The sequence below is a fragment of the Chenopodium album genome, chromosome 19, assembly GCF_948465745.1.
Source record: "Chenopodium album chromosome 19, dcCheAlbu1.1, whole genome shotgun sequence".
Classification (NCBI taxonomy): Eukaryota; Viridiplantae; Streptophyta; class Magnoliopsida; order Caryophyllales; family Amaranthaceae; genus Chenopodium; species Chenopodium album.
Window position 1 is genome coordinate 1,210,185 of NC_137852.1, and position 131,731 is coordinate 1,341,915.

Sequence of the window (131,731 nt, forward strand, 5' to 3'; positions counted from 1 at the left end):
AACAAGTAAAGGCTATAGTTGGAGGCATTCCAATTACCATTGATGCTTCATCTATGAGGATTAAAACAATAGAAAATCCACTAATTAATGTGGAACACGATGAAAATGATGAAGATTTGTGGGGCTTTAGCGAAGAGGTCTCCTTAATAGAGGAAGATGAAAGGACCCCTCTTCATTATGACCTCCACTCAAACATGATAACAAATGCTATCCTAAGAAAACAAGGACACTTTCCTGGAATGACTCTAGGAAAGAAGAAAGGAGTAGCTAAACACATGGGCTTACCTGACCTCCCTAAATTGGATACTTTCGGACTTGGATTTGAACCAACCCGCGAAGACCTTAAACGAGCCCAGGAAAAATCCAAAGCACGGAGAAATGCCCGCATACAAAAAAAGGAAATACCCATGGATCAATATCCTCTCACTTTAAACGGGCAATTTATAAGAGAAGGAGAAGATTACCCTTGTCATGAATTTCCTGAACCTTTTGTTGTGAATGGTATAAGGCGGCCTGGGTTCGAAATCTTTTTGGATTGTTGTTTCCTAGACGAGATCCCAGCCCCAACATATAAGGAAAAGGCACCCCCTTGTTTCGACTTTAATGTCATGGGACTCCTCTTTGGAAGGGAAAAGAACGAATCAAGATATGCGGAAGATGATTCTTCACTTATCCAAGCAGTTCTCCAAAGTGAAAATTTCGATCCCTCCGAACTTATCACTCCAATAAAAGATCAAGAGCGTGGATGGCGCAAGACGGTGAAGATAACCACTGCAAATGGAAAAATATTTCAATAACTACAGGGCAAGGACCAATATTCGAAGAGTCGTCTGAGTCAGAGTCTGAGTTAGAGTCTTCCCCTATCGAGTCTTCTAAGTCTTTAGTTGTAGCACCCTCACCTTCTTTTTCTATTCCTAGGATATTTAGCAATCAAGTCCCGACGGACATCTCTCTATTTGATGTAATGACTTCTGAGTTTAATAATATGTCTTCTTCCCCTTATTCCTCTTGTTTTTCTTTATCTAAAGATGACGAGCATTGCTTAACTAATGATGAAAATGACAAAGAAATAATTAAAGCAATGGAAACACTTGAAAATAAGACACCAATAATTGAGGATACAGAAACGGTTGATATCTCAAAAGATTCAACCATTAAAAGAGAAGTTAAAATCGGACTAACGTTAAACAAAGAAGAAAGAACCGAATTAATTAATCTACTTAAAGAATTTATCGATGTATTTGCTTGGTCATACGAAGATATGCCATGCATTAATAGAGAAATAGCTCAACACACTATACCATTAATTCCAGGAATGAAACCTGTAAAACAAAAGTTACGTCGAATGAAACCCGACGTGGCCCTTAAAATAAAAGAAGAAGTACAAAAACAAATAACTGCAGGTTTTATCCGGGTATCCAAATACCCCGAATGGGTCGCCAACGTTGTCCCGGTTCCGAAAAAAGATGGTAGAGTTCGAATGTGTGTCGACTATTGAGATTTAAATAAGGCAAGTCCAAAGGACGACTTCCCTTTGCCGCACATCGATATTTTGGTAGATAACACAGCAAACCATGCACTTCTCTCATTTATGGATGGATACGCAGGATACAATCAAATCCTCATGGCCGAAGAAGATATGGAGAAAACAACATTCATAACACCTTGGGGTACTTATTGCTATACGGTAATGCCATTCGGGTTAAAAAACGCGGGTGCTACTTACCAACGAGCAGCAACTGCCCTACTCCATGATATGATGCATAAAGAAGTGGAGGTCTATGTGGATGACATGATTGTAAAATCAAAAGACCGCCAAGGACACCCAATAGCCTTAAAGAAATTCTTTGAAAGATTAAGAAAATACAACATGAGGTTAAACCCCTCTAAATGTGCTTTTGGAGTTACCTCAGGGAAACTCTTGGGTTATGTCATAAGCTCTAGAGGAATAGAGATAGATCCCACCAAAATTAAAGCAATCATGTCCATGCCACCGCCCAAAACCGAAAAGCAAATTCGAGGATTTATTGGCCGGTTGCAATACATAAGTAGGTTCATATCCAAGTTAACCACGATATGCGAACCAATATTCAAAAAGCTTAAGAAAAATGTACCAATCATATGGGACGATGAGTGTCAAAAAGCCTTTGAGAAGATCAAAGTCTATCTTGCGAATCCTCCCGTATTAGCCCCAGCACTCCCCGGAATACCCTTAAGACTATACTTAACCGTCACAAAGGAAACAATGGGAGCTATGCTCGCACAAGAGGTAGAAAGCAAAGAAAAATGCTATTTACTACTTAAGTAAGAAAATGCTCGAGTATGAAACACGCTACACACCATTGGAAAAGTTGTGCCTCGCGTTGGTGTGGGCCACAACTAAATTGAGACATTACATGCTCGTGCATACCGTTTACATAGTCTCACGAATGGATCCCCTAAAATATCTATTCGAAAGATCTACACTTAATGGACGAATCTCAAGATGGATAGTAAATTTGGCCCAATTCGACATAAGGTTTATGCCTCAAAAAGCAATTAAAGGATCAGTGGTCTCGGATTTTCTAGCAGATTTCCCAATAGAAGATTCAACACCCTTAGAAGAGAATGAATTCCCGGACGAAAATTTAATGATGACAGAGGATGATACATGGACTCTATATTTTGATGGAGCCTCAAACCAAAAGGGGTGCGGCGTAGGAGTCTTATTAGTATCACCTAAGGAAGAACATGTCCCTATATCCATCAAATTAGATTTCGACGTCACCAACAACGCAGCTGAATATGAAGCATGCGTGGTAGGCCTCGAAACCGCTTTAGCCCTAGGTGTAAAGAAACTCCGGATATTTGGAGATTCATCCCTAATTATTAACCAAATCTCCAAAAGGTGGAAGGTTAGGAGTGAAAGTTTAGCTCCTTACCAAACATATTTGGAAACTCTCACCGATCAATTGGAAAAAGTGGAATACACTTACCTACCTAGAGAGGAAAACCAATTCGCCGACGCCTTGGCAAGGCTAGCCTCAATGGTTAGAATACCTAAGGAAATTGAGCAAATGCCTTTAACCATAGAAAAAAGGCATAAACCAGCATACATTCAGGCCATAGAAGACGACGAAGTAATTCAAGAAGAAAAACCAGAGGAGGAACCATGGTTCGTAGATATATTGAATTATGTCACCAAAGGAGAATATCCTCCTCATGCTGACAAAAGAGCGAAAAGAGCATTAAGGCTCTTAGCTTCCCAGTTTGTACTCATAGGAAATGAACTACACAAAAGGGTACCTAAGGGACGAGCTCTATTATGTGTAGGCAAAAAAGATGCTCAAAGGGCCATGACAGTAATCCATGAGGGTATATGCGGAACACATGTTAACGGCAAAATGCTAGTCCAAAAGATAATGCGAGAAGGATATTACTGGACTACCATGAATAAAGACTGTCATCAATATGTAAAAAGATGCCCAAAATGTCAAATTTACGCAAATTTGCAACATATCCCACCATCTCTTCTCTACACCTACACTTCACCGTGGCCTTTCTCTACATGGGGAATAGACATAATTGGAAAGATTACACCTCCCGGAACAGGAGGCCATGAATACATCTTGGTTGCAATAGATTACTTCACAAAGTGGGTGGAAGCACAATCATATGCTAAACTCACCGCCAAGCATGTAGCACTCTTTATCGAAAGAAACATAATTTGTCGATACGGAGTCCCACATGAAATGATAAGTGACAATGGAACTCACTTTCAAGCAGAATGTGAAGAATTGCTACAAAAGTATGGTATTCAACATCACCATTCTTCCCCGTATAGACCTCAAGCAAATGGAGCAGTTGAGGCCGCTAATAAGAATTTGAAAACGATCATTGAGAAAATGACTGAAAATTATAAAGATTGGCCTGACAAACTTCACTTCGCACTGTGGGGTTATCGCACGTCAATCCGAATATCAACAGGAAATACGCCATTCAACTTAGTATATGGAATGGATGCCGTACAACCTGTAGAGTTAGAAATACCTTCTTTACGCATTGCGTTAGAAAGTAAACTCGATGAAGTTGAGTGGACTAGAGCACGATATGAAGAGCTAATCCTACTCGATGAAAAACGACTAGAAGCCCTACATCATACCCAATGTTATCAAACCCGCATGGCTAGACATTTCAACAAAAAGGTCAAGACTAGAAATATCAAGGTTGGGGACTTGGTATTAAAAGCATTAAGGAAAAATGTCTTAGATCCAAGAGGCAAATTCCGGCCTAATTGGTCTGGACCATATATTGTCAAAACAATCCTGTCAGGAGGCGCGGCTAAATTAACTGATATGGATGGCAATGAATTTTCAAACATGACAAACCTTGACCAACTTAAGAAATACTACCCATAAGTACTTGAGTAAAATACTCAAGAGAGCTACGTTTGGCCTGATTCCTTAAGCAAAGGATACGTAGGCAACCCAGACAGGGTGCGGCCGCTTTAATCTTTTCAGATTCTGTATCTCCGAAGTAAAAAACGCATGTCTGCAAAATTTCAAAACTGGCGCTAGACGATAGTCTTTGTCGCCAGACGACAATTTTGTCGCCAGGCGACAGAGCTAAATCGTCAGCGACAGTGCATCAGATAGCAGCGCCAGTCTTCTGCAAGTGTCTAGACAAGTTTCGCATATTCTGGAAATTTATTCGACTTTCGTACTCGAATTAATTCTCCGAAAAATAAATGTTGTAATTGTTTTCATTGCTCTAATTGAAAGTTAATTAAAATAAAAGCTGAAATTTTATTGATTAATAAAGAAAGTACATTATTGATAAAATAAAAGCTGAAAAATTAACTAAAACAAATTAACTTTGTCTAATAAATCAAAAGAAAAGCAATGTTCTAATCTTTTTTCTCCTTCTTCATTCTTTTCCAATTTGTGTCTTCATCCTCTTCCTCTTGATCCATAACCTTCGCTAGGAGACAACCGTTAGAAGATCTACACTCTATTTTAGTATAGATAGTTTCTCCTTCCGCTAGGACTCCATGTTTCTTCTCTACCCAAGCCTCCTTCTTAGTAGAGTCGACTTTTCTTTTTCCTTGATTCCTCTTGGCACTCTTCTTTCTAAGCATAATAGGAGTCTTGAATTCAATTCTTTCCCCTAGGCGTTCTTTAGCAGGGACCTTCTTGTCACCTAGACGATCCTTCACATTGGTCTTTTCAATTGTAACTTGAGATTTTTGGAATCTTCCATCAAGCCATTGCTTCACTTTATTTGATAAGCAAGGTGGTTCCTTATGAGTAATCACCTCCCATAAGGGCCTACCACTCCAGTATCCATCAAAGCGCTCAATCTCTTGTGACACAGGAAATTCATAAGGACGGCGAAGATCTCCTGTAGGGATGGTTTGTGCAAGACCATATTGTCTCATGACTCTACAAGGAAAGTAAAAGGTTAGTCTCGACAAGCTCGGGAGACGACAATATGCTTGGTTACTACAACCAATCATCGCCTCAATCCTCCACCAAGGAACAATCCAGTTTATGGTAAAGTCACCGGCAGCGAACACCTTGCTCCACTCACGGCGCCCGATTTTCAAAAATCGTTTCTTTCGGCGGACTATGCAATTTGGAACATATGTGTGAATATCATCGGGAGGATTAATAAGCTTCAGCCTCTCCCTGAACCATATCTGCAAATATGTATTTAAATTAACATTACAGTGTAAAAATAATATTCTTTAGTTCTTGATAAATTAATAATAACATTATTTTATACCTGTAATAAGATTGGAGAACCTCTTAAAGGTGCCCTTGAATCCTTTCTTAGTGCATCTAACCACAGCATAGTCTCTCCAACAATTAATGGCATTGGATTTCTCCCAGATTCAACTTGTTCTATAACAGATATAATTATCGATTGCCCTTCATTATCTTTACCACTCACTAAGAGCAATCGGTTAAATAAACAATAAAGGAAAGCCCTTCTTTTATAGACACGGAAATCGGGATTGGGATTATCATAAAAATAATGTGCAAATTCTGTCAAATTAACTATGTTACCATGCACTATGTGTTTCAAAGCCGTCCCCCTCAAATCAAAAAAGTGTTCGAAATCTTTATAGTAATATTCATTGATTCTAGGCATTACCGCAAGGTCTGTGGAATAATAACCTATGATGGCCCCAAATTCTTCCGGTAAAGGACATATTTCATCATGAAGAAATCTAAAACAATGAGTATCAATATTCCAATAGTCTATGGCAGAATAAATAAAGTCAATATCAAGACTCATCCCCTTGACTCCAAACATACCCCCCATATGAGAAAGATCTAATGCTTTTTTATCTTTAGTAGTTAAGTGACGACACCATTCATCCATGTACCCACAAAAGGTTCTTTTAGCTAAAGGCATGAATACTAGTTAATTAACTATTTAATAAGCTGGTTATATAATGCAGTAAACGGATGATTCGGGGGCTATTTATAACTCTTTTTGCACGACAGACTTCAATTCCTGAAGGAAACAGGAAAGCGCGTCTGTCGCGTGGCGACAGGATGGTTTACGCGGCGCTAGTTTTTTCCATAGCAGCGTCACCTATTGCGCGTAGGAAACCGTGTTTTTACGTATTTGATTTCGACTTTGACTTGACTTACTGTTCTATTCCTCTTCTCATACCCTCAATATTATGATTTTTATTATTTTTATTTTTATTATTATTACTCCTATTATTATTATTATTATTATTATTATTATTATTATTATTATTATATTAAAGCTTAATTAATTTTAAGCTTGCCTTCATTTTTCTTTTTTCTTTTTTTGGGGGAGAGAGTCGGTACCCTCCATTAATATTAAAAATGACGGAAAAATTTTTGCACAAAAATTACACTTTCTCACACACTTACATGCACAACACATTTGTTATACAATAATAAATCAGGCAAATAAAATGTTGATAAATAATAAAATGCATATATATATACAAGTGTCTGGTACATGAGTCATATGAATAAAATAGACAAAGTCCTACAAAGGTCAACAATAAATAAACACAGGTACAACTATGGCGCCGGAGGTCGCAAGTCGCGAGGGATGCCGAATGTATCGAAAAATGTCCTACTCCGTGGAGTATGTCCATCATCGCCCCCTGAACCACTAGGCGGCGCGAACTGCAGCTCAGGACCAGGCCATCTAACCTCACCCTGAAACCCGACGGAAAGAGGCTGGGGCTGCAAAGGCTGCTGCGACGATGAGCCAAACTCGTATGTCCCACCACCCATCCCACCTCGAACGGTCGGCCCGGTCGGAACCTCCTCAGGTGATGACGCCGAGTCCTCTACAGCGGCGGCCTCAGAACGACCACCTCGACCACCAGAAGTAGTCCGGCGACGCCTCGAGTCGGACCTAGTAGTCTCCCTCCTAGGCTCGGGCCTCGATCGAGTGCGTGGGGAAGGAATAGGCTGCCCCTGCAAAAGTAAATCAAAGTTAGCAAATGCAACGAAAATAAAGTCAAAAGCAGTAAAAGTAAAAGTAATACCTCCTCAGCGTCGTTGCTACGACAGGTAGCACGGTTCCGCAACCTCACAAGCTGGCTGCGAAAGGCGTCAATGCACCTGGCCATAGCCGTCACCACCTCACGAGAGAACTGCCAAAATAGCCAAAGTCAATAACAATTATAAAGCCCAACATAAGGATGGTATACAAAAAAAAGCTACTTACTCGAGTCTGGTGACGAGGAATAGACCGCTCCACAAACTGCTCTCCCTCTGGAGCCGGCGGAATAAGCTCCTCGATCGGTCCGTACGTACCCTGGTAGCGTATAGACATCCTCGGAGGGATGAACTCCCTAGGACCCGCCTGCTAAAAGTAAAAGTTAGAAAGATACTTGGGGGCTACCTAAGAAAGATAAACTAAACGAATAAAAGCATACCGCTGCCTCCTCTGAAGGGACAGGAGCCGGCGCTAGCAACGGTAGCAGGTCCTCCTCATAGCTCTGCTCGAGGAGAATGTGTGACCTCCAGGGAGTACCTCGCGAAGGCCCACCAGCACGATCCCGTTGCAAGGCATCGTGGAACATATGCCGAGGTGGAGGAGCAGGAACAACGAAAGTATCCGAGGAGTGCTGGATGGCCACCCTCTCCCCTAGGTAGACCACCGCGCCATATGTCCCCAGAAAGTAACGACGCTCAGCTGTATACTGCGCCGCCAGCGCAGGGATAGGAAAAGCAGCCCAAGGTCGATATACCGGGCTAGGCTCCTGAAACATCACTAAGTAAGATACTAACGCTAAAAGGTGATAAAAGAGAAAGTAAGAATTAAAGAAAAACCCACCGTGAGGATCATCTCTCGAAGGCGTAGCACCTCCGGCGGACCTCTGCGGCCTCCCCAGCTAGTAGCAATAGGGAGCACGCGAGGAGAAGGCCTTGCAGGCGCAAGAGAAGGAAAGTACTCGTAGAACCAGATCTATACGAAACAAATGAAAATTAGTAAAGATTGTGCTTCTAAATTTAGAGTTAAAACCTCAAAAGGAAAGGAGATGTACCTCTACGACCCTCCAGAAACTGGAAAGGGCTATCTCTCCAGACAAGGCCTTGTGACGACAGGAACGCCGCAAGCCCAGTAAAAAATCAGCGTAGGCCATGCTGGCCCAGTCATATGTCCCGACCAACTGGAGGTCGCGAACGGCAGATAGGTAGTATAGAAGTACTCTACTACCTCGATCAGGGGAAAATGTCCCTGATAGCAAAATCAACACAAAGATGCGCACCCGCTGCTCTCGGGTAGTCGCATCATCCTCGAAAGCTGCAGCCAGCGTGCCGCGATGGATACATCGGGAACTCAGCTGTCCCGACTGAGCCTCAGCCTGGGCCCGAATAACGATCGGCCCCAATAACTCCAAAACCTCCGGCGAGTAAACAGTAACGCCAGCGTCGAAAGGTAGAGGAGTAGACTGGAACTCTAGCCCCGTAATGAGACTAAAGTCAGCTGGAGTGACTGTCATCTCACCCCAGGGAAAGTGAAAAGTGTTAGTGGTGTCCCAAAAGAACTCCACCAAAGCTCGGACGACGAGGTTACCCCCATCGTATGAAAACATGGCCCGAGTGGCCTGCAGCAGAGGAGTCAACCCACATGACTCCCAAAGACGACGAAGCCCCTCATCGCGGCAGATGAAGTCGTCGTACAGGGAGATGATGGTGGAATTACCCGAACCATGGCTACGGGTCCTCCCACTCGCTAGACCTCGTCGGATTCTCTTCGACAGATGATGAACCGGCGCGTGAAATAGAGTGCGCTCGTCCCAATCAGGCATGACACCCAGCCCGGAAGTAGAAGGCACGTCCTCGCCCTCACTGGTGGGCTCGTCCTCTCGATGTGTGTCCTTCGACCGAGAATCGGAACCACGTCGTCTAGCCATGCTAAAGTATGTAAAAGTAATTAAACTTAAATTTCTACAGTATCTAAAGTTCGCCTAAGCCGCATGATACTATGTTAAAAAAAAACAGAGTATGTAGTACTAAAACAGAGCAAAATCTCAAACAAGCATGGAAGTGTTCTTTGAGTAAATAAATAATTTCTTGCAAACATATGATGAATGTTGTGACAAATTGTACAAGTAAAAGCAGTCAAAATGCAAAGAACGACCCACATTGTTCTTCACGACCTTAAGAGGTCCTACAATGGTGAATTGTTTATTTCTTCACCAAATTGAGTCAAACAAGTCTTAAAATACTCCCAAAGTAATATACAAGCATAATTAAACAAATTCAAGGCATAAAATTCAACGAGCAAAGCAAATTAAGCAAAATGAGTTTCGAATCTTTCGAAAATTCGCGGACAAGAACGAGTAATTCGTCAAAAACCGAGTAGAGTTTGAGCAAAACTTACATAGATCGGAAAAATAGATAAGAAAAGCTTCGATTTGCAACAGGTTTGAGCGAATTTGGTTGAGAAATGAGCAAGAACGAGTAATTTGAAGTTTTCGCGAAGTTTGTGAAGCAGAGCAGCGAAATGAGAAAGAAGAAGAAGACGGGTTTAAAACCCCGATTCTGTCGCCAAACGACAGAATTGTCGCGAGGCGACAGACTCTGTCGCGTGGCGACAGATGCAAAAGCTCGCGACAGGCACTTCTGGTCAGCGCAGGAGCGGCGACAGAGTGCTGGGCTCTTCCTTATGGTTTTGGGTCCATTTTAGTAGTTCGGGTTCCTTGGTACGCCAGTTAGCCCCTTTGAGCAATTGACATGATTTAGTCAGCTTGATCAAAATGCACTGAGTGATCGACCTGATGAAAGATCGTCTCACTTTAGTTTAAAGCGCCTATGTATTGGCTCGTAATAAGGCACCGAGATAATGGTTCAAGGCACCGAAATAATGGTTCAAGGCACCGAAATATTGGTTCAACAAATAAGGCACCGAAATATTGGTTCAATAAAGGCACCGAAATATTGGTTCAGTAAACGCGCCAAAGTAATGGTTTACAAAGGCGAAAACACCAAAGTACTGGCACAAATATAGAAAACAATAATAAATAATGATATTAAGGGTCAATAGGTAAAGTGATTCTTTGGTAATGTCTTAACATAAAGGGAAATTGTTTAGCGGCGAAGTACGGTCGTGACGAGGTAGTGTCACAAATGGTGGAGATGGCGAAGCAAGGCCACCTTCGGCGGTCCCTCAAGGTAAAGAAGAGATTGTCTATAGCGGCGACATACTGCTGTGGCGACATATGGCCACACCCAGGAAATGACGACATACAGTTATTTTCGATGATGTTCCCGAAATACTGTGGAGGATTGTCACCAAGGATATTGAAGGCAACGACATATGGTTATCTTCAACGATGGCGTTCACGAGGCACTGTGGAGGTTGAGACAAACAACATACGATGCAACAAAATGGTTACTTTCAGAGACGTGTGCTCGACGGTGCAAGATACGCGTTTCTTAACTCTTTTATCTGTTTAACTAATGATTGGTTTGCAGGTATCGGCGTTATAAGAATGATTTGGAATCGCAGAACATTTTGAATCATTCTCCGTCCCTATGATACTTTGACTTTCGTTTTCGAAACACAAGTTTCTTCAAACTCAGTCAAAGTGGGGGCTTCTGTAGACACCCATTTGTGTCTCCCCAAAACCAAACCCAGTGATGAATGCCTTGCACGTTGTGTTATTATCGAATAAGGTGAAAGTGATTCGAAAGTCAAGTGTTGCGGTTAGTTTTAATTAAATTCTTCTCTCTCTGTTTTTGAAAACCCACTTTATTTTTATGAAAACGTCCATTTCAGTTTATTTTGGTCCATGATAAGGGTCCAATAATGGTGTAGATGGATGGGGCTCGAAGAGACCTTTCCGACGATATATTATAAGCCCGATTCCGATGAATATTGAGGAAGTTATGGCCAAAATACTAAACTGGGCCCAGTTATTTATTTTAATACGGCCCAATGATCTAGAGGAGGGCCCAATATTAATTGTTATTCCTAAAATTACTAGGATTAATTATAGTTTTCTAGAAGTTTCTAGAAAGTTCCTTTTAATTCTAATATTGTTAGATTTAATAATTAATTATCTTTAAAAAGATTTTTATTTGGAATAAAATATTGTTTTGTTATCTTAAAAATACGTATTTTATCTTCTGTACGGATTCCGTAGATCAAGTTGATTAAAGATCGGATTCCGCGTGAAGAAAAAACGCGCTAATACAGGCTGTCGCCAAACGACAAGTCTGTCGCCGCGCGACAGACCCTGTCGCCGCGCGACAGACATTGTCGCGTCGGGACAGAGTTAATTCCTGGCGACAGCGTGGAGTTTTATTCCTTATCAAATTCTATGTTTTTCCGGATTATTTTCATTATAAATAGCGTCCGAATCTCTGTTTTCAAAATCATCTATCATCAACTTTTATCAACATCTATCATCAACTTTTATCAACATCTCTCATCAACTCTCATCATCAATTCTCATCATCTTTCATCAACTCTCTTTCTCAATTCTCTCTATTCCCTCTCAAGAATTACTTAATTCTTTTCTTTCTCCCTATTTCTAAACCAACCTTTTTACATACAATATTCTGCATTCACAAGACTTAGAATCTCTTAGCCAAGTTCGAAGTTGCCTTCGCCCTAGACGTGCAAGGTTTGATATTTTCTGAGGGTTTGGTCCAAAACTAGTCTAAACTTTATTTAACTTGATTTAATTCTTTAGTTCTTTAATTATTGTTTATTATTTTCATTGAAGTTTACTAACTTGTGTATTTTGTTATTAGAAAGAGGTACGAGGCTTCAAAGTATGTAATCTTATTACTCTCTTTCAATGTAGAAAGCATGCTTATTATTGTTTTATGATTCCTAGTATCGTGTTAGGATGTTTTTAATGCTTCCTAGTATCATGTTAGGATGTTATTATTGCTTTCTAGTATCATGTTTAGGGTGCCTTTATTCTTTCTAATATCATGTTAGTACCATGTTAGGTTTAAAGCTTTGATCTTTATTGTTTAGTGACATGCTAAGGTTTGTTATTAATCTTGTTAGTATCAAGCCTAGGATCTTGCTATTATATTTAAGCTTTATTATGCCTTATCATGCTATTATTATATATTGTTTATTATTTATGTTGCTTGATATATTTTATTGTTATTGCTTGATCACGCCTTTTATGCAGGTTTAAAGGGAATTTGTACTTGAAATCACGCTTAATAAGATAATTAATAATTTGGTTTAGGCTAATGTGATTTTAATTCAAGTGATCGCCAATAATAGTATTATTTGTGCATTAATATTCAACCAACATAGATTAAACAGGGTAGGTTTAATATAATGTTTGTATGTTATTCGAAAAGCGCACATGAATACGAGCAGAACAAAGTAGAGGCCTATTTTATAGGGCGGGTCCTTTCTTTTGTAGATTGGATTCGTACCTTCATCCCCGGACCCTATTTGGTTCAAGACCTTATGGAGTAGTTGATGGTCCTTTTGGATTGTCTTTTGGGTTTACAAGTTCCTAAAACTTGTTGGCGACTCTTTTTGCTCTTTGTCTTTCCCTTTGGAACGCCACCGTACTTTAGTGTATGATCACAGTGGGGTTCAAGTTTGGGGTTATCGTAATGCTTGAAATATTCCCTACAGGTATACTTATGAGGTTGAGTGTATAACGACCACCACCCATCTGACTGACCATCCCTCTTCAAGGTAATTAACCGTCTAAACACGTTAAGGGTTAGAGGGAAGTTCCGATACAACATGACCCAAACCGTAGCAATAACGGCACGGATTGTTTGAGGAGTTAACTGAACCAAGCAAACATTCCAAGCCTTCAAAATTTTAGCAACGAAAGGATGTAGAGGAAAACGGAGGCCAAAATCAAAATGCTTCAAGTAAACGGCCACAGAGCCAACCGGGCAATCCAACACTGAAGCTCCAGACGGAGGGAGAGATAACTCATACCCATCAGGTAGATTAAAGAACCTTTTTGCACGACGGCAATAGTCTTTTTCAATTGCCGTTTTCCTAAAGGCCTCACTTATTTTTGCCTTCGCGACTTTTCCCTCATTAGCAAGAACCATGGGTTGTCGGAACTCAGCTCTATCGGTCTCAGAGTTATATCACTCATCCAGATTTTCTTCCTTGATAACCTCAGCCGTCATATCGACAATATCCTCCCTACTCTCATTGTTTATACTATCTTCTTGAGCCTCGTCATCTCCTAAAACCGAGTTGACGGCTGAATCATGAACTGGAGATGACGGGCCTTCCAAAGGGTTTGCAGGGATGTCGTCCACTGGTTCTTCTTCAGAAGAACTTACAACCTGACCTTGTCCAGGTCTTTTGCTGGATTCTGCTGCCTTAGCGGCCTCAGCTGCCTTAGCTGCTTTGGCGGCCTCAGCGGCTTCACGGGCAGCAGCTCGAGGCTGATAACTGGTACTCTTTACCCTTGGCATAGTGTTTATACCTATATTGCCAACGTTAGTGCCGTATTGATTAAAATACCGTCTCCCAGTAAAGCTGCGTAAGTGATAACGGACACTAACAGGCTCAACGTCAAGAATTTCAGTGTCAGCAGGGATATCAGGGTTAAAAGGGTGATAGGCACTTTCACGATGAGCAATGGTCCTATGTATCATAAAAGCGCGTTTTTCTTCTTCAGAAGATAACGTCTCAAATGGGTAGTCTATATTATCAGAAAGAGAAGATGAATTACCCTGGTTACTACCGGTTTCTTTGCCTAAAGACTGCCTAATTAAACGACGCCTAGCAGTACTAAGGTTAGGAAAATTCTCTTCAACACTATCTTCAGACATTTAATTAAAAATAAGAAAATAAAAATAGCATGCAAAATCAGGGGTTAGGGTGCGACAATACCTTCAATGAAAATCGAAGAAACGACGAAGAAGGAGAGCACGCTTGAAGTACCGAAGTGCACAAACCGAAAACAAAGAAGAGAAGAAAGGTAGGAACTTTGGTCGACAAACTTTAACTTTTTGAGAGAAAACTTAGAAGAAATGCAAAGTAATAAGAAAATGGCGTAATTTTGATCTAAAAAGGGGAAACTGAATGGCCAGTTGAAGTGAAAGGCGGTTCAGAGATCCGACGGTTGTCGATTGGTAAGTATTTTCAAAAAGCAGCGGCAGGATTTGTGACACGTGTAAAATTTTCCCGCTCAAAAAAAAAAAAAAAAAAAAAACGGTTACACTACCATAACGTGCACATTGAAATAAATTGACCTTGTAAGCTATCGGCATACAAGGTCACTTAGGGAGGAAAACGGAGTTTTTCGCTCCCAGGTATTTTATAACTAGTTGACCTTGTAAGCTATCGGCATACAAGGTCACTTGGGGAGGAAAACGGAGTTTTTCGCTCCCAGGTATTTTATAACTAGTTGACCTTGTAAGCTATCGGCATACAAGGTCACTTGGGGAGGAAAACGGAGTTTTTCGCTCCCAGGTATTTTATAGCAAGTTGACCTTGTAGGCTATCGGCATACAAGGTCACTTGGGGAGGAAAACGGAGTTTTTCGCTCCCAGGTATTTTATAGCAAGTTGACCTTGTAGCCTATCGGCATACAAGGTCACTTGGGGAGGAGAGTTAATAAAAGTAATACAGTACGGGGTTACGGTACAAAAATTGTCCTCTTACATAAATAATAATAATAAAAAGTAATAAAAGTAGTAAATAAATATAAAACTTCTCAGCAAAAGAATATAGAGCTTAAAAATATATAGATGTATAGAAGCAAATCTGTCTGGATACAAGCCAAGCAAGTAAAACGAATTGTGACAACGGCAAGATCAGTAATAAAGTTTTGTTAATAAACAATGCTTGACAGAGTACAAGAAACGTTGTCACAATAAAATTTCCAACATAAGGGAAAATCTGAAGAATGAGATGTGGAACCCAAAGTTTGTTTAGTTAGGTTCAGCTTGTTGCCCATGTTAACTGAGCACGATGATGAATGATCATGCGTCCTCACTTGGGGGGCTAATTGTATGGGATGATATTTGAGCATGACCGATATCTTGTGAAAGCACGTGACCAGGTTCCAATAATTATAAGGGGATGCTGATATGTTCCAGAAAGAAGACATGTCGGCTCGCCGGAATTCAACACGTGGCAACAGAAGCTCGACACTTGGCACAAAAGGCTCTGCATGGATGAGAGCCACCTGTCAAGGTAAACTATTATAAATAGTAGGTAAGACCTCATTAATGAGGGCATTAATTACACTCTCTTACTCTCTCTTTACTTTCTCTCTCTTACTTATCTTCTTCTCTTAAACACTTTCTGACTTTATCATCGGAGTGGTTATCCCCGGATCACCCCGGGGTTAGCTAACTTCTTCTCATTGTGTAGGTTCTCAGCTTACCGATAGGAGTATCAGGATCTCAGGTCCGAATTCTTGGGGAAGTCAGGATCAGACTGAAACATATACTTTCATTATACAAGTACATCTATACTCTAACATACACTAATGTGACTTTTTTTTATAGAAATGGTAGTTAATCGAACAACTTAGACAAAATTACACAGATTAGGCAACAAAGTTTAAAAGAAATTGAATTCAATGATAAGAAATGATTGCGCTACTACAAAAGAATCTCTGATTTTTTTACATTTGAATCAAGAAACTAATAATTGTGAATTCAGAAAAACCAACTAAATCAGTCTTAATACTTTTCTAAAAAAAAAAAAAAAAAAATTCAGTCTTAATACTGAAACAACCTTTTTTTTATTCATAAATCTAATAAAAGAAGGTATTAAAGTAACACTCCTAAACTAGTACTGTAACAAAGATGAAATGATCAAATTCTACCTTCAATCGTCATACTAAATTAACACGTCACACTAACTAACTCAACAACAATACTAACTGACTCAACTGCCTAACTAACTAACTGAACTAGTCAACAGCAATACTTAACTGTAGATGTTTGTACCCAAAAAAAAACAGAATTTGTCAAGAAAAAAGATCTCGTTCATGCTCCTCCAAATCTAACTTTTATCTAGCTTTGTTTCGAAAATGTAGTGACTTCTTATTACTTGTTTGAGTCTTTATTCCGTCTTAATATATATGATACTTGTTGCCGAAACATAAAACAGGGTATTCAAATGATCAAATGACCAAACCCAGATTTTCCAATTGATGAATTACCCAAATTACTCAATAATTTTTGGGCAAAATCATCAAGATTATTCATACATAAATTATAATTCAACACTAACACTATTTCGTACAATAATATGCTTAATGAATCGATTTAGAAAATTACACAGACTACGCAAGAAAATTGGAAGAAATTGTTTGATGCAGTACTGCAGTAACAATAAAGCCATAATTGAAACATAACAAAATCTAAAATCTATATTATTTTATTAATTGTGAGTCCAACATTTAACTACTACATCAGTCTTAATATATACTGAAATTAGCACTCCTAAACTTGTAACAAGGATGATCAAATATACTAATTGGACTGTAACTGTCACACTAATCAACTAACTCAATTGTAAAAATCAAATGTCATACTAGCTGTAAAATTCAACTGTCATACTAACTAACTACCTTAACAAAGGACAGAGCTAGTTCAAGCTTGTCGTCTTCTTGACCATCATTTTCTTGGCCTTCTTTATCATCGAATGTTCAGAACCTCCATCAAGTTGTATCTCCTTCCTCTTGTCCTTCGCTCCCGAGTCCACGACTTTCTTAGCCTTTGATTCTCCATCATTCTTCTTGGCCTTGTTCATCACTGACTGATCAGAACTGAGCTCTATCTCCTTCCTCTTGTTCTTTGCCCTCGAGTCCACGACTTTCTTGCTCTTCTCCTCCCCCTCCTCTGCTGCCATATTCTTGGCCTTCAATTCTCCAGCATTCTTCTTGGCCTTGTTCATCACCGATTGACTAGAAACTCCACCGATTTGTATCTCCTTCCTCTTGTTCACTGCTCCCGAGTGCACGGCTTTCTTGCCCTTCGATTCTTCAGCAATCTTCTTGGCCTTGTTCATCACCGATTGACTAGAAACTCCACCGAGTTGTATCTCCTTCCTCTTGTTCATCGCCCCCAAGTCCACGACTTTCTTGCTTTTCGATTCTCCAACAATCTTCTTGGCCTTGTTCATCACTGATTGACTAGAACCTCCACCGAATTGTATCTCCTTCCTCTTGATAATCGCCCCCGAGTCCATGGCTTTCTTGCTTTTCGATTCTCCAACAATCTTCTTGGCCTTGTTCACAACTGATTGACCAGAACCTCCACCGAGTTTTATTTCCTTCCTCTTGATCATCGCCCCCGAGTCCACGGCTTTCTTGCCCTTCGATTCTACAACAATCTTCTTGGCCTTGTTCATCACTGATTGACCAAAGCCTCCACCGAGTTGTAACGCCTTCTTCTTCATCGCCCCCGAGTCCACGACTATCTTGGCCTTCGATACTCCAACATTCTTCTTGGCCTTTTCCATCACTGATAGTCCAGAACTTTCACCGAGCTCTATCTCCTTCCTCTTGTTTTTCGCCTCCAGTCCACGACTTCCCTTCTTCATACATTCCAGTTTGCAAGACATTGAACAGTACAATACATTCTTTTCGATGTGAATCTTACAGTTCACACACTTATCATACAATATTGACGTTTTACCTTGTTTTCGATGGATGTAACACACGTCATATTTGTTACTATAGTGATGAATCTGGATTCCGGAGTCGTCAAAAACCAGTAACTTCTTCATCTCTGCGGTTTTGTAGCTAAAACCACTCCACTTTCTAATTTCATGTACTTGAATTACTTTATGTCCCTCTTCAATATGTTCATTAGCCAAGTTTTCGGTCAACCCATTTCCTCCACAATTAAAGCAGAAATGCCTTTTTTTATCGCTGGACTTTCCCTCAAAAGTGAATTTTGCTTTTGTGAAGGCAACCACATTATTCATTTTTTGGTTTTCTTGGAAATTGTTGTATGAACTTGAAGAAGAAAAGAAGGTTCGAAAGAAAACAGAGGAAATGATTGTATGTGTAAAATGTTACAAGTGATAGGAACTGTAGAAAGAGTATATATATAGGTGTATAATAAGAAGTAAGAAATAATAATGTAATAATATCTCATAGATTGAACTTTCAATTTATGGTTAGTTATAGAAATGAAGCGGGAAATTGTTTATTTGGAAATAACATGTAATCGCTTATACAGTGTAACATAAATTCCCCTGATAAAATATGTTTACAGATGCTGGAAAATTGTTTTCTTCTTTTTGCCACTTTGTTTAGACATTGATAGTAATTTTTTTACAATCCAAGTGTGATAAAAAGTTACTATTTTGCTACTTTTACAATCTAATTAGTGTGATATTTTGCCACTTTTACACTTCAATTAGTGTTTTTTTTTATTTTTTTTTTATTACTTAAGATGAATTATATATAGATGAGAAAATTTTACATGAGACCATTTTACGTGAGTCCGGTTTATAGTGCACACACCCATCCCCCACCCACTGCCACTACCTAGCCACTTGTTGGCGGCCGGTGACAATGGCCTTTCCCTCCAATTTCACCACCTTCGCCCCCCGTCGTTACATTCCCTTTTCCGTCATCGACAAAACCCACAACAACCCAATTCAAATTAAACCTGAACAACCCATCCCAATAATTTTTTAATTTTTTATTTTTTCATTACTAAACTATTAAAAATGATTATTATTCTTGATTGTCTATGATATTTAATTAGTCACAATTATGCACACTATTAATTATGCTCCTAGTTAAATTTGTACATTTCATTGTGAAAATAATTATAATCCATAAAAGCTTCTCATTTTCCTTGATTAGTTTGTGCATAGTAAGCTATGTAACATTATTCTTGTATAATAATTTTTATTTATTTTGAAGTATTGATAGGAATAATCTCACATAGTAAGCTATGTTACCTCTTTTCTCATTTTGCTCCATCTTTCCATTAATTCAATACAGTCCGACCTTTAACACTTACTTATCTTGACATCATTTTGATCCATGACCTATTAGATCTAATGGTAACCCGTAGACCCGTAGTCTATATAGAACAAGTTAATTAGACACATGTCTCCACTAGACCATTACTACTCTTGACCACCACTATCACTAACCACCAGTCCACCACCATTACCCCTGACCACCAAACCTCAAGATTCAAGAACAGAGAAGGACAATTGATCGATAGCTTTGGTTCACTTTATATAATGATATGCAATTAATTAATAATCACAAGATTATTTGATAAACATATGGAGATTTTAATAATTACTTGAACAATGAAGATTTTAAAAAGTATGTTTCGTACTTCTAGTAATGTCCATAATTTTAGTAAATTTTTTTTCATTTGCGTATAACTTCAAAATCCGAGCATCTGTTGGGTATTATTTTGTTTTACTCTCACATCCCTTGTTTTTCAATAAAAATATAACTAAACTATTTTGTTGAAGAAATGAGAAAGTTGTGTCCACTTTATAAGGCTAAAGGACTATTCCCCTCATAGTCATCACTCATATCATTTTGAGGTGGAACCTCTTTGGTCGTGTAAAGTGGACGGTTGTGACGGGTGTGGCCCAGGCCCGTTTATTACTTTTTGTATAAAGTTAATAAATCTAAAATATATGTGTCGGTTAAAGTGTAACACTTAAAATATGAAGGATTGGAGGGAATTTTATTTTGTCTTTTTTTTTTTGTGTCTTTTTTTTTTTTTTTTTTTAATTATTTGGACTAATTTCCCATACTCATTTAAAAAAACTTATCAAACGATATTGCAATTGATGATCGAGCACGGAACATCCATACTTTGTTTATGTAATATCTAAATTTCTCTCCAAAATGTAGTAACTTGTTCGAGTCTCTCATAGTTTTAATCGAAAAGGTACATTTTGACAATTAAGTACTAACAATACTGATAGAGTATAAAACATATTCCTGGACCTTAACCATCAGCTTAAGCTTTTAGTTGAGTTGGTCCTCTAACATATACTACTACCTTCTCCATTCCATATTAGTAGACTAGTAGAAGTTACTTGAACATTATATTATGTTATTTTAATAGTGTCTTGAACATAAATTCCTTAGCTCGCTTGTAAACTAAAAATTAACGGGATATTGTTATCAAATAATCAAACCATTTAATTTTCTCCAATTTTAATCCCACCAAAATTAGTCAAGAAATTCAAATAATCTTTTGGGCAAAATTAGCAAGATCGCTCAAGAAACTTAAAAACTCTAATCAAGCAATATGATTTAATAATATAGAGGAAAGAAAGAACAAAATAGAAAGGCTAAGAGATAGAGAATATCACGCATAATACGTTGAAAAAATCGAGCTTCATGAAATCACTAAAAGATGATGAAATCTATTAATCTACGAATGAAATATCTTATTAGTTGTTTTTATCACTAATGAGAGGATAATATGCAGAACAGATGATTAGTAAGTTAGTCCTCTACCGTAACACAATTTCGTACTGGGAGCTACACTTTAACTCTGTAGGATGATCTTCGCATCCAATAGCAATCTTGTAACCAGGTTTTAGGCTTTATGATTGTTCCCTGTAAGCCAATCACATATCTTGGGTTGAGTTTAAGCGATTTGGGATTGCATAGCAGCAAACTTGTACTAAAAAATTTCCTTGGTTTAACTGTGGAATTCAGTCACATATATATATATTCAGTACTATTATTCTTGCACGTGTTTGTTTCGCACTCATGATTCCAAATAAACAACCAATTTTTTTTTATTTTTTTTTTTTGAATTTTATTTAAATATATCCTTCAAAAATCAAAACGGATCACGTTATCCTTTAAAAATTAAAGCTGAACACGTAGGGTTCGTTTGACATAGCTGTGGTTTTCTGTTTTTTGGCTTTATGTTTTTTAAAAGTATATGTCACATAATGAATCAAAAATTATTTAAGCTTATTAAAACCATAATAATTTTGAAAACCGATAATAGAAAAGTGAAAACACCTTTTTCTTGTTTCCTGTTTTTAGTCCATCCAAGAAGAGAATTCCTAAATCCTAGTGTAAGTTTATACTTGATTTGCAAATTGTATCATATATCATGAATAGTATGTTATGCTCCTTACATATTATACCAATTCTTGATTTTATTGTTGGTATAATTGCTTTTACTTTTATGATATGACGCCCATGAAGTTGTTTAGGCTTAGTTTCCTAATCGTTGTAGGTTTGCTTTGTTATGAAATAGGAACAAACTTTATCTTGCCGCCATATAACCCTAATTTTATTATCTTGTCCAAAAAAAAAAAAAAAAAAAACCGTAAATTTATCTTTATATGTATTTCCTTTTATATCTTAGGTAATTAGAGTACAACTAGAATTAGGATTTAATACTTTTTATATATAAATACACGTTGTGTGAATAAGGAGAAGATTGAGAGCTTGGATTAATTTGACAATGGTTAATTGGAGTGATTTACCCGTTGATGTCCTTAGAGAAATAGTGTTATAACTAGATTCTGCCCAAGACTTAGTCTGTTTCTCGGCTGTATGTCAATCATGGCAGTATGCGTATTCTACGGCCAAAAATAATTGGACTAGGACAATGCCGTGGTTGATGCTACCCGAAAACGCACAAAATAGCCCTAATTACCCTAGGATAATATACTGTCCTAATAAACAAAGGTGTTACCAATTACATCTCCCTCAAACTTATGGTGCTAGATGTTGGGGTTCGTCGTGTGGTTGGATTGTCGTACTCGATCATAACCTAGAGCTGTACATGTTGAACCCGATAACTAAGTCTCATATTAGCCTACCCCCTCTTTCAAGCATGCCCAACGTATGTGTTGAAGATGAAGACGGCCCTGAGTTCTTACAAATATGTATCATAAAAAAGGCCGTTGTAATTGAAGCTGATGGTGAATACATTGTGATAACAACACCTGGTATCTTTTATCACAACGTACATTATGCAAGGCCTGGTGACCAAGAATGGACATGGGTTTATTTACCCGATACTTTTGAAGGGAATGTGACAGATGTTACGCGTTGGGGTTCAAAATTGCTATTCATAAACGAGTTTGGAACAGTTGGATATTGTGAGATGAGTGCATTCTTAACTTCACAGCCTGTTACTCTAATGGACTATATACCTCGACCCTCATTTATGTCGAATTATATAGTACCATTGTCATCTAATTCCATTGAATTAAATCAAGTATACTTGTTGGAATCATTTGGTGAACTTGTTATGGTAATCAGATACAGATTGGAGCTTTACGACAATGATCCTTGGGAATATCAAACGATAAATTTTAAGGTATACAAGTTCAACTTTGAGTCCAGAGCTTGGGCACAAGTCTATGACTTGGGTGATGTTGCAATGTTCCTAGGGAGTAATACTTCGTTGTCGATTCGTGCATCGCGCATTCATAACTGCAGAAGGAACTGTATTTATTTCACCAATGATGAGTGGAAATTTCGGAATGGAAACCCTCTTATCTTTGGGGGTGACAAAGCTGACAATGGACTTTTCAACATATCAAATCAAGCATTTGAAACCATTTATAGAGGTCATGATAATCGTTCTAAATTAAGCTTTTCTTTTTGGTTTATGCCCAAGTTTTAACTTAGGACGACTTCAATTATATCTTTTTTTGCATAATCAAACAATTTTGGTTGGCTGCATTACCTATATGGTTTAATTATGTCTAAATTATTCTGATTTTTCCAACTAATTTCAAACTAAACCAAAGGGACATATTAGCTTGGTAATCATGTTTAAATAACTTGAGGTACAACTAGATCTTTAGTTTCTTTAGCGCTTAAGCAAACGCCAAACGCCTTATCCGAAGAATTCGAAGCAGTATTATTGATGATTCAATTGATTCTTATATAAGTGCAATACATCGTGAACCAACAAAATCGATCAATCGTCCTTCTCTTTGTACTTAATTGGAAAATGAAAAGATTTCTTTAAAAAAATCTACCTAATAAAACTCGGATTTTGTGAGAAACTAACTAATAAAAAAGGTGTTGTAAGAAATTACTTAGCAAAACTCGACACGATTTGTTGTGACGATATAGGCTACTTTGAGCATCGAGAGAAGATGGAACGATGGGGCGTGGGTGGAATTGAAAGGATTGCAACAAAAAAAATCAGTTGTGAATTTGTTGAAGAACGCATTAGGGAAAGATTGTGACGCTTTACATCTTTACCAATATAATTTGGGTAACATTTTCACTAAGGGTCCATGATTATCAGGTGCACGCATGTAATACACCTTTATATACGTAGTACTACAATTTGATAGTCTTGAAGTTGTGTACATGTTTTCATAAAGTACTAAGGATCTCGATTTTCCAATGAAACAATGTAATAATTTTCCAATCAAAATCAGAGAAGGATGATTGATCAATTTTGTTTGATTTGTTCACTCTGTATAATGATATGCACCGACTATGAATCAATTGAATCATATGGCAGTTTAGCAATGTCAAATTTTGCTTCACGCAAAGCATTCATACAATATAAAGTATACTGAATGCAATTTAAAATAAACTATAATAATATATATAACCTATAGATTATTTGCTCAAGAAATTAATCAAGATTACTGAATAAACTTTCATTATGCAAGTACATGTATACTGTAACATACACTAATGTGACTATTTTGTAGAAATGGTAGTTAATCGAACAACTTAGACAAAATTACACAGATTAGTGAGCAAAATTTGAAAGAAATTCAATTCAATAATAAGAAATGATTGCACTACTATATAAGAATCTCTAATTTACATTTTGAATGAAGAAACTAATAATTGTGAGTCAGAAAAACACACAATTAAATGAGCCTTACACCAAAACAACCTACATTTATTCATAACAAGTAATTAAATTATCCTCCTTAGCGACTAACAGAGATGAACTGACCCAATACACTAATTCAACTGGACTACATCAACACTGTCTCTTAACTCTAACAACACAAACTGACTAATTTTCTAACTAACTAACTAACTCAGTACACAACTCAATCGCAATACTAACTACAAATGTTATCAAAATTTTACCAAGAAAACAGATCTTTGATGATAGAAGATGTGGTTGATGCTACTTTAAGCTCCTCATTGTCTTGACCGCCTCTACTCCGTGTCACTTTCTTGGCCCTCTTGCACTTCTTCTCCGCCGGGAGCTTGTTGGTCTCCTCCGCCAGGTTCTTGCTCATTTTCACCACCGGCAGCTTCTTCGTCGTCTCCTCCGCCGACGGCTTCTCCCGCATCGTATACGGAATCTAGCTTGATATAAAGTCCACAAGAAGCACATTTGCCGTGAACAATGGAAGAATGCAGAGGTTTTGGTTTTATGTAGCAAACATTAAACAAATTACCATGATCGTGAACTTGAATATTAGAGTCATCAAATAACTCATTCAAATTCTTGAAATCAGTCTTTTTGTAACTAAACCCACCATTCGGTCGAATTTTGTGGACTTTTAGTACCCTATGATCTTTGTGATATTACTTAACCTCTGTTTCCGTCAATGAAGAACCCCCACAAGTAAAGCAGAAGCGGTTGTGGTCTCCGCGATTTCTTTCGGAACTAAAGTTTGCGTTCACAAACTCAAAAATTTGTTGCATTTTTCTGAATTTTCTGGTTTTTTCTGTCTAAGAAGTTTGTTGATTTTGATACAAGTAAAAGAAATGTTGTGATGGAATTAAAAGATTGAGGTTTTATTTATAGAAAACATGTAGAACAGAGGAAACTAAAACAGAGGAACACTTTCTTTCAAAAAAAAAAAACAGAGGAACACTGCTGAGCCGATAATGCACCAATTGGGCCGTGCTTGGGCAGTTGGGCTGGTCCATTTGAGAAACCCATTTGAGAAGAAGAAGAAACATTTTTTTATTAAAAAAAAAAATTTGCTGGAATCTGGCCACTTTTGGTCGGAAATTTTCATTTATGGTGCTAAGTGCACCCAAGCTAATAGTTCAGGGTGTTTTGGCTATGCCGCTTAGTTTAGGGTGCTGAGAGCACCCAAGCCATAATTAAGAGTGTTGAGGCCAAATTTGCCATTAAATGTTATAATATAGTTTTACTAATTTTTATTTAAAAAAAAAAAAAAAAAAAAAAAAAAAAGCATAAAATTGTTGGTCACAAAAAATTTAAAACAGTGTTTAATTGTTACAATTGAAAACAATGTTTAATTGAAAATTTTCATGGGATACAATTAATTGATCTAGACAACAAAACAAGGTACTTGAGGTACAACTAGATCTTCTGTTCCTTTAGCGTTTATGCAAACGCCAAAGGCCTTAACCGAAGGATTCGAAGCAGTAATATTGATGGACTCCATAGTGATGCCGGTACAAGCAATCGTGCTGCTACAATTTAGACTAATTGCTGCCGCACTTGCTGATGTTCCTTGGAAGCCTTTATAGGAAATGCCTTCAATCACCACAGCTGACTTCTTTAGTATGGTCATGTCGCGGTGTTATGAACATAAGACATGTAGAAAGACAGCAAATAAGTTAATCAATTGTACAACTTTGTTATGTGTATTAGAGGTTTATTTGATCAACCTCGAGTTTTTGATCACATATATTTACCTGAGTTGCACAAGTTTGACCAGGATTGCAGTAATATTGGTCAATAATAATCGGGTTTTCTACATTTATCAGAGGAATATTTTCAAAAGAGATGTTTCTTGCATAACCTGATCCACCCTATGTAACAAAAAATTAAAATAAAACCGCATTAGTTTAAGAACATCTTAAGAAAGAGGCACTCGAAATGAATTAATTGAATTTTTCTTGTGTAAATTATGCTATTAATTTATTAACCTGCCATGTTTTGATTCTAGCGCCGTTTGTGCTTCCATTAAAAGTGCAATTTCTTACATGAATTTGTTCTACTTGAGCATTTTCTCCATCTCTTCCCAAGCTTCCAACACTGTACAAAAAGACACGGCAATATGTACGTGTGTTTCTTAGCTTGTATATATAATCCAGACTTAGAATTCGAGCAAATTTTAAAATGTACTAAGATTGACAGACCTTATACCGTGGCCTGGTCCACAAGTTATTCCTGTTATGTTAAGCTGGGATGATCCTGATCCAATTGCTATACAATCATCACCTAGTCATATAATTCAAACAAATTCGCCGCATTAGTAACATTAAAATAAAAAATGAGTTTGTAACACATGACAATCATGACTGATTAAGATAAAACATACCTGTTTCGATAATGGAATCACTAATCTGAACTTGAGTCGAAGAACTAATATCGATTCCATCTGTGTTGGGGCTGTTTTCCGGAGCTACTATATGAAGATTTGAGATAGTTGCATTGTTGCAACTAACAATTGATATATGTCCATTGGGACTGTCTACATGTGTTAGGTCTTTTAATTGAAGACCATTGCAACTTAACAATTGTAGAGCCTGTAAATATTGAACCATAAAGACTTCAAAAATCAAAGCTAGGCTAACAGCACGTGTGCACACACACACATAAAACACATAAAAAAAAATAATAAAAAATAAAATAAAAATAACAACTTATATACTACTCCGTAATACATTTAATTAATTCGAATTACCTTGGGACGTGCACATACATTGCTCTGTAATGAAAATTTTATTTAGTTAGTTAATGTACGTATGGGATTAACAAATGTGTGCATGAACGTATTAAGTACGGATTATAAATTATGAAATTAATTATAGTATTGAAGCATACAGTAGAGTTGGTGTCAAAATTATTATCACCAAGGGAAATATTTGCATTGTGCCACCAATTCGCGCCTTTGCCATTAATCTCTCCTGATCCATCTAAAATGAGGTTGTCAATGCCTGAAAATCTTATCCAAGTATTATCTGTACAATTCTTCCAAGTATCAGGATTTTCGGGTGCCACGAGTTTTCCTTGGATCTGTTAATAATTAAGGATGATAAGTACTAGCAGTACTTAATTAGCTATACCATGCATGAACTTATTAGAGTGATCACAAATATGATTTGTATCAATGATATGCGACATCATTAATATAATTAAGGATACGACATAAATTCATAAAGATATATATATTCATGATTTAAGCAGCATATAATAAGACTAACCTGAACATGAATGCTGCTTGAATTGCAAGGACCTTGGAAAGAAACTGGAGTTAATAAGAACGGTCCTACCGGTACCGTAAGAGTTGGAGTTCCCCCTGTAATAGCACACACAGCTTCCCATGCTTTTGAAAATGCCTTAAAAATTCGAACATACACCAAATTAATAAGTCATGTATGTCAATTATTACTTACGTTACTTTTTAGTTCTACTTAGTTACTATTCATGTGATCAAAGTAAAAAAAAAAAAAAAAGTGCAACCATATTATTGTACAAGAAATCTATTTATCATCTCAAGATCATGTTAGACGACGATTTCATTTCAATTTTCGTTCTTTTTATTACTTTTCTTTTTTATTTTTATTTTTATATTCTTATCAATGGTGGAAGACCAATGCAAGTAGTATAAATTATATTCTTTCCATGAGTCGAGTTACAAATCTTTTACCTACATATATTCTTACATTACAAAATACGCACATACGAAGTAGTAAATTTGTAACGATGACTAGTTACTATAATAAACCTATGCGAAATTGCGAACATAATTAAAAAATTGTGCAAAATTTCTAGTTAAGCTCAAACTATATATGACAACTTCAGATTTTCACAGTAATTTGCCATCAAAAACTATAAATTGAGGAAACATTTTAATAAATTGAAGTGAAAATTAGTAATCAACCAAAAATAATTTTATTGTATATTTTCAAATCAATTTGGTTCCGGACTTATAATATAATGTAAATGTCGAATTAAAATGAATCAAAGGTTGGAATAAGGAAGTTACGAGACTATCGTCTTTTATGCCATCGCCGACGGCTCCATAATCTAGCACGCTAATATTATTCGATGGCGATGCAAGAGGACTACCATTTTGCATACGGATGCCCGAAGCATGCTGGAAGACGGAAACATGAAGAAGAACATACACCACAATTAACAAGGAATTGCCCTGCATGTTTAAAAACAACAAAATAGTACGTTAGTACATTGATCTCATGCTCATTGAATTAAATAATACGGAGTACATTTTATTCGACGACATTGAATAGCACCAAAAAAATATGTATCGTAATATACAAATAACATTAGATTTTAAATGTAGATTATGTCTTACCATTTGAGTTGATCGAACACACTGTTTGACAAACTACGACTATTATTTAGAGCTTGCTTTTACATACATGTAAATATTTAATAGTCAGGTATTCACTAAGACAGTGTAAAATTTTATGGCACGAGTCTACAATGTTTTTTTTTATTTATTTATTTTTTTTATTATTATTTATTTATTTTTTTTATACTGCTAGATGACTAATGAGCGTTTCATAGTAGGAAAGTAAATTTTGTTTTTATCTTGAAATTTAAGGCTATATCAATTGTAGAATATCCTTTCAGATTGTGTTCTTGGGGATATATTAATAACTAAGGTATAAGACAAAATTGGGTGCACTGATAAATCAAATAACCAGTAACATCAGCCGTGAAATGGGAAAAAGAAACCAATAGCTTAGGAGTTTTTTGAATTTATTAAAATAATATATGTTCAACCCAAAAATAAATTCGATACTTGTAATATTTTATTAAATAAAAATTGATACTTGCTATAATTTGAATTTTCTCATGTGCTAAATAATTTGCTTCATTTTATTTTGAGCAAAATAATTAGCTTCATCATAAAAATATATGCAAATTAAAGACAATTGTTATTCATACCATATTTCTTACGGTGTTCCATCCTCCATTTCTCCATAAGTGATTGTTATGCTTTTTCTTAAAAAATGGCGGCTTTTTGTTTTAATTCTTTCAAAATTTGTATTTTTTAATAGTTAATTTTTTATTTGATTGATTGAATAATTGATTTACATGGATTGAATTTTCCATTTAAACTTTGATTGAAATTCCGCTTACTTTATTTGGTTCTTAAATCCCTTTTTCCCGCATCTTTTCTATTTTTGGCTCTTTTCTGCATCTAATAACATGCATTATTGTACATGCTTTCCAAGCTTTTTTCAAAAGTCCAAAGCGGTATTTAGGGTTTATATAATTTAGACACAAAAAAATCTTGGGAGTTACTTAGTATTTTTTTTTTACTAGAACGTAGAGTATAATATATTAATATATTTAAAATAAAATAGAACTTAAATTAATTAATATGCCAACCTAACTTTTGAAACTCAAAGTACCAAACAAAATTTATTTATTAACCTAAAAGAACATGAAATTGAGAGCATAGAAGAGATATACACGATATTTACATGCTATTAATGGACATAATTAGTATACTACCAAATGTCTAACATCAAATTATCAAAACTTGAAAGAAATTTTTAAAAACCAATATTATTGGTAAGACATATTACCTTCGATGTGGATGATAGGAATAAATGAAACTGTATTATTACCTGCATAAAATGAATTTTGTAAATTATAAAGTAAATAAAAATTGTAATATAGGCACATACTCAACATTAAGCCAATACAAAAAGCTAAAAGGAAGGAAAAAAAAAAAAAGGTACCAAAAGCAAACTTAAGGTACCAAAAGTAACATCAGCCGTGAAATGGGAAAAAGAAACCAATAGCTTAGGAGTTTTTTGAATTTATTAAAATAATATATGTTCAACCCAAAAATAAATTCGATACTTGTAATATTTTATTAAATAAAAATTGATACTTGCTATAATTTGAATTTTCTCATGTGCTAAATAATTTGCTTCATTTTATTTTGAGCAAAATAATTAGCTTCATCATAAAAATATATGCAAATTAAAGACAATTGTTATTCATACCATATTTCTTACGGTGTTCCATCCTCCATTTCTCCATAAGTGATTGTTATGCTTTTTCTTAAAAAATGGCGGCTTTTTGTTTTAATTCTTTCAAAATTTGTATTTTTTAATAGTTAATTTTTTATTTGATTGATTGAATAATTGATTTACATGGATTGAATTTTCCATTTAAACTTTGATTGAAATTCCGCTTACTTTATTTGGTTCTTAAATCCCTTTTTCCCGCATCTTTTCTATTTTTGGCTCTTTTCTGCATCTAATAACATGCATTATTGTACATGCTTTCCAAGCTTTTTTCAAAAGTCCAAAGCGGTATTTAGGGTTTATATAATTTAGACACAAAAAAATCTTGGGAGTTACTTAGTATTTTTTTTTTACTAGAACGTAGAGTATAATATATTAATATATTTAAAATAAAATAGAACTTAAATTAATTAATATGCCAACCTAACTTTTGAAACTCAAAGTACCAAACAAAATTTATTTATTAACCTAAAAGAACATGAAATTGAGAGCATAGAAGAGATATACACGATATTTACATGCTATTAATGGACATAATTAGTATACTACCAAATGTCTAACATCAAATTATCAAAACTTGAAAGAAATTTTTAAAAACCAATATTATTGGTAAGACATATTACCTTCGATGTGGATGGTAGGAATAAATGAAACTGTATTATTACCTGCATAAAATGAATTTTGTAAATTATAAAGTAAATAAAAATTGTAATATAGGCACATACTCAACATTAAGCCAATACAAAAAGCTAAAAGGAAGGAAAAAAAAAAAAAGGTACCAAAAGCAAACTTAAGGCATGCATAGCTTTTATTCGATATATTTGTATGAATTAGGAGAACAAAGGTATGAGATTAATAGGTGATAATTTTTAATTCTTTTTATGTTACATAATCAAATACTCCGTACTTTGTAGTACTCTATAGTCTATACAACTATTAATTACTACGTACTTGATAGTATTGAATCTAATTAAGGAAATAAATATCGAAGGAGTTAATTACCATTAGTATGATTAATTTCCTGCAAATTAGCTTGTAGACTAAAGAGTTACATTGTAGGAAAGTATTAAATAGGGAGGTTTTAAGCCTATCAAAATTAGTTTACTATACATTAGGGAGGTTAGCTCGCTATATGAAGAGCTTTTCAAGTAGCATAAACCTTACTCAATGTGCGGCCTTACATGTCAAAATAGCATGTAGTGAATTTGGTTTTAATAACAGTAGTATAGTACTCCCTCCGTCCCTTATTACAATGCCTCTTTCTCTTTATTATGTGAGGAATAAATGCTCAAAAGAGGTATTGTATTAAGGGACGGAGGAAGTACTAGTGAGTGGCTAACCTCCTGAGTGATGCCTGGATCGGAGTTGTGATTCTCATCGTAATTTCAAAATTCTTAAAAATTTGGGAATAAAAATAACTTAGTATTAATATATAATTTATTTAATAAATTTATCAAGGTAAGAGAATGTCTACATTATAACTTGCTTGTTATTATAGCTATAAAAGTGTTAGAGAAATATAACTACATGTCAAACCTTTTACAAAATTACATTTATAAGACTTTATTACTAGTTTATTTCATCTTGAAGCAAAAACCATTAATGTCATACTGAAATGCTTGTTTAATTCTCACATTTCATTTAAATAGTTGCATGTTCTAATTAAGATCTTTTCCTTATGACAACAACGTTTATTTTTAAAATTGGAGGGTTAACGTAAAGCGCATGCAATTTCTTATGAACGCTTTTTATTATATATATTAGTATAGAATATAGATATGAAAAGATAGATACATTATTATTGCTTACCCGACTCATTGTGTTATTTCCAATTGCATATCTTCTTCAATTCTACTTGAAGAATTTAATCTTGGTTCATGTATTATGCAGCACATAATACAAAATTGGTAAAGATAGAAGAATTTAATCTTGGTTCATGTATTTCTCATAAAAACATTTAATTAAAAAAATCTTGGTTCATGCATGAAGTTTCAACCTCAAATAGTCAAATGTATCAATGCTATATGTAGTTTTTAGACCTACAAATAAGCATTAAATATCTTTCTTTAATTGATATTCCATATAATTAATAAATGTATTTCATTATACTTCCTTCTTTAGATTGCCCTTAGGGCTACATATAGCAAATTTTATACATTAAAAGGGAAGAAAACCAAAACTTAGCTTTTACCATATGATTCATGTTTGATTTAGTGACCAAAATTAGTAGTATAAGTTATATTAGGACTACTAATTAATCTATAATCTGCACATAATCATCAGCTTAAAGTGAAATGAATAATTCGTTCAGATCATACAATTAAAAATGTATCAATACTGATATAATTCTTGTAATTGGAGTATATATAAAGATGTAATCAACTAGTAATAAGTAAAATAATCATAAGGGAAAACCTTAATACATTGTCAATACAATTCTTTGTGTCTACTTGTTTTTGCTAAGTATGGTGAGTTAATTCTTGCATATATATGATCTATTTAGCTTAACTTTTTCTTTGTTGATATTGCTTAATAATGAATTGTTGCGTGCTTGTTTTAGTTTTCTTTGTTTTTTACTTTTTTTATAGGTCATATGTTTAGTTCTAGGTCGACTTAATAATGTCTTATTTATACAAGTATAATTTTTGTGTAATTTGTGACTCGTATGAATAACAAAATACTTAATTTATTGATGAATGTAATATAATATTGTTGGATTATAAATTAATCTCTTTATTTGATATAATATTCTTTGATTTCGGGGTATTCCAATCATTTTGGCAGTTTCTTGCCTAGCATTCCTCAGTTTAAGCCACACTACAATGGCACAATCAGTTGTTGCACCAAAAACACCACAAGGGGAAGATGGTTTTAATGTTTTGGATTATGGTGCCGTTGGTGATGGCAAAACTGATGATTCTAAAGTAAAGTCTCTCATCTATTTTTTATTTTATTTTCATAATCATACTCCATGTACGTATGTACAAGTATATGCTATGTGTACACGTAGTTTCATATATTTAGTACAAGGATATGTGTTTTATGGGACACGATCAACTATTTAATTAATCACCCTAAATCAATAACTATTTAAGGTACAATTACCACTGTGCACAGATCACCAAAACCACGCACTATATACAACTTAAGGCCAAAAATTGTGTTTCAAAATTTCAATGAATTCAAGATTAATTATGATTACAATTTTATTAATCTTGTACGATATATATGAGGATACCAAATCAATTTATGAATTATTTTGGTGTTTTGAAGGCTTTTCTTAAAGCATGGGCAGATGTATGTGGAACTAGCGGAGAAAGTCAAGTTTTGATAGTGCCAGAAGGAAAAGAATTTCTATTAAGGCCGTTGACATTTTCAGGTCCATGTAAATCGTCAAATATCAAGATTTCGGTACATTTATTTTCCTACCTAATATAAATATAACAATTTAATTTGACTTTTGAGACATATATCTACATATGAATAATACGAGTAATACTTTGATGCTTAAATGGTTGAATATACTTATTTCTCCAAATTAAGGTACTAGGAAATCTGGTAGCACCCAACACTACGGATTTATGGACCAAATGCGAAGAAAATTCGTGGATTCTTTTTAAAAATGTGCAAGGTCTCAAAATCATTGGATCGGGCACAATCGACGGCCAAGGATCACTATGGTGGAATAAACCAGTCATTGTTTGTACACTTTAACTACTTAACTCATTTTTTTCCCCTTCTTTTTAACAAAAATCCCAAATTTGATTGCATCAATTAACATGATTTCTATTATTTTCTTTCATGTTTCAGACTAATGGTTGCACTCAGCCTACGGTACAATTTTTAACTTTATTTTTACTCTTGTCGTACATAGTACGAGTACATAGTATTAGTTTTAATCATCGAATTGAAGCAATTTAATTTATATACATGTATCAAATTTTACTCTTTTTTAATTTTTTTAATTTTTTTTTTTTTTTTTTTTTTTTTTTAACAGGCATTAAGATTTCATAGTTGCAATGGGCTCCGACTTAGAGGCTTAACACATTTGAATAGTGGCAAACAACATATAAGTATAACTAATGCAAAATTTGTGGAATTATCTCGCCTAAAGATAATAGCTCCGGGGGATAGTCCCAACACAGATGGAATTAACATTTCTAATGTTACTAATGTTTATATTCATCACACCATCATTGGGACAGGTAATATAATTTTTTTCATACTCGTACTATGTAAAGTGTTTTTATATTGATTTCAAATTTTGTGTTGATTTGTTTTTTTAATTGAAATGTCATTATGTAGGTGACGATTGCATTGCAATAAAGGGTGAATCATTTTTGGTCAATATTACAAGGGTTACATGTGGGCCAGGTCATGGCATAAGGTATGTATCAGTCAATTTACAAATTTTAATTCAGAATTTATGAGGATTTAATTAAATTAATTTCAGGATTTATTTCTACGTTTTGGAATTTCATAACAAATTCTTCAATTGTTTCTTTGACTTTAGGAATAGGAGTATGAACATAACTAATGCTAATTATAGAGAGAGAAAAAAAACGTTTTAGAAAATCAATTATTCCAATTTATCAATATCACACATGCCCTATGGTATATTATATTACTCGTACAACTTTAATTTTGTTATTTTAATACAAATGTTCGAAATTGGATGTTAATTACTTCTTAAAAAAAACTTGCATATAGTATTGGAAGCTTAGGAAACGATGGAGACAATGATGTAGTAGAGCAGGTACTTGTGAAAGACTGTACATTCAACGGATCAACAAATGGAGCCAGGATTAAGACGTACCAGGTGATTAAGCTCAATTTTATTATCACGTGTATGTAGTTATTGATCTCATAAGATAATCGATAAATAATCTTATTATTTTTTGGTTTAAACTTTACATGAAGCACAAGGACATTACAAATACATACTGAATCCTTTTATAAGATTTTGTAACGACATATTCTTAATTTGCAGGGAGGAATAGGACATGTAAGTGGCGTCACTTTCGAAAGAATAAACCTCATTAACACTACAAACCCTATAATCATCGATCAATTCTATTGTATTAACCGGGATTCATGCCCAATTACAGTAAGTATTTGTACATAATTTTTGCTTTCTATTAGTTTAAATTTTGACATTAAAAAAAAAAAAAAAAAAAAAAAAAAAAAAAAAAAAAATCTCCATTTCATATCGTTGCAAATAATATTTCACATTGTTAGCTTAATATTGTTGCTATATTTTTCTGAAGAAACGTGCGGTGCAAGTAAGCAACGTGACCTTCCGTAAGTTCCAAGGTACCTCAGCAAACTCAGAAGCAATATCACTACGTTGCAGCGCAAGTGTGGCATGCACAAACATAGAACTCGAAAAAATCAAAATAACACCCTTTAAAGATGGATTAAACCTCACTACAAAGTGTGAAAATGTTCGTGGAACAATTTTGCCTCCTGTAACACCAGATCTTAGTACTTGTTTTTCCAAATGATCCACTAGTTTGCGTTGTTGGTTGTATATGTTTGTGTTAGTTTCTCATCAATTTCTATTGATTCTAATAACACATTTCTCCATTTGTATTCAGTCCAGTAGTCCACATACATTTGTGTTATGGTTGTGAGATCAATCTTATACTACGTATATGTGATTCACTTTAAATTCGAATCGTGTTATGGTTGTGAGATCAATCTTATATATGTGATTCACTTTTGTGTTATGGTTGTGAGATCAATCTTATATATGTGATTCACTTTGAATTCGAATCTTAATCTGTGATCAATTCGCTTTGCCTATTCCAAACAACTTATTTTCACAAGTATTAAACACCATAAAGAGGGTCAATCTTTTTTTTTTTTTTTTTTTGTTTTTATTTCGTTTTTTTTTAAAAAAAAAATCTCACTTACATATTATTGTTTTGAAGAAATTAAGTACAACACTAAAAACAAAAGGGAGTAAGTTTTAGTGAAAGGAATTGGCCAATTGGGCCTAATTTACTGGGTGCAATACCCTTGTTGGGTTGGACCGAATAGTACGACACTTTGCTATATTTATATTATAGTATTTGCTTCTCATTTTGTTTACTTTCAGCCCAAAAGATAAAGCTCTCACTTCGAGTATTTCGACCCTATTGTTAGCTGATTTGTCTATTGTTCTACTATAATTAGGGTTGTGCAAAGCCATTTGAAAATCTGATCCAAAAATTAGGATATGAATTAGAATTGATATGATATGAGTTGTGCACCTATTAACTAATATGAATGGGTCAAAAAAAAAAAAAAAAAAAAAAAAAAAACTAATATGAAACTTTAACGTACTATAAGTACAATTATGATACATCAATATAAAATTTTGGGTACTCAATTCGACAATTATCAATATATCCGATATTATTTGTTTAATACTCCGTACTAATTAGGTTAAACAACACCTATTTTGGAAGCTTTTTCTTTATTTTTTTCCCTTCAATTATCTAAAACTTTGAGATGGGTGTTGACTGTTGAGGTTGGTGTGACCAAAATTTCTACATTTTCTGTAATTCCACAAAAATATTCTTATTTCTAGCCTCATGGCTATTAAAATAATATTTAGAGTTGAAACTTTATAGTCTTCAAAAGTTCTTTAATGACTTTCTTAAGCATCATAATAACCTAATCTCTGACAAGAGGTCCGCATATGACTTCTTTAAGCAACAGTATAACCTAATCTCTAAGAAAGTTATTACAGGATAATCAAGTAAACTAGTAAAGTTAAACGTGCTATACCTTTTGATCATCAATTAGGAAAAAGAATTATTCTCCTCCGGTACTTCCTCCATTTCTCTAGAGCTGTCATGTTTCTTCAATCACATTTGTCAGTAAAATTATCGATAAGTTCAATTATACAAGGAAATTTTGACAATTACCACCTTCTGTTATGTCCATTTTAGCAATTACCACCTTCTATTTTTTTTTTTTGAAAATTACTACCTTCTATTTTCAAAAACATCAAAAATTACCACCTTCTTGCCCCCCAACTACCACGTGACGTCATTTTGGGTCCATTCTTTCCTTTATCTCCCTATTTCCCTCACATTTCTCATTCCTATTTGGATTCTCATCTCCCCTTTCACTTTTTTTTTCCTCCAAACCACCAATAATTGTTCAACAATTTTGATTTGGAGGAGTGAATTGAAGTGTTTTTTGATTGTTTGGGGGAAAAAAGTGAGAGGGGGGATGAGAATCGAGTTAAGAATGAGAAATGTGAAAGAAATAGGGAGGAAAGGGAAAGAATGAGCCCAAAATGAAGTCTGGAAGTTGGGAGGCAAGAAGGTGGTAACTTTTGATGTTTTTGAAAATAGAAGGTGGTAATTTTCAAAATAAAAAATAGAAGGTGGTAATTGCTAAAATGAACATAATAGAAGGTGGTAATTGTCAAAATTTCCATTATACAATTATAAGTTGATATTTTGAAATTATATTTATATATCGAGATAAATTAATAAGATCACACATATACTGTATTAATTTTTTGTTAAATGATGACATCTAGAAGAAATGAAAGACGTATTCTTTATAAAATTGATATTTAACTTAAGGGTGAGACTAATTAAATTGAAATTTAATCTAAGGGTGAGACAAATAATGGAACTTTTGACTTTGGAGTGTTGAACAAATACAAGTACAAATTAATGATATCTATGTATGTGATGACCTTGACATCAAATCAACTGTTAGTCAAATATGCATTAAAAAATTAATCGATAGATGTTGATTGAATAATTTATTAGTTTAGAGATGTGATTTTTTGAAGTTTCTTCTAACCTTGTGTACATTAAGTTGCCGGCGAAGTTCCTATCAAAAGAAAAGAAAAAGGAGGGAGGTTTAGAAATTAGGTAGGGAAAAGATCAAATGTGATTAATAAGTCTACATTAAGCATAAACACAAATATAATAACTGTTAGTCCGGCCTATTTATGCTTAGCTTATTATATGTTAAAGCATATGAATTAAAAACAAATGCTATTAGATTTCGAAGAATCACTAGGAACAATGACATAGTAGAACGGTAAAAAATTTTAATTTCGTTCAAAGGTACCACTCGCCTTAAAACTTTACCATGCAAGGTAATAAGGCAATAATCATATGATCAAAATGCTTCTAGATTGTAGGGAAAGTGTCATGAGGCAGTGTTCATTCAATGAAATTACCAAAATATCCTCGCTCTCAAAGTTCAACGATGAACTAGTTTTCTATTTAGCCTATTCCAAGTAAAGTAAGGAATAATACAGAAAATCTTGTACGAATTATATAAGACATGCATCACCTAATACTTCGTACTAAAACATATTAACATATAAACTGTTGAAGAATTCGATTAGTTATTAATTTATATAATAATCATTGTTAGCCTGAAACAATGTTGGAAAAACAGCAAAATGGAGACTTTCAATTAGTGTGCGTGGACCACTTTGTTTAAGAATATTTTACTGCTTAGGAAGTATACATGTAAACACCATTAAGGATGATTAAAAACAATTTCATAAGACAGGACAAACACTAAGAATATTCTTAAATTAAGGTATTTTTGCTCTGAAATAGCATTTTTTTGGGGGGTTTGATGTTCCAATTCTAATATAATTGGAATTGAATACTAAAAACTGACTTGTTGAGAGTATAATTCATCTAAGTAAAGAGGAATGAATTATACTTAATATCCTACACTACTAGAAATTTGCACAACGTTCATCCTAAGGGTATATTGTAGAACTCATATACGAGTATTAAATACTTCGTCACCTATAAATATAGTATGTGTGTAAAGACTAAGCAAATTAGTTTTTCTCAACTGTTAGATAATTCTCCTAAGGCCAGTCCGCCAGTGTAATTTTAATTACTTGTTGGCCCCCAAAGCATTATATTAGGGTCTCAAATCATCAAAATTAAGTTTCATGTGCAGGAAATTAATTATATTAAATAGCCCTTAGAGGCTTAGATTTTGTCTTAGAATCGTTGTATAATGTTAACTAGACCAATTATTAATTTTCGCTAGAGAAATGAAGATAAGTATAGGATTAAAAAAATAATAATGTGATTACTGGAATTTGAAAGCACTGTTAATGGTGATTGTGCGATGTAAATCACTAATGAAAAAGGTACTTTTGCATTCAAAATTCAGAAATTACTCTGCACTTAAGAGTTTAAAACGTGATTACAAGACTTTAATTATACCTTCCACTATAGCTACAAGTGCTGAAAAAAATGTTACTTAAGATTCATGTAAAACCCATATTTGTTATACTGTCATATTCATTTGTCAACTTAAATCCTTATTTCTGTGTCTAAAAAAAAAACTTAATCCTTATTCCAAAGGATTTTTTCTATAACATAGAATACCTTATACAGTTATACGACCTAGCTTTTGCACTATTTTCTTAATTCTTACTCCATCTGTTCCTATGTTTTATAGCCCTGTTGTGTCAAATTCATTATTTATTTGAAAATTTTGATCACAGATCCTCACTAATTTTAAAGCGTATTTTGTTAAGATAATATATTGTACACATGTGACTATGTGAGTTACTCGTATCTCACTATATCAGAATTGGAGGAAAAAGCTCTACAAGCTTGAATACCTAGTAGATTTTGGGATAAAATTTCACAAGAGCTTGTAACTTGTCCAATCCCCCAAAGTTATAATTAGCCTTTAGTCATACTTTATTATTTTTTTTTTGAAAGATATATTAGCTAGGCCAAACTAGTTACTCCATAACATTCACATGAGAACCTATTATGTACACCCGGGATCATTTACTCATTTGTTGATTAAATGAGAAAATGACCTCGGGTGTACCGTACACCCGAGTGTATATAACAAATTCTACATTCTCATCTTCTAATCATAATCTAAAAGTAGTCATTTGCAAATTGCAATTGCAGTTGCAGCATTGTATGACGAGTTAAATTTCCTAATCTTGAGCTGAAGTGCATTTAATTGGGCTACTATTCCTTTCTCCCAAGTCTCCCATTGGTGGTCGCGCCTTTTGTGGCCCACACTCATGGCAAAATTATGTTTTTGCGATCTTCTCTGCTTCCAAAATGGCATCCATCAATTATTATATTACTCGTATTTTTTTTCAAGAAGGATATTTGTATACTTTTCTTTTATACTCCTACTTCTTACAAGTACTGTATCATTCAATTTCTTGTTAAAAAAAAAAAGGTATCATTCAACTTTATATTACTTTCGTTTCATAGTACAGTAATATTTATAATAAAAAATAGGTATGTCACAAATAATACGAGTACCTCTTTGTTACAACTTACAAATAATATAAAATAGAGATAATACTTAATCACATACTTAATTATGTATTTCGTACTTACAGAATTGTAGTAAAGATAAATAGTAAATTTTTTTTTTTTTTTTTTTTTTGAAAGAAGATAAATAGTAAATTGATGTTACACAAATATTTTCTCATTATTTATACAAATTTTCACACTAGTATACGAACTTATATAACATAATTCCATTAATGGATATTTTTTTTTTCTTCTTTTTCGGGTGTGTGTACGTAAACTTATTCTTTAAGAAAAGTCTCTTAAATAGATAAATACCAAAAGCTTTCAAAACTTAATTTCTGATTTTCTGTAGCTCAAGCTAAGGACCACCAAAGAATAAAAACAAATTAAAGAAGTTCAATTCAACATTAGTTTACCAAGGAAAGAAATCAAAGAATATTAGTGGAAGGTATTAGAGCAGGGCCCTTAATTCTCCAATAGGTTATTGCGGTGCTACGGAGTACTCGTATTAATTTGTGGCAGAACAAGTCAACAATTTATCTAGTTTTTTGTGGGAATAAATAAAATCATAGAATTAGAGCTTTTTTACTTTGACTTATTTTCCATTCTTTTATACGAGTACAATCACTCGCTTATTTGTCTAAACCACTACCTCACAATATTTGATATTTCTATCCTATACGGAGTAATTTCAATTTATACATCTAGTCTTCCAGACTAATTCATCTAATTTACTCCACTCGTTTCATAATATAATATCCACAATTTATACTAGGCGTCCAAAATTGTTGTACTTATCATGAATCATATAATAATAGCGTTGCATATGTAAATTAATCATAAACCATGCCGATGATGCTAATACAATATGTTAGAGATAAAATCGGAAAATATATGTGTGATATATTTTCCGTATTGATCTTATTAGGAGAATAATATATTTAGGATATTTATGTTAAGATATTATACTTCGTATCATACGTAGTAATAGTTATAGAAAGGTATAGTACTCCGTATTATCAAAGTGCCAAGATCTAATATGCTAATGGTTAGCTGGTTGAATACACCCATATAATACTATCCATTACAACTAATTATCACTAAAAAAAAGTAGATAATAAGTGTGCGACAAAGTAATGAATCCAAACTCGATCTATTTTGTCATAACATATTCGAGTATCATATTCTTCCAACTATCCACAACTATGCAAACAACCCCCCCAATCTGGACATTTGGAATAAGGAAATTTGATTTCAACTTCCAATTATTTAATGGATACTGTCAATCTGGTCCCTGATGTCTCTTACAAGATAATTAATAAGATGACCAAGACTTAATAACTTTCTGTGGTACTCTCATGAGTCTCATCTACTTTACTCCAATATTACCCAGCAAATTTTCCTTTTTGAATGCAACACTGTTATTAGACAAGATTTGATTTCAAATCTTTATTATATTCCGTATAACACTTAAATATTTATAGAACTAATAGTTATAGAAAGGAGTAATATAAGAGGGATGTGCAAAATAGAAATCAAATAGATTTACATGATTACATGCAAAGTAATCTATTCATCCAATTTCGATCACACTGTATACTGTTAGGTATCTAATAGGCTGTTCAATTATATACGTAGGACCTAAATTTGAAGAAACAATGAATAAGACATTTCCACCCATATGACCAATACCACCACCTTATATAGATGACCATGGTTAAGTTAACATGGACCTCATATGTATAATTTATGTATCATAAGCATATTTCTAGAAATGACCAAAAATCTAGGACTTTGAGACTCATGTTCTTCTAATAAACACCCATCTCATCATCAATTCTCCTTAAACTTTCATTCCTTCCTCAAAAAAATAACCAACCATGCCAACTTCTCCAAAAACACTCCAATATCATTATTTCCTACTATTTTCTACCACTATATTTCTCTTACAACATTTAGTCACACCATCAACTCTAACTTGTAATGATCAAAATAACGTTATATTTTCGTTTCCTACCTTCAACACATCAAATTGTAAAACCGGGGGTGACCTCAAGTGCATGGGAGCCGTGAACCTTGGTGAAGGGTACTTGAATCTAACCACGGTGTCGGCGAATAGCTCGTCGACATCGGATTTTAACTCAATTGGTAGAGTATTGTACAAAAGTCCTGTACAAGTATGGCCAGCTTCGTTTTGTACAAGCTTCTCTTTCAAAATATTCTCTCGATTTGATCAGTTGTTTTCTGGTGATGGTATGACTTTTGTTATGGCTCAAGATAATCAACCTTCTCCTATTCAAAGCTTTGGCTCTTATCTTGGTCTCCAAGATTCATTACTTTCTGGTTAGTAATTCATTATTTTTCCCATCTCTTTCTCTTTTCTTTTCTTTTTTTTTTTCTTTGTTTGTTTTTTGTTAGTAATTTTGTGTTTTTTGGAGCATATATATTGTTTTAATTTTAATTCCAAAAAAAATTAAGATTAGAAAATGGTAATATTTATTTTTAATACACTTAGCTCTCGTTGGAGGAAAATTTGATCACATAAATATACTCCGTATGTATAGAGTTCATATAGAAACTCAATTAAAACTAAGCGAGATCAATCATAAGACTTATAAATTAATCATCCTCAATGCCGAAAACTTAAGTGATTTTTTTTGTATGCTTCAAGTAGAATATTATGTTGAATTTCAATTGTTTTTAAGTTGAATTTTGATTAGAATGAAGGTTTTTTTTTTTTTTTTTTTTTTTTTTTTTTTTTTTTTTTTTTTGAATAAAGAATGAAGTTTATTCAATAATTCTTTGGATCTTGAGTTATTAATTGTCTTAGTTTTGTTCAAATGCTTAGCAGTTCATTTTGGTTGTATTCTTATACCCAATTAAAAGTTATAAGAGTATGATGTATGTTTTAGTTGGCAATTAAAAGACTATAACCTTAAATTTCATTCGACTAATTATTTTAGTTTAGCAACTTGTAATATGGTACGAGTATAATAACATTATCATGTAACATATGGTATATTATTTACTAAATTATTTTTCAAAGGTGGTTACATGTTAAAGTTGAGACAAAATAAAAGAGCTTCTCCATTATAGGTAGTATTATTATTAACAGGAACTTGACAATGATTTGTGTACTTGTTGACTTTTCAAAAGCTAATAGTGTGAAGCATGTGTGTACTTGAAAGTTGGAATTTTGGTGTTTTGAGAAAAATAACTAAAATAAGTTGCATTTTCAGAAAATAGTATAGAATTTGTTGGTTAACAAAAATACAAAGAGCGCTTTTAAGTTGGATTCAGATTTTTAGATATGGAGAATTTCACTTTACTCATCATGGAATGGTGGAATCAATTCCAAAATTGTTTCATCTCTTTGATTTTAATTTGGCACTAAATATTAAGTTGATTAAAATTAATATAAAAAATCATAAAATAGTGATGTAAACAAGATACAAAGTGTATAATATTGCTGTATGACTGATGTTTTTTCTCCGTAACAACTTGACATTGATAGACAGAAATATTAAGGGATAATTAATCTACAGTGACTATAGGGATCATGTAAACAACTTCATTTATCCCGAGAATAAAATAAGAGATACTTTAGAGGGGAAATGAGCAAGAGAACGTTAATATTCCTTTATTGTCCATATGTGAATTATATTGTTCATAAAGAAAAGAGGAAATATCACCTTAAGTTACGTTGTAGAGTAATGAAGATAAACAAGGTCTAGATTAAGTTTCTTTACGAAGTACAACAAAGAAAAAAGGGTTCCTTTATAAAAAAAAGAAAAAGGTAATAAAAAAAAAAAAAGCAAAAGCCCTAGATTAATTTTTAGAAAAGATAAAAAGTGACATAATTTAAGGTGTAGGTCCATGTTAAAATTCAAGTTGCAGAAAATTAACATGGTAGGTCATTGTTTAATTAATTTTTACCTAATGCTTCATATTTAAATACAACTATACAAGCTGCAGAAATTGTACGTTAGTTTAAGTTTAGTTTAATGGGTTGATTAACTGTTCCAGTTGTTTGGTAGCTAGGTGTCTTCTTTCTACTGTATAGATAATTAATAAGGGTGCTAGCTAATGAAATTAACGAGACAACTCGTGAGATATTTAAGGTTACCTCGGCCAAAAATTAATCTCGACTTCAGTGAGCTTGACTCAAATTTAAACTTGACTTAAGATATTGTATCAACTGGCTAGTAACGTCAACGACCCTCAATTTTCTTTTTTTTTTTTTTGAAGCAAACCCTCAATTTTCTTGTATGCATATGTTTATTTAAAATTTAAAGAAAAATTTATTGAATTTATCTTAGAAATTGATGTTGCTTAATTAACTCTACTAAATTGATTTTATTGATTGATATATCAGGTCACTCAAAATTCCAACAACTAGCAATTGAATTTGACACATTCAAGAACGAGTGGGATCCAGATGGAAATCACATTGGAATCAACACAATAAGTGTAATGAATTCTTTGATTGCAAAGTCCTTAAATTCATCCAAAATCTACCTCAAAAGTGGCAAACAAATTAGAGTGAAGATTGAATACGATGGTTGGAAAAAAATGTTACAAATATTGGTGGGTTATGAAGGAAGTCCATTAACAAGTTTCATAAACTACAAAATAAAAGTTTCAAAGAAAATCCCAAGTCAAGTATACTTAGGTTTTACAGCTTCAACTGGTACACTAACTGAGACTCATCAAATACATGATTGGATTTTCACTTCTAAAATGTTGCCTTACTACACTGTCAAGGACAACAAGAAGAAGGCCATCGTGTTGGCGAGTGTGATACCAGTTGTAGGGGCGTTGTTTATCTTTGCATTGATTGCGATCCCTGTGTTTCGACGTAGAATGATCAAGAAGAGGGAGAGGCTTCGGAGAATGGAAGAGCTTGAGAGGCAGTCAGCTGCCGCGGCTCCTAGGAAGTTTACGTACAAACAACTTGCTAAGGCTACTAAGAATTTTAGTAAGGATAATTTGTTAGGGACTGGTGGTTTTGGAAGTGTTTATAAAGGCCACATTTTGGATCCTCCTCAAACTATCGCTGTTAAGAAGATTTCTTCTACTTCTCAACAAGGTTCGTGTTATTACTTAATTTCCTTGAATTTCTTCATGTTATTTTCTTATAGTATTTTTATTTACTCGGTTTCTAGATGAAATTATTACATATTCATAATTGATTGCATAAATTTGTTATATATATTTTGTGGATTGTGGTACATATGTGTTATTGGTGTAAATCTTGGTGCTATATGGTAATAGGACATGATTTATTTTGACATAAAGGTCACGAGTTCAAATTTAGGCTTCGTGCCCTGCCTCTCTGAGGCTTACCTTGCAAAGTTGATCGATTAAGGCTGTATTATTTTCTTGTTTTACCAGGTGAAAGGGAATACATAGCAGAGATATGTACTATTGGGCGTCTAAGGCACAGGAACATATTGCAACTCCAAGGGTGGAGTCACGAAAACGACAGTCTTCTTCTAGTATATGACTACATGGCGAATAAGAGCCTCAACGAGTTCCTCTCAGGCCGAAAGTTCCTAGATTGGAAGACAAGGCACAAAGTAATTACCGGGTTAGCATCAGCATTGTTGTACCTTCATGAAGAATGTGGTGATCCGGTGGTCCATAGAGATGTGAAGCCTAGCAATGTCATGCTAGATGCAGAGTTTAACCCGCGTCTTGGTGATTTTGGGCTAGCTAGGTTGTTAAAGAACACAACCGGGGTCACCACAATGGTGGCGGGGACCCTAGGGTACATGGCCCCTGAGGTGAGCTACACCGGGAAGGCAACAACAGAGTCGGATGTGTATAGCTTTGGTGTTGTGGCATTGGAGATGGTGTGTGGGAAGAGGTTTAGTAACCTCCTAGGCGAAAGTTGCTTGGTGGATCAAGCATGGGATATGCACGCGAAGGGTGCGTTGGTAGAGTGTGTGGATCCTAGGCTAAATAAGGAGTTTAACAAGGATGAGGCTGTGAGGGTTTTAAGTGTGGCACTTGCGTGCTTGCATTTGGAATCGAACTTGAGACCACAGATGAGAAAAGTCGTGATGGTTTTGTTAAATTCAGATGAACCTCTAATAGAACTCCCTAGTACTCGTCCTAAAGGAGTGTATGTGTCTCTTTATGGATTTTCAAATCCACCTACTATGACTAGTTCTAGTCATCCTAGTACTCCTTTGTTCTCATGGCCTGATTACCCTTCTTCTAGTGCCAATAACTTGCCTGATGAATCTTTGGCACGTTAACAAATTTTATTACTAGGTTAATACTCTATACATCTAAATATATAGTTTGATCCTTAAGAAGTCATGGTTATACATAATGTTTTATTTGTTCCTGATGATATTGTATATATTTGATTAATGACAATTGACAATATATAAGGTTGGGCATTACACGATAAGATTTGTTCAAATTATTTGTACTTCTGTTGTAAAATTGCTTTTGTAGTTTTATAAAATAACTTAAATTTTTTTTTTGTTAATAAAGAGTACTTAATTAGAGACATTGATGCAGAAATAATATATTAGTAGGTAAAGGTTACATAAACTCAACAAATAATAACTTGCAAGAAGTGAGTTGCTTATACAAATGTAAGAAATACTCGGTATTTTTAAGGGTTATAGAGAGGAGAGCAAAGTATAACATAGACTTTTGGCATGTTTTTTAGGAATTGTTTAGAAATGGTAAACAAGCAACTTAATCAGAATTAGAATTACGTGTATAAATAATTTTGATTAATTATCTGTTTGTATAATTACTTAATCTCTTTCTCAAAGTGTACATCATAGAGGTATATTGTAAATAAAAAGAAAGTATATTAATTAATTTGTCCGTAATAATATATCAATGTAACTTAAAGTCTTTGATATGGTTTTCCAATGATAAAAAGTATTGCCTCGTTTTTCTCATTAATCTAACCTTGAAGACTAGCGAGAAGAGATTCGTGGTCACTACACATGTACACAAGGTTGATATCCAAAAACAATGCATCAAGGAAACTTTTCGCTAGTGGCCTCCTCCTTTCGATCTCTTATTACCATTTACCAAGATCTTCCATCTTACTTAAAGGTGTTAGCTACATTATATATTCATACAAAATATGGATCAATAGTAGAAGGTTTAATTTCTAATAAGTGATTTACTACTTCATGTGAAGTGGTATATACATCCGAATGTATCTATGTCAATGTCATCTTCATTCAATTCACAAAAAGTATAATGATGAGTGTGTCTATTTTTCCACTGACCACACGTACACCTTATTGGAACAAGCTAAGCTAAGGAATTGTGTAGTTATTGGAGTCAATCTGGGTCCTAGCATACTTTGCACAATTATTAATGTAAGACCAAGACTTTAATCCATGCGCTTAAGTTGATATGGACCTAATTAATGCTTATCACCTACGATTTTTATTTCCTAATTATTTTTCTAATAGCCCATGTTCCGATTAATTGATATAACAGCGTAGATGGAAGGCATGCATGTCACAGGTTCGAATCCTCCATTTCTTTATTTGTAATGCCTTTGTATCTCTCATTTGACGCAAAATTAAAAAAAAAAAGTTTTAAAGTCAAATAACAAATTTAGGGCTTTTGATAAAAATGATATACTTAGTAACTTGACATCAATATCAGTTAAACTACGACTTTTACTTGAGATTGTTGAAAATGGTAATGCAATCGGATGAATTGTAAAGCCTTGACGATTTGCCCTCATGGAGGGATTAATACCATGTTTCGAGTACACTTGCACTTGGTGGGCGTGCGTGGCCGGACCGGGCGAACTTAGCCGTTGAAAAAGGGAGGGTTCTCATGCTCGGCAAGGCGGTAGTTCGCCCAGCCAGGCGACAGACTTCAATTTGACTAGCCCGGTAGGCCAGCTCTTGCCCAATTACATGCCCGGGTCAAGATTGGGATCACCCAACCGGGCATGACACCCGGTTTGGGAGTTTCACTGTCGCAGGAGGCCAGCTGCCCAACTGAGCCCGCTTGTTTTCTAAGTTGGTTTGTTTGTGTGTTTCCTATTTTTCAGGAACATGCATATAAATACGAGTGTTGTCTCTTCTTTTGATTATTGATTTATTCATAAGAAACCTAAACACAAACTTAACCTTTGAGATCTGAACAGTTTTTGAACAATTCCAACCTTCGAGTCCGCGTACACGAATTAAGGAGGTCATTGTGTAAAACTTAGGGGGTGTGCGTCATTGGATATTTTTACCGGTGATTGCGTATGTCGCTTCTAAAACAGTGGCTAGTGGGTACTAAACCACGACACAACTGAAGGAGAACATGTCTTTGATTTCAGTGTGACGATCAAATTTGTTCCAAGAATGTTCTTGATTTGGGTAATGTTTTTTTTATTTTTTTTAAATATAAAATAACACAGGTATTTTTTTGTCCGAACTATCATTGCCACCAATGCCACCGGCCCACCACCAACTAAGAGCACCAATTTGTGGACAATGGGTTTTTTTCTTAAAAGAACTTGGACGACGACTAGCTGTGTTGGATAGACTCGGCAAGTTGTTATGATGTTATGCCGTGCATTTGCAGTGTGGTCCATCAATAGAGCGCATTAGGGCCCAGCCCCTGCTCCAAGCCCAAATAAATCATTCAGTAAAGTGAGTGACTAATATATATAGGCTATAGCCCACCAAAAAAAGTAGGGTCATTATTCCATTATTTTTTTTTTTTTGAAAACATTATTCCACTATTTTTTTCACCATGAATAGTATGAGATGAGCTGCTTGGACCTGTCCTATGATCCACCTTTTTGACTAACTTTACCTCTTATATTCCCATCTTTTCTAATTTTTTATATTCCATATTTTAGAAGTTGCTACGATATTTTGAACATTTCAAACAATTTAGTGTTACCTCCGTTTTTATTTAGTTGACACGTTTTGAATTTAGCACTATTCACACACCGTCCTTTGACCATGTTTTGTGCTTTATAGGTAATGAAAAATATAGTCATGCGGGATCTCGTTAGATTCGTCACGTTATATACTTTCAAAATATCAACTTTTCATAATTTTTGCTTATTGATAATTAAAGATATTAATGATTTAATAAGTGCATTGGCAAACGTGACTAAAAAAACGTGTCAACTAAAAAGAAACGAATGAAGTATGAGACTATCGGCGATCTTAAATACTCGGACGTGGAATACAAATACTATACAATTATGTAGTTATGTTACTTATGTAATATTCATATCACAAAGAAAAACTCAAAACTAATTACTTCTTGTCTCTGCCCCTAAATGCAATAATGTTAGAGATATGCAATCAAATCACATTATAAAGTTAAAAGAGACCTTACATGTGAGAGGGAATGTTAAAATAATAAACATCTCATCAAGTTATTACCACATGTAAGTGTCTTATATTAGTTGAAGAAAAGATAGTTAATCACTTTATAAGGCTAAGGGGTCCTATAGCCATATGATTTTGAGATGTAACCACCATGAACTTATTAAGTAGACTCTCTCTCTTGATTTGAGGGTGCGGTCTACACCCGTATTTAACAAATAATAATTAATCAGACGTGTATCGAGTAAAATCAAATTTTGTAGAATTTGACCCTTGAGCACAAACGTTGCAAATGAAAATTACATATGAATTCCTAGGAGATAAAGTCATAAAACCATTATAGACCACAAACAATTCAATCAACATTATAAAAAAACAAATGACTTTCAAATTAGACTCCAAGTTTTCTATTCTTCCTCATTTTAAACAAAAACCATCTCATTAATTTCCTTAATTTCCATCACTACTCCCTTAGACCCTTACCTCTTCAATCATGCAAACATCTTCAATACTAATTATCATAGTATGGTGTACAATTACTAATATACTCTTCCAAAAAGCATACACAACATCAACACCTTCTTCAACTTGTGATGGCAACGTTATATTATCCTTTCCAACCTTCAATGCATCAAGTTGTAAACCAGAGGGTGGCCTATTATGCATGGGAACAACCACCCCAGGGGAAGGGTTCTTGAATTTGACCACGGCCGTGCCGCCGTCGAATACCTCGTCTAAGGCGTCGGGGTATATGTCAGTTGCTAGAGTATTGTTCCATAAACCTATACAAATATGGCCAACTTCATTTTGTACAAGTTTTTCTTTTAAAATTTTCCCTTACTTTAACCAAATGAATTTTTCTGGTGATGGTATAACATTTGTTATGGCTCAAGATAATAAGTCTCCCCAAAATATTAGCAATGGCGCTTATCTTGGTCTTCAGGATCCATTACAAGGTTATAATTTTTTCCCTTTTTTTTTTTTTTTTTTTTTTTTTTTTTTTTGGGTTTGGTTGTTTGTTTAACATGTACTAAATTTAAGAGCTGCCCAATTTTTTATCCTAACTTTTGGCTTGATCAAGGTTAACTAGTACTCTAGTAGGTCTAGTACGTAGTTTCTCTGTCTCTATTTGTTGTTCATTATACAATATAACTTTTTTTAATCTTTTAAGAGACTGCACGAAGAACAAACAAAAATAGAAGGAGTATTGTCAATTGGTTTTATTTTAAAGTTAAGCGTAGGGTTGTCTTGTACTAGCTTCTTCAATCTTCAAGCTGTCCTTTTAATTATTCGAGAAAACTTTATAACCCATAATTTAAAATCAGTACAATTATAGGAATATCAGATTATTCTCTGTTTTTTTTTTCTTTGGTTACTATATTAGTCTCATTTTATGAGTCAAAGTTTTATAAGGCAACTTTACTATATTTCTAATAAAAACAAGTACGTAATACTTCGTATGAGTTTTTATAAGACTCGTTTCATGGTTTTAACATATATTTTTCTAACGAACGATTGATTCAGGCAACACCGATTTCAAACAACTAGCAATCGAGTTTGACACATTCAAGAACGAATGGGATCCAGACGACAACCACATTGGGATCGATTCATTAAGTGCAATGAAATCTCTAACAGCACAGACCCTGAATTCATCCAACATTGATCTCAAGAGTAGAAAACAAATCAAAGTCAAGATAGATTACAATGGATACAAAAAAGAGTTACAAATTTATGTGGGTTATCAAGGAAAACCATTGCAAAGTTTCCTAAAATTCCCAATAAAAGTCAAAAAATATGTCCCAAAAAATGTATACATAGGTTTTACAGCATCAACTGGACTTCTCACTGAGACTCACCAACTTCATGATTGGGTGTTCACTTCCACAATTCTGTCAGACAATACTTTAAAAAATAACAAGAAATTATGCATCATCATTTTGGCATGTGTTGTACCAATTTTAGTCCTCTTGGCAGTGATTGCAGTACCTGTCATTCGACGTAGAATGGTTAGGAAGATGCAGAGGATTAGGAGAATGGAAGAGCTTGAGAGGCAGTATGCTGCTGCTGCTGCCGCGGCTCCTAGGGAGTTTACGTACAAACAACTTGCTAAGGCTACTAAGAATTTTAGCAAGGATAATTTGTTAGGGACTGGTGGTTTTGGGAGTGTTTATAAAGGTGTTATCGCGAATCCTGTTCAGACTATTGCTGTCAAGAAGATCTCATCTACCTCTCAGCAAGGTAATAATGTTAATTTATCTTATATTTCATCATGTTTTAATACCACATCATACATTTAGACTAAGACATTTATATTTTTTGTTTGTTTGTTTTGCTAGGTGAGCGCGAATATATGGCAGAAATATGTACAATTGGGCGGTTAAGGCATAGGAACATATTGCAGCTTCAGGGGTGGAGTCATGAAAATGACAGCCTTCTTCTTGTGTATGACTTCATGGTTAATAACAGCCTAAATGAATTCCTCTCAGGCCGAAAATTCTTGGATTGGAAAACGAGGGAAAAAGTTATTTTGGGCTTAGCATCAGCATTGTTATACCTTCATGAAGAATGTGGTGATCCGGTGGTCCATAGAGATGTGAAGCCTAGTAATGTCATGCTAGATGCAGAGTTCAACCCGCGTCTTGGTGATTTTGGCCTTGCTAGATTGCTAAACAACACAACCGGGGTCACCACTGTGGTGGCGGGAACCCTAGGGTACATGGCTCCTGAGGTGAGCTACACCGGGAAGGCAACAACTGAGTCGGATGTGTATAGCTTTGGCGTGGTGGCATTGGAGGTGGTGTGTGGAAAGAGGTTTATTAGTAACCTCCAAGGGGAAAGTTGCTTGTTGGACTATGCATGGGATATGTATGAAAAGGGTACATTGGTAGATGAGTGTGTGGATCCTAAACTTGGTGAAGATTTTTCTAAGGATAAAGCAGAAAGGATTTTATGTTTGGCACTTGCATGTTTGCATTTGGAGTCGAACTTGAGACCTCAGATGAGAAAAGTAGTGACAATTTTGTTAAATTCAAATGAACCTCTTATAAAACTCCCTTCTACTCGTCCGAAGGGAGTATATGTCTCATTATCTGGATTTTCAAATCCGCCTAGTACGAGTAATTCTAAGCCTAGTACACCTTTATTCTCATGGCCTGATTACCCTTCACCTAGCACCGATACAAGCTTGCAAAATGATTTGGCACGGTAGAAAGTGTTATTGTTGATGAGTTGATCTATGTATAACAAATAAAGTTTAATTGTTCCTAATAATATTGTAATATTCATCATACATATTCAAACAATTGTAAATAAAAATTGAAAAAATTTATGTAAAAATTCAAACATGAATCTTTGACACACTAGAAAGTATTATGGAGTTTAAAGTATTGAACTTTGTATCTTCAATCTAATAGTTTTAGTTTTAAGGTTCTAATAATAATTGGAAGCTGATTTGGATTCACATAGGTTTAAGGTTTGTCATGGTCTCTCTACTTATTAAAAAGATGCGAAAACATCAAAAATCACTATTTGCCTTAAGTTTGAAGCAGTAGAGTGTGAGTTATGCCTGTGCAATATAGTTATGTTTCTAATTGTAAAAGTTATGTTATTTTATCTAAATCTATGGTTTACAAATCTTCGTTATTATATTGTAAAAGTTATAACTATTCATTAATGTTTCAGAGTATTATTCTTCTTTTTGTATAAATAATAACAAAAAAAAAATGTTTTATTGCTAAGAAGCTATTGTGGCCTTGTGGGTAAACAAACAAAGATTAAATTGTAGATATTAGCCTAATACACTATTTAGAAACATATTTAAGCCCATACAGCTAAACTAATTGATTCCAACAATGTTAGCCCAATCTTTGAGCTCATGAACAATTTCGCATATGAGCAGGAGTGTAAGTTTTGGGATGTCTATTTCACATATTTACAAAAAAAAAAAATTGTGTACCTTCTATAACATTAAGGGTTACTCTAACTCCTCAATGTCATATAATTTTGAAGCGAAATATTCATGGGTTTATAAAAGTGAACACTCGTGATAGTTGTAGCCCAACCTCGTTCAACAATATAATAAATGATGATTATAAATTATAATAATCTTTCACCTTTGATTTCTAGCACCATATAATGATCAAATGGGGCCATATATATGCTTAAATTCTTATATGCTTATCCAAGTAGTAAAGTTTTCAACCTCGTTTCCTTTTCACCATACTAGTAATATCCAAGTAGTAAAGTTTTCTTCCTCGTTTTCTTATCTGCAATTATACCATATTTTTAATGCAATATGCTTATGCATGCAGTTATGCAATATCAAAGTAATACGAGTAAAGTTTTCTTGCTCATAATGATCCCCTTTCACTATATATATTGTAACCTCCCTGCTCCCATTGCGGCCGTGGAGAAATTTGTCATGGTCAGTGATCACTACACACTTAAAGTTGATGTCCAAAAACAATGCATCACCAAGTAACTACGTAGAATGTATTGATATATAAACTTTTCTCTAGCCGCCCCTCATCCCAACACGTTCATTATTATACCTCCAGTTTGAACTACTACATCTGTTTCATATTATTTGAAACAATTTGACACAAAGTAAAGAGGAAAAATGTCTAATCGTTGCAAATAATATGAAATAGAGGTAATATTTATTTTCCTTCATTTACTCACTAATTTCGAAAAAATGGGTAGAGAATGACATCATATTTAGGGCATAATCTCTTCAGCTTAATTTCAGTTCAATTCTGGTTAGTTTGCTCCATTCAATTCAGTTCAGTTAGCTCCAATTACTTCAGTTCAGTCTAGTTCTTAATTTCCTTCTCTCATAAACAATTCATTTCAGCTCAGTTCAGTTCAACTCCAATCTGTTCAGTTCAGTTGCTCAGTTTAGTAAATCAGAACAGGTCCTTAGGAAATTGAATCTTTTGTTCCTCAATATGTGCTATTTATATTGAATCTTATTAACGAACGCCCCTAGCGATAACTAATTGATTTGTTACTCAAAATAGTATTAAATTATTATAATTACATGGCAAAATCACGCGTTGATAGTTGATTGGCATAAGTTTATTCAAATTTATAAATGCATCAACGTCAATCAACCAATTGAAGAAAGTAACACATGAAATACATGACTGGTACACAAAATGTAGGATACGTTTTAAACTTAATATATTATGCATATTTAAGCTTATTTTTATGTCTTCTTCAATGTGTACATTATATAAGACCTTTACATTATATGTCTCAACTTTGTCACAATATAATAATATATGTCCAATCTTATTATCACATATACTCTGTATCACATATATTAAATAAACATAAGGTATAATATTACTCTGTCACTCATACTATAGATTCTCAAAAGTGAGTGTGCGACACATCATAATGGATACAATTCATTTTCTTATACAAATACTATAACATATCCTCCAACTAACATCATAAAAAATGTCTTCATTTTTTGATATTGGAGATCGAACAAAGATATTGATTCTTATTATTAGTGAGTTTATACTATTATAGTCAACTTGGGACGCCCCTAGCTTCTTTTACACGACTAATAAAGAAATTTCTATGAGGTCCATATTAACTTAATTCCTCTGGTTAAGTTAATATAGACCTCATACTTTTTGATTCCAGCATATTTCTAGAACGTTTCCAAAAAGTAATTATGAAAAAAATTATCAAATTGTGTATTTAATATAAAATGCCCGTTTCCAATATATGAAAAAAATGTGAATTAAGTGTAAACCAAGTTGATTAATTTTGTTATGACATAAAATCAAGTCAAAATAACAATATTTGATTAGTATAGTTCATATGAAATACCTTAGCTTAATGGACTATATTGAACTTGACCGATCATATAAATCAAACTAATCCTATAGTTGTAGTATTAGTATCTGAACTGAAGCATCAAAGTCTATAATCAGAATTGGTTTTGAGTCCAATTAAATTAATTATTAATTTTTTTTAAATACAATAATCTTGCCATTATTTTAAGTCAACGCTAGAACACCAATACACCATATATATCTCTTATTAAAAAAAAAAAAACAGCGTAGGATAGGAGTCCTTTAATTCTTTACTACGGAGTATTATCAAATTTAGTAATAAGCAATGACCCAAAAACTATTGGTGATTTATACCATAGATAATAATTACTTTCTTGAAGCATAATCTTTTTTAAAAAATTATATAAGTATTTCAAGTTGCTAAAAAATAAGCAAGTTAAACACTTTATAAGACTACTACTCCATCCGTTTCATAATGATGTTCCTGATTCGCAAATTAATGCAAAATTTGACCTATCTTTGACCGCAAATATCTTTAATCTCACACAAGCAAAAATTATAAAAGTTAGATATTAATAATCTACTCACCAAGACGAATCAAACTAGATCCCACATGACTATATTTGCTTTTATAGATTAAGAGAAATTTAGAAGATTTTCTCTTTCTTAAAAAAAAAAAGTCAAAAATTCCAAACAGAAACATCATTGTGGAACGGAAGGAGTAATGAACTACGAAGCTAGTTACTGTCTACTTCTAATCTCCTATTATCAATGTGTAATATAATTTCAAGATGGAACTTCCATTAATTTTCCGACTGAACTTTCTCTTTTAGAAATGGACTTAGCTAGTAATGCATGTGGCCCAAACCCAAACAAAGTAACAAACTTAAAAGAAACTTTGCTTATTGGACTTAAAATTTGATTATTAATGGTCAATAGTCAGCTTGCTTATTTTCTAGGGGGACCACCTTAAATAATTTATACTTTCAAATTACTAATTATTATTCCAAACATCTCTATAATTTTTATCAAAAAACATCCTCTTATTCACGAATAATAGTTTCATTCTCCTTTATTTCACATGTATGGATAGTTGCCTTTATATATATTAAAATGTTTAGGAAATGAAAAACACTTGTATTTTTTGTCGCACTACCTTTTGTGCATTATTATTACCAGCACATCATAACCTTAAGACAAAGGTTCATCTAATAGTACAACCATCTCAATATTTCCCATCTATCTCCCACAACGAATCAAACATCTAACAAAAATGCAAAAATCTCCAACAAAAATTCAATACATTCTTCAAATTTCTACAATTATATTCCTCTTAAAACAACAACTATTATTAGTCTCTTCATTACCTTCATCTACATGTGATGTTGATAAAAATGATGTAACATTCTCCTTTCCAACCTTCAACACTTCAAGTTGCAAACCAGAGGGTGGCCTATTATGCATGGGAACAACCACCCCAGGGGAAGGGTTCTTGAATTTGACCACGGCCGTGCCGTCGAATAGCTCGTCGATGACAGCGGGGTACATGTCAGTTGCTAGAGTATTGTACCATAAACCTATACAAATATGGCCAGCTTCATTTTGTACAAGTTTCTCCTTCAAAATACTCCCTCACTTTGACCAGTTCAATTATTCTGGTGATGGTATGACTTTTGTTATTGCTCAAGATGATAAATCTCCTTCAAATATTAGCCGTGGCGCTTATCTTGGTCTTCAGGATCCATTACAAGGTAAATTATTATTTGTTCCCTTCATTTTTTTATTTTTATTTTTATAATTTTTAGAGTTTCCCACTCTAATCCTAGATTTTGACTTTGTCAAGGTTAACTAGTATGTACTTCCTCGGTCTCTTTCAATTGTTTATTGTAATGGCCACAATTTTATTGTAATCATTTGAAAACTGTCCTATAATAAGAGGTTTTTAAAATCACATTAAAAACCGCACAAAGAACAAACAGATGGACGCCGAGTATTGTCTATGTGGTTTTCAACATTAAGCATAGGGTAGGATGTCCTTATTGAAACAGTACAATAATAGAACATCAATCAATCTCAGTTAGTGCATGTAAAAAAAAAAAAAAAAAAAAAAAAAAAAAAATCAATAAAACCGGCTGTATTAACTACGTAGTATTATATATTGTTATAATGATTAATTTCGTATAATTAAAAATTATAAAGAATATGACCTGTCCTTAAGTGATTTATATCCTTGTTGCATATACTTGAATGAACATACATGAGATATCTTAAACTTTTTGGATTGGGATTTTGGGAGTATATTTTTATAGGTATATGATGGTGTAAAAAGTAAATTTGCTTATAATTATTTATTACAACCTTCAATCAAGGTCATCTTAGGGACTGTTCTGATTGACTAAACTGAGCTGAACTGAACTGAACTGAATATTTTATGAGAGAAAAAATTAAGAACTAAATTGAACTGAAAATAATATGAAGAGAACAAGCCCTTAGTACTCTTTTTTTTTTGTTATATTAGTCTCATTTAATAAGTCAATGTTTTATAAGGTACTTTTTTTTAAAAAATTATTATTATTGTATTCGCTAATGAAAACAAGTCATATAGTGAGATTTTATAAGACGTACTCGTTTTAATGTATACTTTCTAAACGGTTGGTTTAGGCAACATCGATTTCAAACAACTAGCAATCGAGTTTGACACATTCAAGAACGAGTGGGATCCAGATGACAACCACATTGGGATCGATTCATTAAGTACAATGAATTCATTAAAAGCACAATCTCTAAGTTCATCCAACATGGATCTAAAGAGTGGAAAACAAATCAAAGTCAAAATAGAATACAATGGATACAAAAAAGAGTTACAAATTTATGTGGGTTATCAAGGGAAACCATTAAAAAGTTTCCTAAAATTCCCAATAAAAGTCAAAAAATATGTTCCACAAAATGTATACATAGGTTTTACAGCATCAACTGGATTTGCTAGTGAGACTCACCAACTACATGATTGGATGTTCACTTCCACAAAATTGCCAAACAACACTTTGAGAGATAACAAGAAGTTATGCATCATCACTTTGGCAAGTGTTTTACCGGTTTTAGTGGCGTTAGTCCTCTTGTCAGTGCTTGCAATTCCTGTGATTCGACGTCGAATTATTGACAAGAGGGAGATGGTTAGGAGAATGGAAGAGCTTGAGAGGCAGTACGCTGCCACCGGCTCGGCTCCTAGGATGTTTACTTACAAGCAGCTTGCTAAAGCTACTAAGAATTTCAGCCAGGATAATTTGTTAGGAAGTGGTGGTTTTGGAAGTGTTTATGAAGGACATTTTGTTGATCCTCCTCAAACTATTGCCGTTAAGAAGATTTCAGCCACCTCTGAGCAAGGTAACTAATTGTTTTTAACCTCTTTTTTTTTATTACGTACTACTAGAAATTTGTCAACATACAAATCTGTCCTGCATCCATAATAATTCACTAATTTAATAACATAGCATAGCACGATATTACTTATTAGTAATGCGATGATTTTTTTTATTGAGATACTCGTTTAAGTAGCACCACATCACCAATGTTACACCTAATAAAAATATAAATAGAACATATCGAATAAAGTTTAGCACCTATTGAGCTATATATGGTGTTCGATCCAATAGATATATTTTAGTATCATAGTACACAACCTAATCTAATTTAATGGTAGTTGAAATTCTTTATTCTTTAATCATAGTATACAATCTAATCTAATCTAATAAGTAATAATCTATTGCTAGTTGAAATTTGGTATTGGTATTGCCAATGAATATATGCTATTCCTTTTACCTCGGATAAGTTGTTATTATTTGACTTTGCATGGTCCCTAAAAATACACTACCTTTAACCGTCTCATATTGCTATCTTTAAATATAGGGTATGTATCTAATGAATGAATTGATATGAATTTAAAATATTTAATATGTTGATTGTTGAACTAAACATATGAATAAAAATATGATCAAAATTTTTATTAATTTGGCTTTCAATGTCAAATGACACAATAATTTAATTTAGTGATGGAAGCAGTAATACTTAAACCTTTTTTTTTACTATTCCTTTAATTCAATAGGTGAGAGGGAGTATTTGGCTGAAATATGTACAATTGGGCGTCTAAGACACAGAAATATATTGCAACTCCAAGGTTGGAGTCATGAGAACAACCACCTTCTTCTTGTATACGACTACATGGCGAATAAGAGCCTCAATGAGTTTCTTACAGGGCAAAGCTTCCTTGATTGGAAAACGCGGTGCAAAATACTAACCGGCTTGGCATCAGCATTGTTGTACCTCCATGAAGAATGTGGTGATCCGGTAGTCCATAGAGACGTGAAGCCTAGCAATGTCATGTTAGATGCCGACTTCAACCCCCATCTTGGTGATTTCGGGCTTGCTAGACTTCTTAAGAACACGGCAGGAGTCACTACAATACTTGCCGGAACCCTAGGGTACATGGCCCCGGAGTTGATCTACACCGGCAAGGCTACAACTGAGTCGGATGTGTATAGCTTTGGAGTGGTGGCGTTAGAGGTTGTGTCCGGAAAGAGATTTAACAACGTCATAGGGGAAAATTGCTTAGTAGAGTTTGCATGGGATATGCATGCAAAGGGTACTTTGGTAGAGTGTGTAGACCCTATGCTAAATGGGGAGTTTAACAAGGATGAAGCTGTTAGGGTTTTAAGTGTAGCACTAGCATGCTTGCATTTGGAATCGAACTTGAGACCAAAGATGCGAAAAGTCGTGATGATTTTGCTAAATTTAGATGAACCTCTAATAGAACTCCCTAGTACTCGTCCTAAAGGAGTGTATGTGTCACTCCAAGGAATTTCAAATCCTTTTATTTAGGTATATCAATTTGTACAGCATTCGGATTATCCTTCTCTTCTTGGTATCTAAATTGCCTATATTAATCTTTGGCTTAATGTAGTTTGTTCCTATTAGTGTACTTTATATATATATATATACCCTGATATAAAATTGTATAGATGATGTAAAACCAAACAAATTCTATTAAAGCATGGTTGTTTCATATATGTAGTGTCGCAGCCATTAACAAGAGCTTCAAAACTAATAATTCAATTGAGTTTTTTTAGGTTTATTTTGTATACGCAATTTAAAATACGCAATAAGTCAAGCTATATATAAAAAGATTTAATTGGACTTGTCCCCAAGTTAAAATGTAGAAATAAACCGTAAAGAAGGGCAAAACGAAGTACTATACAAGAACACACTTGATTATTGGGTGTTGAATTGATGATAGATGTCAAAAAAAGAAGCACAAAAAAAATATTGGGTAGGGATAACAGTATACGTGATTTTGCTAATGAACAGTCCCAAATGTTGTTGGATTCAAATCTGATGTCAATTATTGGCTCATAAGCCATAACCTACGAAAGTGAGATCGGTTGATTAGGACTTCCCTCCGGTTCCATTCGATCGTGGGATCAATTCTCATTATCGATTATTACAAAATAAATAGACTAAATGCCATATAAATAGGTTTTTAGATGTTACTTTTGCTGAAATTTCAGTTGGAATTAGATTTAGGTAGCAATGGTAATGGTTTATGAAAATTAGATAAATGGGACTATGGGAGTATTTGGTAATGAAAATATATGCTTTAGGAGTAGGTAAATGAAAATGTATGTTTTGGGAATAAATAATTATTTATCAATTAAATGGTTTATCAATTTTTTTGGTAAATATTTCCCTTTTTTAATGGTAGTTTATTGCAAAACCTCTAATAACCTAGGTAGTTATCTGCAAAATTTATGCTTCCAACTTAGGAGTCTTTTTTTTAACAAGTACCCTAAAAAGATTAGGGATTTAGGATATGTTCTATTCACCTGATTTTCACTAATCTGAACTTACCTAAACTTATTAGAACTTATTAGATCTTATTAAAACTTATGTTAGTTGTAATTTGTACTTGGGTAACCCTTATTAGAACTAATCAAACCTAATCTGAATTTAATTGAAATAATTTGAACTTATTACACCTAAAATAAGTGAAAATAAAGTGAACAGAAATACCTTAAAAGTTTTAATCGATCAAAATTAAGGGATTTTCTTAAATTAGAACAAACTCAGTGCTTTAAAAAAAAAAAAAATAACAATAATAATACTCAAGTGAGTTTGCTGCAGTTGAATATTGAAGTTCCGCCGCTTCAACGAGAGAAGTGTTAAACCCAACAGAAAATCAAAATCAACATCTATGGTATGCTGATACGTACTATTGCAGCTCAGTTTCGCAGAACCCTAGCTTCATTTTCCAGGTTATACACCTTTTTTTAATTCATACTCTCTGTTTTCTTCTTCTTATGTACTAGCATTACATTTTTGGTGGTAATATTTTGGTTGATTCTTCTATTATGTTGTTTGATCTTCTGGGTTTTTTGAGTTATGTTCAAATGTATGCTGTTATTTGTTTTTGGAGGCTTCTTTTGATTGAGTGGTTAATTATTCTGGGTTTGGTTAATTAGCTTGTGATTATTGTGGAAAAGTAACAGGAATTGGTTGAAGATGTTCACAAAATGGTGAATTAATTTGTGGGTTATTGTTCATTTTGCTGTTTTTATTGAATTTTGGAAGTGATTTATAAAAAACCCCATTTTGATTAGGTGGTTCTTTGAGTTTCCTAGTGCTCAAATGTTTTGAAGCATGGATAGTTTGATGGGTAATTTTGCAACTTTTGAACAAAAAATGTTGACAAAATCACAACTTGTACTTGTAGTTCTGACTATATGATTGGTGGTGATTTGGTTGATATTGATGTGATTGTGGACACTGGACTGCTTGGTTTGATATTATCTTCTTTTCAAATGAGAGTATGCTGTTGATTTTCACTGTCGAAGATTTACTAACTTCGACCGTTGATTTCTGAAAGTACTTGATTCGAGAATTGCTAACTTATGAGGTTTTAAAGAAATTTCAGAGGCAATTCCAAGCTTTTAGACTTGTTGCTAGGTTAAAGTTTTGTCAGACATTGTGGTTCTGGTTGGAAGAGAGAAAGAAAGAAACGGAGCTTCAGTATGGCTGAGGCGTGTATAATGCACGGATCAAACTATTGACATGGGTTTAGATTTGTTGAAAATACTTGGTATGAGAATCAGGATCCCAGTCATTTTTTCTTTTAGGCATAACTTCAAATCTTCTATGTGCTTCTATGGACTAGTCAATACTTAAGTTGTTTATTTTGAGGCCAAGTAAAAAGACGAATTTAATTCTATTTTTGATCCCATCACATTTACCATTTACCAGGAAAAGGTAGTGAGTGTTCCTGGATTTCTAATTTTTTGTTACTTTCATTTGTGTAAGTGTAATTCTTTTTTAAGAATGTTCTGTTGAATGAATTGAGTTTACGGGCATTTGCTAATTCCCGTTGTCATGTACTAGTATATTCTAATTAGCTATGGTATCTCTGTACAGGAAAACTAAATAAGCTTGATTTACTTGTCAGGCACCTACAACAGCTTCAGAAAGGCTGCTCCACACTAAATACAGAATCCTTTCCTCAGATGGATTCCTCAGAGCGTTATTGCTATAACCCAACTCTTAATTGGAATCCTCAGGTTGAAGAATACTTCATTAAGGCATATGGTGCTGACCATTTTGATCGTATCTCTAAAGCTCTCACTCGTCCTTCTTGCTACTCTTGCCTACGTGTTAATGTAATGAAGACAACTAGTGATGCTGTCATTGAGAAGCTGTTGACAATGCAACAAGGAACAGATGGCAGAGACATAGACAATGATCTCATACACAAGTGCCCTATCCCTGGGCTAGACTATGTTGTCTTTGTTCAAGGCACAGGACCTCATAAGATTGAATATGCTGATGTAACTGAACAGCCTGTAAAGGAGGTTATTGTAAGCCGCAAATGTGCTGAGGCTGTTCTTCGGGGTGCTCAGGTTTATGTTCCTGGTGTTTTGGCGTGTAGTGCTCATGTTGAAAAGGGAGATTCTGTTGCTGTTTCTGTTGCTATTGAACAACCTGAACCTGATGGTAAATGGGGAGGTACTGGAATAACACGTGGGATTGTGCTTCAGGGCTCTGAGACAGATCCCCAATATTTTCAGCGGAAAGGCCTGTATATTGGAAGAGGAACTGCAATGATGTCTAGGGCTGGAATTTTCCGAGTGTTGCAAGGTGTTGCTATTTCTATGAGTAATAGGGTTTTTGATCTTCCTTCTTTTAACAATGTGCTCGAGGGTGAGATTTTTCTCCAGAACCTTCCTAGCATTATTGCTGCTCATGCCTTAGATCCTCAAAAGGGTGAAAGGATATTGGACATGTGCGCAGCTCCAGGGGGTAAAACAACTGCTATAGCTATGCTTATGAGAGATGAAGGAGTGGTGGTTGCTGCAGATCGATCACATAATAAGGTAATGGATGTTCAAAATTTGGCTGATGAAATGGGCTTGAAGTCTATAGTAACATACAAGCTTGATGCTCTGAAGTCTGTTGCTACAGATGCTCTTGCTACAGAAAAAGTACCCGGCAAAACTGAAGATACAAATTCGAAGTCTTGTTCTATTGCTAAGGAAAAGATGAATGGTAATATGTTTCACAGGGAAAACGTTGTCAATGGAAATGGAAATGAACAAGTACCCAATATCATGTCTGTGTGCGGGAAGGATAAACAAAGAACCAAAAATGGGATTGGAAAGAATCACGTCAATGGTGGTAGAGTTGAAAAATCAAAAGGCTTTGCTCCTAATAGTTTTGATAGAGTTCTGCTTGATGCTCCTTGCTCTGCTCTTGGATTGAGACCTCGGTTGTTTGCTGGTGAGGAAACCTTAGAATCTTTGAAGAGTCATAAGAAGTACCAGAGGAAGATGCTTGATCAAGCAGTGCAACTAGTTCGACCTGGAGGAGTTCTTGTATATTCGACTTGTACAATAAACCCTGGTGAAAATGAAGCTTTGGTGCGTTATGCTCTTGATAAATATTCGTTTCTGTCATTAGCACCCCAGCATCCAAGAGTTGGTGGGCCGGGCCTGCTTGGTCACTGTAAGCTGTCTGATGGATATGTTGAGGAATGGCTAAAGCCTGGGGAAGAGGAACTTGTGCAGAGGTTTGATCCTTCTACATCTGACACGATTGGGTTTTTTATAGCCAAGTTTAAAGTTGGCTGCAAAGAAGCATGAGTCCAATTGCTATGCGCAAGAGAAATTCTAACTAGCATACAGGTAGATTTCGGATTTTTTTGTCACTGCCTTTAACCAGATCTCCTTGCTATATCGTCCAACATACTGCTTGAAGTTTGAGCCAATTTTCTAGCGGTGACTATCATGATGCTTATGATTTGAAGAATTTAGACCATTCATGTTAGAGATCATTTTTCATTCTTTGATATAGCGTATTTTCATACTAATTATTCTTCTTGTGATAGCTTTTTCAAAGACAGTTTTGTATCTCTTTGAGAAAGATTCATATGAAAAAACAAATATCACGGCATATCAGTTAAAGTGTGAAGTGATGAAGTTCTGGTGAACCTCCTGCAGCTTGTACTGGGTTCAAATATCATAAACGAGTCCTATAAGTGTTGTATACTGGATTAGTTTAGGTGTAATGAATGTTTGGGGTTTGTTTTGATAAGTAGAAACCTCTATAGTAAACACCAAATTATCTGTTCAGTTACACAAGAAAATAGAGAGGAATCCGAACTCCCAATTACGTTATCTTGTTGATGTACGGTTGAACTAAGAACGCCTATTATTTTTTCTTGTACAGAAACTCTTTTCTTTGTATCTATACTTGTCAGTTATGATAGCAGTATAGCACTTTACGGCAAACACATGCCCGACAGACCGATGTATATTTTGATCAATTGCAATGCGAGACTGATAGTGTAATGTACCATTGTAATGGCAAATCCTTTAACCATTGAGAGTCTCTTTAACAGTATGTTTGGTTGGCATGCGTCGAATGGCTCATTAGACACCAAGGCATAATCAGGTTGCCCATGGTGTGTGGAAGCACACTTCTTCGGTTCTTCCTATAGAGCTAGGGGTTGCCCATGATGCTTCACTTTCTCATATATAGCTTTATTTTGTTTTAGCCTTTGTAATTATGTCAATTGACGGTAACACAATAATGGGTTATTTAGATGTAACTTGCTTTTACTATACTGGTTGATGAGATTGTAACTCCAAAATCCAAAATAAATTTCTTCCTTCAAAGATTAAACTATAAAGGACTCGATGAGCTCAATCGCAATTAAAATTGTAAATTTTTTGTTAAATGAACATGTGCGCACCTTAATTACTAGTTTAAATTTGTATTTTGAAATTTGTTACTCTATTAATATACATGCGTTCAAAAATTTCAAACTCATCAGGAAAAAATCCTAAGCCGCTACTGATTTACCTCTTATTTTATTTAAGTCAATTAAATTAAACTATATGTCGATCAAATTGCCAGAGGGAGTATATAAGTAATTTTGAATCAGTGAACTCGACTCTCATTAATTGAATATATGGATCGACGATATCTATTTAGAATTGTTTAAACATCATTCCTTCTAAATTTCCTTGAACAAAAATAAGCATGTTCAATATTTGTAATCAAATGCAAGAAAACAAAAAGGATGATGCCACATCCCCAAACAATGGTCTGGCAATTGGTTTGGTTTGACAACGGTCTGGCATTGCTAATGGAAAATAGGGTCACCACCTAAACTGGAGTACAGACTTTTTCAATCTCCTCAACAAAGAGGAGCACGATAAGGTATACCCTTTCTCTTGCGAGTCTTGGTCAGCATTTGGGTTGGTACTGGCGATGGCGATGGCGATGGCGATGGCGATGGCGATGGTGATGGTGATGGTGATGGCGATCCTGCTTGCTCAACTTTTTCTTCCACTTGATCAAGCAACAGGAATGGAGGATCAAAATCGTTTTGCTTCTTCAAGAATGCGCCCACCTAAGATGCATATATATGTTTTAAATAACATGGAAAATAAAAAAGGAGGCATAATATGCAAATAGTTAACAACAAAATACTAAGGAATAACATTTGTAATAATCTAACACTCAAAACAAGAGAAGGAAATAGAGGGGTGTCATAACTACCAATATAATGATAGTCACTAATTTTGAGTGAAAACCAAATAACAATCTGCATGTTACATTCTCTCTGTATGATCTATATTGACAGTTTGCAAGCATAACAAGGTTAGCTATTACCATTAAAGAACAAATTGAACGGTGTTGTTTAAATCGGTTATGCTATTATATTTAGCACCATTAAAAAACAAATTGAACAACGTTTTTTAGTAAAACCTCATACCATCATTACGGCTGTATTTGGTATAGGAAAAGAAAAAAAAAACACAACTCAAACTGAACCGTATTTTCTACAGAAAGTTCATTTCAAAGGAAATCAGTTCTCAAAATTTAATCTAAGGAAGATGAGGAATCCTTAAACCAAATCACTTTTTCAAAAAACTATTTTCCACCCTAACAAAAAATTAAAGTGCCTAAAAATAAGTCTTCCTACCAAACACACACAACCTACACTATAGTATGCAACTCTTATACACCATACTATGAAGTATATAGGATCTTGAATTTAACCCATTTGGATCAGAATTTGCAATTGCTTTCAAAAACACTAGTAAAATGAGGCTACAAAAATTAAAAATCATGATACCTTACAGGAAATGGAGCAGTAATCATACAGTTCATACTCAATCAACCTTCTTCTGCATGTCTGGCATGCCGCCTCTTCATTTGTTTTCGCCCCTGAGTGTGGCAATGGAGTCAAAGCTACAACCAACTGCCTGTTGCATCTGTATGGCTGGATGCACATTCAAAGAAAGATTAGGTCAAAAAAACAGTAAATTTAAGAAGAAAAATGATTTAATTAGCCCTCATATTTATTGGTCTCCCAACTTGCGGATATAGAGGATAATTAAGCATCAGAAGCAAATGTTTGATTTTTCTCGCAATCTACCAGCCTTGTAACCCATATTAATTCTCATTTGGCTAACATACAGAACAAAGAAACCGTCCTGGAAAATCAAAGGAAACACACACACACACTGACACACACACACACAGAGAGACGCTGATAAAATATATATTAGCTTCCCATGAAATAAATAAGTCCTTAATCCCTCCACCAACCTCCCGAATTCAGAGACTTTTCCTATAATTTCCCTTAGATGAAAAATTATTGAAAACGTTAGAGCCAACGGTAAAAAAACACAACATTTTCACTGCATCCTCATGAGATAACACTGGTATATTCCAATGTGCACGTATGTAATGCTAGGGAGATAAAGGAAATGTTGTTTCTGGATCTCTATTAGCTACTGCAGGGGCAAGTATCATTTAATTGGTAACCAAATAAAAGACTAGCTAGACTTAAAAATACTGAAGAAGTCCCCAGTTTTTTTATTAGTAATCACCTGGATTTTTGAACAATCAATACGCCGCTCTATCTCATCAAGAGGGACCACATCCTTGTAAACATGGCGATAGATCTTCAAAATTCTATGGCCTGAATGGGAAGCTAGTGACACACAATATTGGCAGAGAGATGTATCACAGTCTATACAATACTTGTTTAACTCATTTCGGCGAATAGGATGTTCAGAGCAAGGCTCAAAGAAGGTCTTCTTGATAAACTTTTCAAGCCACCCTGGTTTTAACTTTCTTGAATCAACCTACAAATTTGAGGCATGGAACATCATGTACTAGATTAAAATAATTAGAGCAGCTATTCAAAAATTAATTAAATAAAATTATAAAAAAATTTATATTTTAAAAAAAAAAGGAAAAAAAAAAAAAAAAAAAAAAAAAACAATAGGAGGCCACTCAACACGTCAGATAAGTATATTATAAACGAGGCATTAATTGACGAAGTATAAGACAAGATGCATTACCTGAGTGCCCTCACGGGCCTCACTTGACACTTCATTATTTTCTTTCTGAGGCTCTAATGCTTGGTTTAGCCTCAAAACAACCTCACTATTGTCCTGGAAACACAAAAAAACGAAAAAGAATTGACCATTGTGGGAGAAAGATAAGGATTTTAACTCCGTGGATTTTTACCTAATAAATGCCAGATAGAAAAGATTCTAAAAATAAAATAAAAAACCAGACTAGTTTGCTGCTATTGTGGGTCAATCATACTAACAATGCTCTGGAAAACTGCTAGGTACAACCAAGACAATAACAGCCAGATATACTGGATCTAGTATAGCAAAAGTAGTCCCTCAAGATTGCATTATACAGTCATGCTTTTTTCCTTTATTAGCACTAGCGCAATACTACCAACTCTATCAGCTAATAACCTTAAAGATTGTATACCAATATTAAAAATAAACTCCTAATCTGGCCTCAATTTCTTTTACAACTGCACTCTTATTTACATACCTACATTAATCCCCAGCTGGCTCACCAAACTCACTTCTTTGCCATCACCAATACTAAAACACACACAAATACCTTCAGGCTCAACAAAATACATAAGCACATTGTTGCTAATAAAATCATCTCAACAAAATATATAAGCATGCAGACTTAACATTAATGACATGTGTACATGTGTAATACAATGTTTTGTAACTACACGTTGGAAAGAAGATATTGGTAAGCTGTAATCTTTACATTGTTCCACGGGCAGTGTAGTTTCCAAGATAAGTGGAAACCTGTTAAAGCTCAGATGACAGTTGACCTGATGAAAAGCCTATCCTCTATTTTTTGGATAGAAATTATTTTCTGACAACAATTTTGTTCTAGTGACTAGATAAGAAGATCTGTTACTGCTGTTAATCAAAAGCATGGCCATGGTTCTGCGAAGATCTCGCAATTCTACATGTCACTTATTGTTCCTCCAGCCAACTAGCTGAGCTAGCTGTGGGGAAACACTGACTATTGAGCTACAATTAAGGTCTTTAGGACTTGGTTTTTAGTACACACTGTTTGATAGGCTCATAAAAAATATATGGATCATATATTACATACAAAAAACACCTAACAACCTAGCAATTGTTTGGTTGGACCTTTTGGAATGGGATGGAATGGAGTTAGACTACTCCATCCACTTTCTTGTTTGACCAGAGTCTTTTAGTATGAAATCACAAACCAAAAGAATTCTAACTCTACCCCATACCCTAAGAATTCCATGCCCACCTCATCACAATCTATTCCATTAATGAGTTAAATAAACCATTCCGACAATAAACCAAGCAGCTTTAGACTAGCATAGTATTTTGAATGCATATTATCCTAGTATGAGATTCCACACCAATCCATTCCAATTTAACGAACCCAACACCTCATATTTTATATCCAGAGAATAGAGAAATCATATGTATGCCTGTGGAGCAAAAATGATTGAGCAAGAGGGGTAGGAGCTAGGAGCTTAAGGGTACTAAATGTCCTGATGCACAATTAAGCCACTTCCAAAGTACAAGTATCACAGCTACACAACTGTGTACCTAATCTTAATTCTCAACCTGAAATCTGTGATACATGTAGGGCTCCATCCAGTTGGACCTTAAATATCACGTTGGTATGGATTCAGTCTCATTCGACACTATACCCAATGTCTAGAAGGGAATAATGAAAAGACAAGACAAATAAAATCAACTCTCTTCCAGAGCCTATCGCCACACTACAATAGCAATAATTCCACGATAGGAAACTACCAAACAAAAAAGAGTTTCCCTGTCCTCCAAGTCATCACCGCTTTGACAACTATAAACAGCAAAAAATAATTAAAAAAATCTAATGTCAAACCTTTAACCTTCTTCTCAACCTAGATAGTTTTTGGACTTTTGCCCACTACGCTTGTAATTTTGGAACTTTGGTGTGCTAACTCGAAAACAAAAGGTTCATTGTTAACTCAGAGGAGGATAAGAGAGAAGAACAAAGGGTGGGGAGGACAACAAGAGAAATAGTGGTGACAAAGGAGGTACGAGAATGAGAAAGGGAGGAGGAAAGAAGAAGGAAAGCATGGGAAGAGGAATAAAGAAATGAAGTTAAAGGGAGGGATGAAGTAAGAGGGGGAATGAAGGAGAAAGAGAGGTGAGCAGGTGATTGAAAGAGGAGGGGGGAGGGGGAGGGGTTAATCTGCAAACCAATTTAAACGCATGGGTGTAATTCCTCACCCAGTAACTACCTGGTCCCAGAAGAGAATCAATCTGAGACTTAATTCTAACTTTTAAGGCAAAAAATCAACTTAATTGGAAATAAAAGGTAATGAGCCTGAAAGTATATTGACTACAACTAAAGAGGTAGGCAGAAAGAATTTGTATCACTTGACATGGATAGCAAATGAGATAACTGCTGCAAACTGTCCAAAAGTGATGCTTATCCCCACAGTACTGATTACAATATGGAACTTATAGGGCAATGTATTTTATGCTACCAAATTTTGATTTAAAAAAACATTTTCTTCCTTTGGATTAATGGGAATAAGGGGAAGAAAAAAACTTGGATGAGATAGCAGCAGACTAGCTGGTAATCTTTCAAAGACATGTTAATTTGATGAGAAGAGCATCACAGGTTTAAGTTGCTAGTTTGGCTTCAAGCTACATTTGCTATGTGAATTGTGAAGTCAGGATCTTGCTACAAGAAATCCACTTATCTTATAGGGCTTATTATGAAAAACAGGTGTTTAGCAGTTGCTAGAACGTAGGATGATCCCAGAAGGATGAAACAGGTAGGTAAATAGACAGAGACAGGGGACTAAAGATATAACCCCTCCCCAAACCGTGCTTGCAATTTTCATAGTAATTTCCCTGTAGGTAGGCATCTTCACATCAGTAAACAAAAGAGACAGGGTGCTCTGAGAAGATCTGATTTGGCAGAATAAATGTCATGGGTCTTTCAATATGGGCCCTAATTAGGGTCACAACAACGGATTAGCCTCTTTTCATAAAAATAGCCTTAAGTGTCTATATTAGTTAGCAATATCAAGAGATACGCGAAACAAAAGTAACTCATCTTAGAAAATTTCTGCTGGATATGTGATCCTAATTTCATCGCATGTAAGTTTGTTACATGTAAAAGAGAGGCAATAACGATTTTGAAAAGAAAAAAAAATAAGGTACCACGACTCCACTTATGGGATTAAGGCTTTGATTGATTGATTGATTGATTGATTGATATTATTTATGTTTGGCAACACTAGCTGAATAGAAGCTGTAATTGATAAGATAGTTGATTGCACAAGTTGTTAGGTAGAACTAGCTGTTTATGTAGCTAATTTTTTTGGATTGCTGTTTAAAGTAAAACCTATAAATTAAAGGTGGATAAATATAAAGATTCAGCTCCTTTAATGAGATGTTATAGAGTAGAATCCCACGTAAAGTCCTACTTCAGCGCCTTAAATTTTATTATAGGCACGTGCCAACAAAAAGTCTAGCTATATCAGCACCTTAAATTGTTGGTAGACCAACTCAACCAAAAGTTTAAGTTAATGGTAAAAGCCCAGGATCGGTTTATATACTCTATCACGCCACCTCACATGAGAGCCCATTGGGCTTGAAGTGTGGATGTAGCATGGGCCCCACCATACCCATCATTTAATATTCCACTCTGGAAGAAGAGGTGGATGAGACAAACCCGTGACCTTTGTGTCACGTTTGCTCATGATGCCATGTTAGAGGACCAACTCAACTAAAAGCTTAAACTAATGGTTAAAGCCCACGATCGGTTTATATACTCTATCATTAACATTTCAGAGCATTTCAGCTCTGTATCATTTAAAGTAGATGAAATGGGATACCAAACATAGCCTTCTAAAAGATCGAGTTAACCAGGGATGTATAATTAAGCTTGATGGTGGCAAGATGACTAGAATAAGAAAAACATGTAGCAATTGGCTTAAAAATATAGCAACGATTAAATCGTGCCAGAAATATTTGAAGAGTACGTCAGCATAAAACGTAAAGTATATGTGGAAGCTTGTCTGCAAAAGGCAATATTTGTATTGAATTCGGACAAAGAGCGGTCAAACCTCTTTGTTATTTTTTTTCATTGATTTTCTAACACTTTCTTTATTCTTTCAGGGAAAGAGTCACAAATCAAAAGATTAACCAATAGATTGTTATATAACGGCAACGGTCTGGTCAATTATTGTCCATCCGCTCTTTTGACGCTATAAAATCATTTGAAGACTTCATTCAACACTTGATATATTACGACAAATAAAAATCTAGATCTGAAATCAATTACTTCTATAAAATCCCGATCATAACTTCAGACTTATTAATTAAAGAATCATTGTTACGCCCATATAACTTTAAAGTTCTTGTCATTTATTGTCCATCTGCTCTTTTAACTCTAGGAACTCATCTGAAGACTTTCATCAAACACATGATACATTACCACAGATAAATTCAAGATCTGAATCCAATTACTTCTACTAGATCCCAATCATAACTTCAGACTTGTTAATTACAGACTCAGTTAAACCCAATTTCCATACAACTTCCAATGTTTAAAATGTTCAAATCATTTGCATGTTGATATATAGTTCTTAAGAGCGCCATAAGGCATAAACTTGTCACAAAAAAAAAAAACAATCCAATCAAGAAAATAGATATTCAACCATATCATCAGTGCAACGAGAAATTGAAACATGAGCAACTTTTAGAACATCGTCAGCATATTCAATTTCCCATACCTCAAGTGCAACATTAGAGGATAAAGAGCTTTCCATTTTCACGTCAAAAAGATCAGATCTTCCCTGCGACAAATTGAAAACAAAGGAGTAAACATGAATGGCATTAAAATGAATTTCTATAGAATTTCACAGGTTTGGAAGAAAAATTGAAACTTAAATGGCTTGATATCCAATTGAATAAACCTAAATCAAAGAGGAAAGATGAACATGCTTCATAGTTTGATAAATTCAAGGTGTATTACTTTTTTATCATGAGATGCATCAATTACGCTTACGTTGCAAAAAAATAACGTGACATTCTGCTAGACTGCAACACACTATTGGTGTTTTTGTGAAGCTTTTTCATTCAGCACAAGACAAGAATGATATTAATTAGAGGTTTAATGCTATTGGCTGCTACCCCATGAAAAATGCAATAAATCAGTTAACATACTGCCAATTTATTTATGATTTCAAATCTACAAGCCAATAGAGAACTTTTCAAAAGAAAGTACAGAATGATGCATGTACTACGTCACAATATAATGCAAATATTATCAAGTACTAACTTCTAATTAATTAATGTGATAAACAGATTCTATAACATTTCAGTTCAGTGATTATAAAAGGCTATGCAACTCTTTGGGGAAAAAAAAAAATAAAAATAAAAAATAAAAAAAATAAAGGACACCGAATTGTAGACTGAGCAACTTCAAAGCAAGAAATGGGGCATATGTTTGTAAAAATTAAAATCAATTATGACACCAATCTATCCTATGACAGTATCAAATCTTCTGCTAGTGAAAGCAATCAATAGTATAATCCTGCCAGAGGAGATTCTACAAGCATAATACAGATTATAACATATACACATTGCAGACCAAATAAACTTTAAAATACTGTATCTTTTGATAAATACATGCCTGAAATTCAGAAATGGCACTAATTTTGAAATCATATAACTTTTACAAACAAATTCTGTAACTTCCTGGTCCTCTGAATTTCCACCAGACACATTCCCTATAATAATATATGAAATTGAGCAGAATAATTATACAGAACCTCGCTTTATGCTTTGCCTTAAATTGGATTCACCTACCTGAGATACAGCAATAACTCTTAATTGGCTATGACACGTATATTGTTTTCCAGAATAATGTCTCGGCTAATTCTACAAATGAGCCATTCTTTGAATATGCAGGTTTCTTCACCCTAGATTTACAGGGGGGAGAGGTTTTCAGACTAAAACAACGATGAAAGTTTTTAATTCTAAGAGGAATTCTAAATTCCTATCTTTTCTCACTGATTAAAAAAAAATCTATAAGATCCCTTCCTATTTAATGATATTAGAAAAATTGCAAAGTATTTTCAATTGTTTTATACTATATCTGCTGCCAAATTATTGGAGTTTCCTTCTATGTAAATGTACAGCATTCAGCTAAATAATACATAGAGAGGGCATCAATAAATCCCTGGGTCAAAATCCAAAGCAGTTCAGTGACCCAGTGGCAGCATATGAATTCACTCAATGATGGTCGGATTATCCCTTTTATCCTTGGCCTACGAGTAGGGGGGAAAAAAAAAAAAAAAAGAAAAAAAAGAAAAAGAAGAAGAAGAAGAAGGCAATCCTATAAATAAAGCTCTACATCTTTTTCCCTCTAATTTGTGCATCGAGAAGTGCTATTTTACTTCTCCGTCAATTTTGTAGTACTTAAGACCGTTGTGATAAGGATTTCCAGTTTATCCCAGGAAACAGGAAGTTCAATCGCAAAAATGCTAGACTGTAGTCGAATAATTACTTGTCATTAATCTATGATGACAAGTTGCTAGAATGGAACCCATCCTATGTATGTTGTCCTTCAATAGAGGCCATCCTCTCAATAGCATTCACTTGTACTGAACTCAAAGATTACACATATCCAAGTAATTGACAGCAGAAGTGTGAATAGAATAGTATAGAACTATATATTTTCAGTTTTTCAGCCAATGTCTCTTCATCAGACGCATTTTTGTTTTTTATTTCATCAAGTAAAACTAATCTTGCTGCAACTATTTTATTCTGCACAATAAAAAGAAACATTATATGTGGCACTTTAACATTTACAACAAAAAGAGCTTGCAATGCTTCCTCTTTCAAAATATTGAACTTATTTTCAATTAAAAGGTTCCCAGGCAAATACAAGTTAATAAAGCTTCATGAATTTATGCAAATAAATAAAAAAAATATATAAATAAATGCGTACAAGGAGTGAGCAATTGAGCAAAGGTAGAACATAGATATACAAGAGGCAGACCTTTTTGTACAAAGGTCAGAGTTTTACAGCAATTATGATGGATCACATAAAAAATATTAACCCATCTTGATTGCATGCTAATCCTTAGCATATGCACTGTCCATTTGTCATAACTTAAATTCAGATTTCTGGTCATCTAAGCCAACTGGAAATTAAGCAAGCAAGAAGAACAATCACACATTGAAACATTTTTAAGAAGACTAATAAAGACCTGAAGGAAAATTCAACGAATACGATGACAAAACACAATCAAGGGTAATCTTTCCACAAGTAGTCATATACCAGAATAACACTAGTTGATTGTTAAAGCTGCATACCACTACACTACAGAAACCCACAACATAAAAGTTCCTCCTTGACATGAGCAATGCATCCATCAAAAAATATCATGACACTAAACATAAGTGCCAACTGCCAAGAGAAGAAGTATTGCTAAGCTCTTCATTTTGATGGACTCTAAATTATTAGAAACATAGCTAACTGATAATGAAGGAGGTCGACATTCCAAACATGTATTCACCTTCTTCCATCCAGGGGCACTCTCTTCCCAGTTTTCCTTGCAGTTCAAATTTTCACATGACTAGAATGTCTGATTCTGTGAATGCAAATATATCACATGTTCTAGAACACACATGAAAATGCTAGTTTCACATTCTCTTTATTCAAGTTGCGAGTTAATACTAGAAGACAGGATAAAATAAAGAAAAGAAATGAACCCACAAACGTCAAAGCTGGAATGAAATGAACATCCGATTTGTCATTGTAAGCTTCTGATAACATGCTGCCAAACTCATCAGTCACATCAGTCACCTGTATCATGTAGAAAACTTAATGTTTTTTCTCTTAGTTTAGAATCTTTGCAAGATAGGTGTTTAATGAAAATTTCAATTAGACAAAATAATTTTAGTACCAAAGTGGAATCATCATTCTTGTCATCACTCTGTTTATAAAGTTCTCCTTCAACTGGCCTGTGAAGCAAGACCAACAACTTTGTCAAGAATTGGATGAAAAGGCAAAAAAAAAAAAAAAAAAGGACCAGAACTGAGATGTCAGCTCGAAGCCTGGAACTTACAAGTGCAGGACATTAATTGCTTCACTCGCATTTTTTTGCTTGATGGTTGAGTACATCTGATTAAAGGAATGCATACACTTATTCTGATGATATAGTAATCAATTGAATCATAAGACATATAGAAAGAACCAATTGGCTATACCTCATTCTCATTAAAGAATTTGAAGTCCTTGCAGTTGATTTCTTGAAATTCTAAGTTGTCTATTCTGCAAAATAAGTACACTATTTAAAAGCATTTCACCAATTAAGTCTGCCATATATTAGTTAAGTCCTTACCCCACATTTTGTACTAATAATTTCCTCATCATCTCAAGTCTTTTCTCCACTTCTGTATTGAAAATCTTGGTAGGTTTTCCCTGTAATAAAACATGATTGAACTTTTAGGAGGTACCCCAAAAATATATATATATATACTACCTCCCGTCCAAATTACTTGCAACTTTGAAATATTTTATATCTCACATGTAATACCCCAAAGTTGCAAGTAATTTGGACCAGAGGTAATATATATAAAACGTACTTATTAAACACAGAATTACTAAACAACTACATAGGAAGCAAAGACTATTAATACAGAAGCACCAAGACAATAGGATATAATGTTGGCTCTATTGAAGTCATCACCTCTAATTTTCCTTGCATATATCTTTCCAGAATATTCAGCATATTTTCGTACATAGCCTTAGAATTGTTGCACTCAATCCGACTTTTTGCTCCTGCCTCCTGCAGTGAAATGAAATGGAATGTAAACAAGAAGTCTCAACCAGTAATACTGAAAACAACTAAAGCTAAGATTATGCATTTAGCCTCTAAACTAAATCAAGTTACTCCAACCAAGGTCTTCTTAAGAAGAAGAGATGGGTCAGATGACACATCTTTTTTATAGCAATGCGAAAATGGAAAACAAAAGGTGAAAAATGACTTGGAAATTAAAATAGCAGCCCTCAGATAGCATCCATGGGCTTTAGCAGTGAAGAAAGAACCTGTCTGAGTTAAATGGGCGCATACAATCCACTCGGGAAGCAAGAAACTTATATTATTTCCTTGAGTCGAAAAATGATCATTAATCATATTGCAAACTACACAAGAACCACCACTAAATCCACAACTACACACAAGCAGCATTAATGGTAGCATACCAGCATAGATATGCACGACTGACAATCTATAGTTTCCCTTATAAGAATGATTCCGAAACCGAACAATTACATAATTACATGTCCTCTCATCTTCTCTTCTTTAAGATAGGTCAATTTCCAAATTGAGTCTAATTGTCTTCTAATAGAAACCATTACAAATCCATGAAATCCACTCTAATATCACTAAAAAAAACTTCCTAAACTTAGCCTTCACCAAATACTTCTCTGATTATATGAAAAATGTCACAAGTTCAAAATGTCAAAAAAAAAAATCTTGTGCTCAACTGCACACAACCCTAAGCTGTACAACTCTCAACTCCATAAGAATTTACACACACCACATAATTCCATAATCAGCAACTTTATTCCTAAACCAAATAATTACTGCTGTATTTCAAAAGATTATTACTGCTATAATAACCCTTTGCATGACATCAAAAATCTAACAATATGACAATAAAGCAAAATTTAACCCTATAATTCACAAAAACCCAGTAATTCTACACAACTATGACATTAAAAAATACAAATTGTGATTCCAACATAAAGTATTCATAAAACCCGGATAACAAATACAAGTCAAAATTGGAAACATAGAGCATATAATTATAAAATAAAAAAGTAAAAGTTCATATCTTTTTGCCCAAAATAGAAACAGAAGCAAACATACCTTCATTTTCATAGCATCTTGCGCCAAATAAGATCATATAAGATGGGTATTACAGAATTTTGATGGTAATTTCAAATTTGGTAGTACAATTGTGTATAACAAGAAAGGGTTTTGAATTTTTTTTTCTTTTTTTTTTTTGGGTAATTTTGTACTGTACAATTGAAGGGAAGAAAAATCTGAGAATTGGAATGGTGGGTTTGATAAGCAGGGAATGAATGCTTCATCAATTCCGAAGCAAATGTCACTTGTAACAATGTGCTTTTCATGCTCTCCAATGCAGGTTTTTGCAGCTTTCTTTATGAATAATTAATGGGTATTTCACCTTCTCATACATAATTTTAACAGTTTTCATGGTGGAATAATTAAGAAAACTGTGCTCGTCAATACCCAAGTAAATAAACACAAATTGGTCTTTAAGATTTGTTAACACTTTATGATTGATTAACAGTTTTCATGGTGGATTATTTTTGCATTTCATGATTGATTTAATTGACCTCTTGCACACAAACGGTAAATCACTAATACAAGTCGGGGTTATTTCACCTCGTTTTGTTAGGTAATTTTCGTGTGTTTGTTCGGGTTTTACCCGCTTTTGCATCAAAAATAAAAAATAATAATAATAATATAAGTCATATGACATATACTATGATCATATAGAATTAACGAGCGCATTTTGTTCATAGGTTTTAGCTATGAGGTATTGAGTTGGAATGAGTAAAACTCATACGAAATGTCTGTTTAAGAAAAATTGAATTTTTTAATCCATATCTCAACACACAATATATGGGGTTTAGAACCTAAGAGTGGAGGAGAGTATGGCTCATCCCACACCTTTAGGTATCAAATAAAAAAAATAAAAAATAAAAGAAAAAAAAAATTCAATCCTGAACAACAATCATGCACAATGTATTAAGAATTAAGTTCCAACAATCCAACCCCATACTACCCTAATTTCATTCTTAATTTCAAGCTCATAGCACTTTGTGAACCAAACGGTCCCTTAATGCGCTCCTGCAATTAAACGTCAAAAAAATAATTAATTAATTTTACTAACAGCATAAGTTTTTTTTATATTGTAAAAAATATACTAGCAATTAAAGTAAGCATATAAAATTATAATAGTGTAAAAGTCATAGGACTATTTTCGACATCTTCTGATTAGACCTGATCAATGGGCGGCCCGGACCGAGCTGGTACATAAAAATCTGGCCATTTTCCGGGCCAAGTTGGGTTGGGCCTAGCTTCGAGCCAAAATGTTCATGCCAAAACCCGCTTGAAATGGGCGGGCCGTGCAAACTGTTCAGACTATTTTGGGCGGGGCCAAGAAAAGTTGAATTAAAATAACATAAAAATGCATTTTCAAGCCCGTCCAAAAAATTAAAAAGTTCAGGCCGGGCCGGAAAGATGCTGTCCAAAACCTGCCCAAAATCGGTAATGAGTACTTGAGTAGCAATTGATTAAGACATGAAAAATGATACAAAGTATATAAGAATAAATGGTTAGACACTTTGACCCAACAAAGGGGCATATTCTTAGGTGTAACCTCCTACACCTAGAAATAGGTGTCACTAGGTGAAACGCAGCAGAAACAATGTGAAACGCAGCCCACCTATTTACTGTTCTCCAACGTTTCTTCCCGCTCAAGTTTCTTAGTTTCCTTTTTCAATTTTTTTGGTTTCTTCTTTCCCAATTCTCTCTATTCTCCTATATTTCCTAATTCTAATCAAAGTTTTCCATAAAAATTTTCATTATTATATTTGTTCTCTTTTTCTGGAAAAAAATTTTCTCTGATTTTTCTCCTTCTTTAATTCCTTTTTCCTCTGTTTTTTCTGGAAAACTTATTCTCTGTTTTTGTGATTTCATCTGTTTCAATTGGATAAATATGGAATTGGTTGTTCTCGACGAAGACATTGTTAATGCAGGTTAGTTTCTTGATTTTGCGATTTGTAATTTGCTTTTTTTTGTTAGTTTCAATTGTAATTGTTTTTTGTATGATTTTAGGTTAGCTTCGATTAATTTCGATTGATTATTAATTCAATTTCATCTGATTTTTGGTTATGTTCGATCAACTTGATCTATTATGTATAAATTTCGTATTCTTATGTGCTGATTTTTTGTGATTTTCGATTGATTATAAATTCAATTTCATCTGATTTTCTTAATTATTATGAATTGAATTTTTTTGTGATTTTCTGCATTTTTTAAATCAATTTAATGTATATATTTTTATGCTTTATATTAATTTTATAGATTATGTCTTGATTTACTGAAATTGATCGTATATTTTTGATGAATGTGATATTTTTGATGAATTAATAATAAAATCAATTGATTTTTGTTCGTATAATTATGTCTATATTTTGCGTTAATTTTGATGAATGTGGTATTTTTAAAAATTTTGTGTGATTGCTGTGATTAATCGTGCTTATTGCGTGCTGCTATTGTTTGTTGTTATGATTTTTGTAATTTTTTATTTGTTCTGAACATTGGCTCTTAACTAATGAACATTACATTTATAATTACGAAGCTATGAACATTGTTTATTTCTCATTAACTTTGGTTCTTAAATAATGAACATTACATTTCAAAAGTATGAACTTATAAACATTGTTTATTAAATAATGAACATTGCCTATTAAATGATGAACATATGCATAGGTTCGCTTACATGTGAACATTATCTTTTCAGAAAGTGAACATAGGTATAAAAAATATGAACTTGCATTTCAGAGAGTGAATATTACATTTCAAAATATGAACGTAAGCATTGGTTTTCTTAAAGTGAATATAAGCATTTAAAGTATGAACATATACGTAGAAATATATGACATAAACATTTAAGAAAGACAACATATGCATAAACAGATTTAATTACTATTTTATGAACAACACATATTTACATTATGAATATTTGAAATTATATATGAACATATAAAATATTATTATGAATATTATGCATTTAATTATGAACATTAAAATTTGAAAAAATAAAAAATAATATGATTATGAAATGTTGCATTATAAGTATTAAATGTTCATTTTTTTACGTGTTCATTTTTTATTATTACATGTTCATTTTTTTTCATGTTCATATTTTTGTACTAAATGTTCACTTGTTGCACCTATCTTAGGTGCATGAGGATGCACCTAAGACCAATTGCAACAAAGGTCCACTGTGGCCCAACCCAAGCACACAAATAGTGATTGGGCCTTGCATTGGTTGTGACGTAAATGATCCGGCACGGCATGCTTTTCTAAGAAAATAATGTAAACTCTTTTAAGTTCAATATGACTATATTCCCTCCGTTTTTTATTTAAGTTTTCACTTTTGCCTTTTATATTACTTACAATTTTATTTTGATCAATGCTAATGATTTTATACATTAAAAAATTATGTATAGTCATGTACTCAAAGCCTCATATAGGTTAAAATAGTCTTAATGTAACTTCCGAAAATCAACTTCTTATAATTTAAAACTTGTGTTTAGCCTGGGTGATGTCCCGGGTCATACATTATGTATTATTGTATTATACTGTAATTTTCACGTATTATACTTATGCAAATAAATTTGATAGGCATTTCTTCCTAAGGAGGTATGAGGTAATAGTTGCATTGATACATGTTGAGTTTATTCTTTGAGTATCTTATTTATTTATTTTTTTTAAATTGAACCTTGTGGATTTCACTTATACGAAATTTAATTTTTTATACATATTGATAATATAGTTGGTAATTGACTTAGATGGTTAAATAGACATCCTTGTTATATGAGGTGGGTGTTCGAATCCTCTTGTCTATTTTTAGGGTGCTTTGTAATAGGTTAGTATAGAATCTGCAACAGTTTATGTTAAATATGAAGTAAAACATAAGGAGTATAAAGGTTCCTTTTCCTTTAATTTTCCAGATTAATTACTCCATCTAAAATGTTAACTACTTTTTATAAAAAAATAAAAACACTTTAAATTTTGCAGTATTCACACACTATCCTTGATTATTGCTTACGGAGTACGTTTGTATTTTATATTTGTAAGAAAAAGTATAATCATATACGTAGTAAGACATTATTAGAACAGAGTTGGATATCGCTTAATAAAATGCTCCCCTTTTTAAAATACTTTTTTTTATATATTAAATTTTACTATTTTTAGGGGGAAAAAAAAAAGGTTTGTCTGACTTACTACTTTTTAAAATATTTTTCTATTAAATTTTACAAAAAATTGATGAAAATATTAAAATTTAGTTGTGCATTGAATATTGAAAAACTTTAATTTTAAAAAACGGAAGAAGTACCATACTAATATGTGCCTAAAGTAGTTGTTAAAAATGAAACTAAGGTACCTAAAATAGTTGTTAAAATAGGGAAGTGCTACTATGACTCTATGAGCAACATTTTTAGACCTTGGCGAGTGAAAAAATGACCGAAAGATATGCCTAAGATTAACATGGCTTTCATAAAAAATCTTAAAGGTGAGTGCATTTAGATTAGCAAGGCAAAAATGAGCGAAAAGTATGGCCAAATTATAGGCTAATGCCTTAATTAAAGGTGACACCCATTTGAACTAATTGAAATCTACTCCTTGTACTACTCTCTTGAATTTTGATCCTATTTACACTAAATTACTATGAAATTCTTCTTTAAAAGTTTAGATCTCCCACCTATCAAGTGTTCTATTATTTGTTAGGTACCGACCATTGCTAGTGGGATGGACTACCTTCTTATGTCTCAATTAATAATAGGCAAATTATACTCTATTACCTTTTGGGATTACAAAGCTTTGTTGCCCAATTCCTAAAAATGACTTGTATCTGATTACTTGATCTGAATTATTTGACATTAGACTTGAATTATACATTTATGTCCGCAAGAAATTGACTTGATTCTAATTTGACTTGATAGTTGATTTGAATCAAACCGATTCGAAAAACAAATATTCATGTTATTATAATACTAGTTGTTTTTGTGATGTTTCATTAATGAGGTTTTCTACATTGGCTGCATATCCGCATTAATTCAAGCTTGAGGTTTTAATTAACTCGCATTATGGGGTTTAAAATTCAAGATGTACATATATATCAACACTTTTGTGTGAATAAAGTTTGACTATTTACTCAAATTTGAAAATATCAACATTTCTGAAAATAATGGCTTGACTCATATCCTTTAAAAAGAACATCAAGCACTCTTATAAATAAAGAATATGACTCATGGATATGGACTATGGTGCGTCAAACAACTTTGAGTATGGTATTTTCAACCCAATATCACTTTAAGCCAAGAAAAGAATAGAACAAAAGAAGGGGAAGGTATAGAAAGAGTAAGACTTTCACATATTTCGCTAAGGGCTATTATTTGGCTAATTGCATCTGAAGTACGGAGTATAAATTAGTGTAAAAAAAAGATAACGATTATTTTCTTCACTTACTACGACTACATATATATGTTCAACATTTTTAAGAGAACCTTTAATAACTTGATATTTTTTTCACACGCTTTTCCTTGAACTCCTTCCTATAAATAAGTTGATAATTATCGCTCTTACGGTCATTACATTACGTATTTTATTACAAAAATAAATTATTTTTTATTGACTGTCTTTGAGCTAAAAGTAGCAATAAACAATAGTGTAATTTTAAACGATACACCCAATATCCACGTACCACTCCATATATAAGTGATCAATGATGATACAAAATACAAGTAGTAAGACTAGTATACATGAATCCCCTCTCCAAATAATCAATGAATCCACCATCACATCTCATCTTGACTCCAATTCTCAATGATTTGCATCTTGTGTAATTTGGCATATCACATAAACTACTTATACTCCTTAATTATGTAGCAACAAGGGCAGAAGGTACTGCTACAAATTAAAGAAGCCAATTACTACAATAATGAAGGGAGTGAAAAATTAAGTATTTTCAAATGAATGGGGTATCTTTAAAAAAAGTTTATTAAAAACATTTGATTAAGCTCTTATTTAGACAAATAGGCTTAAAATTTTTGTATTATTTTTTGGCAACCAATTTCTTATATGCTACTCCATATTTTACAAAGTTACCTTGTATTGACTATCATGATCAAAGTTGACCTATTAAAATACAAATACTTCGTGATTAAATTAATGCACGACATATAACTAATACCAAGTATTATTTTGTTTTTTCTCACCTCAGATGCTTTATTTAGGATCGCCCCTTGTGAGGATGGGGTCCTAATTCTTTTCTTTTTTCTTACCTCACCAAAAAAAAATATTTTTCTTTACATGGATATTAAATAAAACTTCGCTCTCATTATTGACCCCTCAATATATGTATATACACACACGGAGTATATAATTGCCATTACAATCATATATAGATGGATCCGCATCTGCATCCGCCTCATCCTTATGGCGATTAAAACAGATAAGACTAGTGATAGTACAACTTTTCAAGGAGCATTATCCCCATGTAATGTATTTTCAACTAGTTAGGAGAAATTTCAATTCGTTATATTTCAACCTTTTTGTGACTTGTATTTTTCCATTCAAAGCCTTTATTGGAAAGTGAATAATAATAGTTGAATAATTTCATCAACTTTTAGTCACTATGCAACTCGAAAAGACAATTTAAGTCATCCAATATAGGGAAATTACAAATTAGTATTTCTCTTGAGGATGAATTAATTTTGTCGTATATCTATTACATATCTAGTACCACCAACCACTTCACCCAATTGTTTTTGATGCATTAGTTTTCAAGTAAGTAGTGTTTTGTTCCTTAAAGAAAAGGTATGTAGTGTATAGTGTTTTAGCTACTTCATCAAACTACCTTAATTTTATACCATCTATGTTTCTCAATACATTCGTCATCTCATTTTACATGCAAACTAAGCTAGTTAATCGAATGGAGAAATATATAAAGCGCATCAACATTGCACAAGTATTAATTATATTTTGCCTATAACCGAGAGATAGTTACAGAGTGAATTATCCTCGCTCACATATAAAAATATAGAGATACCCTAGACTATGAATGAATTTTTGGTATATAGAGATTAGGATCGTATTCACATCATAGCCCTTGTTATCCAATATATTGTCCCTAAATCATGAATTCAACTCACTCTTTATTCTGCCTATTCTATGAAATTTATACGCTAGCTTATCATTTTTCCTTTATTGGTTAACTTTACATGTTAATTTAATTATGAATATTTGACACAAAATCTATGTCTCCCATACTATTTATTTATCTTTAATATTCAAAACCTCCTCACATACTCTAATCTTTAAAGTAAATGATCCTAATAGTTACACTTTGTACATTACATAAAACTATCCATCTATGGAAACATGAAATAGGTAGAAATTCAAAGAAACCAAGGTAGTAATAATGCAACTTGGTGCATAGAACATGAAATAAAACCTAATTAATTTTTTGAAAAAAAAAAAGAATGAAATTTGAAGACTTCGTACAATCAAAAATTGAAAAGCTTACAATTGCTACAGTAATCCGCATGAGTTTTGGATCTTGTATTATTACATCGAGAATATATGTAAATTACACTTTCACATCTATGAATGCTAATCAAATTCAAACAAATTAAAGTTAAACCCTTAAAAGTACAATAATAATTCAAGTAAAACTTCTTGTATATAATTACGCAATGTGTACGCACACATTCTTACAATATAACGATCGACTATATATGTATATATCATGTTTTTGCCTAGTATTGATATTCCTAGACTAGTATATAAGGGTGAACAAAAATTTTCACCAACCAAAATCTTGAACCCATTAATGAAAAAGAAAACAAAAAGAATCAATAAATCTGCTTACAGTATCCCGCCGCGTATTTACATGACAGCTTGAACAAAATAATGTCAATAACTCAAAAAAGTCTCCTAGCTTGTACGGGGTTGTTCTAGTTATTGAGCTTGTTCGTCCCTGTGCTAGGCGCAGAAGGCGGCACCGGTGGACCTCTAGGAAGCATACTGAAGAACACTGATCCGGGTCCTTGCGTCGTTGGTGCTTGCCTTCCGGAAGACTGAAACGTGTTTTCTTTCGGGTTTTCACGGTGTTTTCTTGGCAAGTGTCTAGCAGAAGACGTGCTTGAAACGATCAAGAAAGTTAATACAACCATTATGAACCATTTGGCAATAAGCTTATTAATCTTGCACCTTGTCATTATATTACTTATTATCCTCAAGATCGATGATGACCGCCTTCTCGAGTTTTCGAGTATGGTTATGGAGGAGAGAACTTGAGAGATTTGGTGTAGAGAAGAAGTTTAGAGGTGAATAAGAGGTATAAGGGTGGATTTATATGAAGGATTAAGGAAGGTGGAGGTGGGTTTTGGTGTGGGGTTTATGAATTTGACAAAGTCAAACAGATGATAAAGTCATAAGTAAGGCTTAAAAAAAGGAGGGTATATATTAAAAGGGTGGAAAATTTAGAAAAAAAATTGCAAAAAATAGAGGTCACGCGCTTCTCACGCGCCATAGTTTGACTAGTATGTAGTGAAGGTGACTTGCGCAACAAGGGTATAACATAATATTATTTGTTCAAATGTATGGGATTTGGTAGCTAGAATTTAGTTAGATGAAGTTCCTCCAATTAGGCACATGATTTTGTGTTCCCATTTCTTTTACATACTAGCCACAACCGGCCTTTGTTGGGCACTCTAAAATCTACTTGTATAATATAATGTCACAAATTAAGGGAGACTACTAGTCTACTACTACTATATAATATTATTTTGACCCTACTAATGTATATCAGGTACAAACTAGTCAATTATTTGTTCAGTGATGATAATATTACTAATATCTCTACAAAATTTCGCCACCCTTAAAGTGTCCCTAGTGGGGATTGAACCCCGGCCCCAACATCAAGGTTGAAAGGTGACAATCCTTACCACTAGACCAAGCTTAGTTTGAATTGGTAACTACACCATAACAAGTATTGGTGTAAACATACATGTTACTAAAGGGGATATACATGTACAAAGGGCCTATTCTCTTCAACTTAATTTCAGTTCAGTTCACTTCAATTCAGCTTAGTTGAGTTCAGTTCAGTTCAGTTCAGATCCAATCAGTTTAGTTCAGTTTCTAATTTCCTTTTCTCGTAAACAATTCATTTCAGCTCTATTCAGTTCACTTCATTTTAGTTTTGTTCAGTTTAGTAAATTAGAACATGCCCGAATTGTATTGGAGTTGAAGAAGTGCTTCTTAACAAGTTATATTAGAAGCGGATATTTTCTTAACGAGTTGTTTTAATTAATTTGATCAATGATGATAAAATTAAAGTTAAGCAAATTGAAATTCGGGTTGAATAATTATTAATCTCCTCATTAGTTAAGGAAAAAATTATCATTATTTTACTTCTTCCATTAAAATTATCCCATTTAACCCAAAAAAACTTTGATTGAATTTCATAAAATTTAATTAACACGAAGATCTTCTATAACATGTTTAAAATGGTCATCATCAAATGAGACAATCTTAATAGATAGGAGGAGCACCTTCCTATATATATGACGTCTATATGATGTTTAAAATTATAATCGGCTGCATAAAAAACTTTAATTTATTATAGCTAATGGATTTATTCTTATAGAAAGTAATATAATGGGCCTTATAATCACAAAATAAAGGTAGTTTTCAATGGATCAAGTCACCAACAAAAAGTAGAAAGGGAAAAAGTGATTTATATGTTGTAACACACTCCCTTTCTCTCATAATATTTGCTAGCTAGAACTTTCTCTAAATTCATGTTATGCTATCACAAAAATCGCAATTATTTTTGAATATATGCTTTTCTTAGATGTTTCTTATGGCTGCTGTGAGCCTGAGAAATACCGAATGGTGGATATACAAAAGAGTGGGTCCTAAAATAGTTAGAATGAATTAGAATGAAAAGGGTAGTAGTCGATTAGATCCTTTTGTTTAAGTGTGATAAGAAAGTGGCATTATTTTTGCTGGTGGGTTGGACCTCTTAACTGAATTATACTTAGGTCAATTATATTTTAATTAATTATCAAAAGGTAATTATCATTTTTATGTCATCTTTGACTACAGCTTATTTAAGGACCAAGGAGATGTATGTTGTACCAAACAATTATCATATCACATCTCCTACATATATATTATACAAAGTGACAATAATAATTTATGAGCCTACAAAATATATAGTTTCGATTTGAAAATAATTCATTACGGAGTATACAAAGTTGACATCCTTAATAATATAAAGATCTTTACAATTTGAAAACTGATCATATATAACTTAATGGTTGCATGCATAATAAAGAATTAAAAAGTGAGAATAACAAAATGAAATAAAACATTAGCTATACCAAGGGAGACTTGGTTTTGCCATACATGTATAAACTAATATTAAGTATGATCAATTTTAAATTAAAGGTAATGAACTGCCTCAAGAATTAAGAACATATACGTAGTATAATTACCCTTCAATCTATATATAATTCTATACTATGAGTTTTTTTTTTTTTTTTTTTTGAGGGAACTATGAGTATATTAATTTCAAGTCTTTTATTAAAAAAATGCATCCTATAATTGTAAATTTGAAATTAACATTTAATTACACGATTACACCAATTTATACATGTTTTTTTGAACTCCCAGACAGTTAGACATATACCAATTAGGTTGCTTTCTTGCATAGTTGGATAAACTTGCACATTCATGCATTCAGAGGGAGCGCGTGCGTTTCACGGAGAACTGGGCAGAGACGAAGCGAGTAGGGAAGGAATGTTGAGGAAGTCAAGGGAGACATCATACACGTTGAGAGAAGGCCTTGACTTTTTTTGTAGGACATAAACAACAGCAAAGCCAGCTGTATATGGCTTGCGGCCCACGTACGCGTTGCTGGGGGGTGTGGCCCGTCGTCTTGGAATTTGATGGGTTATTTTCGGAGCCAATACTTGTCTACCACGTAAGCTTTTACCTTCTGGCCGGCAACATTCTTTGAACACACAAACTCCGCCTTATTATAATAAATACTCACTCCATCTCATTTTACTTGCCTTATTTTATCGTTTTATTTGGAAAGCTTTCGAATCGAATCAAATGAGGAGAGATGCTTTTTGAGGAAAATTTGAGGTTTCAGGGCCCGGTAGCGAAAAACCTTAAAACCCTAAGGGATACATCTCGGGGTTATATAATGTTGTTTTTATATAATGTCGTTTGAAACCATATATGATCATTATATGTTGTCATAAACGTCCGTGATAGACTTGAGTTTACGAAATCACTACAAATTGTGAACGGGTAAACTGACCGTTTAAGGGCATATTAAATGGTTTCACCGACCCAATTCGACTCCCGGAGGATATTAGAGACCATGGTAAACATCTTGGCAATTTTTATTTCTAGGCGAAAAAAGGTCAAAAAATTACAACTTTGAAGGCTATAATCCATTAATCCCTGCTTTTTGAGGAAAATTTGAGGTTTCGGAGCCCGGTGGCGAAAAAATTTGAAACCCTATGAGATACATCTCGGGGTTATATGATGTCGTTTGAAACCATATACGATCATTATATGATGTCATAAACGTCCGTGGTAGGCTTGAGTTTACAAAATCACTACAAATTGTGAACGGGTAAACTGATCGTTTAAGGGCATATTGGATGGTTTCGCCAATCCAATTCGACTCCCAAAGGATATTAGGGACCATGGTAAACATCTCGACAATTTTTATTTCCGGGCGAAAAAAGGTCAAAAAATTACAAAATTGAAGGCTATAATTCACGTTTTTTGAGGAAAATTTGAGGTTTCGGCCCCGGTGGCGAAAAACCTTGAAACCCTATGGGATACATCTCGGGGTTATGTAATGTCGTTTAAAACCATATATGATCATTATATATTGTCATAAACGTCCGTGGTAGGCTTGAGTTTACGAAATCACTTCAAGTTGTGAACGAGTAAAATGACCGGCGTTTAAGGACATATTATTGGATGATTCCACCGACCCAATTCGACTCCCGGAGGATATTAGGGACCATGGTAAACATCTCGGCAATTTTTATTTTTGGGCTAAAAAAGGTCAAAAAATTACAAAATTGAAGGTTGTAATCCATGCTTTTGAGGAAAATTTGAGGTTTCGGGGCCCGGTGGCGAAAAACCTTGAAACCCTAAGGGATACATCTCGGGGTTATATAATGCCGTTTGAAACCATATATGATCATTATATGTTGTCACAAACGTCCGTGGTAGGTTTGATTTTACTAAATTATTTTAAGTTGTGAACGGGTAAAATAACCGTTTAAAGGCATGTTGGATGGTTCCACCGACCCAATTGGAATCTTAGAGGGTATTAGGGACCCTGGTAAACATCTCGGCAATTTTAATTTCCGAGCGAATATAAGTCAAAAAATTACAAAATTAAAGGCTATAATCCACGTTTTTTAAAGAAAATTTGAGGTTTTGGGGCTTGGTGGCGAAAAGTGGCAAAATTGAAGGCTATAATCGACCTTATTGTTCGAGTACATGCTGGCTTCAGATCATTGTCAGTTAAGGTCGGGTCCTTAGGTCGGGTTAGTTTTTGACAGCTTTAGGGTCTCTATACTTTTCGCCACCGGGCCCCAAAACCTCAAAATTTCCTCAAAAAGCGTTCAATTTTGTAATTTTTTGACCTTTTTTTGCCCGGAAACAAAAACGGCCGAGATGTTTACCATGGTCGCTAATACCCTCGAGAGTTTAATTGGGTGGATGACTGGATGGAACCATCCAATTTGCCTTTAAATGGTCATTTTACTCGTTTTCGTAGATGCCTCTTGTATTGGCTATAAGATCTCACGGGGCCTTTACGTTGCCGGATAATGGTCATATATGGGTCCACACAATATTAAATGATCCCGAAATTCAACCCGTAGTGTTTTGTGAAATTCCAACACCAGCTTCCGACACCTCCTAAATCGCTCCGATTTTGTGTATTATACACACATGACAAGATCATGACGTGCGTTTTTAGTGAATTTTAACAATGGTAAAAATAGATACAGAATATATATTAGTGTTTCAAGCCCAAAGATATTATGAAGTAACTGAAGCAGCCAAGCCCAAATACATTTATTAATTTTTTTTTTTTTTTTAAAAACAAGGAAACTTATATAGCTTAGTTAAACTACATCCAAATACGGAGTATGTTAAATCTCCTCTTTCAAGTAGTTGGTATAACATACGGAGTACTATACATGTTTAGACTTTAAAGTGCAATAAACATCCCAATGAAAGAATTACTCCAACTCAAGTCCTTATTTTTCCTCCAAGCAAAGTAAAGAGTGAGCATTCAACACAAGCTCAACCAAACAATTAGATAAACTTAGCGGTAGATTTATACTCCGTACATTCGTATGGATTTTACCCATTTTTTCCAATTCTTTCCATACATTGAACAAAAAAAGCTAAAAATTAAATTATTATATAATAAGATTACATCAAAGCTTCATATAATATAATTAGCTAGAATTCTTAACCATGCATGAGTTATTATGGGTACACACTAGCTTATATTAGTCTCTATGCATGCAATACAACCACAAAAATAAACTAATTCGATCTTATGCTGCACTTCTTCCTAACATCTCTTGAATTTTCTTGAAAGAATCCCATTTTTGTAGGAGCATTTGTCTACGAAACCTTTGGATAAACAAATCCGCAACATGATCTATCTCATCTTCCAACTTGAAATCTTGCCCTTCATTCTCTTTCGAGTTTTTCACCATATCGATGATCGATCCTCCATGCTCTTCCTCTTCATCAAACAAAGAATGAGTGAGATCCGGATACTTATCATCGTCGTAATATTGATCACGACCATAATATTCTAACAACAATTCCCTCTTCTCGGATGGAGCAAGATCATCATTAGTCGCGTAGTTGATGAGTTCATTAGACTCATTAGCCAAATTTGCATTGTAGAGGATGATGGCCTTGTTTTGAGCCTCTAAACTTATTTCTTCCTCGGCCATTATCTTGTCACGCTTTCGATCTAACAAAGCTTGGATCTTGGTAGAAAGTGTACCAAGTGAAATTTTCTTGCCCTTCATTAGTGAAAAAACCAAGAGACGAATTTTCATAGCATTTGCTTTGCCCTTCACCCCCGTTACCTTTCCTTTGACTATAGAACTCAAAGTCGAAATTATATTCTTCACAAAAACGGAAGCTTTGTTCTTCATCTTTAATTTATTTTGTTTCTCTATAGATGATGTTTCAACAATATAATCAAAGTATGTACGTGGTAGGTTTAATTAGTATTGTACGTGTTTGTGAGAAGGTAGGTTTATTTTGTATTGTATGTGTTTTGGATCAACTTTGGATTGAAATTATGGAAATGTGATATGCAAATGAACTTAGTTTATATAGATGCATGGAAAGGTCGAGAAAAAAGGAAAAAAAGTAGGCGTAAATTGGATGAAGATAGTGCTTACAATGTGATGTACTAATGTACGTACCTTTATTATTGTTAACTTTAGTATTAGCTGGTTCATGCATGCATGAATTATACAATTGTGCATAGTTTCACCGGCCATGTGCATTTTTGAGATATAAAATGTTAAAGGAGGTAGTAAAGTGGTAAAAGTTGAAACACAAAATAAAAATAAAAATTCAGCTGATCTTAGCTTCCTTCCAAAAGCTGATATAGCACTAATATATATTCGAAAACAGAAGAATCCTTAGCTACTAAGAAATTTCAAAGTTCATTGTTGAAGGGCTCAATGCATGCTTTACTTTGCACACGTCATTTTTATTCACATATTTTGAGTATTATAAATCAACTTTTTCTACAAAGAGTTAGGACCTGTTCTCATTGACTGAACTCAGCTGAATTGAACTGAACTCAGCTGAACTGAACTCAGCTGAACGGAATTGAACTGAACTGAAATGAAATGAATATTTTATAAGAGAAGGAAATTAGGAGCTGAACTAAACTGAACTGAACTGAATTTCAACGTAAGAGAACAGACCCTTAGTTCGGTTGTGTTTGAGTCATTTTGATTTCGATTAGTTTGAGTGATGTCATTCATTTCAATTTGTATTTGATAATAATTCAGAATAGAGTTGAGTCATATTCAACTTAGACGTATGTCAATGAGTGTACAACGGAAAAAAATGAACAAATATCTTTTTCGGGTTTGTCAATTTTTGTTTAAATTAGGTCATATATAATCGTGTGTGTCATCTATTTTTGGCCTTTCGAGTACTAATCGGGTATTGGTCAAATCAATTTCGCTTGTGAGTTCTACATACTAATATTGGTATACTAAGTGCATATTATATATAGTGCTAACTTTTACTATAGATTAATAAATACATAATGAGCATGAGAGCCAAAAAAGGGTTTATAAACTTAGTTTTCATCATTTATATATGAAACTTCATTATTGTACGTTACTACGTTTGTAATCTAAAAGAAGACAATTATTAATAGAGGTACTATGTACTACGTATGCAACAAAGAATATGGTACGAGCAACTTTTTTATGGTATGGCCACAAATGCACATAACATAACAATTAAGGTTAGAACTAACTTTACAAACTTACACAAAATTTGGCAAAAGCATAACTTTTTATGTGTAAAGATTATTCGAGATTTTTTTTTGGCAAATGGTCTTGCATGAGATGATGCTTCTTGGAAGCAATGAGCAAAAGATAAGTGGTTTTTGTACATTTAATTGGTGAAAGTTTCTTTTGATTTAGTTAAAGAGAAAACTAATGCAACTAACAAGCTAAGCCAAACAACTTTAATTTTTTGTAAAGTGTAATTAGTCACATATAAATATATAATACAATCACACTTACAATGAAATATGAGGGGGAGGGTTCATTCAAATGTTAAGTGCGGATTTTTTTTTTTTTAAAAAAGGTATGTACGGGATGTTTAATATTCAAAGTTTAACTTATGACTAGTCACATATAAGCACACTAACAATTAAAATATAAAATAAAATAAAATAAAATAAAAACTAGTAAGAAAGATTTGTGTTTGTATTTCAATTCGATCATATATGAATAAAAATAGTGGTTAAAAAAGAGAAAATAACCAATCAAAAAATGTTTACATATTTTGGAAAGGTGAAAAAAGATTAATGAGTTAATTAGGGACATATAGAATGCGTGAGAATTTTGGGTTATATACATCATTTTATAGTAGGTTTTTCCAATTCCTATTTTGCAATGATATAACGGGTCTGAAATTTTGAAGGCACAAACATTACGAAATCAAATAGCCCAAACAGCACCATAGAACTTAGAGATATACTTCGTAATTAGAGTACTAATTAAGTATGATTGATCTCTATCTTATAATATTACGTTCTAAACACGGTATAAAGTTATAGATTATGTATTATGATTAATATATACGAAGTATATCTTTCTGTGATTATGTTTTGTACTACGTAGATATAGTACTCACTATTTTTCATAGTCAATTGGTTGCAGTTACTATAACAACGAACTTAATCTAAAGATAAAGGGATTGGAGCATTGCTCTTCCAATTTTCTCTTACAAACTTTATTTTGTTTCTCTCAAGTCTCAACACCAAAAATTTAAAAATTTTCTTAACTTGATAGTGTTAGACAAGGGTATATTAGGAAATTCATAGGCGTAATACGGAGTAGTGTTAATTACTAGAATTTCATAAAAAGTGGTTTATTAAGGAGTGATCACTTAATAAGTGCTTATGGTACGTTACCCTGTATTAACTTATTTAATAAAAATAGAGTAATTTTAAGGTGATTTGATCAAAAAGTTTATAAATATGCACAAAGTTTATAGCTGAGTGTCATGACACACATATAATTCTACTGTATTATATTTTCGGGGTGAAAAAGTTCTTCACCAAACAATACATTTATAGGTTTAGACTTTTAATTGTTGTCAAAACCTTTCTTTTTGTAATAGTTAGTCAATGATCAATAGTCAAATGTGGGTCTTTTGTCCCAACTTGTGCCACGTAACGAAAAGAGAACTTATCTTAAAGAATTGAAATTCATTCAAACTTAACATGTACCAAACCTCTCTTTTGCGTTCTCCTTTCTATACGACGAAGCGTCTACCGTAGTTGTCAGCTACGGACAGCTACGGACAGCTACGGTAAGAGATTAAATCTCAGCCCTTTATTTTTAAATAAACTAATCCTAGCCGTCCAATTCGATACCTCAACAAAACAGTCATCAAGTCTACTCATCACTTCATTAACACAGTCATCAAGTCTAGTCATCAAGTAAATACACAATCATCAAGTCTAGTCATTAAGTAAATACACAGTCATCAAGTCTAGTCATCAAATTATTACACAGTCATCAAGTCTAGTCATCAAATCATTAACTGTAGTTTGGTTAACTTTATTTTAAATTTTTTTTTTTTCAAATTATTAGATTCTTATATGTTATTTAATTTCATAAACAATTCATTTAATTTTGATCAAACCTTTATTTCGATCATAAACAATCAAACCTTTATTTCGATCATAAACAATCAAACCTTTATTTCGATCAAATCTTTATTTCGATCATAAACAATCAAACCTTTATTTCGATCAAACCTTCATTTCGATCATAAACAATCAAACCTTTATTTCGATCATATATGTTATTTAATTTCATTTTTATAATTTTTGTTTCTTTCAAATTATTAGATTCTTCATTTTTATAATTTTTGTTTCTTTTTTCCATTGGAAGATTTAATGTCAAGATTTATCCGCAATTGTTGTTTCAATTTTTTTTTTTTTTTTTTTTTTGAATAGCAACCCACCATTGTTAAAGGTTGAAGATGAATGATAGTGTTTTAATTTTTTTTTTTAAAAAAAAATTCATTTATTACATGCGTTTTATTAGGGAAACAAATATTTTCTATTTGGCGGAATTCCTGATTTATTTATTTATTTTATTTTTTGTTTTTTGTTTTGTTTTTTTTTTTAGGAAATGGCGGAATTCTAATTGCTACAATTATATTAATCTGAATATATATTCTTATCCTTAAATAAAATATCACAATTAATTCTTAAATACGTATAAATACACAATAGAAATTTTTACTCTTTTAAGAAAAATACGGAATTATTTTAAGAATACACAATACATAATTATCTTAAAAATACATTATATATTTATACGTCTAAATACAGAATATTATACGGTTTTATATGGATTTTAAATACGGATTTTAATATGGACTGTTATACAGGTTTTATACGGATTTTAATACGGATTATAAAATCAAATTAATTGAGGGTTTAGCGCTCAATATTCAAAGGAAATACATACAGATTTATATACGGATTTATTTATACATATAAATACATATTTTTATATGGATTTTTCTTTGAAATACAAAATACGGAATTATATTCAAAGGAAATACATGATACAAATTTATTTATAATCGTATATAATATTTATACAGATTTTTATAAGTTAACGCTCAATATTGAAAGGAAATACATATATATTATATGAGTCGAGATACATATTGGAGATGTTTCTATGTCACATAGTGAAGTAAATTACACAAGGACAACCTACTCCGCAACTCGATTGCGGCTTGCAACAGTCTACCGCGCCCTACTCGCGGCCAGCTCACCAAGGACTTAAGAAGAAGTGTGGTGGCAGTCTAGTCCGCAGCCTACCCGCGGCTCGTGACATCGCACCGCAGTCTACCTGCGGCCTCTTCTTGGATGGCATTTGAGAAGTGTTTTGGATAGATTTTGAGAATAATTATTTAAATATACTTTTCATGAGGCTTTTTTAAGCCAAAAGAACGATTCCAAATTAAGGGCTGTGATTTGAAGGACAATTGGAAGACAATGATTTTGACTAGCTTTTACTATGAAGTATTTGAATGTAGGAGATTATTTGCAAAAATTTTATTATTTTATGTTTAAAATATTACTCCATTGTTCATTGTCATTATATTTTTAAATTCGAAGTTCATTGTTTTACTTTTATTTATTTTGACAAAATTTCTAAGTTCATTGGTATCCCGTCAAAAATAAATTAGTATGATTCTTACAATTTTTAAATGAAAAAAAGTAGAAGTTTATTGTTATCAAGAGTTTATTATTTTTATTTCCATTCAAAAAAAAAAAAGAGTTTTTTTTATTTAATTTGTTTGTATTTAAAATTTGAGATGGTGAGTTTAATTTGTTTCCCTCGAAAAAGGGATGGTAGGGTTATTAATTTTTTTTTCTTATTAAAATATCCTTGCCTATCCATATATGATTAAATCCAAATAAAAATAAAAAAATCCTTTTTTTTTATTAATGGTAAAGTAGTACGTAATTTTTTTTTTTTTTGAAAGAAAAGTAGTATGTAATTTAACTCTACATATGTCATAAATCCTTTTTTTTTTTAAAGTTTATGGTATCAATATATATTTGGAAGGATAAATTAAATCTTTTTTTATCTTTTTTTTTTTTGAAGGAAAATATTTTGTAATTTTCCATTTATGTATATAAGATTCAAATCTATTAGAATATATGGCAATATATTCTTGTTTGACTTTGTAAATAGCTAATTTGGTTAGTGTATATTTCCTAGCCTAATTTATTGCCTAGTTTTTAGCCTAATTTGTAGCTAGTCAGTAGCCAAGATTATCGCTTGTATTTTGTATATTTATATATTGCCATATATTCTAACAAAATCTTTATGTATTATAGAATAGAATATTATTTTAGAAATATAAGAATATGACAATTATAAAATGGAATATGAGTCTACAGTACACAGTTTACAATGCTTATGAACTGTAACTGATACGTACTGCTATGTAAAAAAAAAACACAAAAAATATAAAACTTTTGCTGAGCATTGCCTTCGTACTATGGAATTGGAGAATATGGACTCAAAACTCCAACACGGTTAAAGGGTACTTATATCATTTTTATCAGCAAAACAATCCACCGATCGGTGAAAGTTTCGATGATTACGCTTCGGTAGAAAACAAACCCATGTAAAGCGTAGTAAATTCATTAACATTTGTTCTAGACATCCCCAATTTAACTTTAGGCATTCCCAATGTTAACATTTCTCGTAGATATCCCCAATGTAACGCAATATAAATTCCTGGTTTACGGCAAAATACGTCGGTATAGGGTCATTTCGGATAATTAGATTTGACATATTATAAATCTTATCTAGATTACTTAATTGCCAGAATTCACGTTATGCGTTGTTCTCTTTCTTTTGAAAGTCCCCACCTAAGGGATTATTACACTCTTCCTCATTTGCTAGAACTCAACCCACTAGCACTACTTCCGCTGTTCTTACAGGGTCTTTAAACCCTTTAATTAGGATAAGAATCCGCCGATTGGTGACAATTTAGGTGATTACTTATGTGTAGAGAACTAACCCATGTGAAACGTAATAACGCTAACATCTCTTTGGATTTAGATGTCCCCAATTTAACTTTAGGCGTGCCCAATCTAAACTGGAAATTTATATTGCGGTACATTGGGGATATCTATGAGAAATGTTAACATTGGGAATGCCTAAAGTTAAATTGGGGATGTCTAGAACAAATGTTAATGAATTTACTACGCTTTACATGGGTTTGTTTTCTACCGAAGCGTAATCATCGAAACTTTCACCGATCGGTGGATTGTTTTGCTGATAAAAATGATATAAGTACCCTTTAACCGTGCTGGAGTTTTGAGTCCATATTCTCCAATTCCATAGTACGAAGGCAATGCTCAGCAAAAGTTTTATATTTTTTGTGTTTTTTTTTACATAGCAGTACGTATCAGTTACAGTTCATAAGCATTGTAAACTGTGTACTGTAGACTCATATTCCATTTTATAATTGTCATATTCTTGTATTTCTAAAATAATATTCTATTCTATAATACATAAAGATTTTGTTAGAATATATGGCAATATATAAATATACAAAATACAAGCGATAATCTTGGCTACTGACTAGCTACAAATTAGGCTAAAAACTAGGCAATAAATTAGGCTAGGAAATATACACTAACCAAATTAGCTATTTACAAAGTCAAACAAGAATATATTGCCATATATTCTAATAGATTTGAATCTTATATACATAAATGGAAAATTACAAAATATTTTCCTTCAAAAAAAAAAGATAAAAAAAGATTTAATTTATCCTTCCAAATATATATTGATACCATAAACTTTTTAAAAAAAAGGATTTATGACATATGTAGAGTTAAATTACGTACTACTTTTCTTTCAAAAAAAAATAAAAATTACGTACTACTTTACCATTAATAAAAAAAAAGGATTTTTTTATTTTTATTTGGATTTAATCATATATGGATAGGCAAGGATATTTTAATAAGAAAAAAAAATTAATAACCCTACCATCCCTTTTTCGAGGGAAACAAATTAAACTCACCATCTCAAATTTTAAATACAAACAAATTAAATAAAAAAAACTCTTTTTTTTTTTTTGAATGGAAATAAAAATAATAAACTCTTGATAACAATAAACTTCTACTTTTTTTCATTTAAAAATTGTAAGAATCATACTAATTTATTTTTGACGGGATACCAATGAACTTAGAAATTTTGTCAAAATAAATAAAAGTAAAACAATGAACTTCGAATTTAAAAATATAATGACAATGAACAATGGAGTAATATTTTAAACATAAAATAATAAAATTTTTGCAAATAATCTCCTACTTTCAAATACTTCATAGTAAAAGCTAGTCAAAATCATTGTCTTCCAATTGTCCTTCAAATCACAGCCCTTAATTTGGAATCGTTCTTTTGGCTTAAAAAAGCCTCATGAAAAGTATATTTAAATAATTATTCTCAAAATCTATCCAAAACACTTCTCAAATGCCATCCAAGAAGAGGCCGCAGGTAGACTGCGGTGCGATGTCACGAGCCGCGGGTAGGCTGCGGACTAGACTGCCACCACACTTCTTCTTAAGTCCTTGGTGAGCTGGCCGCGAGTAGGGCGCGGTAGACTGTTGCAAGCCGCAATCGAGTTGCGGAGTAGGCTGTCCTTGTGTAATTTACTTCACTATGTGACATAGAAACATCTCCAATATGTATCTCGACTCATATAATATATATGTATTTCCTTTCAATATTGAGCGTTAACTTATAAAAATCTGTATTAAATATTATATACGATTATAAATAAATTTGTATCATGTATTTCCTTTGAATATAATTCCGTATTTTGTATTTCAAAGAAAAATCCATATAAAAATATGTATTTATATGTATAAATAAATCCGTATATAAATCTGTATGTATTTCCTTTGAATATTGAGCGCTAAACCCTCAATTAATTTGATTTTATAATCCGTATTAAAATCCGTATAAAACCTGTATAACAGTCCATATTAAAATCCGTATTTAAAATCCATATAAAACCGTATAATATTCTGTATTTAGACGTATAAATATATAATGTATTTTTAAGATAATTATGTATTGTGTATTCTTAAAATAATTCCGTATTTTTCTTAAAAGAGTAAAAATTTCTATTGTGTATTTATACGTATTTAAGAATTAATTGTGATATTTTATTTAAGGATAAGAATATATATTCAGATTAATATAATTGTAGCAATTATCTTTTCCTTTTTTTTGAGGGCAGCAATTATCTTTTCCTAAATAACAAACAATTATCTTTTTCCTAATAAAACGCATCATATTTGTTAAAATAAGAAATAAAAAAATATAAAAAAAAAAAGAAAAAACAAACGCATGATAATCCGGAATTCCGCCATTTCCTCAAAAAAAAAAAAAAAATTAAATAAATAAAATTCGGAATTCCGCCATTTCCTAAAAAAAAAAAAACAAAACAAAAAACAAAAAATAAAATAAATAAATAAATCAGGAATTCCGCCAAATAGAAAATATTTGTTTCCCTAATAAAACGCATGTAATAAATGAATTTTTTTTAAAAAAAAAAATTAAAATACTATCATTCATCTTCAACCTTTATTCATCTTCAACCTTTAACAATGGTGGGTTGCTATTCAAAAAAAAAAAAAAAAAATTGAAACAACAATTGCGGATAAATCTTGACATTAAATCTTCCAATGGAAAAAAGAAACAAAAATTATAAAAATGAAGAATCTAATAATTTGAAAGAAACAAAAATTATAAAAATGAAATTAAATAACATATATGATCGAAATAAAGGTTTGATTGTTTATGATCGAAATGAAGGTTTGATCGAAATAAAGGTTTGATTGTTTATGATCGAAATAAAGATTTGATCGAAATAAAGGTTTGATTGTTTATGATCGAAATAAAGGTTTGATCAAAATTAAATGAATTGTTTATGAAATTAAATAACATATAAGAATCTAATAATTTGAAAAAAAAATTTTTAAAATAAAGTTAACCAAACTACAGTTAATGATTTGATGACTAGACTTGATGACTGTGTAATAATTTGATGACTAGACTTGATGACTGTGTATTTACTTAATGACTAGACTTGATGATTGTGTATTTACTTGATGACTAGACTTGATGACTGTGTTAATGAAGTGATGAGTAGACTTGATGACTGTTTTGTTGAGGTATCGAATTGGACGGCTAGGATTAGTTTATTTAAAAATAAAGGGCTGAGATTTAATCTCTTACCGTAGTTGTCCGTAGTTGTCCGTAGCTGTCCGTAGCTGACAACTACGGTAGAATTTTTATCTATACGAAGCTTGCGTAAATTTCGATCCTTTAATTTGACGTCCTCTCTTGGCTCTCTATGTGTTATGAAACTTATGATCGCAATTCGCAAATATGGGACTCAATGGGAGAAATGTGAGAGAGTGCATGCGAAAGCACACTTAAGTGGAGTATGGCCGGAAATGGCATTTTTATATTTTATAAGCTTATTGAACACTTGTACGTACTATTTATTCACGAAGTAGAAAATTAAACCCGTACGAAGTATATATATATATATATATATATTCAAAACCAATTATAAGCGGTCTTATACAAATATATTCAATTTTTATGAACTAAAGTGCATTAAATGACATTAAACGTAGAATTTCTAACTATAAAATATTGCCAAGTAAAACTTTCCTTAAAATAGTTTTCTTTAGGTACAATAAAATTTTAGACCGTTGCTTACATGCTATGATATATTTTGTTGGAACTTCTATATAATTAAGTTTGTTTGCATAGATTAAAAGTATCTCTATTCATTTTAAAAATAAATATTATTAGCCAATTATATCACTTAAAAATTATTAAGGGCACAAGCAAGTGACTTTCTTTAATTGGCTTATTTTTAGGGTATTCATTCATACACACAAAACATTCATCTAACTTAACAACTTACATATGAATGCAAATCATGCACAACAATAATAACACATAATAACTCGAAAATTATTATGCCGGCCTGGATTAATTCAACTAACAAATTTGAATATAAATAATCAAAGATACTTAATTGCAAAATAATATAAAATGGTTTAAATAATTATAAGTCTATACAATTAATTAGCTCCAGCAAAGTTATTAAGCAACTTATATATACAAAAACCATCCATATACCAAAAATAATTACACATTATTATAACTTAAAATTATTACGTAGTCCTCGATACAACGTAACAACAAATTTAAACAACAAAAAAAAATGTGCGAGATCAACAACTATATTGGAACTGTATAAATATTCTCTTAAAAAAACCCAAATGCTTTACTAAATATAAAGAAAAGTATATATTTTAAACAAAATTATTCACTTAGTGACCAATACCAGGACTTGGTATATCTTCATGCTTCCTGTAGAAATCATAATAAGCATAATCTTGACCATCTTGCAATAGCCTCCTAGGTAATTTTCCCATGACAATCTTCTGATGATCGTCGCTTGGCAATCCGGTGGCTGGAACACCTTCTCCTACGTCGCCTAGTATCACGTACGCTCCCACCGGAACATATTCTTGACCATACGTTGATGATAACAACAGCAAATAGCACATTAGTGCTATAGTCATCACTAGGGGACTTATAACTCTAACCATATTTAATGTAATGAAGAAAATGAAGATCTTAATTTTGTAGGTTTATTTGGTAAAGTAAGTGATTTTATAATTTAATTAAGAGAAATGGTATATATATAGAGAGTGGTATTAAAGCATAATTGTAATGGAGAAGTTTATATGGGGGTGTGAAGAAGATGATAATAATAATTACAAGGGCCACCATGAGGAAAAAGTTGCAGCTGGGGAACAATGTGTGTCCAAACAATATGATTTACTTTGAAATATGGAGTGTATGTAAAAATATGTTTATTTTAATACAAAGGTAGAAGAAACATAAAGCAAAATGATTCAAACAAATCTTCTAGCTTTCTCTTGGTTTGATTTGTAGGTTTTTTAATTCTCGTGGATAAATTTTTCTAACTATTTAATTTTGTAGGATCATCTATTAATTATTAATTTCGAACTATCGATTTTATTTGAACTTATTAAACTTGAGATGAAATTAATAAGTTGTGGAGACACATATATAAATTAAATAAATTATACGAGTACAATCTTTCTAGCAAAATGAAATTATGGCAATACACTAGCGCTTAAAATATAGAGTATAATTAATTACCAACTTAAAGTTACATTAATTAAAGTTGACCTATATTAATACTCACAGCCTTAGTGTCACTTTAAGGTGATCATCACCTTAAATATCATCATTCTTTTACACAACATGCATTGATTTTGAACAAACTCTTTTAATCAAATGCATATATATTCACTAATTCTATCTCTTAATTTAATAATACATCTTAGTATGTATTCGACATTAATTTATTATACTCGTATTTATTTCAAGTGTACATATACATAAATCGACGAGTAAGCTAAGTCTTGAGTATCACTGTTCTCTCCCGAGAGGCCGAGACTATAATATTTATGCTGATGAAAGCAATATGCCAACCCTACGAAAATAAGAAGGGGCTGGTAAAGAAGTGACAAGAGTCAATAAGATCGTCCAATTAAGGCGACAAATAAATTAATTTGCTTTAATTTCCCTGTTAAGTCCCATGCACACCTTCACTTGCTTTTTCCCTCCACTTTTGAATTCTTTGCCCCTTCTTTCTCTAGTGGGCTTAATTGGGCCCCCAAAAAGGCTTAGCTTATACTGTTTCAGATATGAATATCCGAAAATATATTATTCTTGATAGATAAAACTAGTTTGAGGCCCGGGCGATGCCCCGGGTCATTTTTTATATATGAAAAACTATAGTAAATTATTTTAAAAAATAACTTTAATAAATTAAAGTGAAATCTATTGATGGTTTTATAATATAAAAAAAATATATAAATTTTTTTTAAAATTTTATTGAACATTAACAAAATTTATTATGAAATATGCAGTAACCTTACTTTTATACTCCGTACTCAGTTTTGTAGGCCATTTGTTAAATGAAGGTTTGTTTGTTTAAATTCTTTACTTCTTTTTCCCTTTTTTTTTTTTAAAAGCATAATAATTATTAATGACATGATTTTGTGTGTTCGATCTTTTATTAACTTTAACCCCACTTTTATTTGTGTCATTAATCCAATTGTTTTGCTAGTCAAATCTAATATGCCACCCAAAACATTATGTCAAAGTTCGTTTTACATTTAATTAAATAATAAATACTGTAATTAAATATGCAAAGTTGGTGGGAAATCTTGTATTGTAAAAGTCTCTGTATATGATCATCCTCTTTGTAGGTTGATTATAAAAATATTAATTACCTTTTTTTAATACTAATTAAACTGAAATTGAAAATCTATGATTGTATTATTAGACCACTTCTATTAAATCTCTTATTTCCCTCAAAAAAGAAATTATTATTTCCTTTAATGTCAAATAATCTAGCAAAGTGCGTAATTAATATTCCATTTTAATTTTGTTATGCCGTGGATTAAGGTATGTACTACTATAAGTACTATGCAATACATTGTGTGTGTGACAATGTGAGAAGAAGAGAATGTCAACCAATTCAATAATACTAAGTACAAGGTATTTAAGGATGTCATTTTATATAAAAAGTCAAATTTTATGTAAGGGGTTTATGACAAAATAAGGGCCTGTTCTCTTACGTTGAAATTCACTTCAGTTCAGTTCAGCTGAGTTCAGTTCAGTTCAGCTCAGTTCAGCTCAGCTTCTAATTTCCTTCTCTTATAAAATATTCAGTTCAGTTCAGTTCAGCTGAGTTCAGTTCAGTTCAGTTCAGTTCAGTTCAGTCAATGAGAACAGGCCCTAATTTTTTTTTTTTCCAAACTTAAACTCTTGGCAAGGCTTTGAAGGGGGTGTTAGTAGGTTATGTAATTTCACCTCACTGATATTCATTTTCTATTCACTTAAATAGATCAGAGTAACTTTATGATATTGATGATAATACAATGACATATTTGATAATCGTGCAAATAGAGAAAAAAAATTATTTTTTAAAATCTTGTAAATAGAAGAAAAATAGTCATTATAATATGGATGGAGTAATTTATAAAAATATAGTCATATACTACGTAAAATATTTCAGTTTCATACGCTATATTGATATTTTCTAGCAAGTCTGTTTTTCCTATATATCATTCTACAGTATGTGAAATGGTACACTTAAAAAATGGAGATTATATGGGGCATTAGATAATTGATCCACTTGCTCTATTAGGCCCAAATTATGAACAAAAATTAATGGAGCCAGAATTAGAAACCTCAATTAGTGGATCCGAAATTATAAACAAAAGTTTAGTTTAGATTGTTATTTGTGGCATTAGCGAATGGCTTTAATCTAGTATCAATCATCAATCAATCAATTACATACTACTAAAAGCGAATCTAAAGACACACGTGTCAATGTATTATTAAAAAATTTCCCGCCAAAAATACCTTCTAAAAAAGTTATTGTTACTTAAGGAAAATAAAAATTTTATCTAAATTATGACATAATTTGTTTTATATAAAATATAAATCTTTTCCTAAAAGATTAAACTATCCATTATAAGTTTATAACTATTACATGTTTTTTAAATATTTTCTCTTGCATGCTTTTATTTTTAATATACTCTATTTTTTTAATACTCAAGTCATTATATTAAAAAATTTATAATAAAATTGTCAAAAATATTTAACAACCGTGCATTGCACGGGATTTAACCTAGTATAGTCTATAGTCTATAGTCTATACAAGCCCAGTAAAACAAAAGTATAGTTAAGGGAGAATGATTTTTCTAATGAGATATTACATTTAGAAGTAAGGTCAGATACCAATAATGTTGAAGAATTTTATTAATGTAATTTAAATTATCTCTTTAAAATGTCTTTATTCCATGATCTTATTGCATACATATCTTAATTACTTGTGATTCATATATGAAATTTATTATTAAGTGATGAGATATACCTGTTAGATGTGATAATAATGCTCATACTTCTTGTTAGGTTCATGATAAAAGGTGTAGAAATAACTAAAAGCAAGAATAGGGCTTTTTTATGTGGTTGATCACACCGTGTGACACACAAAAATACATTGATCGGGTAACCCTTGACCGACCGAGTAAAAAGTACTGACCGAGTAACCTCTAACCAACCGAGTAACTACAGATCATACTGATCGAGTAATTCCTAACCAACCGAGTAACCTCTGACCAATTAACCCCAGTCACACGATGTGGTCAGCCGCGTATGAAACTTTGTGAAGCAAGAAAACTTGTTCAAAAATAACGCACAATATTTAATGATAAATTATGTGTAGGTGTGTAGGTTAATTACATTCTCCCAAATGACGCCCAACACCACATATATATAAAGGTGACATATGAATGGGACGAAGCCTTGTTCTCTTACGTTGAAATTCAGTTCAGTTCAATTCAATTCAGTTTAGTTCAGCTCAGCTCAGTTTAGTTTAGTTCAGTTCAGTTCAGTTCAGTTCAGATCAGTTCAGCTCCTAATTTTCTTCTCTTATAAAATATTTATTTCAGTCCAGTTCAGTTCAGTTCAGCTGAGTTTAGTCAATGAAAACAGGCCCGAAGGGTGTAAATATCCGCAAAATCTCTTAATTCTCCACATAATGTATCTAGAAGCTTCAAGAACATTTGATAGAGATTTTTTTTTTTTTTTTTTTAAAAAAAAGCTTCAAGAACATTTGCCAAATTTTGACTTTCACAATTCTCGCCAATTTATCACATTTTTTTTTAGAAGCTTTAAAAAATCTTGATACATAATTAGTCGGATTTATAGAATTTAGATCATGCTAAATCCAACACTTCTATATAACAATTACTCTGTACAAAGTACTTCGTATGACTCCACATTCGTGGCACAAATGACAATTAAGATTTGTTCAGTCAAATAAAAGTATAAAAACTCTATCTATACTAATATATTAAAAGACGTTTATAAAAGCGTTTATGCGCCACGTAGCCTCTTCCAAATCGCGCCACGTCATTTCACAAACATTTGACACGCCATGTCACCTACCCAACATCTCCACAAACCACACCATCACTGAATTACACAAAAAAAGATGATAAGAGGATTTGAACCCCAAACCACTTACAACAAAATTGACACTTTAGCCATCTAAGCTAATTATCAAACACATTATAATTATGAAAAAGAAATATATATAACTTTAAACCTTATGGTTTAAATATTACCAAAAAAAAAAAAAAAAAAAAAAAAATCCTACTTCACTCTTTATTCCCTACTTCGTACTCCGCATATTAAAAAGCGTTCCTAAATCTCTTATTACACATATTACTATTTAACCATCTAATTAAATATTAGTGCAAACTACAAAGTTCAATTAAAAAATAAAAAAACTATATTTAAAGAATAACTCAATTTTGATTTGACAATGATAATTGCAAATTTGAAAAGCCTTCCAAAAAATTTATTGATTGTACGTCTACAACAGTAGCAACTCGAGGCAACGCCCGGGGTCACTCACTAGTAACATAGTGATATACGGAGTATTTTTTTAGAGTGTTAAGCTGTTGTTTATTAGCCGATTGAAGAATTGATCAAAACATTCTTATTCCTATTCTCCATTTTCTTTTATTAGATCCAGCATGTTCTCATTCTCATCACAAGATACTCCCTCCGTTTCATAATGATGTTCCTGTTTCGCAAATCGATGCAAAATTTTACTCATCTTTGACCGCAAATATCTTTAATCTCACACTAGCAAAAATTATAAAAGTTAGATATTAATAATCTACTCACCAAGACAAATCAAACTAGATCCCACATGACTATATTAGCTCTTATAGATTAAGAGAAATTTAGAAAATTCTCTCTTTCTTAAAAAAGTCAAAGATTCAAAACAGGAACATCATTGTGGAACGGAGGGAGTAACATTTAATTCCAACATCGATCATAATAATGGAGTACTTTTTCTTACAAAACATCAAAAGTTATTGGTACTCTTTTTTGTTCTATCCATTGAACTTCACAACATATAAATGTACTTGAATACGGCCCGCCTTGTGAGAATCTAGTTCTAATTGGCTTATTTCTTCCATGTATGTTACCTATTGCTTGATTTTGTTTCATGTAAAAGGAAAATTTGTTAAAACTACCTCAAAAAAGGGGTCTTTGTGAATTACTACCCGCAAAAAAAAAGTTGTTAATTACTACCCTAAAACTGATGAATTGTATAGATTGCTACCCTTTTCCCTAATCAGCCCCTAATTAGGTGATTTAATCTACTAATGATATCATTATCCGGTTATTTTATAATTAGTTACTTTTAAGGCATGATTAATTAAATAAACCCTAACACCACCTCTAAACCACCACTAAACCACCTCCGGCAGCCCCCTTACTCTATCCCCACCATCTCCGGCAGCCTACCCTCGCCTCGGCATCCACCCCACCTCTAAACCACCCATTGCACCACCTCTAAACCCCCCAACAATCCCTCCAACCTGTAGGAGTTTATAGGTACTACGCAGCGGAAATAACATGAATCATATTCATACAGTACCTAATCCAAGGATCTAATGCATAACACATAAAGAACAAATAATTGTACCTTTGAAGCGTGATTCCACGTGCGATCGAGCAAGAACAAAGGGAGATAAAGAACCCCAAGCGTGATTCCTCTACTTGGTCCACGGGCACAAGTTAAACCTCCACTAATGCTAGTTAGTCGTGATTGAACGCTTCAATCAACCTTCAACGGAGAAGAGAGACACGAGCTAACCACAAACCACCATGACGAACACCACGAGCCACCATGAGGGGCGCCGCACGTACGGACGTGAAGGGGAGAGAAGAGGGTCGTGAGTGAGGAGAGTGTTTGGGGTTTTGGGATTGGTTGCCTTGATGTCAAAATTCACAGTGTGTGAATTATGACTACTTACAACAAACCCTAGGCATGGATCTTATTTATAGATCACATCTCTAAATAAGAGCCCATGTCAAAAGCCCAAAACCCTTATCCAAAACACAATACTCTAGCCCAACACTCTACATGGTATGTCATAATCTCATGAGGCCCATTAATGGGCCTCTTACTTGTTTAACCCAATACCCTTGTTGTGTGACCTCATAGGATCCATTCCATAAGGCTTTGGGCTATTTAACTAACCCAAAGATCAATTATCATATCTAGCACCAGATATTGACGACCCTATAGAATGAACTTATTATCTCCATAATAGTGATCCTTGATATATCTAGTAATTGCACTTATCGAAGACACAATTCCTTCAATCTCCCACTTGTCTGAGACAAGTGCGCAATATTCAAATTCCTTAAGTCAATGTGTGTCGATTTGATAATATGATTGCATCTTATGTAATCAATATTAATCTACAAATCATTTCTTGAAATCTGAGTTAGAATTACAAAACAAATGGTTACTATGTAACACATTTGAGCACGGCCATGCATTTTCTGAATTCTCCCTCTTCAAGGGGCCAAGAAACATTCCTAATTAAATAGGTAGACTCAATCCAATCTTATGGCAACCAAAGCTCCCACTCAACTCATGAAGTAACCGGGAAACATCCTTTATAATCTCCAGTTACGGCCAGACGTTTGAATGTACCACAGTTAAAACAATCATTGAATGAGATCAATGTTCCACTCATGTCAAAGGAATCCACTAATATATCCGGAAGCTCTATACTTGAACTTCAAAGTAGGTCTATAGTTCGATTATGCATCATTCATGCATATCCATGTGATTGACCGAGCATCACTACGCTCCTATAGCCCATGAAACTGCGCTATCCAATCAATCTTAACATGCTAGTTCATTATTGGAAATCATTTATGTCCAGTTTAATGATTCCGAACTAGGAACTTAAATAATGTATGAATTTAGTTCACCTGTGGGGTTTCATTCAAAAGGTCATCAACCTAGTGAGCCCATCAATTCATAATTATTTTGGACATTTTATTTAATCTTGAAACCACGATTAAATAAGATTGAAACTTTGTTTCAATTGATAAACATAATTCTGCAAGCTAATGTATTTACTTTTGTAATATGCTTTCTCAAAACATACACAACTAAAATTACATAACTTGCTTCAATCCAAAAACCTTAGTATGACTTTCATACCTTGGTCATGGAAGGGGTTTAGTAAGTAGAGTTCATGAGACATTCTCATAAACATGAACTTTGCAATTTCTAAATCTTATAATCATTTTCATCTCCATACACTAAGAATTTTCCTTCGCCCTTTCGCAAAGAACTTAGGAATTTCTAATTTGTATTCCAACGTTACATTGGATTTCGATTGAAATCTATCATCACTTGTTCTTTAAAACACGTAAATCAAATAGACGAGTATAGTCCATGACATGCATGATGCATCCTTTGCAAATTGCATAATGATCATCACTCAAAATCTTAATTTCATCAACCTTTCTTAAAGTATTAAATCATTAAGCAATGTGCCATGTTACATGGGATTGAAACTCCTTTCAATATATTGTTGAACCCTATAAGAATTTTATCAATATAAGCTTCTTAACCAAAACTCAAACATCCTTCGAGACCTATCTATATAGATCTTGAATCCCAAATGTACTCATCTTCTTCTTCAAGATTTTCATACAAAATGCATTAGCCATTACTTGACTATTCAAGCAACAAATAATCGCTCTTTGTACTAGACCAAGAAGACTTCATAGCTCCCACTAAACGTCTTGTACACTCAAGACCTTTTCCTTCATTTTACGAGAACATCAAACGATTTGACTAACTCGCAAAATTAAGAACATTAACTCCCTGATGCTGACTACAATCCATTATGGATCTTCTATGCATCCCTAGGATTATTGGATCTCCAAACTTTTGATTGTATCATATACAAATCTTATTTCATGAACAATTTCAAGAAAGTGTTTTGAAATCCATCTACCAAATCTTATAAGTTAGAAATCACTAAATATCTTTAATAGATCTTTGCAACATGTAAAGGCTTCATCGTAATCATAGTCATACTATGAATTAGTTGAATCCTTTAACAAGTCTTTGCTTTAGTTAGAAAACATTTTTCTTTCTTGTCTGCTTTGCTTACAATGGGTTTCACCCAATTTAGGCAAATTATTCAAGTGTCATACACTTGCTTACAGATTTAGAATCTATTTCAGATTTCCTGGTTTTAAACCACTTGGAGTTATAACTTGTCAAATCATCTTTATTACTTGCATAATCATAATGTTCCAAAATAAATATTTTAGAACTCTTAGTCAATATGAAATCATATTTCTTTGGCTAAGTTTTACGTATGCTAGTCATCATTGTGGGTTTTTATGCAACAATTGAAACTCATACAACAACTTTGTTTAGCTTTCAATGAGAAACGACAATAGAGGATTTGTACTTGGAATGTACTACCTTCAACACATGGTTATTAATCCCATTACACATGATGAGACCACGCGTTGTCATTTGTAACATGAGGTGAATCATGCTCATATTGTTGTTGTTATTCGATAACTTCTCAAATTTCTTCGAGATTTTCGAAATCACTTTTCTTGAACTCTTTCAAGGCTCTCGAACTTTTCGAGATTCTTATGCTCCCACTTGCCTTTTGAGGAGGCATATTTAGCATAGGGTGAACCAATCATGGTTTGTTTGTTGCTTTTCTCAAACTCTTTTGAGATTTATACTAATCCCACTTGACCTTTTGGAACAATTTCCATAAGGGCACCTACTTGAGCAACAAACATTTTGTGCTAAGTATGGTTGTGCAGTAGTACCCCGTGCTTTATATAGGAATCGAACGTGCATCAAACGGTTTAATACATGCTTTATTACTTGCTTTGTAGAAAGACTTTATAAGAACTTTTCTTATCCATATCACATATGAAGCCTTTGCTACATTTTGATTTGACCTATGTAATTTTTGTTTAGTTTTGTAGCTCATCTTAAAAGTATATCCCTTGAAAAATGGTTGGAAGATAGGTAAATTGTAGGAGATTATAGGTACTAAATGCGGAAATTACATGAATCATATTCACATAGCACCAAACCAAGGATCTCATGCATAACACATAAAGAAGTAAGAATTATACCTTTGAAGCGTGATTCCACTAGTGATCGAGCAAGAACAAGGGAGACAAAGAACCCCACGTGTGATTCCTCTACTTAGTCCACGAGCACGGATTAAACCTCCACTAATGCTAGTTAGTTGTGACCGAACGCTTCAATCAACCTTCTACGGAGATTAGAGTCACGAGCACACCACAACACCACCCACGCACCACCAATGGAGGGGAGACGCACGGAATAGGGGAGGAGAAGGGGAGGGCCGAAAGTGAGAGAGAGAGAATTAGGGTTTGGGATTTCTTGGTTGCTTGTCTGACAATTCACAGTGTGTAAATTGTTATGTCATGCAACCCTAGGTATGGTTTATATTTATAGATCATATCTAGAAATAAAACCATGTCCAAATCCTAATTGAACTCTACTTACAATCCAAGCCCAAACATAAGATGTGTCATAGACTCATGAGGCCCAATAATGGGCCTCCAACTTGTTTAACCCAATACTCTAGTGTGTGACCTTGTAGGATCCACCCTATAAGGCTTTGGACCATTTGACAAGCCCAAAGTCCAATTGTCATATCTAGCAACAGACATTGACAACCTTATAGTATGAACTTATTATCTCCATAACTGTGATCCTATGATATATCTAGTAATTGCACTTATCGAAGACATAATCCCTTCAATCTCCCACTTGTCTGAGACAAGTGCGCAATATTCAAATTCCTTAAGTCGATGTGTGTCGATTTGATAATATGATTGCATCTCATGTCATGATCATATTTTTCTACAAATCTTTCTTGAAATCTGAGTTAGAATTACAAAACAAATGGTTACTATGTAACACATTTGAGCACGGCCATGCATTTTTCTGAATTCTCCCTCTTCAAGGGGCCAAGACACATTCCTAGTCAATAGGTAGACTCAATCCAATCTTGTGGCAACTAAAGCTCCCACTCAATTCATGAAGTGACCGGGAAACATCCTTTATAATCCCCATTTACGGCAAGACGTTTGAATGTACCACAGTCAAAACAATCATTGAATAGAATCAGTGTTCCACTCATGTCAAAGGAATCCACTAATATATCCGAAAGTTCTATACTTGAACTTCAAAGTAGGTCTATTGTTCGATCCTGCATCATTCATGCATATCCATGTGATTGACCGAGCATTATCACTATGCTCCCATAGCCCATGAAACTGCACTATCCAATCAATCTTACATGCTAGTTCTAATTTGTGAAATCATTTATGTCCAGTTTAATGATTTCGAACTAGGAACTTAAATAATGTATGAATTTTGTTCACCTGTGGGGTTTCATTCAAAAGGTCATCAACCTAGTGAGCCCATCAATTCATAATTATTTTGGACATTTTATTTAATATTAAAACCACAATTAAATAAGAGAAATAATAGAATTTCTGATTAAACATAATTCTGCAAATGAATGTATTACATATGTAATTTATTTTCTCAAAACAAAATACAACTTCTAATTACATCATTCGCCTCAATCCAGCTTCATTAGCATGTTTCTCATGCTTTGGAGTTGGAAGGGGTTTAGTAAGTGGATCAGCGATATTCTCATCCGTATGAATTTTGCACATCTTGACATCTCCTCTGTCAACGATCTCTCGAATGAGGTAATACTTCCTCTCTACATGCTTGGATTTGAAATGTGACCTAGCTTCTTTTGATTGAGCAATAGCACCATTATTGTCACAAAACAACTCGATTCCCTTTTGAGCACTTGGTACAATGTCCAGCTCAATTAGGAATTTCTTTATCCAAACTGCTTCTTTAGCTGCTTCAACAGCAGCCATATACTCTGATTCTGTCGTAGAGTCTGCGACAGTGCTTTGCTTCGAACTTTTCCAGCTCACTGCTCCTCCATTCAGACAGAAAATGTACCCAGATTGGGATCTAAAGTCATCTCTGTCTGTTTGGAAACTCGCATCCGTATAACCTGTGACAACCAATTCCTTTTCGCCACCATACACTAGAAACATCTCTTTAGTCCTTCTCAAGTACTTAAGGATGTTCTTGGCAGCTATCCAGTGTGCTTCTCCTGGATTTGCCTGAAACCTGCTACACATGCTTAGAGCATATGCAACATCCGGCCTTGTACATATCATGGCATACATGATTGATCCTATTGCCGAAGCATAAGGTTTATCACTCATTCTTCTCATCTCTTCTGCCGTTTTAGGGCACTGAGATTTACTGAGAGTGATGCCATGAGACATGGGGAGAAATCCTCTCTTAGAGTCTTTCATGGAGAACCTATCAAGAACCTTATCAATATAAGTCTCTTGACTTAATCCAATCATCCTTCGAGACCTGTCTCGATGGATTTTGATCCCCAATATGTATTCGGCCTCTCCTAAGTCTTTCATGGAAAAACAACTTTTCAACCATTCCTTGACTGACTCAAGCCTTGGTATGTTATTTCCCATGAGAAGTATGTCATCCACATACAAGACTAAGAAAACTATGCTGCTCCCACTAAACTTCTTGTATACACAAGGTTCCTCTTCACTTTTGACAAAATCAAACCTTTTGATTGCTTCATCAAAACGAAGATTCCAACTCCTGGATGCCTGCTTTAATCCATAAATGGATTTCTCAAGCTTGCATACCTTTCTAGGATTTTCTGGATCTTCAAAACCCTCAGGTTGTGTCATATACACTTCCTCCGTCAAGAACCCATTCAAGAAGGCGGTTTTGACATCCATCTGCCAAATTTCGTAATCGTAAAATGCGGCAATCGCTAGAAGAATCCGAATGGACTTAAGCATTGCTACTGGGGAGAAGGTTTCATCATAGTCAATACCATGAATCTGTCTATACCCTTTTGCAACTAGTCTTGCTTTATGGATGTAGGCATTTCCATCCTTGTTTGTTTTAATCTTGTAGACCCATTTGCAACCAATGGGTTTTACCCCATTAGGCAAGTCAACTAGGGTCCACACTTTATTTTCAGACATTGACTCCATTTCGGATTTCATGGCCTCAAGCCATTTATCTAAGTTGGGGCTCACCAAAGCTTGCATGTAGGTTGTGGGTTCCTCATTCTCCAATAAGAAGATTTCAGAATCCTCAGTTAACAGAACCTCAACAAACTGTTTGTTTCTGATTCTGACAGACCTACGTGGGGTAGGAGCAACAGTAGAAATTTTCTCTCCAACTTCTTGAAGATTTTCGCATGAATTAGATTCAAGTGGGACGATAGGAGTCTCGCTGGTGGAATTAGCTTGCTCCGACGCATGATTAATCGTTTCATGCGCCCTCGCCTCTGACGTGGTGTCATCCACATCCATTTGTTGCTCGTCTCGAAATTCTTCGAGGACCACTTTACTCCCACTTGGCTTTCTAGAGAGGAATTCCTTTTCTAGAAAGACACCATTGCGAGCAACAAACACTTTGTTATCTTCGCAATTGTAGAAGTAATACCCTTTTGTTTCTTTAGGATAGCCCACAAAGAAACACTTGTCTGATTTAGGGTGTAGTTTATCGCTTTGTAAACGTTTTACATAAGCTTCACATCCCCAAATCTTGAGATGAGACAAATTTGGAACTCTTCCTTTCCATAACTCATATGGTGTCTTCTCAACTGCTTTGGATGGGCTTCTGTTTAGTATTCTGGAAGCTGCTTCTAATGCATATCCCCAAAAGGATATGTGAAGATCAGTAAAGCTCATCATGGACCTAACCATATCTAGTAGAGTCCTATTCCTCCTTTCTGACACTCCATTTAATTGAGGTGTCCCTGGAGGGGTTAATTGTGAAAGTATTCCACAATTAATCAGATGTTCATCAAATTCTTGGGTTAAATATTCGCCACCACGATCAGATCGTAATGCCTTAATTGTTTTCCCAAGTTGGTTTTGTACCTCATTCTGGAATTCTTTGAACTTTTCAAAGGCTTCCGACTTGTTCTTCATTAAGTAAATGTAGCCATATCTACTTAAATCATCAGTAAAAGTAATGAAGTAGCTAAACCCACCCCTAGCTTTTGAACTCATTGGTCCACACACATCTGTATGTATGAGTCCCAAAAGGTCACTAGCTCTTTCACCTATACCCGTAAAGGGTGACTTAGTCATTTTTCCAAGCAAGCATGACTCACAGTTTTCAAATGATTCATAATCAAAAGAAGAAAGGAGTCCATCCTTATGTAATTTCTGGACGCGCTTTTGGTTAATATGTCCAAGCCTACAATGCCATAGGTAAGTTGGATTTGAACCATCTGTTTTCTGCTTTTTATGATCTATGTTGTAGACATGAGTTGCATATTCTAAAACATACAAGCCATTGATTAACTTAGCATTAGCATATAACATACTTTCTTTCGAAATAAAACAACGTTTGTCTCTTATTTCAAATGAAAAACCTTCAGTATCTAAAACTGGAACTGAAATAATGTTTTTAGTAATGCTAGGAACGAAATAACAGTTATTAAGTACTAAAATGAGTCCAGAAGGAAGTCTCAAATGATAACTCCCAATAGCAAGTGCAGCAACTTTTGCTCCATTTCCTACTCGAAGTGTTACTTCCCCTGGATCTAGCTTCCTACTTCCTTTCAAGCCCTGCACGTCATTAACGATATGAGCACCACAACCGGTATCAAATACCCAAGTGGAAGATGAAGTAAGATTAATCTCTACAACAAAAACATCAAGTAACTCCTTACCTTCTGTTTTCACTGGTGTGTAATGGGGACACCCTGGTGTATGGGCTTGCCATCCACCATAAAAGAAGCACTGGCAATCTCTCCTTATCAGGTACTCCTCAGCATGGTTAAGTAAGATGTTGATCAAATTTGCTGATGATCCCTCATCATTATGAGAGAGTCTTACAATGTCAAAACCAGCATGGAGTGAGAACAAGATAATATCACGCGCAGAATCATCATCGATCGGTTTCCCGAGGACATCCATTTGGTCGATCATATCAACCAATTCATTGACATGGTTCCTCACTGACTGACCAGGTAAGAGTTTCTTTGCCATTATCTTACCATGAATCCTGTAAGTCTCATACCTTAAACTGTCAGCCCAGGAATAGTAAATCTGAGGGATCGAGTTAACGATCTCTCTTACATTTGGATCGTTGACACCTCCACTACCCAATGCCCCCATGCCACCTCTACAGATAGCACGAAGACATTGATACAAGTTGGTCACCTCATACCGTCTGAACCTATTATACCAACAGTTTGGAATAGATTCCAGTATTAGGAACTTGACCCTTTGTGCATCCAAAACTAATTTCGCATGCATTTCAGGATCCTGACCAAGAGCACACTTGTTCTCAATGGGTACATATAGACGAGCTTCAAGCTTGTGGCTTGTGAGAACATTTCTCAATTCGCCCTCCCATTGCCTGTAGTTTCTGAGATTTAGCCTTAAATTGAGTTTCATTGGTAAATCTGTGTTGTCATATAAGTTATTCATCTACAAACAAAAACGAGGCAAAATTCAATAATTATGTTTAATAAATTTAAAGTACCATAAGTAATTTTAGAATTTATTGGTAACTTTAAAGCATTTTATTCAATTTTAAATTGATCCCTATTGAATAAAATGATTCCAAGATCCTTTATTTGTGCAATAATTAACCAGAGTGAGGCTCTGCAATCAATCATTACATTTTCAAGGTGAGTAAACTCTTTACTGATTACAACTCTTGTAATTCTTGGTTGAATAATTAATCATCACATGTTTAATTATTACTCTTAGCTTCAAGGTTCTAAACGGTTTAGGTAACCTTGTTGAATATAACCAATTAAAAGTGTAGTTATGCGGTCCTACCCCCACTTCCCCAAGATATATTATGATGCTCTGCTGAGGGATGACCCATCACAAACGATCAAGGTTTTCATCGGGTTTTTAATTGGAAAAGCTGCATCAATATTACTGGGATCTAGATTTATTATGTTGTGATTATATAGTGAACTCTAGCGCATCATCAAGCAACATAAATAAACCTAAACATGCATAATCTACTAATGCAATAAAACATGACATAGTATGGCCCCTTAATCCTAAGAAAACTAATAAAGCAAAATGCTCCCACTTGAAACGTCACGGATCTCATCCATCTTGCTCCATTGGGCCTTCACTTCATTGGCTTTCGGATCAATTGCAACCTGTAATTTTATTCTACTCTATCTACTAATTAAATAAAATAAAATAAATTACAAAATACTCAACGGTACGCAGACCGTATTTAGATTACAAAAATACATCACGATGCGCAGATCGTATTTAGAATCTATGGGCCATACTAGTCTATATATAGCAATAAACAATATCATATATTATAAAGTGCCATATAATAAATCACTCATCATGCTTTCCTAAACTACAACATCGAATGTTCACAATAAAGGAAACATGGCTATAAATATCTCATATTTTAATTAATTAATTACTGTAATTAGATAATATCATATATAATTCATGACCAACCATAAAATATCATATATTTTAATTTAGGTATGAGATAGAATCAAATCTTATTTGAATTATGGAAGATGAATCATATTTATTTTCCATGATTATCCTAAATAATTTAGGAAATTCTATCCTAATTACTAACCAATCACATATTTTAAATCAATTATTATCCATAAATAATTATGAGATAATCACATTATTTAATCAATTATTATCCAAATAGAATCTTTTGCTCCATAATTATCCAAACTTAACAAAAATAACAACTTTAAATTTGTTAATTATCTTTTCAAAATTTAAACTTATCCTTTTTTTTTTTTTTTTTTTTGAAATCTGATTTTATCCAAAAAAAATAAAATAAATTTTTTTTTTTTTTTTGAAAAAGCCGCGTCAGCCACCGTGGTGTGGCCAGCCGAAGCCAGCCACGGTGGCCGCACACCTTACGGTGTGCGCTGCCCCTGCAGTGACGCAGGAACAGCAGCAGCAGCACACGCAAAGGGGTGGTGCACTGCTGCGCTGCCCCTTGCTGCCTGACCCAGCCCCGCCCCTCCCTCCGGACCACCAGCAGCGGCACCACCGTGGCAGCGCCACCCAGCCGCGGTGCTGCTGCTGTTCTTTCCCCCTTTTTTTTTTTATTTTAATTAATTAAAACAAAGCAGATTTTGTAAAAATCAATTAAACTTTATGTGGTCCTATTAATCCCAAAATTAAATCACATTCAATTTTGAAATTAGGGTTCTTGATGAAATTAATCCCCAATTTAATTTAACATTTAAATTAAATAATTTGATCATGAAAAATTCATAATTTTAACATGTAATCAAATAGATTAAATTCCTTAAACATATTACCATCGAAATAAATCAAAATTAAACACAAAATTTCACAAATTAGGGTTTAAAATTTCGAAATTAGGGTTTAGGGGTTCGAATTTTTTTTTTTTGATTAATTTGGGGCAAATTCGGATCAAATTATGGCTAATATGGGGCAAATTAAACACCTTTAATGATTCTATATTGTTAAATCACATTTAAAATAACAATTGACTCATAATTAAATTATTCTCCCTCCTAATTGAATTAAAATTGTGGATTATCAAAGAATTATTACTCAATATATGTAAATGCAAGAGGCTAACTGATACCACTGTAGGAGATTATAGGTACTAAATGCGGAAATTACATGAATCATATTCACATAGCACCAAACCAAGGATCTCATGCATAACACATAAAGAAGTAAGAATTATACCTTTGAAGCGTGATTCCACTAGTGATCGAGCAAGAACAAGGGAGACAAAGAACCCCACGTGTGATTCCTCTACTTAGTCCACGAGCACGGATTAAACCTCCACTAATGCTAGTTAGTTGTGACCGAACGCTTCAATCAACCTTCTACGGAGATTAGAGTCACGAGCACACCACAACACCACCCACGCACCACCAATGGAGGGGAGACGCACGGAATAGGGGAGGAGAAGGGGAGGGCCGAAAGTGAGAGAGAGAGAATTAGGGTTTGGGATTTCTTGGTTGCTTGTCTGACAATTCACAGTGTGTAAATTGTTATGTCATGCAACCCTAGGTATGGTTTATATTTATAGATCATATCTAGAAATAAAACCATGTCCAAATCCTAATTGAACTCTACTTACAATCCAAGCCCAAACATAAGATGTGTCATAGACTCATGAGGCCCAATAATGGGCCTCCAACTTGTTTAACCCAATACTCTAGTGTGTGACCTTGTAGGATCCACCCTATAAGGCTTTGGACCATTTGACAAGCCCAAAGTCCAATTGTCATATCTAGCAACAGACATTGACAACCTTATAGTATGAACTTATTATCTCCATAACTGTGATCCTATGATATATCTAGTAATTGCACTTATCGAAGACATAATCCCTTCATAAATTACATCCATTATCAAAATATATCTCATATAGGTTGATAGCTCCCTTCATAAACACTTCATAAGGTTTTCTTTCGGAGTTAGTTGTAAAACGATTTCACAACTCTTGGATGTTTATCAAGATCTTGGCTTAAATTCTTATTATTACGATCATATCGTAATACTTTGAATGTGTTGCCAAGTACTTGTCTTGACTTAAATTTTCACAATTACAATCATATTGTAGTGTAATCATTATCTTGTCAAGTTAATGAACTTCATACTGAACATTTTGAACTTTTCAAAATCTTCACTTCCATGCTTCAACTAAGCATAAGTAATGATCGTATCACAAATGAAGTTTCGTTGTCCGTCTCTAGCCTTTGAACCTTTGGTTTTCTTACATCGATATGTATTCGACCTTGAGTTCACATCGTCATTTCTCTAAATGGTGGCTTTGTCAAAATTTCAAATTTGAATGATAATTACATATATCAATGGATTCATAATCCAATGATATTGAAAGTCCATCCCTTTGGATCTTCCGCATGCAATTTTCATTTTCATTCGAATAAATTGACATATTAGAGACAAGTTATATATATAGAAATTGTTTAATTATTTCTATCATATAGAATTTTAAACCTATTTAGCAATTCAAAACACATTATGACTCGAAGAAGCATGGAATAACATTTATTCCACGTTTTTGAATCTTCGATGCTTAGTCATTACTAACATTGAATGGTGTTTTGATAATGGCAAGAATGAATAACATTTATTTAATTCTAGCCAATTATTAGTGGTGAAATACTGGTTCTACTTGTAAAGTTGCAACTTTTGCTTCCAAACTTATAGATTCTACTTGTGAAGTAGCAACACTTGCTTCTAAACTTGTAGGTTTATTTCTCCTTTAGCAATAACTTCTTCCTTTAGTTCAATCACATTGTGCAATGAGTGATCTAAACAAGACATCATATGTCCAAGAAGTAGCAATATGCCAAATCAATTTCTATAATATAATTCTTAAATTTAAACATTTCCATTCTTTTACCTTCCAACTATATGAGGTAGTATCTAATCAATTGGAATTGGTCCACTTAATTTGAAACATTTGTTGTTCATAACAACTTTTAGCAGATAAGTAGTTCTAGGTTTGAGAAGTAGCAACTTGTTTGCATTTCTTGGCCTATAACTACTTAATGCAATCCTCATTTATTCCTAAACCTTTTCCTTTGAGCCACTTAGAACATTTCTCTTAGGTTCAAAATGATACCTTGCTCAACTACTTTAAGCACTTTTCATGATTTTACTAAGTCTATTCTATCATTATTTATATTTGAGTTTAATCAAGTATTAAACTCTATATAAAATAGATGAAGAATATTGTCATTTGATCAACTTTTGATCATAGATATTTCCAATCACTTTCTTATATTCAATCATATTGAGGATAATAGATTTTATTGAATTTTTCTACTTGTCTTTTGGAGGGTTTGTACCTCTCATCTCATTATATCTCTTGAAACATTTTTCAAAATGAAGATGTATGTGTTGGCATTTTACTCAAACATTTTGAATAAAACCAACCTTAGACATGTGACATGGATTTCTAAAACTTGCCTTTTAGAACAATCTTAGCAAAATTGGAATATAGGTTTATTGTTCATCTTTTAAACTTTTTGAGAACGTTTCTCAACTTTATTTTCAATCGAGGAGATTATATATAATAATAAAATTAGAACGACATGTTACTTATAAGTAAACGCAAAATTCAATTATGTTTATTAAATTTAAAGTACCATAAGCGAATTAAATTGGTAACTTTAAAGCATTTATTCAATGTTAATTGATCCCAATTGAATTAAATGATTCCAAGATCCTTTATTCGTGCAATAATTGACCGGACTTTGGCCCTGCCATCAACCATTACATTTTCAAGGTGAGTAAACTCTTTACTGATTACAACTCTTTGTAATTCTTGGTTGAATAATTAACCATCACATGTTTAATTATTACCCTTAGCTTCAAGGTTCTAAACTCTATCTTTAGGTAACCTTGTTGAGTATAACCAATTACAAGTGTAGAATTTGTCCTACCCCCACTCCCCAATGAAAAATATGATGCCCAGCTTTGGCATGACCCATCATAAATGTCAAAGGTTTCATCGGGTTTTTAATTGGAAAAGCTGCCTCAATATTACTGGGACCTAGATTTATTATGTTGTGATTAAATAGTGAACTCTAGCACATCATCACAAAACATCAATAAAATCTAACATGCATAAAATACTGAATGCATAAATAAGACATAGCATGGCCCCTAATCCTAAGAAAACTAATAAAGTAAATGCTCCCACTTGAATCATCATGGATCGCATCCACCTTGCTCCTTTGGGCCTTCACTTCATGGGCTTCTTGGATTAATTGCAACCTGTAATTCTACTCTATTCTATCTACTACTTAAATAAAATAAAATAAAATTACAAAATACTTTATCGGTACGTAGACCGTACTAAGATTACAAAAATACATCACGATGCGCAGATCGTATTTAGCAATCTACTGGGCCATACTAGTCATTATATAGCAATAAAACAACATCATATATTATAAAATTGCCACATAATAAATCACTCATCATGCTTTCCTAAACTACAACATCGAATGTTCACAATTAAGGAAACATGGCTTCTAAATATCTCATATTTTAATTAAAGCAATTAGATAATATCATATATTATTCATGATCATCAATAAAATATCATATATTCTAAATTAGTCATGAGATAGAATCAAATCTTATTTTAATCTTAAAAGATAAATCATATTTATCCTCAAAGATTATCCTAACAAAGTTAGGAAATTCTATCCTAATTACTAGCCAATCACAATATTTTAAATCAATTATATCCAAAAATAATTATGGGATAATCACATTATTTAAATCAATTATTATCCTTTTGGAATATGCTCAGAATATCCTAACAAATCTTATCCAAAATTAACCACTTTAATTTAGGATAATTACCAATTTAACAACTTAAATATGGATAATATCAAATATAACAACTTTTGAATATTTGATTTTATCCTAAAATAAAAGATTTATCCAAATAAAACCAATTTTATCTCAAAATAATTCGTAATTATCCTGAAATAATTTTTCAAAACAGAATATTTTTTTTTTTTTTTTTTTTTGAAAAAACGTGCGCCAGCCACCGTGGTGTGGCCAGCCGAAGCCGGCCACGGTGGCCGTACACCTTGCGGTGTACGCTGCCAAAGCAGCGGTCACAGCAGCAGCAGCAGCGCCGCGCAACTGCTGCACGGTGCTGTTGTTGCCGCACTTCGCTGACCCGACCTGCTGCCCCATCCCACCCCTCCCTCCGGACCACCTGCAGCGGCAGCCGCCGTGGCTGCGCCACCCAGCCGCGGTTGCCGCTGCTAAAACCCTTTTTTTTGTGATTTTAATTAAAACAAAACATTTTTTGTTAAAATTAAATTAACTTAATGTGGTCCTTTTAATTTCAAAATTAAATCATATTCAATTTCAAAATTAGGGTTCTTCATGAATTTCAATCCCCAATTCAATTTAACTCTTAAATTAAATAATTTGATCATGAAAAATTCATAATTTATCATGAAAGCAAATAGATTAAAATCATTAATTATATAGTAAACGAATTAAATCAAAACCAAAACACAAAATTCATAATTTAGGGTTAGGGTTTCGAAAATTTTCGAAAAATTAGGGTTTGGGGGGTCGAAAATTTCGAGCATAATAGGGCAAAATCGGATCTCTTCATGGCTATTTTGAGCATTATTAAATCACATTTAATCAATTCCAAGAGTTAAATCACATTTAATATAATAATTGACCCATAATTAAAATTCTCCCTCCTAATTGAATTAAAATTGTGGATCATCAAAGAATTATTGGCAATATGCGTAAATGCAATAGGCTAACTGATACCACTGTAGGAGTTTATAGGTACTACGCAGCGGAAATAACATGAATCATATTCATACAGTACCTAATCCAAGGATCTAATGCATAACACATAAAGAACAAATAATTGTACCTTTGAAGCGTGATTCCACGTGCGATCGAGCAAGAACAAAGGGAGATAAAGAACCCCAAGCGTGATTCCTCTACTTGGTCCACGGGCACAAGTTAAACTTCCACTAATGCTAGTTAGTCGTGATTGAACGCTTCAATCAACCTTCAACGGAGAAGAGAGACACGAGCTAACCACAAACCACCACGACGAACACCACGAGCCACCATGAGGGGCGCCACACGTACGGACGTGAAGGGGAGAGAAGAGGGCCGTGAGTGAGGAGAGTGTTTGGGGTTTTGGGATTGGTTGCCTTGATGTCAAAATTCACAGTGTGTGAATTATGACTACTTACAACAAACCCTAGGCATGGATTTTATTTATAGATCACATCTCTAAATAAGAGCCCATGTCAAAAGCCCAAAACCCTTATCCAAAACACACTACTCTAGCCCAACACTCTACATGGTATGTCATAATCTCATGAGGCCCATTAATGGGCCTCTTACTTGTTTAACCCAATACCCTTGTTGTGTGACCTCATAGGATCCATTCCATAAGGCTTTGGGCTATTTAACTAACCCAAAGATCAATTATCATATCTAGCACCAGATATTGACGACCCTATAGAATGAACTTATTATCTCCATAATAGTGATCCTTGATATATCTAGTAAATGCACTTATCGAAGACACAATTCCTTCACAACCCTCGAAAAAATCCCTCCTCCCCACCCACTAGCCACCCTAGCCCCCTCCCCCTTGCTAGAGAACTCTATTAAGCCCTCCCTAAGCCTCCTCCACCCCCTTCCCCCCTTTAATCACCACCCTAATGTTCCAAAATTAAAACCCTAAAGCCCTAAAATTGAAACCCTAGGGTGGTGATTAGGGGGGAAGGGGATATAGGAAGATTAGGGTTGGTTGAGCAAGGATTTCCGGCGAGGGGTAGGGGGTTAGGGCCGCCACGGGTAGGGGATGGGGGTATCGTAAAATAAAGGGGGTGGGAATTGTGTGTTGGGGAAGCAGAATTGAGGTGGTAATCGTGGTGGGGGGAACAAGAATAGGGTGGATCTTGTGGTGGAGGAAAGGGCCGTGGTGGGGGATTGAGTGCGAGGAGTGGGTTTCATGGTGGAGGAGCTATCGGATGTGTTAAAGGGCCAAAGGGGGGCTGCCGGAGGTGGTGCAATGGTGGTGGGAAGGTGGTGCTAGGGTTTACCTAATTAATTAAGGTTTAAGAACTACTAATTAGTAATTAGATGAATAATAATATCATTAAGAGCTTAAGTATGCTGATTAGTAAAAAAGGTAGTAGTTGCTAAAATTAATCAGTTTTAGAGTAGTAATTAACAAATTTTTTTTTTTTGCGGGTAGTAATTCACAAAGACCCCTTTTTTTGAGGTAGTAATTAACAAATTTTCCCATGTAAAATCACGATTTCACACATTATTCCAAAAATCCGTTAGAATGTACGAGTACACGTAGTATTTGAATTTGATATCTCTGTACTCCTTACGTCACATAAGTCTAGCTCTTTTTTTCATCTACTTCGTTCTCTCTATTATCTCTCTTTAATATTTATTTCATTATAGTTACGTATGTATTCCATCTCAACAAAGAGAAAAAAAAAGTTTTTAGCTACTATTTTCAGCTACTATGTACACATCGAGAGATTGAGTATGTGTTTAGGTTTCTTAACAAACTTAATAAACTTAATACGAGTGCGTGGTATTCACTGGCTGGTACTCCAAGGTGATGATAGCAAACTAAAACTTGTACTAATGCATTTTTTTTGACGAATCAATGATCATTCAAATCACCACTCTATCAAGATATTTGTATTATTATATTGGACCTTAATACATTATTATTAATATGAATGCTTAATTCAGTAATGTTGAATGAAACATAACTACTCTTCAACAGCTCAAAAGCCGTTTTAAAGAGATAGGTTTAAAACCTAAACTAGTATGTGGCCCGAACGATGCTCCGGGTTGCTAGTTTGTACATGTTGGTTTCGAGTTTAAGTCTTACTAGTGCTGTCAAATTTCAAACCGAAACCGTTTAACTGCCCGAAACCGACCGACCCAAATGAGAACCGAACCGATTAAAAACCGATTTTTTTGAAACCGAAAACCGACCCGAACCGTATTTTAGTAAACCCGAAACCGAATCGACCCGAATAATGTTAAACCGTATAAGAACCGAACCTGTTAACAAACCGAACCAAATATAAACCGAACTGAAAGAAAACCGAACCGAAAAAGAACCGAACCGTATCTAACCCGAAACCGATTCCAACCCGAAACCGTTTAAACTGGCAAAAAAACCATTTACACCGGACCGTTAGCAAATCTTGCACCGAACCATTTAAAAACCGAACTGATTGTAAACCGAACTGGTTATAAACCGAACCGTTTATGAACCAAACCGCTTCTAAATCGAACCGTTTACCACTACAAGAAATCAGGCAAATAACGACGGATTTCCGACGGAATTCCGTCGTAGTCGATTGTCGCAATACCCTTTGCCGGAAAATCAGCCTTTTCCGATGGAATTTCCGTCGGAAACACTATTCCGACGGAAAAGGGTTCGTCGGAATAGATTTTCAAGCTCAACAAAATACCACTCACCCCAACCACACAAATAAACACTCACCACCAAAAAAGACAGCTTAAAATACTGAAGAAAAAAAAAACACACAAATTCTAGTATACTGTATACCACATGGATGAAAACACAGAGGCAGCAACAACTAAATTGAACAGAAATTGAAATGACTTAACTCAGTACAATCATCCGCAAAACAATTCGCATAATCATAAACCTAATTGCTAACTTGAAAAGGCAATTTGGAAACACAGACATACATTGATCGAGCATGATAAAAATCAAAGAAATCAATCATAAGCAAAGAACAAAGTGTAGTTACAGCAAATAACCTCAATGAATGGGATTCCGATCAAAACCCTAGCATCAAAATAATAATCACTTTCGAAACTGCTGACGGAAATCGGTAGAATGAGAACCGAACAACTGTAGTTGATCAATTCATTTCCGGGGCGGCGTAAGGGGTGGTTAATTGGTCGTTCAGGCCATAGGTGGGACGGGGCTGGGGTTGTTTTTTTTTTTTTAATTTTTTACAAACCCTGCCCTCCACTAAAACCACCACCGTAATCCACCCTACCCACCACCGCAATTCTCCACAACCCGACTTACAAAGACCCACCACCACAACCCATAACCAACCCAGATCCACCTACCTAACCCTAACCCAAAGCCAGATCCACCAACCTAAACCTAACCCAAACTGTAACCCACCCACCTAACCCAAACCGTAACCCACCCACCTAACCCAAACCTAAACCCCAACCCAGATCTACCCAACTAAACCAAAACCTAATTGATTCCTAACGTACTAAAATATCACAAAAATTCCGACCAAAAAAAAAAATAAAACACAAAACATCAAAAAAAATCCCCAAAACCCAAACTTCAACAGTGACCACCATAGATTTCTAAAAAATTCGAAAAGGACAGTTAAAATAAAAATTAAAAAAAAAATAGATACATACTTGAATTTGATCACTCAAAACCTCGGAATTGGGTTTACAAGGCCAAATTCGACCATGAAAACTCTAGATCTAGAGTTTTTATGGTCGAATTTGACCTTAAAACCGTCGTTTTGCACCATTGATGTTGATGTAGAGTCTGTGTTGGTGTTGTTCACGACGGTGTTGTGGCATCTGGTGGTTGATAGTATTGGCGGTGGTCGTGGTAAATCAAAAGAGGGGGGGGGGGGGGAAAGAAGATAAGGAAGATGAGAGAAGAGAGAGGCGAGAAGAAGAAGAAGATGAAAGAGAAAGGGTTTCATGTAAATCTAACCATTGATTTTTTAATCTATGGTTTAGATTGGTGATCTGTGTGTGTTAAGGGAGAAAGAATCTAACCATTGATTTTTTTAATCTATGGTTGAGAGTGGTGATCCATGTGTGTTGTGGGAGAAAAAATCTAACCATTGATTTTTTAATCTATGGTTGAGAGTGGTGATCCGTGTGTGTTTTTGTGTTGTACATTCATCTACAAAAATATTATTCCCTAAATTCTTTAGTATTTTTTTGCCCCATTTGATCGGGATCAGTGCCCAAGACACGTATTAAAACATCTACTAGTATATCTTTATTTTCATACACGTAAAAATTATAAAAACGTTATATTAATAAAATGTATAAATAGATAAATTTAAAAAGATCACTAATAATGAGTCTATAACTTTGTACTAATACATACGAATAACGATGATACGAATATTTAACTATGAGATGGTTAGATGCCATGTGTTAATAATGTGTACATATGATCGATTGAACTAATCAATATTACCTTGTTAATTAGTCATTAGTATTTTCTTTCATTATACAAATCAAAGCACTTTGTAATATCTTCATAATTTCATGAAAATATATAATGATAAACGAGTCATAATTATCAGTCTTGTTGACTAATCAAGTATCGAATTACCAAATTGCAAATTTCCATTTCACAAGAAGTCAAGAACTTATCAAATCATGATTATGATACTATGCGTAGTATATAAATGATTAAATAAGAAGCATATAATAACCTAATTGTAAAACAATAATACATTAATACACTAACTCTTATAATCTACTTCGTAATAAACTAGTAAAATCAGTATGACTAAACTTGAAACAGAACATAATATGTATTTATAAAATCAATGAGAATTTGTTTATAATATGATGTCTAAATAAGAAATGACTCGCGACTTACCGACTTTATATAAAACTTGTGAACGCAAAAGGTTAGCAAGTACTATCAAATTTCAAACCAAAACCATTTAACTGCCCGAATCCAAACAACTCGATAACAATTTATTTTTTGAAACCGAAAACCGACCCGAACCGTAATTTAGTAAACTTGAAATGGAACCGATATGAATAACGTTAAAGTGGTTAAACCATCGAAGAACCGAACCAGTTATAAACTGAACCGAAAAAGAACCGAACCCGTTATAAACTGAACCAAAAAAGAACCGAACTGTTTCTAACCCGAAACTGTTTGAACCGGGATAAAAACCGTTTACACCGCACCGTTAACAAACCGCAACCCGCCTGCACCGAACCGTTTACTACCCGAACTGTTTACAACCCGAACCGAATTAAAACCGCTTAAGAATAAACCGAAACCGAATCGAACCGATAACTATTTAAACCGAACCAAAACCGACCCGTGAGACAATTAAACCGATTCCAAACCGACCCGATTAACTACCGAACCGATTTCAAACCGAACCGAAACCGAACTGTCAAACCGTTTTGACAGTGCTAAGTCTTACTATAAACATTTTTTAGCTCTCAAACTCAATCATTACATAATAGAAACAAATAGTATAATAAAATACCAATTAACTTATCTAAGTTAACTATAATTGTGAAGGTGACATGTCATATTTATAGTGACATGTGACACATATTACTGACATGTCGAACTTAAAATAGGTGACACGTGCTGTTTTAGGAACGCTTTTTAATATATAAGTATAGATATAGATATAGATATATAAAAATGCTAATTAAACATAATGTTACATTCAACTCATTTTTTTTTCCAAAAATTCTCAATTTACAATATTCATCGTATTTTGTAAAAAATTTGAAGTTTATGTGTGACGTGTATTTTATTCATTAATCTGAAAAGATAATATTACAAACTGAAGAGATGTGTATATATAAATTAAAGAGGATGAATACATGTGAATATATTATGAGGCATGGTTTTTTTATTCAATTAAAATGAAATGTATGTTAATAAACGAGCTACGACATTGATAATTGATAAACACAAAAATAAATAATACGTAATAGAAAACATTAAACACTTGATTTGCAGAACATTATTTCCTTAAATCAAGGGGGAAAATGGAACGACCACCTAACTCTTGGAAGTTTGCAACATACACATATTACTTATTTTGGTCATATTAGATTAGTAGTTCAAAAATTTGCAATTTGCATATAAATCACTATCACTAAGCTAAAGTAAACAACACGATACACATTTTCTTTTTGAAGTATAAGACAATTAACAGAATATTTCGATGCAAACTTGTGACTTTAGGTAACAAAGCAGAACCTTAAAATCAACGAGTTGCAAATGCTTAC

At 33.6% G+C, this 131,731-nt stretch overlaps 9 protein-coding genes across 11 annotated transcripts; 6 read left to right on the forward strand and 3 right to left on the reverse strand.

The window, feature by feature from the left end:
• Nucleotides 1–22,049: 22,049 nt before the first annotated feature.
• On the forward strand, nucleotides 22,050–23,075 carry LOC145596066 (F-box protein KIB2-like). The gene has a single exon (XM_081652497.1). The coding sequence runs from the start codon at nucleotides 22,050–22,052 to the stop codon at nucleotides 23,073–23,075; it is 1,026 nt and encodes a 341-aa protein (XP_081508623.1).
• A 1,520-nt stretch (nucleotides 23,076–24,595) lies between these two features.
• Nucleotides 24,596–28,530, reverse strand: LOC145596067 (putative polygalacturonase At3g15720). Its single transcript, XM_081652499.1, has 10 exons — nucleotides 28,360–28,530; nucleotides 27,575–27,709; nucleotides 27,240–27,386; nucleotides 26,689–26,896; nucleotides 26,507–26,588; nucleotides 26,294–26,402; nucleotides 26,060–26,176; nucleotides 25,711–25,920; nucleotides 24,980–25,052; nucleotides 24,596–24,852 (listed from the first exon to the last, which is right to left on the reverse strand). The coding sequence occupies exons 1-10, from the start codon at nucleotides 28,528–28,530 to the stop codon at nucleotides 24,596–24,598; spliced, it is 1,509 nt and encodes a 502-aa protein (XP_081508625.1).
• A 4,677-nt stretch (nucleotides 28,531–33,207) lies between these two features.
• Nucleotides 33,208–35,889, forward strand: LOC145596068 (putative polygalacturonase At3g15720). Its single transcript, XM_081652500.1, has 9 exons — nucleotides 33,208–33,309; nucleotides 33,659–33,796; nucleotides 33,929–34,084; nucleotides 34,196–34,219; nucleotides 34,500–34,590; nucleotides 34,691–34,772; nucleotides 35,096–35,204; nucleotides 35,376–35,492; nucleotides 35,653–35,889. Exons 1-9 carry the CDS (start codon nucleotides 33,208–33,210, stop codon nucleotides 35,887–35,889), a joined length of 1,056 nt encoding a protein of 351 aa, XP_081508626.1.
• A 6,541-nt stretch (nucleotides 35,890–42,430) lies between these two features.
• LOC145594903 (L-type lectin-domain containing receptor kinase IX.1-like) lies at nucleotides 42,431–47,110 on the forward strand. Its single transcript, XM_081651252.1, has 3 exons — nucleotides 42,431–43,017; nucleotides 45,050–45,763; nucleotides 46,069–47,110. Exons 1-3 carry the CDS (start codon nucleotides 42,555–42,557, stop codon nucleotides 46,935–46,937), a joined length of 2,046 nt encoding a protein of 681 aa, XP_081507378.1. The 5' UTR covers nucleotides 42,431–42,554; the 3' UTR covers nucleotides 46,938–47,110.
• A 3,263-nt stretch (nucleotides 47,111–50,373) lies between these two features.
• On the forward strand, nucleotides 50,374–53,372 carry LOC145594690 (L-type lectin-domain containing receptor kinase IX.2-like). Its single transcript, XM_081651025.1, has 3 exons — nucleotides 50,374–50,968; nucleotides 51,537–52,253; nucleotides 52,352–53,372. Exons 1-3 carry the CDS (start codon nucleotides 50,506–50,508, stop codon nucleotides 53,221–53,223), a joined length of 2,052 nt encoding a protein of 683 aa, XP_081507151.1. The 5' UTR covers nucleotides 50,374–50,505; the 3' UTR covers nucleotides 53,224–53,372.
• A 3,915-nt stretch (nucleotides 53,373–57,287) lies between these two features.
• Nucleotides 57,288–60,744, forward strand: LOC145596069 (L-type lectin-domain containing receptor kinase IX.1-like). The gene is made up of 3 exons (XM_081652501.1): nucleotides 57,288–57,576; nucleotides 58,472–59,209; nucleotides 59,928–60,744. The coding sequence occupies exons 1-3, from the start codon at nucleotides 57,288–57,290 to the stop codon at nucleotides 60,698–60,700; spliced, it is 1,800 nt and encodes a 599-aa protein (XP_081508627.1). The 3' UTR covers nucleotides 60,701–60,744.
• A 1,246-nt stretch (nucleotides 60,745–61,990) lies between these two features.
• LOC145594970 (rRNA (cytosine-C(5))-methyltransferase NOP2C-like) lies at nucleotides 61,991–65,640 on the forward strand. Of its 2 annotated transcripts, none has more exons than XM_081651322.1 (2): nucleotides 61,991–62,130; nucleotides 63,315–65,640. In XM_081651322.1, the coding sequence occupies exons 1-2, from the start codon at nucleotides 62,075–62,077 to the stop codon at nucleotides 65,002–65,004; spliced, it is 1,746 nt and encodes a 581-aa protein (XP_081507448.1). In that variant the 5' UTR covers nucleotides 61,991–62,074; the 3' UTR covers nucleotides 65,005–65,640. The 2 variants fall into 2 exon arrangements, with proteins under 2 accessions (XP_081507448.1, XP_081507449.1); XM_081651323.1 differs by having other exon boundaries at nucleotides 61,999–62,130; nucleotides 63,284–65,640.
• Nucleotides 65,641–66,343: 703 nt separating this feature from the next.
• On the reverse strand, nucleotides 66,344–78,993 carry LOC145594839 (uncharacterized). Of its 2 annotated transcripts, none has more exons than XM_081651180.1 (12): nucleotides 78,654–78,993; nucleotides 77,469–77,567; nucleotides 77,121–77,200; nucleotides 76,987–77,045; nucleotides 76,845–76,900; nucleotides 76,683–76,740; nucleotides 76,493–76,582; nucleotides 73,500–73,562; nucleotides 68,746–68,838; nucleotides 68,269–68,526; nucleotides 67,509–67,655; nucleotides 66,344–66,779 (listed from the first exon to the last, which is right to left on the reverse strand). In XM_081651180.1, exons 3-12 carry the CDS (start codon nucleotides 77,125–77,127, stop codon nucleotides 66,564–66,566), a joined length of 1,047 nt encoding a protein of 348 aa, XP_081507306.1. In that variant the 5' UTR covers nucleotides 77,128–77,200; nucleotides 77,469–77,567; nucleotides 78,654–78,993; the 3' UTR covers nucleotides 66,344–66,563. The 2 variants fall into 2 exon arrangements, with proteins under 2 accessions (XP_081507306.1, XP_081507305.1); XM_081651179.1 differs by having other exon boundaries at nucleotides 76,987–77,050; nucleotides 78,654–78,992.
• A 13,056-nt stretch (nucleotides 78,994–92,049) lies between these two features.
• On the reverse strand, nucleotides 92,050–93,068 carry LOC145595894 (uncharacterized). Its single transcript, XM_081652322.1, has one exon. It carries the CDS (start codon nucleotides 92,843–92,845, stop codon nucleotides 92,228–92,230), a length of 618 nt encoding a protein of 205 aa, XP_081508448.1. The 5' UTR covers nucleotides 92,846–93,068; the 3' UTR covers nucleotides 92,050–92,227.
• Nucleotides 93,069–131,731: the final 38,663 nt, after the last annotated feature.

What these genes read in the sequence shown, in the direction of transcription:
- LOC145596067 (XM_081652499.1), bottom strand. Translation starts at nt 28,530, where the DNA reads ATGCAGGGCAATTCCTTGTTAATTGTGGTGTATGTTCTTCTTCATGTT. An exon ending in GCGCGAATTGGTGGCACAAT is followed by an intron (nt 26,897 to 27,239) that starts GCAAATATTTCC and finishes CAATATTTACAG; the next exon opens with GCTCTACAATTGTTAAGTTG. An exon ending in GGACCAGGCCACGGTATAAG is followed by an intron (nt 26,403 to 26,506) that starts GTCTGTCAATCT and finishes CTTTTTGTACAG; the next exon opens with TGTTGGAAGCTTGGGAAGAG.
- LOC145595894 (XM_081652322.1), bottom strand. Translation starts at nt 92,845, where the DNA reads ATGAAGAACAAAGCTTCCGTTTTTGTGAAGAATATAATTTCGACTTTG.
- LOC145594970 (XM_081651322.1), top strand. Translation starts at nt 62,075, where the DNA reads ATGCTGATACGTACTATTGCAGCTCAGTTTCGCAGAACCCTAGCTTCA. An exon ending in ACCCTAGCTTCATTTTCCAG is followed by an intron (nt 62,131 to 63,314) that starts GTTATACACCTT and finishes TTTACTTGTCAG; the next exon opens with GCACCTACAACAGCTTCAGA.
- LOC145594839 (XM_081651179.1), bottom strand. An exon ending in TTGATTGTTCAAAAATCCAG is followed by an intron (nt 67,656 to 68,268) that starts GTGATTACTAAT and finishes ATGTGCATCCAG; the next exon opens with CCATACAGATGCAACAGGCA. An exon ending in ACTGCTCCATTTCCTGTAAG is followed by an intron (nt 66,780 to 67,508) that starts GTATCATGATTT and finishes TATGCATCTTAG; the next exon opens with GTGGGCGCATTCTTGAAGAA.
- LOC145594903 (XM_081651252.1), top strand. Translation starts at nt 42,555, where the DNA reads ATGCCAACTTCTCCAAAAACACTCCAATATCATTATTTCCTACTATTT. An exon ending in CCAAGATTCATTACTTTCTG is followed by an intron (nt 43,018 to 45,049) that starts GTTAGTAATTCA and finishes TTGATATATCAG; the next exon opens with GTCACTCAAAATTCCAACAA. An exon ending in TTCTTCTACTTCTCAACAAG is followed by an intron (nt 45,764 to 46,068) that starts GTTCGTGTTATT and finishes TTGTTTTACCAG; the next exon opens with GTGAAAGGGAATACATAGCA.
- LOC145596066 (XM_081652497.1), top strand. Translation starts at nt 22,050, where the DNA reads ATGCCGTGGTTGATGCTACCCGAAAACGCACAAAATAGCCCTAATTAC.
- LOC145596068 (XM_081652500.1), top strand. Translation starts at nt 33,208, where the DNA reads ATGGCACAATCAGTTGTTGCACCAAAAACACCACAAGGGGAAGATGGT. An exon ending in GCAAAACTGATGATTCTAAA is followed by an intron (nt 33,310 to 33,658) that starts GTAAAGTCTCTC and finishes GGTGTTTTGAAG; the next exon opens with GCTTTTCTTAAAGCATGGGC. An exon ending in GGGCCAGGTCATGGCATAAG is followed by an intron (nt 34,773 to 35,095) that starts GTATGTATCAGT and finishes ACTTGCATATAG; the next exon opens with TATTGGAAGCTTAGGAAACG.
- LOC145594690 (XM_081651025.1), top strand. Translation starts at nt 50,506, where the DNA reads ATGCAAACATCTTCAATACTAATTATCATAGTATGGTGTACAATTACT. An exon ending in TCTTCAGGATCCATTACAAG is followed by an intron (nt 50,969 to 51,536) that starts GTTATAATTTTT and finishes CGATTGATTCAG; the next exon opens with GCAACACCGATTTCAAACAA. An exon ending in CTCATCTACCTCTCAGCAAG is followed by an intron (nt 52,254 to 52,351) that starts GTAATAATGTTA and finishes TTGTTTTGCTAG; the next exon opens with GTGAGCGCGAATATATGGCA.
- LOC145596069 (XM_081652501.1), top strand. Translation starts at nt 57,288, where the DNA reads ATGGGAACAACCACCCCAGGGGAAGGGTTCTTGAATTTGACCACGGCC. An exon ending in TCTTCAGGATCCATTACAAG is followed by an intron (nt 57,577 to 58,471) that starts GTAAATTATTAT and finishes TGTATACTTTCT; the next exon opens with AAACGGTTGGTTTAGGCAAC. An exon ending in TTCAGCCACCTCTGAGCAAG is followed by an intron (nt 59,210 to 59,927) that starts GTAACTAATTGT and finishes TTAATTCAATAG; the next exon opens with GTGAGAGGGAGTATTTGGCT.